Source organism: Staurois parvus, unplaced genomic scaffold (assembly GCF_062004578.1).
Source record: "Staurois parvus isolate SC_StPar_1 unplaced genomic scaffold, SC_StPar_1.0 ptg000138l, whole genome shotgun sequence".
In the NCBI taxonomy this organism is placed as follows: domain Eukaryota; kingdom Metazoa; phylum Chordata; class Amphibia; order Anura; family Ranidae; genus Staurois; species Staurois parvus.
Window position 1 is genome coordinate 6,878 of NW_028317934.1, and position 144,179 is coordinate 151,056.

Below are 144,179 nucleotides of genomic sequence, written 5' to 3' on the forward strand. Positions count from 1 at the left end.
AGCAGTGTGAAGAGACCTGAAAGTGGCACATGGCAGCAGAGTGTGGCGATGGAGACAGCAGCCATGGGAGGCCGTACAGGGACCCATGAGAGACTCTGGACCTGGCAGCAGCAGGAGGAGGTGGTATATAGGGGCCCATGGCAGATTAGGGGCCTGGCAGCAGCTATGTGAGGCCCGTAATCTGCCTGCACCCTATGTCAAAAAATTTAACACACCAGCAGTGTGAAGAGACCTGAAAGTGGCACATGGCAGCAGAGTGTGGCGATGGAGACAGCAGCAATGGGAGGCCGTACAGGGACCCATGAGAGACTCTGGACCTGGCAGCAGCAGGAGGAGGCGGTATATAGGGGCCCATGGCAGATTAGGGGCCTGGCAGCAGCTATGTGAGGCCCGTAATCTGCCTGCACCCTATGTCAAAAAATTTAACACACCAGCAGTGTGAAGAGACCTGAAAGTGGCACATGGCAGCAGAGTGTGGCGATGGAGACAGCAGCAATGGGAGGCCGTACAGGGACCATGACAGACTCTGGACTTGGCAGCAGCATGAGGAGGCGGTATATAGGGGCCCATGGCAGATTAGGGGCCTGGCAGCAGCTATGTGAGGCCCGTAATCTGCCTGCACCCTATGTCAAAAAATTTAACACACCAGCAGTGTGAAGAGACCTGAAAGTGGCACATGGCAGCAGAGTGTGGCGATGGAGACAGCAGCAATGGGAGGCCGTACAGGGACCATGACAGACTCTGGACTTGGCAGCAGCATGAGGAGGCGGTATATAGGGGCCCATGGCAGATTAGGGGCCTGGCAGCAGCTATGTGAGGCCCGTTATCTTGCAGCACCCTATGTCAAAAAATTTAACACACCAGCAGTGTGAAGAGACCTGAAAGTGGCACATGGCAGCAGAGTGTGGCGATGGAGACAGCAGCAATGGGAGGCCGTACAGGGACCATGACAGACTCTGGACTTGGCAGCAGCATGAGGAGGCGGTATATAGGGGCCCATGGCAGATTAGGGGCCTGGCAGCAGCTATGTGAGGCCCGTAATCTGCCTGCACCCTATGTCAAAAAATTTAACACACCAGCAGTGTGAAGAGACCTGAAAGTGGCACATGGCAGCAGAGTGTGGCGATGGAGACAGCAGCAATGGGAGGCCGTACAGGGACCCATGAGAGACTCTAGACTTGGCAGCAGCATGAGGAGGCGGTATATAGGGGCCCATGGCAGATTAGGGGCCTGGCAGCAGCTATGTGAGGCCCGTAATCTGCCTGCACCCTATGTCAAAAAATTTAACACACCAGCAGTGTGAAGAGACCTGAAAGTGGCACATGGCAGCAGAGTGTGGCGATGGAGACAGCAGCAATGGGAGGCCGTACAGGGACCCATGAGAGACTCTAGACTTGGCAGCAGCATGAGGAGGCGGTATATAGGGGCCCATGGCAGATTAGGGGCCTGGCAGCAGCTATGTGAGGCCCGTAATCTGCCTGCACCCTATGTCAAAAAATTTAACACACCAGCAGTGTGAAGAGACCTGAAAGTGGCACATGGCAGCAGAGTGTGGCGATGGAGACAGCAGCAATGGGAGGCCGTACAGGGACCCATGAGAGACTCTGGACCTGGCAGCAGCAGGAGGAGGCGGTATATAGGGGCCCATGGCAGATTAGGGGCCTGGCAGCAGCTATGTGAGGCCCGTAATCTGCCTGCACCCTATGTCAAAAAATTTAACACACCAGCAGTGTGAAGAGACCTGAAAGTGGCACATGGCAGCAGAGTGTGGCGATGGAGACAGCAGCAATGGGAGGCCGTACAGGGACCATGACAGACTCTGGACTTGGCAGCAGCATGAGGAGGCGGTATATAGGGGCCCATGGCAGATTAGGGGCCTGGCAGCAGCTATGTGAGGCCCGTAATCTGCCTGCACCCTATGTCAAAAAATTAAACACACCAGCAGTGTGAAGAGACCTGAAAGTGGCACATGGCATGAGAGACTCTGGACCTGGCAGCAGCAGGAGGAGGCGGTATAGGGGCCCATGGCTGATTAGGGGCCTGGCAGCAGCTATGTGAGGCCCGTTATCTTGCAGCACCCTATGTCAAAAAATTTAACACACCAGCAGTGTGAAGAGACCTGAAAGTGGCACATGGCAGCAGAGTGTGGCGATGGAGACAGCAGCAATGGGAGGCCGTACAGGGACCCATGAGAGACTCTAGACTTGGCAGCAGCATGAGGAGGCGGTATATAGGGGCCCATGGCAGATTAGGGGCCTGGCAGCAGCTATGTGAGGCCCGTAATCTGCCTGCACCCTATGTCAAAAAATTTAACACACCAGCAGTGTGAAGAGACCTGAAAGTGGCACATGGCAGCAGAGTGTGGCGATGGAGACAGCAGCAATGGGAGGCCGTACAGGGACCCATGAGAGACTCTAGACTTGGCAGCAGCATGAGGAGGCGGTATATAGGGGCCCATGGCAGATTAGGGGCCTGGCAGCAGCTATGTGAGGCCCGTAATCTGCCTGCACCCTATGTCAAAAAATTTAACACACCAGCAGTGTGAAGAGACCTGAAAGTGGCACATGGCAGCAGAGTGTGGCGATGGAGACAGCAGCAATGGGAGGCCGTACAGGGACCATGACAGACTCTGGACTTGGCAGCAGCATGAGGAGGCGGTATATAGGGGCCCATGGCAGATTAGGGGCCTGGCAGCAGCTATGTGAGGCCCGTTATCTTGCAGCACCCTATGTCAAAAAATTTAACACACCAGCAGTGTGAAGAGACCTGAAAGTGGCACATGGCAGCAGAGTGTGGCGATGGAGACAGCAGCAATGGGAGGCCGTACAGGGACCATGACAGACTCTGGACTTGGCAGCAGCATGAGGAGGCGGTATATAGGGGCCCATGGCAGATTAGGGGCCTGGCAGCAGCTATGTGAGGCCCGTAATCTGCCTGCACCCTATGTCAAAAAATTTAACACACCAGCAGTGTGAAGAGACCTGAAAGTGGCACATGGCAGCAGAGTGTGGCGATGGAGACAGCAGCAATGGGAGGCCGTACAGGGACCATGACAGACTCTGGACTTGGCAGCAGCATGAGGAGGCGGTATATAGGGGCCCATGGCAGATTAGGGGCCTGGCAGCAGCTATGTGAGGCCCGTTATCTTGCAGCACCCTATGTCAAAAAATTTAACACACCAGCAGTGTGAAGAGACCTGAAAGTGGCACATGGCAGCAGAGTGTGGCGATGGAGACAGCAGCAATGGGAGGCCGTACAGGGACCATGACAGACTCTGGACTTGGCAGCAGCATGAGGAGGCGGTATATAGGGGCCCATGGCAGATTAGGGGCCTGGCAGCAGCTATGTGAGGCCCGTTATCTTGCAGCACCCTATGTCAAAAAATTTAACACACCAGCAGTGTGAAGAGACCTGAAAGTGGCACATGGCAGCAGAGTGTGGCGATGGAGACAGCAGCAATGGGAGGCCGTACAGGGACCATGACAGACTCTGGACTTGGCAGCAGCATGAGGAGGCGGTATATAGGGGCCCATGGCAGATTAGGGGCCTGGCAGCAGCTATGTGAGGCCCGTTATCTTGCAGCACCCTATGTCAAAAAATTTAACACACCAGCAGTGTGAAGAGACCTGAAAGTGGCACATGGCAGCAGAGTGTGGCGATGGAGACAGCAGCAATGGGAGGCCGTACAGGGACCCATGAGAGACTCTGGACCTGGCAGCAGCAGGAGGAGGCGGTATATAGGGGCCCATGGCAGATTAGGGGCCTGGCAGCAGCTATGTGAGGCCCGTAATCTGCCTGCACCCTATGTCAAAAAATTTAACACACCAGCAGTGTGAAGAGACCTGAAAGTGGCACATGGCAGCAGAGTGTGGCGATGGAGACAGCAGCAATGGGAGGCCGTACAGGGACCCATGAGAGACTCTGGACCTGGCAGCAGCAGGAGGAGGCGGTATATAGGGGCCCATGGCAGATTAGGGGCCTGGCAGCAGCTATGTGAGGCCCGTAATCTGCCTGCACCCTATGTCAAAAAATTTAACACACCAGCAGTGTGAAGAGACCTGAAAGTGGCACATGGCAGCAGAGTGTGGCGATGGAGACAGCAGCAATGGGAGGCCGTACAGGGACCATGACAGACTCTGGACTTGGCAGCAGCATGAGGAGGCGGTATATAGGGGCCCATGGCAGATTAGGGGCCTGGCAGCAGCTATGTGAGGCCCGTTATCTTGCAGCACCCTATGTCAAAAAATTTAACACACCAGCAGTGTGAAGAGACCTGAAAGTGGCACATGGCAGCAGAGTGTGGCGATGGAGACAGCAGCAATGGGAGGCCGTACAGGGACCCATGAGAGACTCTGGACCTGGCAGCAGCAGGAGGAGGTGGTATATAGGGGCCCATGGCAGATTAGGGGCCTGGCAGCAGCTATGTGAGGCCCGTAATCTGCCTGCACCCTATGTCAAAAAATTTAACACACCAGCAGTGTGAAGAGACCTGAAAGTGGCACATGGCAGCAGAGTGTGGCGATGGAGACAGCAGCAATGGGAGGCCGTACAGGGACCCATGAGAGACTCTGGACCTGGCAGCAGCAGGAGGAGGCGGTATATAGGGGCCCATGGCAGATTAGGGGCCTGGCAGCAGCTATGTGAGGCCCGTAATCTGCCTGCACCCTATGTCAAAAAATTTAACACACCAGCAGTGTGAAGAGACCTGAAAGTGGCACATGGCAGCAGAGTGTGGCGATGGAGACAGCAGCAATGGGAGGCCGTACAGGGACCATGACAGACTCTGGACTTGGCAGCAGCATGAGGAGGCGGTATATAGGGGCCCATGGCAGATTAGGGGCCTGGCAGCAGCTATGTGAGGCCCGTAATCTGCCTGCACCCTATGTCAAAAAATTTAACACACCAGCAGTGTGAAGAGACCTGAAAGTGGCACATGGCAGCAGAGTGTGGCGATGGAGACAGCAGCAATGGGAGGCCGTACAGGGACCATGACAGACTCTGGACTTGGCAGCAGCATGAGGAGGCGGTATATAGGGGCCCATGGCAGATTAGGGGCCTGGCAGCAGCTATGTGAGGCCCGTTATCTTGCAGCACCCTATGTCAAAAAATTTAACACACCAGCAGTGTGAAGAGACCTGAAAGTGGCACATGGCAGCAGAGTGTGGCGATGGAGACAGCAGCAATGGGAGGCCGTACAGGGACCATGACAGACTCTGGACTTGGCAGCAGCATGAGGAGGCGGTATATAGGGGCCCATGGCAGATTAGGGGCCTGGCAGCAGCTATGTGAGGCCCGTAATCTGCCTGCACCCTATGTCAAAAAATTTAACACACCAGCAGTGTGAAGAGACCTGAAAGTGGCACATGGCAGCAGAGTGTGGCGATGGAGACAGCAGCAATGGGAGGCCGTACAGGGACCCATGAGAGACTCTAGACTTGGCAGCAGCATGAGGAGGCGGTATATAGGGGCCCATGGCAGATTAGGGGCCTGGCAGCAGCTATGTGAGGCCCGTAATCTGCCTGCACCCTATGTCAAAAAATTTAACACACCAGCAGTGTGAAGAGACCTGAAAGTGGCACATGGCAGCAGAGTGTGGCGATGGAGACAGCAGCAATGGGAGGCCGTACAGGGACCCATGAGAGACTCTAGACTTGGCAGCAGCATGAGGAGGCGGTATATAGGGGCCCATGGCAGATTAGGGGCCTGGCAGCAGCTATGTGAGGCCCGTAATCTGCCTGCACCCTATGTCAAAAAATTTAACACACCAGCAGTGTGAAGAGACCTGAAAGTGGCACATGGCAGCAGAGTGTGGCGATGGAGACAGCAGCAATGGGAGGCCGTACAGGGACCCATGAGAGACTCTGGACCTGGCAGCAGCAGGAGGAGGCGGTATATAGGGGCCCATGGCAGATTAGGGGCCTGGCAGCAGCTATGTGAGGCCCGTAATCTGCCTGCACCCTATGTCAAAAAATTTAACACACCAGCAGTGTGAAGAGACCTGAAAGTGGCACATGGCAGCAGAGTGTGGCGATGGAGACAGCAGCAATGGGAGGCCGTACAGGGACCATGACAGACTCTGGACTTGGCAGCAGCATGAGGAGGCGGTATATAGGGGCCCATGGCAGATTAGGGGCCTGGCAGCAGCTATGTGAGGCCCGTAATCTGCCTGCACCCTATGTCAAAAAATTAAACACACCAGCAGTGTGAAGAGACCTGAAAGTGGCACATGGCATGAGAGACTCTGGACCTGGCAGCAGCAGGAGGAGGCGGTATAGGGGCCCATGGCTGATTAGGGGCCTGGCAGCAGCTATGTGAGGCCCGTTATCTTGCAGCACCCTATGTCAAAAAATTTAACACACCAGCAGTGTGAAGAGACCTGAAAGTGGCACATGGCAGCAGAGTGTGGCGATGGAGACAGCAGCAATGGGAGGCCGTACAGGGACCCATGAGAGACTCTAGACTTGGCAGCAGCATGAGGAGGCGGTATATAGGGGCCCATGGCAGATTAGGGGCCTGGCAGCAGCTATGTGAGGCCCGTAATCTGCCTGCACCCTATGTCAAAAAATTTAACACACCAGCAGTGTGAAGAGACCTGAAAGTGGCACATGGCAGCAGAGTGTGGCGATGGAGACAGCAGCAATGGGAGGCCGTACAGGGACCCATGAGAGACTCTAGACTTGGCAGCAGCATGAGGAGGCGGTATATAGGGGCCCATGGCAGATTAGGGGCCTGGCAGCAGCTATGTGAGGCCCGTAATCTGCCTGCACCCTATGTCAAAAAATTAAACACACCAGCAGTGTGAAGAGACCTGAAAGTGGCACATGGCATGAGAGACTCTGGACCTGGCAGCAGCAGGAGGAGGCGGTATAGGGGCCCATGGCTGATTAGGGGCCTGGCAGCAGCTATGTGAGGCCCGTTATCTTGCAGCACCCTATGTCAAAAAATTTAACACACCAGCAGTGTGAAGAGACCTGAAAGTGGCACATGGCAGCAGAGTGTGGCGATGGAGACAGCAGCAATGGGAGGCCGTACAGGGACCCATGAGAGACTCTGGACCTGGCAGCAGCAGGAGGAGGTGGTATATAGGGGCCCATGGCAGATTAGGGGCCTGGCAGCAGCTATGTGAGGCCCGTAATCTGCCTGCACCCTATGTCAAAAAATTTAACACACCAGCAGTGTGAAGAGACCTGAAAGTGGCACATGGCAGCAGAGTGTGGCGATGGAGACAGCAGCAATGGGAGGCCGTACAGGGACCCATGAGAGACTCTGGACCTGGCAGCAGCAGGAGGAGGCGGTATATAGGGGCCTATGGCAGATTAGGGGCCTGGCAGCAGCTATAGGAGGCCCGTAATCTGCCAGCACCCTATGTCAAAAAATTCAACACACCAGCAGTGTGAGGAGACCTGAAAGTGGCACATGTTTGAGGCATGATTCATGGCGGATTTAGTCAGTTGTGTCAGGAACTGGTGGTTTGAAATCCAGACTAATCCACGCCTGATTCATTTTCACAAACGTGAGTCTCTCCACACTTTGGGTGGACAGTCGTGTCCTCCGCGGAGTTACAATACCTCCTGCCGCACTAAACACGCGCTCCGATGCCACGCTACTGGCCGGGCATGACAGCCTTTCAAGGGCAAATTCAGCTAGTTGGGGCCAAAGGTCAAGTTTCGTTGCCCAGTAGTCAAGGGGATTGTCTACCTCGGTTGGCAGGGTGCTGTCCAAGTAGGCCCAAGCCTGTTGTTTGAGCTCCTGCTCCAGGTCCACCTGATGCTGCTGCTGCTGCTGCGGCTGGTTAGTAGTTTCCTCACTGCGCTGGTGAAGAAAGCTACTCATCATCGACTGCAGACTGAGGCAGCCGCTGCTGGTGGAGCTGCCACTGCTCCTACCACCCCACCCCTCCCCTGCTGCCATGCCAGCGGAACGCGAGCGCACAGGGCCCACAGTGTCTGAGGATGGACGATGGCGCACAAAGGCAGAGACCAACTGACTACATAGGTGGTTTTTATAGTACGTAATTTTGGCCTCCCTCTCAGCAGGTGTGAAAAAGGCCACCATTTTGGACCGGTAGCGAGGGTCCAACAAGGTGGACAGCCAAAAGTCATCCCTCTGTCTGATGGTTATTATTCGGCTGTCGCTACGCAAGCAACCGAGCATGCTATGGGCCATTTGTGCCAAGGAATGCGAGGGACTCCCTGCCTCCATCTCCACAGCATACTGCCACGGTGCGTCTGGGTCCTCTGTCTCCTCCTCCTCCTCCTCTACCAGATGCTCCTGCTCCTCCACTCCTGTCCGCTGAGTGGAAAAACCACCCATTTCACTCAATAATTCCTGAGCACAAATGTCCTCCTCTACCTCCTCCTCTTCTTCCTGTCCTGCCCCCACAGGGGTCATGTGGCGTTGAGATCTGTGCGCCACGTCTACCGCACCCTGACCAGCCATTGTTAACAGCATTTGTTCCAGGACGTGCAACAGAGGAATGACGTCGTTCATCCCATAGTCCTGCCGACTCACGAATAGCGTGGCCTCCTCAAAGGGCCTGAGCAAGCGGCAGGTGTCACGCATGAGCTGCCAATGGCTGACATCTAAGTTACACAGGGGAGTACCTTTATCCGCTTGTAACATCAGGAAATCGGTGATGGCCTTTCGCTGCTCGTAAAGGCGGTCTAACATGTGTAGGGTTGAATTCCACCTTGTTGCAACGTCGCAGATCAGGCGATGCTGTGGAATTCCGTTCTGCCGCTGCAGCTCAATGAGGGTGTTCTTTGCGGTGTAGGAATGGCTGAAATGCATGCACAGTTTACGTGACATTTTAAGGATGTCTTGCAGTGGGATGGTGGATTTTAGGAACCGCTTGACAACCAGATTGAACACGTGAGCCATGCATGGCGCATGGCACAACCTTCCTTGACGCAGAGCAGACACCATGTTCTTTCCGTTGTCAGTCAACATGGTTCCGATTTTTAGTTTGCGCGGAGACAGCCATCTGTCGATTTCTCTGTTCATTACACTCAGCAGTTCCTCCCCTGTGTGACTACGTTCGCCAAGGCATACCAGGTGCAGCACAGCGTGACACCGTTGCGCCCTGCACATGTGATATGCCGGTCGGGTAATGGGACTTGGCACGGGGGTGGCGGCTGAGGACACGGCGGAAAAAGAGGTGGTAGAGGCGGACATGCTTGCTGGACCAAGGACGTGCAAACGTGGAGGCAAAAGCGTCGTGACCTGTGCAAGTTGCTGGTGCGGCTGTGCCGGCACCACGTTCACCCAGTGGGCCGTAAATGACATGTACTGTCCCTGACCGTAGTTACAGCTCCACACGTCGGCGCTGCCGTGCACTTTGGCAGAGACCGACATGCTCAAAGACTGGCCCACCATCTCTTCTACATGTGAATGCAGGGCTGGCACTGCCTTTTGGGCAAAGAAATGACGGCTTGGCACTCTCCACCGCGGCGCGGCACAAGCCATCATTTCTCGGAAAGGTGCTGAGTCCACCAGTTGGAAAGGGAGGGACTGCAGCACCAGCAACTTGGACAGGAGGACGTTCAGCTTTTGCACCGTCGGGTGCGTGCTCGCAAACTGTTGTCTCTTGGATACGGATTCCAAGAAAGACTGTTGACGGAATCCGAGAAGAGGAGTAGCAGGAGAAGGAGCATCTGAACGAGCGGAAGATGCCAATGAGCGACAACTCCCCTCAGCAGAGGTGTTGGAGCCTTGACTGGCTGATAGAGGGCGATTGACGACGTCGGGTGACGGAGCAAGTAACGGAGCGGGTGATGGAGCGGGGGCTGGGGCAGGCAGAACCGCCGTATGTTTATCACGGTTTTCCCAGGCCACCGAATGGTGACGCTGCATATGCTGACGCAACGCTGTAGTCCCAACATGGGCCCCCTGGCCACGCTTGCATTTCTGGCCACATAGTCGACATACGGCTACGTTTACTTCCTCGGGCGGCTTGAGGAAAAATTGCCACACCACCGAGTAGGAAACTTTGCCCCCGCTACTCTTCACTGGCTGACTGCTACTTCCTCCGTGCGCACCGGCACCACTACTGGCCGTGGTGGTAGGCTGCAGTGGAGCTGGTGCTCTACTCCGTGGACGTTTGGCTCCACTGACACTGATGCGACCCTGCTGCTGTCTCCTGGGCAACCCACCGACTGTTTTGCTCGCTGCCAAGCTGCCACCCTCTTCTCCTGATGATGCGGAAGAAATTGCCTGATGACGACGAGGCTGCCAAGTGCGATCAACCTCCTCATCATCAAGTAGGGTCTCCGCCTCACTACTAGCCCCCTCGGCTGCGTCTGGGTCAGGAGACAGACCTGTCTCTAGACCGGCTACCGAGCCACTCTCCTCGCCAGTACTTGTTCGCTTGGCTGCTGAAAAGGCCGATGTCTCCCCCCGTTCCTGACCGCCCTCTGTTAGCTCTTCCTCACTGTACAGTGGGGCTGAGCCCACAGCATGCGATACTTCGCTTGGTGAGGGAACAGCAAAGGACAGGGGCAGGTAGAGGACACGTGATTTCAGTGGGCTTGGTCCCGGGCCATGCCAACTAACGGTTGTGTCTGACGTACCCACCGACCGTTGGCTGTAGGTGTCAGAGGTGACCTGGGAAGAGGAAGACGACCGAGCCAACCAATCAATGACGGCAGGGTTGTCGGTGGAGACACGACCGCTGGATGACACCGGGAGCACTGGCCTCTGGCTGCGAATACTGCTGCCTCGACCCCTTCCTCTGCTGCCACGTCTGCTCGCTCCTAAAACATTGCCTCCTCTGCCACTCCTCTGCATGTTGTCTGACATACTATTTAATTCAACGATTAGGTGTCCCTGAGTAACAATTCTCTGGCACTCAGTAACAATTCTGTCTGTCCCTGAGTATGAATTCTGTGGCCCTGAGTAACAATTGTGTGTCTGTGCAAGTAACAATTCTGTGTCTGTGCAAGTAACAATTTTGTGTCTGTGAGAGTAACAATTCTCTGGCACTCAGTAAAAATTCTGTCTGTCCCTGAGTAACAATTCTCTGGCACTCAGTAACAATTCTGTCTGTCCCTGAGTAACAATTCTGTCTGTCCCTGAGTATGAATTCTGTGGCCCTGAGTAAGAATTCTCTGGCACTCAGTAACAATTCTGTCTGTCCCTGAGTATGAATTCTGTGGCCCTGAGTAACAATTGTGTGTCTGTGCAAGTAACAATTCTGTGTCTGTGCAAGTAACAATTTTGTGTCTGTGAGAGTAACAATTCTCTGGCACTCAGTAACAATTCTGTCTGTCCCTGAGTAACAATTCTCTGGCACTCAGTAACAATTCTGTCTGTCCCTGAGTATGAATTCTGTGGCCCTGAGTAACAATTCTGTCTCTGTGCGAGTAACAATTCTGTGTCTGTGCAAGTAACAATTTTGTGTCTGTGAGAGTAACAATTCTCTGGCACTCAGTAACAATTCTGTCTGTCCCTGAGTAACAATTCTCTGGCACTCAGTAACAATTCTGTCTGTCCCTGAGTAACAATTCTCTGGCACTCAGTAACAATTCTGTCTGTCCCTGAGTAACAATTCTCTGGCACTCAGTAACAATTGTGTGTCTGTGCAAGTAACAATTCTGTGTCTGTGCAAGTAACAATTTTGTGTCTGTGAGAGTAACAATTCTCTGGCACTCAGTAACAATTCTGTCTGTCCCTGAGTAACAATTCTCTGGCACTCAGTAACAATTCTGTCTGTCCCTGAGTATGAATTCTGTGGCCCTGAGTAACAATTCTGTCTCTGTGCGAGTAACAATTCTGTGTCTGTGCAAGTAACAATTTTGTGTCTGTGAGAGTAACAATTCTCTGGCACTCAGTAACAATTCTGTCTGTCCCTGAGTAACAATTCTCTGGCACTCAGTAACAATTCTGTCTGTCCCTGAGTAACAATTCTCTGGCACTCAGTAACAATTCTGTCTGTCCCTGAGTAACAATTCTCTGGCACTCAGTAACAATTGTGTGTCTGTGCAAGTAACAATTCTGTGTCTGTGCAAGTAACAATTTTGTGTCTGTGAGAGTAACAATTCTCTGGCACTCAGTAACAATTCTGTCTGTCCCTGAGTAACAATTCTCTGGCACTCAGTAACAATTCTGTCTTCCCTGAGTAACAATTCTCTGGCACTCAGTAACAATTCTGTCTGTCCCTGAGTATGAATTCTGTGGCCCTGAGTAACAATTCTGTCTCTGTGCGAGTAACAATTCTGTGTCTGTGCAAGTAACAATTTTGTGTCTGTGAGAGTAACAATTCTCTGGCACTCAGTAACAATTCTGTCTGTCCCTGAGTAACAATTCTCTGGCACTCAGTAACAATTCTGTCTGTCCCTGAGTATGAATTCTGTGGCCCTGAGTAACAATTGTGTGTCTGTGCAAGTAACAATTCTGTGTCTGTGCAAGTAACAATTTTGTGTCTGTGAGAGTAACAATTCTCTGGCACTCAGTAACAATTCTGTCTGTCCCTGAGTAACAATTCTCTGGCACTCAGTAACAATTCTGTCTGTCCCTGAGTATGAATTCTGTGGCCCTGAGTAACAATTGTGTGTCTGTGCAAGTAACAATTCTGTGTCTGTGCAAGTAACAATTTTGTGTCTGTGAGAGTAACAATTCTCTGGCACTCAGTAACAATTCTGTCTGTCCCTGAGTAACAATTCTCTGGCACTCAGTAACAATTCTGTCTGTCCCTGAGTAACAATTCTGTCTGTCCCTGAGTATGAATTCTGTGGCCCTGAGTAAGAATTCTCTGGCACTCAGTAACAATTCTGTCTGTCCCTGAGTATGAATTCTGTGGCCCTGAGTAACAATTGTGTGTCTGTGCAAGTAACAATTCTGTGTCTGTGCAAGTAACAATTTTGTGTCTGTGAGAGTAACAATTCTCTGGCACTCAGTAACAATTCTGTCTGTCCCTGAGTAACAATTCTCTGGCACTCAGTAACAATTCTGTCTGTCCCTGAGTATGAATTCTGTGGCCCTGAGTAACAATTCTGTCTCTGTGCGAGTAACAATTCTGTGTCTGTGCAAGTAACAATTTTGTGTCTGTGAGAGTAACAATTCTCTGGCACTCAGTAACAATTCTGTCTGTCCCTGAGTAAGAATTCTCTGGCACTCAGTAACAATTCTGTCTGTCCCTGAGTAACAATTCTCTGGCACTCAGTAACAATTCTGTCTGTCCCTGAGTAACAATTCTGTCTGTCCCTGAGTATGAATTCTGTGGCCCTGAGTAAGAATTCTCTGGCACTCAGTAACAATTCTGTCTGTCCCTGAGTATGAATTCTGTGGCCCTGAGTAACAATTGTGTGTCTGTGCAAGTAACAATTCTGTGTCTGTGCAAGTAACAATTTTGTGTCTGTGAGAGTAACAATTCTCTGGCACTCAGTAACAATTCTGTCTGTCCCTGAGTAACAATTCTCTGGCACTCAGTAACAATTCTGTCTGTCCCTGAGTAACAATTCTCTGGCACTCAGTAACAATTCTGTCTGTCCCTGAGTAACAATTCTCTGGCACTCAGTAACAATTCTGTCTGTCCCTGAGTAACAATTCTGTCTGTCCCTGAGAATGAATTCTGTGGCCCTGAGTAAGAATTCTCTGGCACTCAGTAACAATTCTGTCTGTCCCTGAGTAACAATTCTCTGGCACTCAGTAACAATTCTGTCTGTCCCTGAGTAAAAATTCTGTGGCCCTAATAACGTTTCTGTGGCCCTAAGTAACAATTCTCTGGCACTGAGTAACAATTCTGTCTGTCCCTGAGTATGAATTCTGTGGCCCTAACTAGCGTTTCTTTGTCCCTAAATAACGATTCTGTGGCCCTCATTAACAAGTCTGTGTCCCTGAGTAATGGTTCTCTGTCCCTAAGTAACTTCTCTCTGTCCCCTATTCTCGTTTCTGTGGCCCTAACTCTGTCCCTGTCCCTAGTACAGAGCGGTCTGCCTCTGTTCAATGACTGCAGGCAAATGAAGATTTCCAAAATGGCCGCTATATATACCTCGACCATTACACAGTGCTGGCTGGCTGGCTGCTGATTGGCTGATGCGATCACATGTCGTTGAGGAATGCATTATGGGGCAGCGCGCCTTGTCTGCGCGCCTTCCCCGACATCCCCGCTCCGTCGCCGCACATGTCAGCCGCCATTTTCGGAAAAATTTCGATTCGCGCGTCCGAATTAGGCTGTTTTTCGGATTCGGCACGAATCGAAATTTTTCCGAAATTCGACTCGAATTCCACTTCGGATACTTCGATTCGCTCATCTCTAGTTGGGACGTACGGGCGCCGCCGCCGCCGGCGGCGGGAAATTTAAAAATTTTAAAAAATGTCATTTTTTTTCATTTTACACAGTAAAACATTGCTGTTTCAACCAATTTCACATACATATTGTCCCTAGTGCTTTGTCCTGCGCCCTGCCTGCATTTTGTCTGTTCTTTCTGCCTGGAAACTGAGAAATGTCCATGGCGTCCAAAAAGTGTCCCTTTAGGTCAAAAGCGGTTTAGATCAGCTAGAGAACAGCGATAGTAAATCAGAACCACTTACAGAATTGAGTGATAATGATTCGTGGGGGAAATTCGTCATCAGAAACTGAAAACGATTTTGCGACTGAGCTCAGCAATGTGCGAACTTGGCGCTCTATTTCACATTTCAGTGTTTTTGGTTTGATTATATTATTGAATTAAATTTTTTATTATTTTTATATTATTTTTATGATTATTTATTAAATTATAATTTATGATTTTGTGTTTCAAATTTTATCATACCCGGGATGTTTACTAGACTCTTGTTCGGACAGATTTCAGTGAGTTTTTCCTAAAAATTACAGCCTACAATAAAAAAAATACATATTTCCATGCAAAAAAATGGTACCGCTTTCAGCACCAAAAATCTGAAATAATCATACCGCCAGGGAGGTTAATAATTTCTAATGGGATACCAACATTTCTTATGAGAGCCATGAACCATCAGCTTAAAATTAGTCACTCCCATTCAGAATCAGTATCCAAAAGATAATTTTGAACAAACAGCCTTTTCTTCAGAGCAGAAACAGGTAGGATTCTGCACCAAAGATTATTAAAATCCTTGCAATGTACATAGATCACCCAGAGGGGATTGTTATTTTCTTAACAAAAGTGGAATTACTCTTTAAGCACCCAGGGGCTCTTTGGTATAATCACTGTATGGAGTGCAAGAAAACAGGGATGCTGCCATTTCTATTTCCTTCCTTTGTAAATGCCAGTTTCCTGCCTGTCATACTAACCCTCATGTTTTAAAACTTTGAGTTCCTGACCTAAAACAAGGATGGAGATGTTTCTGATCTGCATGTTTGCTTTGGCAGGCAACTAGTATATTCAAAATCAGGTCACCAATGGCAGCTCTTTTAGAACTCTCATAACATCGCTCCTATGTCACATTTCCTTCTCCGTTAGCCAATGCAATGGCTAAAGAAGTGTTGTGAGCCAGAGGATGAGCCAAGGGGTGTATGAGGGTAGAAAGAAGACCGTATATTATGAGGATGTCCAAAAATGGTTAACATAATCTGGACCCCTAAGCTCAGTCAGGCTCTCTCATTCTACAAGAACATAGACTGGAAAAGAGCTGTTTTTTACCAAATAAAACTGATATATAAATAAAATATTTCAAATGTGACAGATAAACACAGGATATAAATCGAAGTATAACAAAGCATTGTTTCAATTCTCATGTGCAACATATAATGAAAATTCTGCCATCTCCTATTTTCAGTACAGAACCACTGTATCAACCATATAGCAGTCTTGTTATTATTAATATCTTTTCTTATAACATTCATGTGATGTAGTGTTTCATTTATTTCTTGTCAGGAAAAAGATATAATGAAAAAGCTTCTGGAAGTAAATCTCAGTCTGAAAGAAGAGAAGCGGGTAAAATTCACAATATATGGCAAAGTTTTACTTGAGCAGAACCATTCGTGTTTTTTTGTAATGTTGGACTGGAATTTAAAACTGTGTAAAAAGAAAATTATATATATATATATATATATTTTTTTTAATTCTTATACTGTTTATAATGCTAGAAGGGTAGAGGGGTGTGACCACAAATAGAACAAATCATTGTCATGAAGTGCTTTAGTTAAGATATGGGGCTGACTAATATATCTTTGGTCCAAGACGGGAGCTGCAAGGGTGTATTAATATCTGAGATTTTTAAAGGATTTTTAAAAAATCTTTGATACTATGTTCTTGCACTGCTTTCATGACCTGAAAGAAAGCTTAGCTAGGTGTTCATGTCTATTACCATTCTGGCTGCCAAGACAGCTGGGGTATTATTGGCTTTCATTTCAGCTATATCTCTTACGGCAGAACTCAAAGCAAAATTCTCTGGATCTTGGTTATATGTCCTACCTTTCCTGTAAGAACCCTCTATGTGCACTGATCAGTATTCACTTCCTCCCCAGAATCATAGCATTCAGTCATATGATCATAGTATGAAAGCCATGACTATAGCTGCTAAACTTTAGCTTTTTCAGTTATTGGACAAAGAAGACAAAAAAAGGAGGAGCATCATATTTAGGAAATCACAGCTGAACCCCAGGGAATACGCTACCACTCATATTTTGTCTTTTCTTCAGTCTGGTTTGACAAGTGTCTATACCCAGACACAGGCCTCTCCGTTCTGTCTTGATCATTCCTTGCTAAAAACTGGAGTCACACAGAGTGGGTTGGGTTATATGAGTGTACACTAGGGGTGGTCCAATAAGTTTTTGGTCAGTGTCCAATCGCCTGCATATACACTCACCGGCCACTTATTATGTACACCTTTTCAATTGTTTAGTAACACATATTGCTAATCAGCCAATCACATGGCAGCACTTAAATGCATTTAGGCATGTAGATGTGGTGAAGATAACTTGCTAAAGTTCAAACCGAGCATCAGAATGGAGAAGAAAGGGGATTTAAGTGACTTTGAACGTGGCATGGTTGCAGGTGCCAGACGGGCTGGTCTGAGTATTTCAAAAACTGCTGATCTACTGGGATTTTCACGCACAACCATCTCTAGGGTTTACAGAGAAAAAGAGAAAATATCCAGTGAGCGGCAGTTGTGTGGATGAAAATGCCTTGCTGATGTCAGAGGAGAATAGGTAGACTGGTTGCCGCAACATTCAGATGGTAGGGTCAGAATTTGGCATAAACAACATGAAAGCATGGATCCATCCTGCCTTGTATCAATGGTTCAGGCTGGTGGTGGTGTAATGGTGTGGGGGATATTTTCCTGGCACTAGCAAGGTGTACTTAAGTGGCTGGTGAGTGTAAATACAAGTCCTGTGACCTGTACTGTACTCCAAGATAAGGAATTTACAGGTAAGTCAAAATTCCTATTTTTTTTAATAGGATGTGAAAGGATTGGAATGTATGTCAGGATTTTACTGCTGTCTGTGCCTTCTCTGAACAGATAAACTAACACTATTAGGCTCCATGCACACTACCTGGAAAAAAAAACGCCAGTGCTCTGTGCAGAAACAAAACGCAAATTTTTAGCATTTTTTTGTACTAACATTTAGGAGTGTTTAGCATTTTTTTCTGCCAGAAAAACGCTCTCAAAAATGAAAAATAGAAGGGTTTGTTTTTTTCTTCTGAATGCTGAACTTAAAGTGTTACTAAACCCAGGACTCTGCATCCACTATATCTGGTCTCCCACAATATATGAAAATGCAATTATTTTAGTAAATATAAACTGGTAAATACTTTTCCTTATCAGAAGTTAGAGCAGTCTTGTGGCTTCTATCAGTGTTCAGCCAAGCACTAGCTAAAGCTTCTAGGAGGAGTTTTCTTTCTGCTCTAGGAGGATGCAAAACCCCTGACCTCTGTCTGGACAGTGCACAGTGGCCCTGTGCTGATCACATGCACTCTCCAAAGAAATTAAAAAAAACCTCTCTAGCAATACATACCAAACTGAGCATGTACAAAATGCCTACGGTTCAGTCTGTCTTATCAGGAGATAAGAGGTGGTTGCTTGAAAAAGGGGAGTAACAGAAGAAAGGATCAAATGGCCTTTTTACACAATGCAGAGTATTAACCCCTTAGGTTCCGCAGTGAGTATAACAAGCATGCTTTACTGCATATACCTAATGTGCATGGACACAACATTAACATAACATTAGCTGCTTCTACAGGCAAAATGCTAAACTCCTCTAGCAACAGCGTTTTTTAAGCCATTGTGCATGGAGCCTTAGTCCTGGTGACCAATGTCCCCTTATAAAGAAAGTGATGGGATGCCGAATAATTTTTGTCAGGGCAAAAGGAGGTGAAGGGAAACCTTCCAATGAGTAAACATATTTTAAATTGCATCGAGGAACAATTATCTGCTCCTAAATGCAGATAACTGCTGTATGTGCACATATATGCCAAGAGCAGCGGACAGTCACAGCTCCTTTCAGCCTGTCATTGCTTTGCACAGGTTGAAAATCCACAAACGTTTGCACACACCTGTGATTCCAACTGCAGGAATCCTCACATTTGTGCTGCAGGTATACACTGATGGCCCTAAATGCAGGGACGAATGTAGCCTAATGTAGGCCATACATGGTTTGAATTGCAAACGATTTTTTGTCCAAAAATCGAAAACGTTGTTTGCTCGGTAATCCCATGGTGCCATCAATGATTTTGAAAATCAGCCAACCAAGTCATAAAGTTCACCCCATATAACAGGTGAAACTTCTGTTCCTTCCAGGTCACGGCTCATGCGCATATTCTTTTCAGAAAAATGATCGTACGATTTGACCATCAGTGAGTCGAAAATCTGTCGTTTTTCACAAATTTTTCAATATGCCCGATCATTGAAAAGGGGAGGAACCTACTAACAGAGCGAAAATTGGCCGATTATTCTTAGGTCTGATTTTCGGACGAAAAATCAGTCGAATTTCAACCCATATATGGCTGGCCTTAGTGTTGATGTTTACTCTCTTCACTGACATCTTAACTAAGCCCTAATCTGTGCAGAACTAAAAAAGTTTGAGCTTTTCATACTCTTTAAAAGGAAAATCTGGCCAACAATCTGAGAAATGATTGCTTTACCTCCGAATCCTATTCATATCTTTGGATGAGATCAATCACTAATAGTTTCTGCAATGTACACCAGCTTGCAGCAGTATACCATCACCAACATAAACTTACACAAGACTGCAACTCTCGTGCCTACCATCTCATGTGAAAATGAATGTGATGCAAAGTGATGTCACCCAAGATTTTGACGATGACATTGTAAGGTTAAAGGATATGTTCACCTATGGGAACATGTTACATGTTCTGTCCGTTTTTTAGGGTGGAACCTATAACATGTTCTCAGTGCTGCAATCACTGCCCACTGCCCCCACCTCCCTGCGACAGAAGTAATGGGGAGAAGTTCCCCATGCTAGCTGTCAATTTTTAAAAACAGTATGGCCATGCAGGGCTCTGCCCACATGGGCGCGTCATTCATTCACAGTGTTCTGTGAATGAATGCACTACAAGTCCCAACAGCCTTAGCAGCTGTCAGCTTGTAGTTCTCAATGAACTACCACAGCGCTGTGGAGCATCGTGGTAGTTCATTCATTCTTCCTTTCGGTATATCTGCTTGCTCATACATCCTGTACGGGAAAGCAGATACACTGACAGGTCTGTAGGAGACCTGCATGGCATCAGCGATCCACTGATCACTGGTGCAATGCTTTATGGACTCCTGCAGCAAAAAATTATAAATGCACATTTTTTACCTGCAAAAAAAGCACATTTATTATTTTTGGTCAGTGTATCCTTTACCCAAAGAATTGCTTTTTTTCACCTTCAAAAAAATATTTCAGAGATTTTACCTTGTAAGCGCTTACATGAAACATGGGTAATTGTGTAAGCCCTTTTATTTCTTTGTTAGGAGGATGTGAAGTCTTTGCATGGTATGGTCACATTAGTCCAGCGACATACCGAAACCATGAATAGTTTGGAGAACCAGTTGTCAGCACTCAAGGAGGATTACAAGGTGGTATCATTTATTCTAATTGTTTTCCTAAAAAATAGGGCAACATGGCCATTTTTGATTTATTTTAACCACTTCAGCTCTCACACCTGTACACTGATGAACAAGAGCACATTTTACATTTTTCTGTGGACCTGTTTATCCAGTAATAGCTTTGTAATTACCTAGGATAACTAAGTAATACATATATTGTTTAAGGATAAACAAGCTTTCTTTTTGTGATATTGTCTTGCAAAAATAATTTTTTGCTTAAACTGCACCCCCTCATCAGACAGGCTGGATCCGGCCCTGATGTGTATCATGCCCACTGTCCTAAACTAGTTAAGCAAAAGAATCACAGTTCTATGCAAACAAGATGTCTGGAAAACCTTGCATTCCATGTTTATCATAAAGGTAATGGATAATCCTTTTAAATACTTTTTAAGCGTCTTACCTCTTTTTATTATGTAATTGAGCTCCAACTTCAGCCCAAAATTCAACTTCCCTGTAGTCTGCAGTCTCAAAATAAATACTGCCACAATTTGTGTAAGCACAGTGGTCTATCTATAATGGTCCAACTTGTCCCTGCATTGTTACAACTACAGCTCTCCAATTAGCAATGCTCACACTTCAATTCCAGTGGCTGAATGGAGTGGCACAGTAGTGTGGAAAGCTGAGTATATGCTGCTAAGACACTTTAACCTCTTATGCCACCTCCCTAAGGCCATTTAAGTGGACCTTAATGCCTAGGAGGTGGCGAGGCTTCTGTATCATGTGACCAGTGTGATTTGACTCTTACAACAATGACATGATTTGCAGCCCATCCTGCTGGTTCCTAATAGAAAACCTTGAGCAAGAGCTGGTAACAGCTCAGTCACTGTCTTAGGGAAGGTGGTGGAGGCACGCTCAACACACAACCTCAGGCTGCCATGGACGCATATGTGTAGCGGCTAAGCTTTATAGCCCATTTGTCTTGCAGCCGCATATATACGCATTATGTAGTCAGCAAGACTACCCCCTTTTACCCCCTTCCTGCCCAGGCCAATTTTCAGATTTCAGCACTCTCACACTTTGAATGACAATTGCGCGGTCATGCAACACTGTACCCAAACTAAAATTTTATCATTTTGTTCACACAACTAGAGCTTTCTTTTGGTGGTATTTAGTCACTACTGGGGTTTTTATTTTTTTGCAAAATTAACAAAAAAGACCAAAAATTTGTTTCTGTTATAAAAGTTTGCAAATAAATAATTGTTCTTCATAAATTTAGGCCAAGATGTATTCTGCTACATTTCTTTGGTGAAAATAATGCAAATCAGTATTTATTATTTAGTCTGTAGGAAAGTTATTGAGTTCACAAACTATGGGATAGATCTGAATATTGATCAATCCTGAAGTACTGACAGCCAATCTAATTTCTTGAGGCCCAAAAATGTCAGAACAGTACAGATATTCCCCAAATTACCCCTTTTTGCGAAGTAGACACTCTGACATATTTCATAAGAGGCATTGCGAGTTTTTTGCAGTTGTAATTTTTTTGTCATAATGAAGAAATTAAAAAAATTATTTTCACAATTTTTTTTTACATACTGTCACCAGTGCAGTACAGCATCAGCATATAACTGGTGTGGCGGTGATCAGGGACACTGACTGGTGACAGTACAAAAAAAAAAAGATATGTTTTCTATTTTTTTTACTTTTTTTTACTTATTACATTTTTTCTCTTTTTTTAAGATTTTTTTTTCATATTGCACTATGACCAAAGTACCATAGTAACATTGTACTACTTTGGGGAAGTGATCAGTATTTTTTTTTTTACACAATTTGATTGCTTAAAGCAAAGAATTTCTTTGCTATAAGCAAGCATTTAACTGAATCAATTCATTCAGGTTTTTTTTGTTGTGATTAGCTGTGATAGGCCACAGCTAATCACATGACACAGATGGGTTGTGATTGGCTATGACCATTCACAGCTAGACACAGTTGTATACAATGGATGGCATAAAAGGAAGCCATCCATTGTATACAACTGTCATGTGACCTGCTGTGATTGGTCACAACAGGTCACATGGTACTGGCAACAGGGCCGGTACACAGATCTGTCATCGGCTATGTCTGAGGTACATGGTCGGTGACAGATCTCACCACAGCGTGGCCCCGTGGGCAAGCGCAAATCGCGATCCGGGAAGGACATCATATGACGCCCTCCCGGAGGGACGAAGTGTTCACCCGGCCGTCATTTGACCCTAGGCCGTGCGGCAATTGGTTAAGGTAAACACTGCAAAAACGGTTTGGGATCAGTTTTTACTTTAATTTTATTTTATGTTTCTAAACTATTTTCTATCTAAAATAAGCTCCACAGCAAGTCCACAGTGTCTTTGAAAAGTAGTAGCAGCCAGTATATTCTAGGTTAATATACAAATGAATGTTATGTATACAGGGAATAGTGCATTCTGTGTTTCTTAGTGACATAGATATTCTTAAGGGCAGTCACAATACAGCATTTTTTAAACATTTACACGTGATCACATTCCTTTAAGTTTGCAAAAGAATTTCTTACTTAACCTCCCTGGTGGTATTCCCGAGTGTAGCTCGGGGTAAAGTTTCAGTACCAAAAGCGGTAACCCCGAGCTACACTTGGGCTTACCATGCGTCGCTGCTCCGGGATCCCTCGATCACTTATCTTGTCCTGCACTCCCGCGATGTCCCTCCTGCAGTGTCCCCTGTAATGTCCTTTCGGCGGATGCCGGCATCTGTCGTCTGGGTTCCGTCCCCTGCGAGTGTCGGGACGTACGGGGACGGAACTGGCGGGAAATTTGAAAATGACAAAAAGTGACATTCACTAAATACACTAAAATCACATAGTAAAACATTACTGTATCAAACCATTTCACATACATTTTGTCCCGAGTGCTTTGTCCTGTGCCCTGCCTGCATTTTTACCACTCTTTCTGCCTGGAAACTGAGAAACGTCCATGGTGTCCAAAAAGCGTCCCTTTAGGTCAAAAGCAGTTTTAGATCAGCTAGAGAACAGCGATAGTAAATCAGAACTACTTGCAGAATTGAGTGATAATGATTCGTGGGGGAAATTTGTCATCAGACACTGAAAACGATTCTGCGACTTTGCTCAGTGATGTGCGAACTTGGCGCTATATTTCAAATTTCAGTGTTTTTGGTTTGATTATATTATTGAATTAAATTTGTTATTATTATATTATTATTTTTTATGATTATTTATTATATTATAATTTATGATTTTGTGTTTCAAATTTTAACATACCCGGGATGTTTAATAGACTCTTGTTCGGACAGATTTCAGTGAGTTATTCCTAAAAATAACAGGCCTACAATAAAAAAAATACATATTTCCATGCAAAAAAATTTATCGCTTTGAGCACAGAAATATGGACATAATCAGACCACTAGGGAGGTTAAAGTGGTTGTAAACCCTTGCATGTACCCAATGAAGTGACTAGCCTCAGGTGATGCAAAGCGACGAAACAAATCTTTCTACATAAGTTGTATCTGTCTTTCTGTAGCCCAGTGATGGCAAACCTTTTTGAGCCCGAGTGCCCAAAACTGCAACACAAACCAACTTTTTTATTTCAAAGTGCCAACACTGCAATTAACCACTTGCCTACCTGGACGCATTGACAGACGGCACTGATCGGTGGCACTGCTGGGCATCATTGATGGGTGGCACTGATGGGCAGCACTGATGGGCGACACTGCTGGGCACTGACAGGTGGCACTGCTGGGCAGCACTGACAGGTGGCACTGCTGGGCAGCGCTGACAGGCGACACTGCTGGGCACTGATGGATGACACTGCTGGGCATCATTGATGGGTGGCACTGATGGGCAGCACTGATGGGCGACACTGCTGGGCACTGACAGGTGGCACTGCTGGGCAGCACTGACAGGCGACACTGCTGGGCACTGATGGGTGACACTGCTGGGCACTGATGGATGGCACTGCTGGGCATCATTGATGGGTGGCACTGATGGGCAGCACTGATAGGCGATACTGCTGGGCACTGACATGTGGCACTGCTGGGCAGCACTGACAGGTGGCACTGCTGGGCAGCACTGACAGGCGACACTGCTGGGCACTGATGGATGGCACTGCTGGGCATCATTGATGGATGGCACTGATGGGCAGCACTGATGGGCGACACTGCTGGGCACTGACAGGCGACACTGCTGGGCACTGACAGGCGACACTGCTGGGCACTGACAGGCGACACTGCTGGGCACTGATGGATGACACTGCAAGCAATCTCACCTCTGGCAGCGTCGGTGTGGCTTCCAACCCAGCAGCTCATTCCCATCCACGCTGAACACGTTGCCCCTGGCCCCGGAGCAGTGTGGGAGCAGTGTGGGAGCCTCTTCCTCTCTTCCGCGCCCATCCCCGGGTACATCACCCCTGGTGCCAGAGCCGCATTGGAGCCGTTTCCTCTCGTCCACGCCCACCCTGGCCCCAGAGACATGTGGGAAATGTAGTTTGATGGGGATCCAGTGTGGACGAGATCTGGATGGCCGGTCCATGCGCGCTCATCATCCTCTTCTTCCTGGCGTGCCCACTGAGATGGCTCTGCGTGCCAGCTCTGGCACGTGTGCCATAGGTTCGCCATCACTGCTGTAGCCCTTTCTCCTGTACAGCCTTGTAAAACAGAAAGCTCAAAGGATATACTCAGGTCCAGAAGGCAGGGGGTGGGGATCTTGCGTCACACACTATACAGCATAAAGCACAGATCAAGTGTACTCTGAAACCTAAGTGAGGGAATGGACATACCCCCCTCTACACACTGTGATAGGGAAACATGGACAGCTGAGGTTGTCAGTCTGTCAGTCACCTGATGTGTACAGGAGGGGAAGCTAAGCCTTTAACCAAGATTGGCTTCGACTCATGCAGAAAGAAGTGACTCATGAAGATAGCAGAGGAGATACCAGAGAAAATCACACTTGGTGATTTGGATTGAGCCAAGTACCCACTATAGAAGGATATGCTTTGTTCATTTTTAATGGCTGAGGTTTACAGTCACTTTAATCAAATTGAACAGATTCATTCAAATACCTTTTGGTCACAACAGACATTTGTTCATCCATAATGAATGGTTTATTGCACAGACAGAGCTTAAAGTAGATCTAAAGACAAAGCTTTTTTTCCATTTTGATTAGCATAAGGGAGGGTTGTAACCCCTGTCAATTTTTTTTTGCCATCTGTATTCCATTGGAGAGATTTCCCTTCATGTCCTGTCCCATAGTCAAACAGAAAGTGAAAGGAAATACCTCTAAAGCAGGGGTCTCCATACCATGGCCCAAGGGCCACATCTAGCCCACCACAAGATTTTATTCGGCCCCCAGCTAGGGTCAGTGGCATATACTCATTGTGCACTCATTGAGGAGTAAGGTCAGTAGAGGCTGCCTATGGTCTCCACTCCTGATGTATAGGAGGGCTCTGATGTGGACTCTAATGTAAGGAGGGGGCTCTAATAGGGACCCTGATCTAAGGGGGATACTTATGGGGGCCCTGATATAAAGGGGGGCTCTAATGATGTAAGAGGTTCTCTGACTAGGTAAGGGGATCTGTGATGGAGTTTACAAAGCTTAGTTTTTGGTCTATGGGACTACATCTTCATGGGACTGTCACTTTAATATATTATGTTCACTATATTTCTTTTGTCTAGGAACATCATTTGTTAGATGATGTTGAGCGTCCACTGTATTATTCAATTGTTTCTATTTGTGATACACAAATATTGTAAATGTCACAAAGCTGTGCACCTTCCACTAAGCATATGATAAAAAAATGTGTAAGCAGATTTCCTTTCCAAGGAAATTCTCATGTGAATGTAGATCCAGAGATGCGTGGAGCTGAAAATGTATGCAAATATTGTTTTTTGCTATGTAAATTATGGGTGGCACCTCCCCTTCTCACCTCCCAAATCGCCATAATGGACTGTTAATAACAAGGATACAGTCAGTGACTAATAGGTAGGTCCAGGGGGTAGGAAGTTGTGGAGGCCAACACAGGCGACCCAGAGCCAAAAAAGAGTACAAATGTGCTCTGTGGACTCTTTTTACCTACAACTTATCTCCTGGTAAGACAGACTGAACCTGTAGCCACATGCACATGCTCAGTTTGGTGTGTATTGCTAGAGGTATTTTTTTTTTCCTGGAAGAGTGCATGTGATCAGCACAGGGCCACTCAGTACTGTCCAGACAGAGGTCAGAGGTTTTGAATCCTCCTAGAGCAGAAAGAAAACTCCTCCTACAGGCTTTAACCAGTGCTCTGCTGAAGTCACAAGACTGCTCCAACTGCTGAAGAGAAAAGGTATTTAGCAGTTTATATTTACTAAAATAATTGCACTTTCATGTTCTGTGTACTGTGGGAGACCAGATATAGTGAATGCAGCGTCCTGGGTTTAGTAATACGTTAAATTGTCCATACTCCAGCAATAAATAAATGAGTCAATGAGTTTTTATTTTTTCTAACATGAACTCGCCTAAAAATTGTTGTGTCCAATTAGGTTGCAGACGTAAAGAAAATGACTGCTGAAATGTCAGGGAATAGCCAATACACAGTATTGCAGACTCTGGCAGCGATTATGTGAGAATTGACATTCTCATTAGATTGATCACTCACTGTTATCTGACAGAATCACAGCACATGTTAGGCATCCAGGCCATCACTGGGCCTCTGTCTCCTTCTGCCCCCCCCCCATTTAGGCCTGGTTAGCCCTGATCATTGGAAGGTATGGAAGCCATGGCCTTTGTAGATCTGTAGGCTTGAAAACAATAAGTCAGAAAAACTAGTCACCAAAACATTTTTTTATCCAGCATTTAATTCTCCCATAAATCACCCTTGTGTGTAAAATAAGAACTTAGCTAAACCAGTTTTATTTTACTCAAGAAAGGTCCACCATAATTTGCAGTCAAAAGCTGAAGCCGAGTGGAATTCTGTTACATTTTATAATTTCATCCTTGACTAGGCGCTCTGATGTGAATCCAAAAAAATAAAAGCAACGGCTCATAAATATAATTGATCCAGTGCTTCGTACATTGACAGCCATTGTCCACTCGAGCTCGTGTTTACATCTTGTAGAGGCTGGAATCGGTTCATTGTCATGGAGGCAAAGCCTTTTATCCTTACAGCCGAGAGAAAAAAATATGATTAAACTGAAAATTCCAGAAGAACCTGAATTGTGTGTGAACTGTTACTGTTGATTCATGCAGAATCACCTCAATTCATCAAAATGACAGCGATGCTAGCATTGAGTGAACGCAGAAAGAAAGTCTATGTATTTGGCAGTGCTAAAGCCGTTATATTCACTGCTCTGAATACACTTTTGAAGTGTGTCTTTGCCTTCCATATGTTTGAGGATGTAAATGTAAATAGGACATGTGAACATGGATGTTTCATTATGCAGACAGGTCAAATGGCTATTATGTTCTGCATTCCATTAATAAGTACACTGATATAATCTCTGTTATTAGCCATTCTTTTATATTATGTGTGACCATTATTGCATGGTGCTACACTTGAGATTTCTCAGCTCTGCACTTTATATTATTTTTTTATTTTTCTCTCTTGCACATTAAAACTCATGCAGTGAATCTGAGTAATGGCAAGTGTTTTTATATCCTTTTATTGCCATTTCTTCTCTCCAAACTCCCACTGTTTTCCTGTTAGCTAAACTATAAGCACCTTTCTGTTAATTTATGAAAATTATTGTTGATAGCGCATTACCACTGATCTGTGTGGCACTTCTAGCATGTTCGAAACAAAGGTCCAAGCTACATAAAACACATCAAAATTCATTAATGTGGTATTGATTATTTTTTGGATAATTAATTTTATTGCAGACCCTTGAGAGAGATAATGAGCTTCAAAGGGCAAATGCAACAGAAAATGAGGGAAAGTTCCTCGCTCTTCAAAGTAAGCATGAGAAAGCACTGCAGATGTGGAAAGAGCAGGTAAATACTTTTTGTACAATTCTACATCTTTCGTTTTGTAAACTGGATTTTCTTAGCGTGAGCAATATACTGCGCAGCATTCCCCCAAAAAGCAGGCACCACAAGGCTGTGCTTGAATATTTCACATGGTAAAATTGATGGGTTTGTTTTGTCCACATTAGTTCCATCTCCAACTAATTTATCACACCCAAAAATCTAACACTAAATAAATAAGTCACCTTTATCATAAACCTAGCACTGTAACCTTAACCTTGAATAAATCCCCAAAAAATGTAACAGGAAACCTCCACCTGACCCCTGTATTGAACCTCACTCTTAAGATGACTATAAAGCTTAAAGCAGAGCTCCAGTCAAAGTGTAGAATAATAAAAGTCAGCAGCTACAAAAACTGTAACTGCTGACTTTTAAAAAACAGACACTTAGCTGTCCCTCGATCCAGCAGTGTCCTCACTGCAGCCGGTTTCACGACTGTCCTCTCTCCCCAGCTCCGGCATCTCAAGTGTGGGCACCCGGCTGTGACAGCTTGCGGCTTAACAGCCGGCTGCCCACTGCACATGCTCGAGTAGCGATACGCCTTGTGAATGGTCCTGTAGTTTTCTGGGATCTGTCACATGTCCCAAAAGACTACGGGAGGAAGGACAACTTCCGCTTCTGACCGCCTAGGCGATCGTAGTGGAAGTGGGAGCCCAAAGGTGCCAATCCTTAACGGAGAGCGGGGAACGAGGCCTTAAAGCGGAACCGCCCCTTTTGGGTGGAGCTTTGCTTTAACAGTTTTTCTTTTCAAAATAATAAACATGTTATATTTACCTGTTCTGTGTGATGTCCCAATCCCCTTTTCTGGGATCCTCCTCTTTAGCAAGTGCCCCAATAGAAAGCCGCTTTCTATGGGGGCACTCGTGAGGGCTCGCTCCCAAGCCCCACTGCCTGCATCTATAGACACAGACAGTGGGGCTTGCCTGCTCCCCACTCCCTCATCATATGATTTGATTTACAGCAGGAGCCAATGGCCCCCACTGCTATCAATCTGCTCTTTGGGGAGGTAGAGAGCCGCTGCACTCATGCACTGCGCTGGTTTGAAATCAGGATCAGGTAAGTATTTAGGGGAGGCAGGGGGGTCCTGCAGCACAAAAGGTTTTTTACATTAATACAGAGAATGCATTAAAGTGAAAAATTCTTTAGGCTTTAGAACCACTGTAAATCTTCAACTTACCTTTAAAGAAACACTGTCAATTTGCCCATTCAGAATAAAACGCTCTGTTGAAGCCCTTACCAAAATAATCAATCTTAGCTGGTGGAAGCAAGGGAAGGTGACATCACCATCTCCATCATGTGAAAGGTCCAAGCACTGCATCATAGGAGGGGATGACATATTTTTCATGCAACAAAGCAGTGTGCATTTTGCAGGAGCACCAATAAAGAAGAAGCAACAAGGGAGTGATGAACACATGAGTATAAAGTGGATGAGAGGTTTAACACAGACACTGTCACTTTGTCCTTTAGCCTAAAATTTCATAAAATGTTTGCACCAGATACAGTTGATATCCCACGAGGTACATGCACCTACTCTACCTTTGAAGCTTCTTATATGTGCTTGTGAAGGCCCCAATTATCCACATCGGGTCCGTTACCCTGACATCCCCCAATGCAATGAATGTTCTTGCATGGACTGCTGAGTCACCAGTATTGCAGTGGACTGTTGAGTTGCCACTATTGCTGGAGCTCTGAGCTAAAGCTGACTTTTTTGTAAAGAGTTTGCACATGAGTTTTGGGGCTACTCTTAAGTGCACACATAATACTTAGGGCCGATTTGCAATGCTTGCTTTGCTTTGGTGATTTTTGATATGTTTAGGGTCGAAATGGGTTACCAAATTGTTAAGGCATTTATTCCCAAGATCCTTCTGACAAAACATTGTTGACAGAAATAATTATTAGTTGGTGGTAAGTTTGTAGTAAATGGATGGGTAACTTGTGATTAACAATATGTCCTTGCAGCACTGAGGCACTAAGCTGAAGTACTTCTGTGTCTACATTGAAATTGTATGCTTTAAAGAGTAACTCCACTTTTGTTGAGAAAAAGCAATCCCCTCTGAGCCCTGGGCACACATATGCAATTTGTGATGCATTTTCACAGACACTGATTCATATGACAGGCCAGATAGCATGTGTTCCTATGGAGATGGTCACATACATGCGATTCAACTACACTGCATTTTGACAGCATTTCTAAATATGGTCCTGTGCGAGTTTAAAGCAATGCGCTCCAAATTCACAGCCCATAGAATATAATGAAATTCTGAGATGAGTGTTCACATGATTCAGAGAAGTTTTTACATAGAAGAGGATCAGAGGCGTTGAGAGAGAGTACTAAAATCGCAGTGAAAATGCAGTGGTGTTCAATCAGAAATGCATGCCTGAGTCACACTTCAAAAAGGAACAATTTCATCACGCATATTTGTGAACCGAGGCTGAGTGATCAATGTACATTGCAAGGATTTTAACAAACTTTGTTGCAGATTTCTACTTTTTGTTGCTCTGAAGAAATACAGTAGGTGTTTGTTTATGCCGATGTGCAAGGTGGATCTGAATGGTAGTGACTTTCATTATCTATCAGTTAATGCAGGGTTCAAATGAGGAAAATTGCAGGGACTAAATCCCTTTTAGAGGTGAATAACCATTTGGGATCTCACCAAAACTGAAATTTTTGTTGCAGGGGATGCCTAAAATCTGACTTGTATCTTAGTGCAGAGTTGTGTGAAATCAGTGAGTCAATCACACAAGCAAGAAATTACATTTCGGGGGGGGGGCATTTCCTACACCAATTGTGTACAGAATGTCTCCATATTGCATTGAATTTTACAGAAAATTACAGTGTTGCCAAATGTAATACAAAAGGTAATTTTTCATAACATCTAATTACAATATGGCTTGTGTAGCAGTTGCATATGTTATATTATTTTTTTATTTGTTTGTTTTTTTTGCCACTGAATTGGAAGTTATCCTTTAAAGCATCTTTCTGAGTTTCCTAAAGTGTTGTAGTTTTCAAAATTCTAAATCTTCATTTCCTTCTGACTCAAGTTTGTATATATGTATATTAATTGGAATTTTCTTGGGTACCTGCGCACATCTGAGTGGTTGTACACGTTACATTAGCATGATCCTGAAAATGCTTTGAGTATGCTTGTGTTACTGTAGTACAGGCATATGACTAAATTTCATGGTGGCAGGGACAGATGTGAAAGGTCCTATGTATTCTGTAAGCAATGCGGCATATAAATATAAGCAGTAAATAATAAATGCTTTACTTATAGAAACAGAGAATGAGCATAGAGCATGAGACTGCTGAGAAAGAATTAGAATCACTAAAAGACACGTACAACCAATCACCAGAATGCAGCTGTGAAACTTTGCATGTTAACCCACAAACATCCAAACAGGTAAGAAAAAATGTGCAAATATTAGAATGATGCAAGTGTCAGTATCAGAATCACAAATATGCAGTGTCAGTACTTCTCACAGTGCAGTGAAGTTCACTAAGGCCATATCAATTAGCATCAGGGCTAGTGATCCTGGTGCATGCAAAAGATTTGTGATTTGTCACAGTGCAGTCAGTTCACTTGAAGTGATACTAAAGCTAAAACCTTTTTTTACCTTAATGCATTGCTTGCATTAAGGTAAAAAACTGTTTATATTTCTCTGACTTCCCCCTTCCCTGTGTCCTCCCTCCCTGTGTGTCTGCTCCATAGACACACAGCTCAGGAACAAGCAGACACTGTGTGCCTCCATAGCAAATGGCTTGCTATGGGGACACACTAAGAAGTGGAGGAGCCAAGATCGCCAATGAGGGACCCGAGAAGAAGAGGATCGGGGCTGCTCTATGCAGTATCATTGCACCAAGCAGGTGAGTATAACATGTTTGTTATTTTAATTCTAAAAAAAAATAGCCTTTAGTAACACTTTAAGCAGATTCACATCATAATTCATCTTGTTTCCCTATATTTGTATTCCTTCCTTATCCACAGAAGAGACACTATAGAAAGTAAGAGGAAATCTCTCCACAGAGAGGGCAGTTGTCAACAAACAGGTGTCTAGAATCCTCCTTGTTCTGGTGAAAACTGTAAAATTTCATATTCGCTTTCTGTCCTGTAATGTGTCACCAGGACCGAGGGGATGAATCTCTCTAATAGGGATACAGACAGCGATATCAACAACAAAACCTGATCGGATCTTAAAGGAGAATTAGGGCCAAAGCTCTTTTTGCCCTACCTCTCTTGTGTCTTACAGGAGCGCACTTAGTTATGCAGTTGACTTGTATTCAGCCAACAACGGGCTAAAGTCTGGTTTCGGTTGACATCACTCAGCTGGCTCTGGAGGGATCCTGGCTTTAATGCCGTGATCCACCCAGATGTCTGACTGGCAGCTGGCTCAGCCTCTTAGCTTGCTGCTGCTTAGTGGGCCTGAGCAAGCTGCTCCTGCCCCTTCCACATCGCTCCAGTGAGCCCTCGAGGGGCAAAAGCAGAAAGCCAGTCACAGACCATCACAGATCTCTGCTCACAGAAGACTGGGCAGTCTTTGGTCACTCAGTTCTCAGGCTTAGAGGCAGCAGGGGATAGATGCAGCATCAGACTGATGCTGCATCCACCTAGGTCAGTGTGTGTGTTTGTTATTTTGAAATCCCATACTTCTCTTTTAATCCTGCTCAAGACAAAAAAAAAAAAATTAAAGTTTTGGCTTAGGTGGGCATAATTTCATTTTTATATATATATATATATATATATATATATATATATATACAGTATATTACAAGGAGATTGTTATGTCTCAGTGACATAACCACATACTGTACAACTTATTACTATCTTGTCATCTCTATATCTGTTTGTACGTGTATGCAAGCTTGTCACCTGCTCTTACTCGAAGACTTGGATTTGAAACCAAAGCTTATCCAAAAATAACAAGATATAAATGAATATCCCATTAGGATACATTAACAAAACCAGTTTTTGCTACAATATTCTTATTTTTCTTTACTGTTTTTTAAAAGGTTCAAGAGCAGCAACAAGTAAATATTGAGATGACATTTAATGGAGATGATCAAGAACACGGTTCATGTGATAACAGCATTGAAACAAATCCAGTGGATATTTTAATAAACCCAACACCAGACTGTTCTAGTGCCGATTGGCTTGCAGTACAGAATACAGAACTTCATGAATCAGATTCTGTGTGTAAAGGTTAGTTCATACGATTAAATATATGCTGTACACTAGTGAGATTTTTGAACCGTGCATGTTCTGCTATCCCAATGTAATTAGATGTCATATTTAACTGATCTAACTGCTTTCTATGAGCTATATAATTTTGAACATCTCACTGCTTTATGTGGCACCTTGTTTGTTAAATAAGCCTCATAGAATTATACTAAAGCAGTCCACGGATTATACAATTTTCTTTCCTTCCATCACAGGTGAAAAGAAAGAAAATTGCTTGATTCCCCCATCAACACAGTCAGTGTTGATGGAGGAATCCCTCTCGCAGTGCTGTTGTGTTCTGCTGGAAAGGAGCCTTCCCTGCTGGCAGAACACAATGATCACTGCTGCTGGCTATGACAATGGGCAGTGATAGAATGCAAAAAATCCGACAGGCTGGTTGTACTGAAGTTGATGTATCGATTTCATTACAACTTGAATGCCCATAGATGGATCGAGTCTCAGCTGGTCCCTGCTGAATTGGCTGAGATTTGATCCATCTATGGCCCGCTTAAGGCTACAGATACAAGTGAGATTTTTTGTGCTTTATTTGCACCATTAATTCAGTTAGCTAATTAGCTGCCAATGATATTGCTGCTTACTAGTCCTTAGATGTGATGACTCCAGGCTTAGCCATCTGTCTTTAACGCAGTTACATGCGAACAGCAGTGGCCGCTGTCACACCACCATTAGTCTGAATATGCTGAACAGCCACTGCTAATCGCATGCCCCGGTTGTTCCAGCCACAAGAATCCATTGATTTTTGCCGCTGGAATCCAGTGGCCACATGTAACCAGCTGTATGAAAGAGCCCTTAAATTTATTGCTTGTATATACTACTTCTGTAGAATTTGTTCTGTCTAACAAATCATCTGCAATTTGAGTTTGTATGGTTTCCCTTTCCTTGCTTAAGTTTTCTCTGGGTGTTCCCTTTCTTCCCAAAAACATGCTGATTGTGATCTGACCAGAGGCCCAATATGCACATATGGTTGAAATGTTATACTAAAAGCTCATTTGGAGACAGACTAGTGTGCAGGGTTACATGTATTTAATGTTCTGAGTCGTGTGTGTTTATGTATGTATATATATATACGTATATATGTATATATATGTATATATATAGTGGGTAAAATAAATGTTGAACACGCCATCATTTTTCTAGGTAAATATAAAGTGCCTGTAAAATTTCTAAATTTTGTCATATTACAACCAAGAACATAAATGTATTTTAATGGGATTTTATGTGATAGACCAGGAGACTCCAAATTGCGTCCTGTAGGCCGGATGTGGCCCTTTGCTTGCTTATATCCGGCCCTTGGGGCACTCCAGTGATACGAGGTACTATCCCTTCAACTGACACCAAAGACAGGGCACTATTTCCTCCACTGACACCATCAATGGGGCACTATTCTTCCCACTGACATCAATGATGAGGCACTATTCTTCCCACTTGACACCAACGATTGGGACACTATTCCACCCACTGACACCAATGATGGGGCTCTATTCCTCCCACTGACACCAATGATCAGGCTCTATTCCTCCCACTGACACCAACAATGGGGCACCATTCCTCCCACTGACACCAATAATGGGGCACCATTCATTCCAGTGACACCAATGATGAGACACTACTCCTCCCACTGACACCAATTATGTACATTTTTTTACCTCCATTTAGTAAACCAAGCCCATGGCATTTGCTTTGCTTGATTTTATCCGGCCCTTGCGGCACTCCACTTATACAAGGCACTATCCCTTCCACTGACACCAAAGACAGGGCACTATTCCTCCCACTGACACCATCAATGGGGCACTACTCCTCCCACTGACATCAATTATGGGGTACTATTCCTTCCACTGACACCAGTTGTGGGGTACTATTCCTGCCACTAACACCAACAATGGGACACTATTCTTCCCACTGACACCAATGATCAAGCACTATTCCTCCCACTGACACCAACAATGGGACACTATTCTTCCCACTGACACCAATGATCAAGCACTATTCCTCCCACTGACACCAACAATGGGGCACTATTCCTCCAAATGACACCAATGATGGGGCACTATTCCTCCCATTGACACTATTATGTAAATTTGTTTTACCCCCATTTAGTAAACCAAGCCCATGTCATTTTCTACTCCCACTGGCCACAGTCCGCCCCCCCTAAAGATTGTAAGGGAGTAAACTGGCCCTTTGTTTCAAACGTTTGGAGACCCCTGCGATAGACCAACACAAAATGGCACATAATTGTGAAATAGAAGGAAAATGATAAATGGTTTTCAATATTTTTTACAAATTACAAGTGTGGCGTACATTTGTATTCAGCCCCACGGAGTCAATACTTTGTAGAAACACCATTCGCTGCAATTACAGCTGCAAGCCTTTTTGGGAATGTCTCTACCAGCTTTGCACATCTAGAGAGTGAAATTTTTGCCCATTGGTCTTTGGAAAGCTCTGTCAGATTGGATGGAGAGCATCTGTGAACAGCAATTTATAAGTCTTGGCACAGATTCTCAGTTGGATTTAGGTATGGACTCTGACTGGGCCACTCTAACATATGAATATGCTTTGATCTAAAGGTGAACCTCCACCCCAGTCTCAAGTCTTTTGCAGACTCTAACATGTTTTCTTCTAAGATTGCCCTGTATTTGGCTCCATCCATCTTCCCATCAACTCTGACCAGCTTCCCTGTCCCTGCTGAAGAAAAGAATCCCCACAACATGATGCTGCCACCATCATGTTTCATGGTGGGGATGGTGTGTTCAGGGTGATGTGCAATGCTAGTTTTATGGCACACATAGCATTTTGCTTTTAGGCCAAAAAGTAAAATTTTGGTCTCTTCTAAACAGAGCACCTTCTTCCACGTTTGCTGTGTCCACCACATGGCTTCTCACAAACTGCAAATGGGACTTCTTATGGCTCTTTCAACAATGACTTTCTTCTTGCCACTCCTCCATAAAGGCCAGATTTGTGGAGTGCACGACTAATAGTGGTCCTGTAGACAGATTCTCTCACCTGAGCTGTGGATCTCTGCAGCTCCTCCAGAGTTCCCATGGACCTCTTGGCTGTTTCTCTGATTAATGCTCTCCTTGCCCGGCCTGTCAGTTTAGGTGGACGGCCATGTTTTGGTGGGTTGCAGTTGTACCATGCTCTTTCCATTTTCAGATGATGGATTGAACAGTGCTCCATGAGATGTTCAAAGCTTGGGATATTTTTGTATCGCCTAACCCTGCTTTAAACTTCTCCACGACTTTATCTCTGACCTGGTGTGTTCCTTGGCCTTCATGATGCTGTTTCTTCACTAATGTTCTCTAACAAACCTCTGGCTTTACAAAACAGCTGTATTTATAGTGAGATTAAATTACACACAGGTGGACTCTATTTACTAGTTAGGTGACTTCTGAAGGCAACTGGCTCTACAAGATTTTAATTAGGGGTATTAGAGTAAAGGGGGCTCAATACAAATGCACGCTGCACTCTTCAGATATTTATTTGTAAAAATTTTGAAAACTGTCATTTTCCTTCTGCTTCACAATTATATGCCACTTTGTATTGGTCTATCACATAAAATCCCAATAAAATACATTTACAGTTTTGGTTGGAACATGACAAAATATGGAACATTTCAAGGGGTATGAATACTTTTTCAATGCACTGTATTTCTAAAGGTGCTATTGACTTGAAATTTTCACCACGTCGGAAACAACTCATGCAATCCATGAATACAAAGAAACCAAAACTAATAAGTTCAGAAATTAAGTTATGTGTAATAAAATGGAATGACACAGGGAAAAAGTATTGAACAAATGCAGAAAGGGAGGTGCAAAAAGTCATGGAAAGCCAAGACACCAGCTGAATTCTATCAGTAATTTGAAAGCAATCCTGCCCCTTGCCAGTGCAAATTAATATCAGCTGGTTCAGTCTCAACTGATGGCCCATAAAAAGGTGTCTCATTTCCAAGGTGTCACACAAAATGGGTAAAAGCAAAGAGCTCTCTCAAGACCTTTTCAACCTTATTGTTGCAAAACATTCTGATGGCATTGGTTACAGAAGAATTTCCAAACTTTTGAATGTTCCAGTGAGCACTGTTGGGGTCATAATCCGGAATTGGAAAGAACATAATTTCACCATAAACTGGCCATGAACAGGTGCTCCTCGCAAGATTTCTGACAGAGGAGTGAAAAGAATTATCAGAAGAGTTGTCCAGTAGCCAAGGGCCTCTGGTCAGATGAGACCAAAATTGAACTCTTTGAATGCCATAATACACATCATGTTTGGAGGTCAAATGGCACTCTGCACATCACCCCAAAAACACTATACTAACAGTGAAGTCTGGAGGTGGGAACATCATGGTGTGGGGCTGTTTTTCAGCATACGGCACTGGCAAACTTCATATCATTGCAGGAAGGATGAATGGAAAAATGTACCAAGACATTCTTGATAAATACAGTGCATCCAGAAAGTATTCACAGCGCTTAACTTTTGCCACATTTTGTTATGTTACAGCCTTATTCCAAAATGGATTAAATTCCTTTTTTTTCTTCAACATTCTACAAACAATACCCCATAATGACAACGTGAAAGAAGTTCATTTTGAAATCTTTGCAATTTATTAAAAATAAAAAAACACACATGTACATAAGTATTCACAGCCTTTGCCATGACACTAAAAATTGAGCTCTGGTGCATCCTGTTCCCACTGATCATCCTTGAGATGTTTCCACAACTTGATTGGAGTCCACCTGTGGGACATTCAGTTGATTGGACATGATTAGGAAAGGCATAAACCTGTCTATATAAGGTCCCACAGTTAACAATGCATGTCAGAGCACAAACCAAGCCATGAAGTCCAAGGAATTGTCAGTAGACCTCCGAGACAGGATTGTATCAAAGCACAGATCTGGGGAAGGGTACAGAAAATTTTCTGCAGCATTAAAGGTTCCAATGAGCACAGTGGCCTCCATCATCCGTAAATGGAAAAAGTTTGGAATCATCAAGAATCTTCTTAGAGCAGGCCACCCGGCCAAAATGAGCGTTCGAGGGAGAAGGGCCTTAGCCAGGGAGGTAACCAAGCACCCGATGGTCACTCTGAAAGAGCTCCAGCATTTCTTTGTGGAGAGAGGAGAACCTTCCAGAAGAACAACCATCTCTGCAGCACTCCACCAATCAGGCCTGTATGGTAGAGTGGCCCGACAGAAGCCACTCCTCAGTAAAAGGCAAATGGCAGACTGCCAAATGGCCCCTGAGGGACTCTAAGACCATGAGAAACAATATTCTCTGGTCTGATGAAACAAAGATTAAACTCTTTAGCCTGAATGCCAAGCGTCATGTCTGAAAGAAACCAGGCACCACTCACCTGGCCAATACCATCCCTACAGTGAAGCATGGTGGTGACAGCATCATGCTATGGGGATGTTTTTCAGTGGCAGGAACTGGGAGACTAGTCAGGATCGAAGGAAAGATTAATGCAGCAATTTACAGAGACATCCTTGATGAAAACCTGTTCCAGAGCGCTCTGGAACTTAGACTGGGGCGACGGTTCATCTTTCAACAGGACAACGATCCTAAGCACACAGCCCACATAACAAAGGAGTGGCTATGGGCCAACTCTGTAAATGTCCTGGAGTGGCTCAGCCAGAACCCAGACTTGAACCCGATTGAACATCTCTGGATGGAGAGATCTGAAAATGGCTGTGCACCAACGCTCCCCTTTCCAACCTGATGGAGCTTGAGAGGTACTGCATAGAAGAATGGGAGAAATTGCCCAAAAACAGGTGTGCCAAGTTTGTAGCATCATACTCAAAATGACTTAAGGCTGTAATTGGTGCTAAAGGTGCTTCAACAAAGTATTGAACAAAAGCTGTGAATACTTACATACATGTGTTTTTTTTTGTTTTGTATTTTTAATAAATTGCAAAGATTGCAAAACAAACTTCTTTCACATTGTCATTATGGGGTATTGTTTGTAGAATGTTGAGGAAAAAAATGAATTTAATCCATTTTGGAATAAGGCTGTATCATAACAAAATGTGGCAAAAGTTAAGCGCTTTGAATACTTTCTGGATGCGCTGTATGTTGCCGTCTACAGGATGATGAAGATGAAACGATGGTGGACATTTCAGCAAAACAATGATCCCAAACATAAACACAAGGAAACTCTCAATTGGTTTCAAAGAAAGAAAATAAAGCTGCTAGAATGGCCCAGCCAATCAATCACCTGACTTGAATGCAATAGAAAATCTATGGAAAAAACTAAAGATCAGAGTCCATAGAAGAGGTCCACGGAACCAAGATTTGAAGAGTGTTTGGGCTAAAATCACACCTGAGCAACGCATGCGACTAATTTCCCCATACAGGAGGCATCTGAAAGCTGTCATTACCAACAAAGGATTTTGTATGAAGTATTAATAAATTTCAGTTAGCGTGTTCACCATTAGAAATATATTTACTGTGAAAAATGGTGACATGTTCAACACTTACTTTACCCAGTGTGTGTGTGTGTGTGTATATACATATATATATATATATATATATATATATATATATATATATAAACCTGCAGATTTGTTTACCAATAAGGATAAAAAGCAATCTGGTGTCAGTAGCAGGGGTATTTAAATTCAAGGAAGTTCGTTGAGTAAATTTTCTTCCAGCAGATGTCCAAATCTCATGTTTGTGTTATGACTTAGAATATATTTACTTATTGTATGTCTATCAAAAACACACACCCTTCACAGTACCCCCTTACAGTAGGTGTCCCCATCAGAGTGCCCCCTTACACTGGGTGTCTTCATCACAGAATCCCCTTACACTGGGTGTCCCCATCACAGTGCCCCATTTCATCAGGTGTCCCCATCAGAGTGCTCCTGTCTTTTTTAGTGCTAGGCAGAGGGAGGGAGTCAAGAGGCACAGCACGCTGCAGGTCTGGGTGAAGGAAATTCCACTTCCATCCTCCTGGGTTGCTGGGGGGCGAGGCATGCATTTGACACCAGCGCTCCAAGCAACTAATGACTGCAGAGTAAGGGGAGAAGTTGCACTGGGGATTAGCAAGTTGGAGGTCACTTGGTCTAGGCCTGCATCGCAGTCTGCCATTTAATGATGAGTGGGCTATGCTATCTTTGCAGGACCTATTCTCTGTGCTTTAGATAATAACATGGTGAAAGACAAATTTGAATATAACCCAATGAAAACACAGATCGTCTTTCTATAAGGTGATAAATATAAATTAAGTAACCTGGAGCAACCAATCAGAAGCGTAGCTACTGGCTGACTTCATTTAATTGCTGAATGCTAGACTCTGATAGTACATCATTAATAGCTGCATCGCATTACTAAATAAAGCTTTTTATGCTTCATTAAATTTCGGGTGTTAGTAAAATAGTAATAACTGGCTAGCTTGCAGATGTACAATGGGACAGAACTTTCCTATGGTATTGAGGTATGATTGAATTCAATTTCTTCTACTGAAAGGTTTAATAGCAGTTACAAGGCATGTACCAAACATGTTAGGATGATATGATACACAGTTAAGCATAATGAAGACACATGTCTAGATGGACATATTTAAAGGACAACATTTTGCTATTTTTCTTAGGTGAAGATAGCATAGGAATATAAATTTAAGGGATAGGAGGGATGAGGTACAGTGGGGAAAATAATTATTTGATCTCCTGCAGATTTTGTAGGTTTGCACACCACAAAGAAATGAGGGATCTATAATTTTTATCATAGGCGTATTTTAAATGATAGAGACAGAATATCAACCAAAAATACAGAAAAAAACATATGATACAAATGTTATAACTTGAGTTGCAGTTCAGTGAGAAAAATAAGTATTTGATCCCCAAGCAAAACATGACTTGGTGGAGAAACCCTTGTTGGCAAGCACAGAGATAAGACATTTCTTGTAGTTTGTTAACAGGTTTGAACACATCTCAGGCTGGATTTTGGTCCACTCTTCTTTACAGATCTTCTCTAAATCCTTTAGGTTTCTTGGCTCTTGCTTGGCAACTTGACGTTTCAGTTCCCTCCATATATTTTCTATAGGATTAAGGTCTGGAGACTGGTTAGGCCACTCCATGACCTTCATGTGCTTCTTCTTGAGCCATTCCTTTGTTGCCGTGGCAGTATGTTTTGGGTCATTGTCATGCTGGAAGACCCATCCATGACCCATCTTCAATGTTCTGGCTGAGGGAAGAAGGTTCTCATCCAAGATTTTACAATACATGGCCCTGTTTATTGGCTCCTCAATGTGGCAAAGTCATCCTGTACCTTCAGCAGAGAAACAGCCCCAAAGCATAATGTTTCCACCTCTGTGCTTGACTATAGGCATGGTGCTCTCAGGGTCATAGTCAGCATTTTTCTTCCTCCAAACATGGCGAGTCGAGTTAATAAAAAGGGCTTCGTTTTGGTGTCATCTGACCACAGCACTTTCTCCCAATCATTCTCTGAATCATTTAGATGTTCATTGGCGAACTTCAGACGGGTCTGTACATGTCCCTTCTTGAACAGGGGGCCTTGCGGGCACTGCAGGATTTCAATCCATGACAGCGTATTGTGTTACAAATGGTTTGTTTGGTGACTGTGGTCCCAACTGCCTTGAGATCATTCACCAGCTTCTCCTGTGTAGTTTCATTGTTGATCCCTCACTTTTCTCATGATCATCCTTACCCCATGAGGCAAAATTTTGCATGGAGCTTCAGACCGAGTACGATTGATGGTTATTTTGTATTTCTTCCATTTGCGAATAATGGCTCCATCAGTTGTCTCCTTCTCACCAAGCTTCTTTCTGATGTTCTTGTAGCCTAGAGCCTTGTACAGGTCTACAGTCTTGTCCTTGACATCCTTTGACAGCTCTTTGGTCTTGCCCATGGTGGCGAGGTTTATATGGAAGAAAGATATTCTGTGGACAGGTGTCTTTTATACACCTAACGAATTGTAATTATGAGCACGTTGTTAAATTGACAGGACTAATCTGTGTACCACATGAGCACATACCCAGTCTGTTGGAGACAGAATTATTGTTGGTTGGTAGGGGATCAAATACCTATTTTACTCACTGAAATGCAACTCCATTTATAATATTTGTATCGTGTTTTTTTCTGGATTTTTGGTTGATACTCTGTCTCTATCATTTAAAGTACACCTATGATAAAAATTATAGACCCTTCTTTTCTTTGTAAGTGGGCAAACTTACCAATCTGCAGGGGCTCAAATAATTATTTTTGCCACTGTATGAGGGTAAAAAGAAAATAGGAAGAGAAAGTGATGGAGGGAGGAAGGGACTAATTTGGTCACCAATGATATTCAGTAACTTTAAGTATTCAATATGTGTGTGAAAAAAGATTAGCCATTTGTTAATGTAAGTGTTCACTACAAGTGTGGCAAACAACAGTAGACAGATGATCGATTGGTTAGGTGAGGGATCATGTTTTTGACAAGACGTCAATTCATGTGGAGAAATTGGTCCACCTGGTATGTAGTCTATTTTTGGAACAGTCTTTAAGGGATGGGACAGTGGTAGAGTTCTAATGTATGGGTAACAATGCCTTGGCAGGATTTAACAGGTGTGGAATACTGATCGTTTATACTGGCTTGTTCGATGGTCAGAACAGTGAAATAGGAAAGTCAAAGAGTCAAGTGAGAAAGGTATCCCAGTTATGAGGGACATGTATCTTGCAACTTTTATCCAAAACAGATGAATCAGTGGGCAGTTCCACCATATATGAGAGATAGTTTGTTCAGAGCCACAGCCCCTGCAGCATGTGGCAGAGTGTCAAGATATATGGAGTAGAGTTTGGTGGGGGTGAGATACCATCTAGCTATAGTCTCCATCATGTTGAGCCGAGTTTGCGACAGCAATGATTGCCACAGACATGGGTATGGGACCTTTTTGCAGCCTTTATTGGGAAGGGGCGAAGGGTGAAACATTTTTTTATGATTTTTAGTCATGTGACTTGATCATGCACTCCACAATTTTGTTTCTTTCTTTTTGAGTTCATACTCACTTGTAATTAAAAATATACTGCTCTTCCTTATTGTCTATCAGAAATCCCATCTACAAAAGATGCAGATGCATATACAAATGGAGATGCAGCCATATTTGTTGTGCCGCTATGTACTAATGAGATATTGTTATTTCAGTTATATCTGCTGTATATATGCCAAATATGCTATTCCATGATTTGCGATTAATATACCATTATCTTGTACTTCTGCATATAATACAAACACAAAACTCTTTAAAAGAAAAAGTCTTCATACTTTTGGTGCTTGTTGAGGAAGTTGCTGCCAGGAGTAGAATCCTGGATTTTTGCTTCTCTAGGAGCATATGTTACAAATCCATTTCTTAGTGACTGAGGTATTTAGCGTAGTATTGAGTAGATAACTGCATCAAAAAAGAGATTTCAAAAGGGTTGAGGTCCTTTAGGGATTAGAAAGGGCTTTGGTAACGAGTTCACAAAGTAATGAAGTTGGCGGTATCTCCATGTGCCTAGTGTGTGTGTTCCCAATGTTCTGTAGAATGTTGAAGAGTACCATTACAGATGTGGTGTAGGCATAACATTTGTTCTGAGGTTCAGTTGCTCCCTGGAGGGCAGTAATAGTTGTGTCCCATCAGAGGCAATAATGAGGAGTTATGCAAGAAGTTGTGACATTTGAGGGCTGCATCCCAGATTGATAAGGGGGTTCTAGTAAATCAGGGGTCACCTAATTTTCTAAGCAAAGGGCCAGTTTACTGTCCCTCAGACTTTAGGGGGGCCGGACTGTGACCTGTGGGAGTAGAAAATGCCCCAGCATCAGTGGGTATAAACAATGCTCCATCATTGGTTTGAATGGAAGGAATAGTGCCCCATCGATGGTATCAGTTGGCAGAATAGTGCCCCAAGGGCCACAGTTTGGAGACCACTGTAGTAAATGGTGATATATCACCAAGGGAGATTTGTGTGACTGAGGTATTCAGAGAAATTTAGAGAGGTTCATACTGCTAGGAGTCATTTCCAGTGACACCCATCTTCTGGTATCTGTGTTGAGTGTCCCATCTATTACTCTTTTAAAAGAAGCAACTTGGTAATAAAGTTGAGTGTGAGAGAAAGCTAGGCTTCCTTTACCTTTCTCCGAGGATAAGGTGGAAGATTTTGTTCTGCCATGGCACCATATGAATTGTGCACAATGCACTGAAGGGTTTTGCCATATTGCCAAGGTAGGTTATGGGGATCGTTTGAATAGATAAAAGACTATAGGTAATGCATTCATTTCAATTTCATTCATTGTCCCTATCCTGGAGGTACAAGAGTATATCAATTTTGTTAGATATTTGTTGTTTCTATGTACTCCATTTTTTTTATTCCTCAACTGCACACAATCAAATGGGGTTTATTTGTAGTAAAGTATGTTATTCCAGTATTCTGCTGGCAAGGACTTTTGTATTAGTTTAATATCTACATTGAGGTGTAAATTGATCAATAGCTCTTGCAGACTGTGAGATCTTACCTGGCATGGGAAGAATTGTTTTGTGTGCATATAATGTCTTGGTCCCTAGAGACATGTTGTTAAATAGGGTATTGGTGTATGCACATTGCTAAGGGGCCTAGGGTCCGCTGGAAAAGTTTGTAATAATTCCATGTAGAGCCATCTTAGTCTGAGCTTTTGCCAGCAGCTGTGCTAGAGATTGCCATACGTATTTTGTCTTCAGTAATTGAATCTAAAGCTACAAGGTGGGCTCTGGATATGTGTGAAAATTCTTTATTGGAGAGATATTCCTTGAGGAGGTTCATGTGTTTTTGTCTGTCTTTGGAGTTTTTATATGTTCAGGCTTTTTATAGAGATTGATAGAATTTCGTATAAAGGTTTTAACTAACAGTTGAGATGTGTACTAAGGTATCCGTTCTTGTTTTTAATTTTAGGTATGACAAATGCTGCCTTCTTCATCTTTAGGACCTTGGTTAATAATTTATCTGGTTTATTTCCAAACCTAAGAACTTTTTATTTGCGAGATGAAATTAGGGAGCAGTTTTTCCTCTTGAGGTGAGCAGTGCTTACTTACATATAAGCACCCTTGGGAATACAATAGTGGGGGGATGTCAGTAACTGTTAATGCTCACAGAAAATGGGTAGAATGACACAACATTCTTCCAGAAGAGGCCCAGAGAAACTACATGCAAGAGAAGGCATAAGGGCCATGCTGCAGCATAGAAAAAGGGTAAGTACAACCTGGGCACCATTTATCTTCTTTACAGAAGACAGAGAGGGAGAATCCAAAAATAATTGGGGTAACACTTTTAAGGTAGATATAAACCCTTACTAGATGGCATTTAGTGTGCTAAGGCTGTATATCATGAACAATTACTGTGTTTTTCCCATAAAATACCATTTTTACTCCTTATTTTATTCTTTTTATTGAATCTCAGTGCTGCTATTCTCCTACACCTTGTTTTTGTCGCTTCCTGTCTACACATATTTGCTTCAGCATTGCTGATTTATGATGGTGACAGTGATGGACCATACCTACACAATTAGTGTCGGCACAGCCACTTGTAGCCTTCACTAGGAATGCAGATTGAGAGGATGACAGCCTGTCATAAGCATTAACATGTATCTTTGTGGCATGATCACTAGATATTAATTTAAAGATTCAGATTTAAAAAGATTAACAACTGTTGAAATGTATTTACACGTTAAGGATATATGACAAATATAGAGACATAGTAACTTGTTTTTTATGTACTTGAATAAGAAAGAAAATGGCTGCATTTAAACAGACTGCAAATGCACCAGTGATTGCTATACAAACTGGTGTTCCCCTTTAACAATGTCATAACAATTCAGCTTTACAAATAGTTACTGTCTGCAAAAAGAGCGTGACATATACCACAACCTTAGTACTGCTTTAATGTTTCTTAAATACATTTTTGTTTTAATACAGATAGGAGCAGCCTTCCAAATGTTTATAACAGAATAGATAAGGCACATCTCTGTAAAGAACAGAGAAGCAACAGCAACTTTACAGAGAACAAAGCCAAGTTTGCAGCCGTTCAGCCTGGCCTAAAAGAGTGCTGTGATGAAGAACTTACTGAGGAGCTCCCAGATGACAGAGCAGACCTGCAGGATCCTGATGAAGATGGAGAGAGTGCAGCTAAATGCTGCAGCACTCTACAGACACAAGCTATAATGGAATCTGTCATGTTACCCCGAGACAATAATAAAACATTGGCTGTCTGCAGTCAAGAAGCAAACCAGCAGACAGACTGCAGCCTTCGTACAACTGGAGAAGGTACAAGTGAAGTAGTTTATATTGTAATAGATAAGACAGACACTACAGAGAACAAGCAAGGTGTCCTAATAAATGAGACGCAAGCAAAGGAATCCCAACTGTTTCCTCAATCTATAAAACAATTAACAAATGGGCATAGTGCAGATAAAGAGGACCCTGCATATGGAGACAGCACTGGCTGCTTGTCTAGGGATGAGAATAGCTATTCTTCTTCAGTTCAGAACTGTGGCTCATCAAGGGTGAGCATGGCTTCTTGGCGCAATCAAAATAAACAGCCTAAAATGGAACCAGTGAATTTGGCAAAAGAGAGCAGTGATAAATTCTGTGAAGATTTTCCTCTTTCTAATCAAACAGAGAAAGATAATCAAAACCTATTTGTAGAAGACACTAGCACCAACTGTGAGGACATAAGAAGGCCCAGCTGTGGTACAACAGCAGAAGATGAGAGCAGTGTAGACCAGGAGCAGATTTCCTGCTCGTTGCCATGCGATGATCTGAACTGCTGCGAGGAACAAGTAAAAAATATGTATTTGCAGTCTGCTTCAGATAATAAGCAGAACTGCCAGGGTTCTCAGTCAAACCTGGAGAACACCAATATCTTAGAAGGTAACATTTTACATGGAGATCAGAGAGAAATGTGTCCACTAGTGAGGGAAGATGATGAAAAGCTTGGAGGATCAAACATAAGTGATATAAATTTTAGAAGAGGATTGCTTGCTGATGGACATAGTGTCAATATTTATCAGATAACAGAGGAAAGCGATGAACCACTAAGTGTGGAGAAAGAAAATATCAATGCGGAGAATAATGTGGCTTCTAATTTCACACTTGAAGAAAGTAGCAGACAAATTGTACCAAAGCCTGCTGGGTCCTCCATAGAAATGGCCAAAACAAACTCACACAGAGAAAGGATAACAAACATGTCTGACAGGTCAATAAAACCACTTTGTTTATCCAGAGCCAACCCATGGAATGGTCAGCCTTCAAACAAATCATCCAGCGATTTGGGCAACTGTACACTGCCATATTTATCGAGTCAAGATATGTGCACCAACGCTGAGATAGGTAAGCAGCCATGTATCATCTCTATAAAAATGATTTCTAAAATTGTGACTACTGGTGGCCACAAATTATAAAATATATACCATACATAGAATTCCACCATAGAGGTCATGGAAGCTAGTTAAACAAACATATTTTAGTTACTTATACTCCACAGGATATCAGATTCCTGATGACAAATTTTAAATTATTCAAGCCAGTGGTGTATTATTTAAATAATCCCTAATGTCTTCTAATTCCTATATTAGGGGTAGTATTAACACATAGCTTTTTCAAAGCAATATACTGTATTTAAGGCACATCATAAGTGTGTGGCACTAATGGGACTTCCTTTCACCTAAAAGATTTCAGTTTGTTCTTCAATGGAGTTGTAGTTTATAGGTTACATTAAAAGTGCAAAAAGTTCTGAAATGATTTATCTTTGTCTAATTTTTTTTGTACATCACAGAAACCTGACATTTTAACTCATTAAAAAAAAGTAAGTGTGGTGAAAGTACCCCCTTTTTTCTCATGGCCTATCAGTTTGGCAGGGATTGCATAATGTGTACATATTTGTGTGGTCAAAAAGGCACCAAACCATAGGTCCAAAGCCTGGACATTGCTGAATTGTAAGCAGCTTTGTGAACCACATACAGTCAGGTCCATAAATATTGGGACATCGACACAATTCTAACATTTTTGGCTCTATACACCACCACAATGGATTTGAAATGAAATGAACAAGATGTGCTTTAACTGCAGACTGTCAGCTTTAATTTGAGGGTATTTACATCCAAATCAGGTGAACGGTGTAGGAATTACAACAGTTTGCATATGTGCCTCCCACTTGTTAAGGGACCAAAAGTAATGGGACAGAATAATAAACATAAATCAAACTTTCACTTTTTAATACTTGGTTGCAAATCCTTTGCAGTCAATTACAGCCTGAAGTCTGGAACGCATAGACATCATCAGACGCTGGGTTTCATCCCTGGTGATGCTCTGCCAGGCCTCTACTGCAACTGTCTTCAGTTCCTGCTTATTCTTGGGGCATTTTCCCTTCAGTTTTGTCTTCAGCAAGTGAAATGCATGCTCAATCGGATTCAGGTCAGGTGATTGACTTGGCCATTGCATAACATTCCACTTTTTTCCCTTAAAAAACTCTTTGGTTGCTTTTGCAGTCTGCTTTGGGTCATTGTCCATCTGCACTGTGAAGAGGTGCCCAATGAGTTCTGAAGCATTTGGCTGAATATGAGCAGATAATATTGCCCGAAACACTTCACAATTCATCCGGCTGCTTTTGTCAGCAGTCACATCATCAAGAAATACAAGAGAACCAGTTCCTTTCCTTCTCCATACTCTTCTCTTCCCATCACTCTGGTACAAGTTGATCTCGGTCTCATCTGTCCATAGGATGTTGTTCCAGAACTGTGAAGGCTTTTTTAGATGTCGTTTGGCAAACTCTAATCTGGCCTTCCTGTTTTTGAGGCTCACCAATGGTTTACATCTTGTGGTGAACCCTCTGTATTCACTCTGGTGAAGTCTTCTCTTGATTGGTGACTTTGACACACATACACCTACCTCCTGGAGAGTGTTCTTGATCTGGCCAACTGTTGTGAAGGGTGTTTTCTTCACCAGGGAAAGAATTCTTCGGTCATCCACCACAGTTGTTTTCCGTGGTCTTCCGGGTCTTTTGGTGTTGCTGAGCTCACCAGTGCGTTCCTTCTTTTTAAGAATATTCCAAACAGTTGTTTTGGCCACGCCTAATGTTTTTGCTTTCCCTCTGATGGGTTTGTTTTGTTTTTTCAGCCTAATGATGGCTTGCTTCACTGATAGTGACAGCTCTTTGGATCTCATCTTGAGAGTTGACAGCAACAGATTCCAAATGCAAATAGCACACTTGAAATTAACTCTGGACCTTTTATCTGCTCATTGTAATTGGGATAATGAGGGAATAACACACACCTGGCCATGGAACAGCTGAAAAGCCAATTGTCCCATTACTTCTGGTCCCTTAACAAGTGGGAGGCACATATGCAAACTGTTGTAATTCCTACACCGTTCACCTGATTTGGATGTAAATACCCTCAAATTAAAGCTGACAGTCTGCAGTTAAAGCACATCTTGTTCATTTCATTTCAAATCCATTGTGGTGGTGTATAGATTCAAAAATGTTAGAATTATGTCCATGTCCCAATATTTATGGACCTGACTGTAAATATAAAAGAAATGTGTGGTCTGTATTGAAAGGCTCTATCACATCCAGGCTGGAAGGTATTGGACTCACAAGCGCAAAGTAGCAGGGCATCAAAGTAATGTTCATGGTACTAGAGCACACAACCACAATCACAATTAAGTGAAGCTTTGTGCTGCAGGAAGAACCCATGACGTTACTGGACATTGTGGGGTTCCTTCCAAACTGGGATACTGCTTGAAGCGGTCTCAAAATAACTGACCAGCAGGGCCCTACTGCATAACCCATGCAGGGTTTCCCCCTTTCTTGTTAAAAATGGAAAACCTAGGACTACAAGACAAAGTTTTAGTAGATGGCTGTGGCACAGTGACCATACTGATTATTAAGTGTGTATTACAAAATAGCCAGAGCTGTGTTGGGGATTATTTTTTACAGCTTTTTTTTTTTTTCTCCCTTCTACGTCAATATTTTTATTAAAGAAGTTTTTGTTTTAAGAATACAACAAGCTCATGATACGCCCATGCAGGGGCAGAGCAGAACAATAGCATACATAAGCAGATACAAGTCAGCAGGATGTATTAGCCAAATAACGGAATGTCCAATTACATCAAGGAGGGACAGCAAAAAGCCGAACCAAATAGAAGCAGCAGCAATCCATCATATTACCGGAAAAAAAAAAAAAAACAAACAGAGGAAAAACCCCTACCGAAAAATATCAACTCAGAACATACGGGAAAGGAAAAAACAAACAAAAAAACCCAAAAAACTGATATAAAAAAGAAAATATAAAAACATAGAAAGAAATAAGGAAGAAAGAAAGATTCAGAGAGAAAACATGGAAGAAAAGAAGACTAGAAGAGTCACAGATCCAGGGCTAGCACAGGCAACGACTATAAGAGGCCATAGCTAGTAGGAGGCAGGGATGGCAGCGAATAATGTATCCAAGGTTCCCAAACCTTAAGGAATCTCGGAGGAGAATCATGAAGAACACTAGACATCTGTTCATTGATCAGCATAGCATTCATCCAGCTCTTCTCCCCCTGGAAGACAACCGAAGGGGTTCCCCAAGCTTGAGCTATAGCACGTTTGACCGATTTTTTACAGCTTTGATATGGGAGTTGTTCGATTTTATTTACCGGTGTTTATAGAAGCTAGGCTTCCCCCATGGATATAACAAACCCGTTGGGCTGCTTCCTGAAGCTCAGTACAGGAAATGAGAGGAGGAAAAAGGACTTTGAACAAGCCATGTGCTCAGTAACTAGTTCTGGAGACTTTGGAGAAGAAACAGTTGTTTTCTGGACTTCAGAGAAGCAAGAGACAGTCTAGAAGATGACCCAATCATAAGGAAAGACTGAAAATAGAAACGTTACCTGGGGATGACACTACACCTACAACCCAAGTATCTTTTAGTGTATCCCAAATGCTATTTTGTTGGCAAAGCTGAATATTTTGGGCATGTGTACATTGTATGCATATTTTGTTATACTTTGCATACTATGAATTGTTTTTCCTGCAGTTGTATGTGCTGCCTGTTTAGTAAAGTAAACATTAATACACTACAGGTTATTTTTAAGCTTGCTTGGTTTTACAGCAAAGAACCTTAAAAGTTGCAAAGTAAGCACATGGCTTGTTCAGGATCCTTTCCCCTCCCCTCATTTCCTGTACTGAGAATCATGAAGGAGTCCAAAAGGTTTGTTACCATATCACAAGGGGAGGCCTAGCTTCTAAAAACACCACATGTAACTAAAATCTAACAATTCACATATCTAAGCTATAAAAAAAAAAAAGTCACCAACATAGCAATAGCAACACAACAGCCAAAATATATATTTTTTTAGACTTTGGATGATGTAGCAGGGTTAGAACCCCTCTGTGTTTGCCACATTGACTATTGTAACAGAGGCAGAACGAGATAGGGATCCAAAATTTCACCAAAACAAGAGGTAAGGGTACATTTTCTTAAAAGGGACACGTCTTCCATTATTAGGAGAGCAAAAATGTCTATATATAACAGAGGATTTTTGTTAGGATTTCCTAAAATATTAACTGATTAGTTTACATACTTAATTGGTGAAGCTTGTCTGCTTACATAAACAAAATCCTTGCCATGTTGTGAATATCATTTAAGAAAATGAAAAAGGTCCCACTGTTTGTCTGAGCTCCTTCAGTACATCTGTTAACCACACAATCTAATTTTTCAAATTCATTATTCATCAGGTTCATCAATTAGGAGGCTGGCACTTGACAACTTGTCTATGAATGTCCATCCAGTTCCCAGGAAGGATCACAGCGCAGAATGGAATGCAATAGCTCAGACGTTTCACAATTCCCCTTTTCCCACAGACGACGTAAGTCTATTACAAATCATCAGTCACTGCACCTTGACTGATCTAACCTCATAGCTATTTGCAATTGTACAAACAGCTGGATGCTTCAAGCCTTCGACAGGTTTAATGTACGATGGCCAGGGCAACATGGGCTAATTTGTCTAACTGGCAAAGGAGAATATGGCAGGCAGTATTTAAATCAGGCAGCTAAAGAAACATTCAGTATCACAGGTTTACATTTGTCTGTTGCTGCAAAGCTTAGCTAAGTCAGGTAGGGCAATCCTTGACCAATAAAAAAAGAATCCTTTGGCTGGGTTAATTCTATTGACTGCAAACATGTTGGCATGTATATTTAGCATGAATTACTGCATAGTATTTTGGTGCCAAGATAGATTTTTCAGTAAAAAAAAAAAAAAAGCCAAATTTCAAAGGCTAGGCTGTCTCAGTCAATTGTCTTTTTTTTCCTTGTATGAAAATACAGCAGAATGGTCACTGGCAGTCCATGAAGTACTGTATATTCTAATCATTGTCACTTTATTAGTTTACTCGCTGAAGCGGCTACTGTACATGTATTTATTTCCCTTCAGAAACGTGAAGCCTTATCCATCAAAGAAGCAATGGTCCATAGCACAGTGTATTTGTAGATAATGTTAATGGAGAGAAAATGGTTATTGTCCCAAAATAAATATATGTATGGTTATTAACATTTCCTCTTTTTGTTTAGTTTCATGTGATTGAAAAGCAAACCCGCAGCTTCAGCTACTCAGCAAGAGCCCATTCTACAGGCCTAAACATTGCACAGACTAAAGCACAGCTTGACTCAGGTCAAGGCAAAGCAGAGAGCAGCTCACGCCCCACCATACAGCATCAGATAAATGCTATTGAGAAGTTTCTACAGTACCACAGACTGCATGGATCAAAGAAGAGAAAGCTGGAGGACTGCAATGAAACCAAGGAGCCTAAAGAAAATACCACTTCTGAAGATATTACCCCAGAGATGTAACAACGGAATGATTTAATTGCAAGCAGCATTTAACCTACCACCAATTGTGTTTTTGCTTGGGTGCTTTTTATTTATTTTTTAAATTACTTGACAAAAAAGGTGTAAATAACCATCCATATTAAAATGCAATTCCAGTCTAACACAAACGAGTTTTAAAAACGTCCCCTCCCTGCTGGCTAACCGGTGTAAAAAAAAAAAAGATGTGTATGCTTACACAATTTTACTCTGCTCTGGTCATGTGATCCCATGTTTGTGAGCAGCGCTGTTGGGGCGAGAAGGGACTCCCAACCACTGTGAATTCTGAGGGCCACGATGTCACGCATAGATTCTGCATCCCAGCCATTGTCAGTACTCCCTCCTCTCCCCTGCAGCTGCTGCTGACTGACACCGAGGAGCCAGAGCTGCGGATCACATGACAAAAAAAAAAAAAAGTACGTATAAAGATCTTTTTACATAGGTTGGGCAGCAGTAGGGGGAGGAAACATTTGTAAGACTATTTAGTGTATTTATAAAGCATTAAATGTCATTCACCAAATATTCACTATAGGTGAGTCTTTCTTCAGGGGTCTTAGATGGAATTAGAATTAGATGGAACGATTAAACACCATGAATGTCAAACTGACTGCTTTATAAATATGCCCCAAAGTGTCACGTCCTAAATTTAAATGTAAAGTTTGATGGTTGGATTTGCACCGATCCCTTCGTAAAGGTTTTGAACATTTTTTTTTTCTTATAGGTTTCTGAAAGGGATTATGAGAGAAAGGATATTGAGATGAAGTAGAAAAAGAAAAAACAGAAAAAGGGTGGGGGAGGAAAAGGTGGTTATTATTATTATACAGGATTTATATAGCGCCAACAGTTTGCTCAGCACTTTACAATATAACGGGAGACAATACAGCAACAATACAGTTCAATACAAGAGGGTTAGGAGGGCCTGAACCTTGGAGCTTACGATTGATACTTTATTTGTGGCTAAGCAGTCAGCACAGGTTCCACAGGAAAATTGCCATTTTTCCTCATATACAGAGCAAATTATTAAATCCTCCTTTGCTAACCTAATGCCCAGGGCTTGGCAAATCCTGGTGACCAGACCAGGCAATTTCAGTTTTCTTCAACCTTATCTCTGTTTTATATCTGGGTATATTAGTGCAAGAAAATTTGTCTGAAGGCTCAAACACTTTGTTATCTTTGACCAAAACATAAATCTGTGCTTCCACAAATTGGATTTAAAAAAAAATTCTAGCTAATGGCTGATGTCACATTGTGTGCCAACCATAATTTTGGAGCTCTGCTAAACACATTACATGCATCAAACACCTCACAGCCTGGCTGATCAATGGTTTTGTTTCATGTTCTTAAATGTCTAACTGTATTTGTGGGTGTATTAAACAGCACCAAATTTCTTACATTTAAATAAAATCCGTTTTAATTGGAGGAATCAGGACTCAAATGATATCTGTCCAGGCTTATTTATATGAAAGATTTATGTTTTCCCCCTTGTTTTAGGTTTATCTACTGAAAGCTGCCCTCCTCATACTGTACCCTCAGAGCCTGGGAAATAGTTTGCAAGGTCAGGAAGTTGATCCGACAAAAAAAATGCTGGACCTCTGATCCCCTCTCTGATCTTGTCAAATGCCAAAATCCTATGTGAAAAGCATTTAGAAATTCATTCCTTTAACCTTCACCAAGTAGGTTTCCCATTCCATTAGGTATGTATGTGAATGCAAAATACACTTGAAGTAAACAAAAGCTCTGTGACAGTGGCTCTAAATCTGATGCTTCTTTTACTTTATAACAGATTCACTTAAAAGATCAATTCACCTTTAGGAACACATTATAGCCATGTTCAGGTTATAACATGTAATGTGTTCCTAAGCACCCGATTCCTACCCCCAAAGTCCCACCTTCCTGTGACAGCGTGTGGATGTTCCCCTGCAGCCATTTTTCCTTTGCTCACAGTTATCTGTGAATTAATAAACTACACGTCCCGTTTGCCACTGCAGCAGATGGACTTTTAGGTTTTCAATGGAATACAAGTGCAGTAATCGGCGCACCTGTAGTCTATTGATGCTTTCTAACTGAAAGCTTGTACAGATATACAGGCACAAAGATGGAGGAAGAGTCTGCAGGAGCCTAACATTGCACCCATGTTCCACTGATCTCTTGAGGGTAAAAAAAAATAACTAAATGCACAATTTTTTCCTGCAAAAATATCTGCATCTATAATTTTTTTCCCTAAAAGGTGCACTTAAACTGGATTACCCGTATCAAAATTCAGCCAGTTGAACCATCCGAATTTTGATCTGTGTGTAGCCCTATCTGTTCAAAAGCAGACAATTGTTGACCATCTTTTGCTAAATGGTCCTGCTAGAAAACCAGCAATTGATCAGCTGCTGATCAGTGTATTCTAACACGGAGATGGTTGGAGTCTCCGCTGTCAAAATACAATAGCGCATTGCTTGTGTGGATGCAGGAATCTGAGTTTTTTTTTTTTCTTTCCATTCAGCCCACTGGTTGAAATGGAAAAAAAAATTAAAACTGGATATACACAGAGTTCTGTTTTTATTTAACAAACACAACCCAAAAAATAGGTGTAGTTGTTACTGTTAGTGACAAATATTCTCGATTGGATGAACTTTTAAACAAAGACTGATACACTGAGTCACACAGGGCTCTGCCATATGAATTGAGCATGCTCTATAAATCTTGACGTTAAAGGATACATTCTAGTGCACTTGAGGCTCCATAGCATTATTTAGTCCACAGGGTTCCAAAGACTGCAACATGAGATATGCTTATATATGATTTCAACCTAATATGCAGCATCTTGCTGTGGCAAAGATCCCATATGTGGTTCTACATGCCTCCGGACGTTTATTTTATTTTAAGTTAGTCTTGTCCTTTTTGTCCATTCATGTTTTTCTATTGTAGTATTTATGATGGCAGTTGCTTGGAATCCACATTGGTAGTTATTTTAACCAATATTAATAAAATATTATTGTTTGATATATTTTGAATTTAGTACTGCTTTTCTGGCATCCCAGCCCAGAGAATATTTGTCACTAACAGGTTGTTTGTGTTTGGTTACGGTGACCACGCTTAATTCAAGTGGAGGTGGGCCGATATGCAAATCTATTTTCATCAACTTCAAATGTGTTTTTTTTTTAGTAAATCCAGTTTTAGCCCTAAAATTTCAAGTGAAAATTCAGATATATATGCTTTAACTACTTTGCAAATACATTTAGCTGCAATATGAAGAGCTACTTGGCCTCTGAGCTGACAAAAATAAAAACAAATCAAATAAACACCACACACGCCATAAGATGTTATGTTCAGATTTTATATCAGGTCGCTTACAAATGTCAAAAATGAATAGTGTGGCTTTTGTAAAGGAGAAATTTCCCTGTATTTCAGGCTTTGTGAAACTGCCCAAAGAGTCAAGCTTTTCAGGCCAGGCACAAACCAAAGGCTGCATCTTATCAGTTCCAGAAGTAACAGACACAGCAAGACCAGGGAGCAGTGTCACAGTAATGGAGATAGATCACTGATAGAACCCAGTGTCTTATCATACACCTATGGCAATGAGGATTACAAAAGTGTTCAATATCTTTCCTTAAAGAATTTATATTCCATAATTTAAAACTAGCAACTGAGGACAGCTAGTACAGACTTGGGTGAAACACATTAAAGGCCAACTCTACTAAAAACATATACTTCAGTTTAGATAAGAACTGGTAGGTTAAATCATCTTATATCACTAATTGGTGACATTTTCTCATTCTACTTTTTCTCCCCTCCCCTTCTGAACCACAACCAAAGGCCCCTTTCCTCTCCCCTCCCTCCTGACCCATAACCAAGGCCCCTTTCCTCTAACTGCTGCTACCAGCTATGGCATTTGCAAATAGAGAGTACACTACTAGCATTAAAAAAAAATAAAATAAAATAAAGTTAGCATATGATTCAACTTGCCAGCAACCACATAAAACTGACATATCTGTATTGGGGGTGGAATTGGTCTTTAAAGTCCAGAGCTGTGGTAATATTCAGCTTGGTTAAGAGAAATGGCTAAAATGGTCAAGCATCAGAAATACTATGTAGACTGTTCTTCACTTTAGCCAAGTTAATTTTCCAGGAGTTCAGAATGTCGTATAACTGTTGCCACTGCTGCTTTCCAAAGGTCCTGTGTGTGCTGTGACTACAAAAGAATAGAAGAAAGACAAACTCTTACAACAAGGCCAAGTTTTTCCTTCAGTCATTCAGACAATGTTATTTTGCACAGAGGATTTCTCAGCACAATTCCCATTTTATGAAGCCACTATAGCAAGACGTGTAGCTAATTAGCATTCAGGCCACTGTCACGGTCATTAAGTGAAATGTGCTGGAAAATAGGACACTTTCATTAAATAAGCTAATCACATTCGGTCTGGGCCTTAATAAAATTATGATAAATAGCTGGCATTTAACTACAAGCACATGATGGGAACAATCTAAAATATTAAACAGATATATTACGAGAAATAATTAAAACACACTAGACTGCAAACTATAGAGGAGAAATGAATACATTACCTTATAACAACTTTTTTCTGCGTCTGGTCAATCTTGCAGAATACCATCTTGGTTTTCACAGCTACAAAAATACATAGACAAAGCAAAAAATGTTTACCCAACAAGCAATACAAAAATACAAAATTATACCTCATTCATCAAATTGTCCAAAATAAGGCCCCGTTTTGCCACAGCATTCTGTCAGATTTCACTTTTCAGGTCCCTAGTGTGGTTTGGGAAAGATTCTACATGGTTGTTAATTCATTTGGTTCTTGTCTGATCTCTTGACAAATGAAGTTCAGTCTAGCTTAGGTTAGTATAAGAGAGCAATGTAGCAAAGTAATGCCTTCCGACGTTGCTTTCGACAGTAAAGATATCTGAATTTCGCAGGGAGCAGACATTAGCTGGCCATTGCTGCATGTATACAAGACCAGAATTTGGTTTAAAAAAAAAAAAAAAAAAACACGCCTCATATCCAGTAATTATGATGTCTGGAGGTATGCATCTCCCAGCATTCATTTTAATTCTCCATCGATGAGCTCTGAAAGTCCATTCCAAAAATCGCCAAAATTATATCTGGCTCAGATACTCCAAATCCACTCAGATAATTCATGGTGAACAGTGAGGAACACTTCACCAAAGTTTCAGGCCTAAAGACCAGGAACTTCATGGTAAAAAAAAAAGTTGCACGAGGTTTCCTACAATATACAATGTATTCAGAGTTGGGTGGAAAAAGCTTATATGTGTATCTACAACAAAATCCTGGCAAGAGACTAGTTGAGGCAGCCAAGTTCTGGGTAGAAGGAACTTGTCCCAACACAAAAATATTAGAACCTCACTGTCCAATACAATTACACATTAGAACAAATCACAACAGCAACAGAATATGAGAGCCTATGCTCAGTGTTAAATCACATTTAGGCAGAATGCTACATTACATTCTTAGGTGTGTCAAGTGGATCTTTGCGTGCCCCCCATCTTTTTTCCCCGTCCATTTACCAGGTGATCCGTTGTGCACATTTCCAATACTTACCCACTCAGAGGATCCAGCATCGTCCCACTGAGATCTTCTTGTATTCTTCCACCGCTTTGTCCTGCACTACCATGTTGCTTGTGACATCAAGAGGCCTCTGCTGGCTCCTCCTGGTTCAGCCGGCATGCTTCCTAATGATGTGGCACTAGGCACGCCCCCTTTCTGAATAAAGCACTGTGGAGTAGATCTACTAAAACTGGTGCACTCAGAATCTGGTGCAGCGGTGCATGGCAGCCAATCAGCTTCTAACTTCAGCTTGTTCAGTTAAGCTTTGACAAAACCTGGAAGCTGATTGGTTCTATGCAGAGGCAACACCAAATTTTCCAGTTTTAGCAAATAACCCCCATGCCTCCTGGAATATGTGACATGCATAGCGAGGACAGCGCACATTAGTCACCTAGCTGAATGATGTGCAGGGAGAGGGGCTGTACTCGTTTTGCCCCCCCCACAAAAAAACCCTATTCTGGTGGCAGAGGGGAGAAGGAATGGATAAGAGGGAAGCCTTTCCTGAGGGTGAAGATCTGTTTTCATGGGAAGCATGAACATGACTTACCATCAATCATGAAAGCTTCCACATCCTCTGCCCCGATCTGTAGCTCCTGCTGAATGATATCAAAAGAAATTTCCTTGTTTTCCACAGCCATTCCCATGAATGTTAGAAGTCTCATTTTCTCCATGTTCTGTTCATGTGACAGACCTTTAAAAAAAAAAAAAAACAAAAAAAAAAAAACACATGTAATGACTGATCTATACAACGTTAAAAAGAAAATAGTATATCTCATTCTGTAAACAATTATATTTCAACAAAAAAAAAAAAAAGATAAAAATCCCTATAGCAGGTCTGTGAATAAAATAACAAAATGACATGAGCTACGGTCTTTGTCCTGATTTTAATATACGCTTACACTGCTAAATATCAATAATTAAATGGCCAGTACTGGCTACAGAAGGATATTTTTGGGTTACGCCATCCAGAGGTTTGTATTTCTTGTGGACTCTAGTTCAAGATCTACTTGCAGAGTTTAAAGCCCTGTCCTTTGTATTGTGGTATTTTATGCTGTGTCAATACGCCTGCGATGTTCTACCCAATATGTCACAAGATTCACCTTGGCCAATAAAAAAAAAAAGCCTTATGCTCACTCATAAAAAGACAAGGTGTTTGCTGAATGGCTTATTTACCACATGACTGATTGTTACCTTCCGGCCACACAAGGAAAGTGTGTAGGACTCGGCCAGGAACCCAGATGACTGCATGCAGCACAAGCTGCTGAACTGTATTACAACATCCACACTGGCCAGAGCACTGTAATGCCTCATACACATGGTGACAATATCAGACAAATGATCAGCAGGAGTTTTTTTTTGTTGGCATTCTAGTCTCATATAGAAAATGAAGAGGTTACTAAGCTACGAAAAGTCTTATAAGTCAGAATACAGCTTCAGAAGTGATGTCATGTATTTTACTGTATTGTAATGTATTCTTTTGTTTGAGCATGCGCAGTCTTGGTCTTCCGATTTTTTTTTCCTGACAAATACTGTACTGATTAAACAAAAATCGTTCATTCTGGTATCAAAACGAGAAGGTTTCGTGTTTTTCCCTTTGGATAATTTTGCATGAACTGTCGTGATTGGCTCTCGAAAGCGGTGTACGAATGATCAGATTATGATATGATTGCTTCGAAAGCAGTATTTTTTGTCTGATTTTTGTGTTAGTGTGCACTAGGCATAAGTAATCATTTGAACCACACTGGCCCAAACTAAATTTTTGGTATTTTTGGCAAAATTTCAAGATGAGGATGGGAAGGACATGGTGACATTCTATTGCTGTTAATTACAGCTCGGGGAGGTGGAGATTAAAAGGGAATTTGTTATGTTTTATGCAAACAATAACGATCAATAATGTGGTTCATGTTATCAACATGTGTGTTAAAATGTAAGTTCAACTTTTCAAAAAAAAAAAAAAAAAAAAAAAAAAAAGTGAACTCATACTGTTGTACCTAACTCCATGTGTGATGAGCTGTCAGTGCTCACGCAGTCAAGTGTAGCTGTCTGGGGATCTGAAACCTCCACTTTTCTTCCCCTTCTTTCTGTAGGGCTTCTGGCATGGATCAGAGCAATTCTCTGTGCTGGTGCAAATAGTAATCGCTCTGATCCATCCCTGCAGAAGAGGGAGACGAGCAGGAATTTTACATCCCTGGGCTGCTACACCAGCTGCGTGGGTACTGACAATTCATCACACATGGAGGGAAGTACAGCAGAGGCAGAGGAGCAGCAGATGTTCCTCAAGTATCTGACAGTATTTTGCCCCATCCATTTTCCTTCTATCCTGACAAGTGCTCCAGACAGTCCCTGCTGAAGAGAAAACCCCCCATAATAGGATATTACCACCTCCATGCTTTACTGTAGGAATCGTGTTAATTGGATGGTGAGCTGCATTGGTTTTCCACTGGACATATGGTTTAGTGTTGAGGCCAAAAAATTCAATTTCAGGCTCATCTGACCATAACACCTTTTTCCATGTGGCCTCAGAATCTTCAAGGTGCATTTTGGCAAAGCTCAGTCCTTACTTCATGTGGCCCTTCTTGAGTGGCTTTTTTCTTGCAACCCTCCCATACAAGCCACATTTGTGAAGAATGTGTGATGTTGTCACATGCACAAAATGACCACTCTTTGTCATAAATTCCTGGAACTGCTTCAGAGTTGCTGTAGGCCTCTTAGTAGCCTCTCTGACCAGTTTCCTGCTGGCTCTTTCTGGTACAATAATTTTGTTGTATGCAGGATGACAATAAAACTGATCGCCCACGCAGCAGAATGGAAAAAAGGGCAAGTAATGAAAGCCTGTAGATGTCAACTGCAACATTTCTGAACATTAATAAATATCCTCAGTGTGGCCGTACGACAGAAGCCATGGGTCTGCCTAGGTGTCCCAGGCACGAAGGCCTGGGAGCTCAATACAAGGAAGTATGGAAAGGAATCAAATGGGAATATCTAGTAAAGACAAGAAAGAAGAAAGGCAAAAAGAAAAGAAAGGAGGGGAGAAAGAGGAGGGAGAAGAGGAAGGGACGGTGGAGGTTCCTGCAGGCCTGGGTAAGAGTCAAAATCTAGGATTCGCCAAGCTAAGTGGGAACAGGGTAGGAAGGGCATATGACCACCACATCTTCAAAAAATTTAGCATGAGAACCTTTCCAAAATCGAGCTCCTAATCTTCCCCCCAGCCCGCCCCCACCCCCCCCCCATACTCTCCATCACGACCAACAACGCCACCATCAGTCCCACCCCGCAAGCCAAAGTCCTAGGTGGCACTCTAGACTCAAACCTGTCCTTCCAACCCCATGTCCAATCGCTGGAAAACTCATGCAGACTCCACCTCCGCAACATCTCCAAAATACGTACGTTCCTAACCCCAGACACTACTAAACAACTCGTTCACTCCCTCATTATTTCCTTTCTGGACTACTGCAACTCCCTTCTCACCGGCCTACCTCATCACAGACTATCCCCGCTTCAGTCTATCCTGAACTCAGCGGCCAGACTCATCCACCTTACCAACCGCTCCTCTTATGCCACCCCCCTCTGTCATTCCCTCCACTGGCTCCCGATTGCCCAATGCATTAAATTCAAACTACTAACATTGACATACAAAGCCATTCATAATGATGCCCCAAACTACTTCACCGACCTGATACCCAAATACCACCCAACCCGTAATCTTCGCTCCTCACAAGACCTCCTACTTTCTAGCTCCCTGGTCTCCATCTCCCACGCCCGACTGCAGGACTTCTCCAGGACTTCCCCCATCCTCTGGAACTCACTACCCCAATCCATCAGACTGTCACCTACCCTCACCTTTAGGCGCACCCTGAAAACCCATCTCTTCAGGGAAGCCTACCCCACCCTCACCTAACAGCCGATCTCCTCCACTCCATCCCCCACAGCCACTTCCTCCTGTACCACTTTCCCCTCCCTCCTAGATTGTAAGCTCAAAAGAGCAGGGCCCTTGAACCCCTCGTGTATTGTTTTGTTACTGTATTGTCTCATGTTCTGTCCCCCACTATAATGTACAGCGCTGAGCAAACCTTTCTGGCGCTATATAAATACTGTATAATAATAATAATAATAAAAATAAAAAGAATCATGTAAAATACTGGACATTTTTTTCATGCAACATCCAGGTGGTCAAATTGGTTTTCACTGCTTGAAAAAGAACTGATGGTTTCTTCCACTCCTTGGCTATGGTGTGTTTAGCAGAAATAAAGAAGTAGGTAGCAAGTTTTTGTTGATAAGAGAAAAACCTGGATCGGACAATGTAACAGGGATAGTTTAGCTTCTTAGCCTCCTGGCCCTTTCATCCAGTTTGGAGTGTTGGAGTGATGTCCTGATCCAGAGAGGGTCTTTGTTGTACCAAATACTTTCCACTTCTCAATAACAAAATTCACTATGCTTCTAGGCATTGATAAAGCCTTTGACTTTTTTTGTACATATCTCCTGACTTGTGCCTGTCCACAACTTATCCTGGAGATGTTCTGACAGTGCCTCGCCACCCATAGTTGATTGTTTGCTTCAGTTGCTCTACCAGGGACTGAAATGCTCCTGGAAAGCTTTTCATGCTGAGCTAATCAAAATGACCACAGCTGATCACAGTTGAAAGTCAAATGGCTTTGTGTGGTATTGAGAACATGATTAGCTACACCTGATTGAGCTTACAAGTCATTTTTAGAAGGAGAAAACCCTTTTTTCAACTCCGTGATTCTGCTTTTGATTTTTTTCTGACATCTTTCACTTGGATGTCACCTTATGTATAAGTTTCACTGAGCAAATACAGGTGGACAAAACAAACTGTCTTCATTTTAGGCTGTAAAGCAACAAAATGTGATTTTAAAAAGGGGGGGGGGGCATTCTTTTCTATACCCTCTGTATGTGTAATACCTCCTTGGGTATGCTTTCACATTTTTTAGCGTTTAAACAGATTTAAATTAAAATATAGGAGCTGCACTTGCAGGTTTTTTAAAGATGTGGATTCAGGGCCACAGCCTTGGAACAAATTGGGATGGAATTCTAACTTTACTGGCTGCATGCTTGTTCCAGGGCAGCAACTTCCAATCTAGAATCAGCCCTAGATCGCACATCTCTACACAGGTCTGTAATGGCTTCTAGATTTCTAACCTCTTCGGTTTACTTTACAAGCACATCCTGCCCTTTCATTAGACTGGACTTCTCCAAACATGCTGAAAATGGATAATGCCGAGTAGGTACTGAGCTACCTAGGATTTATATAAAAGTAAAAATTGTCATAATAGAGGGCTTCTGGCTCACTAGACATGAAATCATGTGGCTAATGAGGGAATTCCATTTTTTTCTAGATGCATAAAGATCGCCTTTATAGCATTACAAGACATTTTATTAATTACCACTGTTAATTACCAGTAATTGCAACAAGAAAGCAGAGACCCAATAAAAACAAAAGTCATAACTCAAAGCAACAAAAAAGGGTCCATGTTCAACAGACTCAAAAAAAATATAAAAGTCAATTAGCAGGAATTAGCATAATTAACAAAGCAATCAGCTTAACCTGGCACAGCATAAACAGGCTTGGTGAGCACAAAGATATAAAAGGTGTACAAGCCAGGGCGATGTGGATGACAAATTGAGCTTCTTCACTTGTAATTAGTAATCAAGGAATCAGCACATTCTTCTCAGAGAAGTAAAGCAAATCAAATTAGCTGCCTTCTGAAGAGTACGTCCCCATATTATCTACGCAGCATTCCGGCTGTTATGGCAGGAAGTAATAAAGGGGCGTCAGTAAAAGCAGAAAGCATCTAATAAGTTCTTTTTTTTTTTTTGTTGCAATCTCTGGCTAAAAACTTGTCATATTGGCAGCAAATTAACATTGCAAAGTATCCATTTATCCTTAATAAGCAGTAAATGAGCTTACAAACCTCTCACTGACTTCTATAGCTGCAGGCATGGTACAGCAATACATCCACAAAGTTCACATAAGAAGCATTCATTCTTTCAGCAGCTACACTCACCCGGCCACTGGCAGTGTTGCAGCCTTCTGATCTCTAATGAAACCTTTTTAACCCAAAGAAACCCTAGTAATAGTTATGAGGTCTCAGGGCACCCCTGCTGAAATCATTCAGGAGTTAGTGGGGAAAAATGCTCCGTACATTGGTAGTCAGAACGGCACCCTATACAGACAGCTAAAATAGATGACTGGTTGTCAGATCCCTGGCTATGCCAAGTGGCACTGGACTTGGCAATATGTAGGTGCCATCAGACGGTAGGTCAATTACCCACAGCTTCAGGAACCCCTAGCAACCTCTGGAGGAACACCGATTGAGAACAGCTGTTCTAAAGTTAACACAGGCAGGAGCTCTGGATGAGGAGCAGAGATGTTAGAGAAGGACTTAAATGAACTTTGAGGGCGAATTGCTCCAAAGTTCCCACAGCTACAGTGGCTAGTGAGAGATTGAGCTTTAAAACATTTACGGCTTGTTACAAAATATGTAAATACTTGAATGTCCACAGACAAAACACAGGATCACTTTAAAAGGATAAGTTAACCCAATGCACAAAAATAAAAATGCAATTTTTTTGCAGGTAAAAAAAATGTGCATTTATTATTTTTACCTGCAGATTGCTCCACCCATGCGGCCATTGACTCCTGAAGATGTCAATCACCGGGTCATTGTATTAGTGTCACTGGAGATGTCAGTAGCAGTTAGTCAGTTCCCACGCAGTCCATGTCAGATTGCCTGCTGCAGTCCCACTATAAGTTGCTGATCACCACCATAAAAACTCCAATACATATACCGCCATTTATAGATGCTAACCAATTAATATACACTTATACAAAGACACGTAGCAGAATACATGCTGGCCTAAATTTATGAAGAAATTACATTTTTTTATTGGATATGTTTTATAGCAAAAAGTAATTTTTTTTTCCTTTTCCAAAATTGCCAGTCTTTTGCTTATAGTGCAAAAAAATTAAAAACCGCAGAGGTGATTAAATACCATCAAAAGAAAGCTATTTGTGGGGGGAAAAAAATGACAAATTTAAATTTATGCACAGCGTTGCATGACCATGCAAAAGTAATGCAGCACCGCATTGCAAAAAATGGCCTGGTCATGAAGGGGGGGTAAATCTTCCAGAGGGCAAGTGGTTAAGGACCATTACCTGCCTTTTTCTTTTACATGTTAAATATTGCCTGCTGCACCCAATCTCAGGGTGGACTATGGAAGTGACTTACTGAATACCAAAATAACCAGACTGAGTCATCTTCAGTGTTCGCTCATCTCTCACCGCGTCTTAGCTAAAGATAAACAGGTAAGTCCTCCCAAAAGTCAGATTTTAGCTGTAAGTGGAGTCGGTTCGAACACTAAAAGTGAGGTCTCCTTGCCATAACGCGTTCCATTATCCATAGTTTAGTCTCATTTAGCAAAGCTGCGGTCTAAAACACACACCAAAAGCCTATCTTTTAAAACAATGCACATGGCTTTATATGATCTGTGCCCTTTCTCCTGAGACACGTCTGAACTCTGCCTGCTACTGAAACAGCAACTGGGCCTGAGACATGAGACTGTCAGAGCTTCAGTCTGCAAACACACAGCCAAGTAACAGACCCTGTCTGGAAGTACTTATCTTGCCAGCACACCTAAACTTGGAATACCAGTATATATATGAAAGGATGATATGAAGAGTAACCTGCTGAATCACAGCAGCAATTTGGAAGTTCTGGCAAACACTATGTCACCTGTCAATTGATTGGATTCTTTGAAGTAGCACTGTAAGGGCTCATTTACATCTGTGTCACTCAGAGGTATATTTCTGCATTCTGAATGCCTTTTTTTCAACAGCCAAAACAGGCCTTTGGAATTGGAATACCGTGCCACAACCTTAGTGTTTGGCTAACAATTGTGGTCCAGTACATTCTCTTGGATGGATCACATTTCTTGGTAGTACCCCTGCAGAAACATAGGTTAAAAATGAACAGGCTGACAGGAGATGAGAGCAGAGAGTTGACTTCATCAGTCTGTTTGCTACTCCTTCACTGTCTAGTGGTAATGAGGTGACCTAGATGCAATGCCTAAATGAAGCAGTGAAAGTCAGGTAAATCTTAGGTCTAGATCAGCCTCTCTCAACCAGGGTGCACAGACACCCTGGGGTGCCTTGAGGTTTCTTCAGGGGTGCCTTGGCAAAATGTATAAAAATTGTCCAAAACTTGTATACAAGCCAGCGGGTGGAACAAGCCTGCTTTTTAGTTACACAAAGTCACAGGTTTTCATTGTGCACCATTATGACCTTCTAGCCGCTGGCGTCCTGACAACCAATGACATCATCAGTTAAAGAGGATGTCAGCTGCTTGCACAGCATCCTAGTTTGACCCTCCCCTGCCCCTCTCCATTAGTGCTGGGGACACATTAGCTCAGTGATAAAGAAACTGAGGGAGAAGAGAAACCATAGAATACTAGTCAGTACCAGTGTACAAAAGAGTATTTGCTTTGGAAGAATAAATCACCTCTAGTGTTGGGTGTCCTACATGTGTGGCTGTTGCTGCGTTATATAAACTATTAGAATAGTTTTTCACATTTTAGAATGGGTGCCTCAAGACTGTCCATTTTAAAGGGTGTCTCGGAACTGTTCATAATTTTAAAGGGTGCCTTGACTGAAAAAAGGTTGAGAAACACTGGTCTAGATAAACAAATACAAATCCTTCGACAGGTAAAACGAGTCTCATACGTATTTGCCTGGAGTACAGCTTTAAAGTGCTGGCACCAGTCTAGTCACAGTTGAAATGCACTTTTTAAAGTTTGGCACAAAACAATACATACTAGTAAGCCTCTTCTCCCTTGATAACTCCATATCAGTTGTCAGAACCTCAGTACATCATTTGTGCAATGCATCATTTAACATGGCTGGCATTGTGTCTGACCCCCGGCCAAATAAAGAGAAAAAATGGCAGGGAGAAAAAATTTGATATGGGAAATGTAATTGTAATGCATGCAATAGCTTATGGACTTGTGCTCCTTTGAAACAGTCAATTACACATGAATGGGGGAGTGTCGCAGTGTTAATGACTACTCCCTATTCCCTGGGTGTGTAAATAAAAGAGCTGCTGACATTAACATTCCATCACACAGATGCTGCATGCTATGAAACAAATTAACAGCCACCACATTGGACTGCCAGCTTTATAGGTTCACGGTCTGCAATGTTTTTCTGTTGTGCCTTCCTATCTGCTGACATTTTATTTAATCCCCCACGCTATATGAAGTGGACGAGTGTGGAGGAACCTTTACCATCCCACTATTTAGAGGGCCGCCAAAATCCACTCCTTAGCAAGGATTTTTATAAAACTACCTTGTCATCATGCCTTGAGCCTGCGGTTTTCTGGGAGGAATGGCTGGAGGAGGTGGTATTTTATATCAGGGGGTTGAAGCACAAGGAAGAAATTAAAACCTCCAGGACAGGTGTGCAGTGAGGGCAGAACCTCATCGGCAGCCGTCCAGCACAGTGCTGCGTGTTATTTACATTCATTCAAGTTTAAAGTTCACGTCTTTTGGATCTGACTCTAATCACTTTACTGTAGGATATTATAAACCACCAGGTACCAAAATGTATCTAGACCCCAAACTTGCCAGGACAAAGAGCATGAATACTGCCAGAAAGAATTTAATTTGAGGGGGGTCAGAGCCCCCAGCCATAAAATTGGCACACCAAAATTGTGGGGGGGGGGGGGGGGGGTAGAAAAAAGGTTTATTGTACTGAACAAGGATCACACCACAGTGCAATGCTTTCTTCAATGCATGTGTAAATCCAACAATAAACAGCAAAAAAAACCCTTAGGTCTCTGAAACTCCACAGATGTCATCACAAGGTCAAATCCCACCAAAACAGACATTCATACAGCATAAGGCTCCATTCACATCTGAACGCAGCATTTTTTGCAGCATTGTTCGCACATATTTTACCATGATGTTTGCATGTTTTTAGCCATTTTTGAGCTTTGCCTTTTATTAGCCAATTAGAAAAATCATCTGCTGCATCATTTGTTGCTAGGTTTTTCTGCATCACATTTTCTTTTATTATAATTATTTTGCTTTTTGTTAGGGTAAGGGGTTAGAATTAAGATTAGGTTAGGGTAAGGATTAGGGTTGGGGTTAGTATTTTATTTATTTTTTGTTAGGGTAATTTTAATAATTGCAGGCATATAAAGTGTGTGTATTATTTTATATATATATATATGTACATTCATGTAGGTGAAGTTGGCATTCATAGTAGGCCATACTAACTGCATATTTTACACACTGAAAGGATAGCCAAGGTCTCCTTACTATATTAATTTATGCAGGAGGTAATTACCTTCCCTTTGTTATGTTGGGTTAACCTGTTTTTGGGTAAATATGTGGAGAGTCAGGGGAAGTTTCAGAGCAGGTTATTTGCAAACAGATTGGGAAAGGTTTTAAATATTCAAGGTGTACTTGTTTATGGTGAAGAGAGCAGATTTGCCATGAACAAGACAAGGAGGATCTATTTAACTTTTTAATTAAAATCTATGCATACAGCTGCTCTGGTCTAGACACAAGATCAAAGGGGCTCCTAAAAGTGGCCAATCAGAGTGCTTGCCATTGTACCGAATGGGAAAAATGTGTATATTAAATGAAGTTTATTTTTGGTTAAAATGTCAAATGAGAAAGGGTCACAAGAAGGTTCTCTGAATGGTTCTAATGATTGCATGGATATTCAAAGTATCCTGTCATCTGCCTTATGAACTATTGCTGAACTGATTAAATGTATCTCTGGAAAAGAACTGATAGTTGCTGCAGGAAAAGTACATTTATAAATTAAACACTATTCATCCGCAGAAGGGTTCGATTTCTGTCATCTCCACCAAATATCTGTATCCGATATAAATCAATCTCTGGAAAAAGAACTGTTGTTCTGCTCTCCCCGGACCCTGCATCCACTATATCTGCTCTCCCCGGATCCTGCATCCACTATATCCGGTCTCCCCGGACCCTGCATTCACTATATCCGGTCTCCCCGGACCCTGCATTCACTATATCCGGTCTCCCCGGACCCTGCATTCACTATATCCGGTCTCCCCGGACCCTGCATTCACTATATCCGGTCTCCCCGGACCCTGCATTCACTATATCCGGTCTCCCCGGACCCTGCATTCACTATATCCGGTCTCCCCGGACCCTGCATTCACTATATCCGGTCTCCCCGGACCCTGCATTCACTATATCCGGTCTCCCCGGACCCTGCATTCACTATATCCGGTCTCCCCGGACCCTGCATTCACTATATCCGGTCTCCCCGGACCCTGCATTCACTATATCCGGTCTCCCCGGACCCTGCATTCACTATATCCGGTCTCCCCGGACCCTGCATTCACTATATCCGGTCTCCCCGGACCCTGCATTCACTATATCCGGTCTCCCCGGACCCTGCATTCACTATATCCGGTCTCCCCGGACCCTGCATTCACTATATCCGGTCTCCCCGGACCCTGCATTCACTATATCCGGTCTCCCTTGTTGCTGCATTCACTATATCTGGTCTACCCGGACCCTGCATTCACTATACCTGGTCTACCCGGACCCTGCATCCACTATACCTGGTCTCCCCGGACCCTGCATCCACTATATCCGGTCTCCCTGGACCCTGCATCCACTATATCCGGTCTACCCGGACCCTGCATCCACTATATCCGGTCTACCCGGACCCTGCATCCACTATATCCGGTCTACCCGGACCCTGCATCCACTATATCCGGTCTACCCGGACCCTGCATTCACTATATCTGGTCTACCCGGACCCTGCATTCACTATATCCGGTCTACCCGGACCCTGCATTCACTATATCTGGTCTACCCGGACATTGCATTCACTATATCCAGTCTCCCACAGTACACACAACATGGAAATGCAATTATTTTAGTAAATATAAACTGCTCAATACCTTTTCTCATCAGCAGTATATTGCAGTCTTGTGACTTCTACCAGTGTCCAGCTGAGAACTGGTTAAAGCTTGTAGCAAAAAGTTTTCATTTTGCTCTAGGAGGATGCAGAACCCCTGACCTCTGTCTGGACAGTGCCAATTGTCCCTGTGCTGATCACAAGCACTCTCCCAAGGAAAAAAACCCAAAAACCTCTTTGCACATACTCAGTTTGGTGTGTATTGATAGCGTGTCTCCACATGATATGTCTTATCAGAAGAGGAGGCACTGGAAGGGGAGGATCAGAGAAAACAGGATCAAACAGCATTTTTACACAATGCAGAGGATTAACCCCTTAGATTCTACAATGGAGTATAACAAGCATGATTTACTGCATATACAGACTGATTTTACTGTTGTGGGTTTAGTAACACTTTAAGACCAACATACAGGTGTGACACAGGTACAGTGTAGGACGAGAAGGTAGGACGCGTTCTGCGCTAAAGACAGCGCTTAATCATTACCATGAATGCGCCGTCTTTCAAGCAAAACATGCCTACCTGCTCGTCCTTCACTGTACCTGTACCACCTGTATGTTGGTCTTAATGCTTCAAGTTTAATAAAGTGGATTGTTGGTGTGTAGCCATCCAGACTTCCTTTACTTCAGACCTTACTACTACTTTTACTTATAAGTTTGGTTTCCCTGAATAGGGAGAAGCTAGACAACGACAAGAGATGGCTCACCTACAGGGCTGAGACAACGACAAGAGATGGCTCACCTACAGGGCTGAGACAACGACAAGAGATGGCTCACCTACAGGGCTGAGACAACGACAAGAGATGGCTCACCTACAGGGCTGAGACAACTACAACAATTATAATCAATTGTGAAAAAAGTTGTCAACTAGTTTCATAATTTATTAGCTGCTCAGCCAATTAGTTGGCCTGCATACAGAATGCATTATTTGTTTACATATAAAAAAAATACAGTGCAGCACACATACAGCTCAGTACACCGTCCATACATGTCAGTATTCACAGCGCAGCACACATACAGCTCAGTGCACCATCCATACATGTCAGTATACACAGCGCAGCACACATACAGCGCAGCACACCGTCCATACATGTCAGTATACACAGCGCAGCACACATACAGCGCAGCACACATACAGCTCAGTACACCGTCCATACATGTCAGTATACACAGCGCAGCACACGTACAGCTCAGTGCACCGTCCATACATGTCAGTATACACAGCGCAGCACACATACAGCGCAGCACACATACAGCTCAGTACACCGTCCATACAGGTCAGTATACACAGCGCAGCACACATACAGCGCAGCACACATACAGCTCAGTACACCGTCCATACATGTCAGTATTCACAGCGCAGCACACATACAGCTCAGTGCACCGTCCATACATGTCAGTATACACAGCGCAGCACACATACAGCGCAGCACACATACAGCTCAGTACACCGTCCATACATGTCAGTATTCACAGCGCAGCACACGTACAGCTCAGTGCACCGTCCATACATGTCAGTATACACAGCGCAGCACACATACAGCGCAGCACACATACAGCTCAGTACACCGTCCATACATGTCAGTATACACAGCGCAGCACACATACAGCGCAGCACACATACAGCTCAGTACACCGTCCATACATGTCAGTATACACAGCGCAGCACACATACAGCTCAGTGCACCGTCCATACATGTCAGTATACACAGCGCAGCACACATACAGCGCAGCACACATACAGCTCAGTACACCGTCCATACATGGCAGTATACACAGCGCAGCACACGTACAGCTCAGTGCACCGTCCATACATGTCAGTATTCACAGCGCAGCACACATACAGCTCAGTACACCCTCCATACATGTTAGTAAGTGCCTGAGAAATTGCATGAATGAATGATATAAGTTGTATATAATTACTTTCACTGTTTTCACAGTGTACCTTAACCATTCATAGTAATGATTACATGCTGTTTTTGTACTGTAAAGGGCTAATTGTTTTGACAGGTAATAAATACATTAAAAAAAAAACAAAAAAAAAACAACAAAACATTGTGGGGAGAATATTCGTACCAAACATTTTATGTACGCACAAAATTTGAAAATTTAATTCGTTTGCAATTTTAAAATGAATGTAATGTCTAACCGAAAACCCACATTTACGGTCCACAAATTTGTTCAATCGAAAAAGAATATACTATTCTGCTACTTCCAATTTTCCCATCACTGTGGTCGAAAATGAATGTTGAACCCACTAACAATTAGAAAACAGAACGAACGTTCTTAAAATGAAAATTTTTAAGGGAAAAATGTGTTTCTGTACAGCCAGCATAAGTAAAAGCAGGTGCAGGTAGTTTGTAATTATATAATTTTTTTCAAAATTGTCGGTCTTTTGTTTATAGCGCAAAAAATAAAAAACCGCAGAGGCAATCAAATACCACCGAAAGAAAGATCAAATTGTGGGGGGGAGGGGACATAAATTTAATTTATGTACAGCATTGCAAGACTGCGCAATTGTCAGCTAAAGTAACAGTTGCATGTCGCAAAAAATGGCCTGGTCAGGAAGAGAGGTAAATCCTCGAGGGCAAGTGGTTAAAATAAAAAATTTGTGATCTCCGAGTCCGATTATATGTACCCGATTCACACTCTCACACTCTAATAGTATATATACACACTGTATCTCTCCTGTGTTATTTTGAATTAGATATTTTGCTCCCCAACCATATAGCTGGTTATATATATTTATCACTGCATATGCTGTAGATATTAAAGAATACACTTTTTTTTAAACTTTGCATATTATCTAAATTATACACCAAACTATTTTCAGGTTTCTATCCGATGAATCGACTAATTGAAACAATAATTGACCAACTAATCGATTATGAAATGAATCATTAGTTGCGGCCCTAGTCACCTATAGCTAATCATCAACTGTTCACAACATAAGGGCTTAATTTCCCTGAATTATGGTCAGAAAGCAGAAGCATAGGACATAAAGCAGAATTACCCCCAAAAGCAAAACATTTATTACATTGCAGTCTGCATATGCCTTTATGTAAAACCTTTATTCCAAAAGAAAAAAAAAAAAAAAGGCTTGCTGTAACTGCTTATAAAGTGTTAGCTGGAGAGTGGCTTCAGTTTGTTAGTGTATTTAAATCTGCTAGAATCTCTCCCCAGATTAACAATGCTGTTGTGAAAAGGTGCCCTCAATGCTCCTTCACCTAGAGTAGGGGCACTCTACAGCCGTTGATCTGGCCAGTAACAGACCTTCTGTATTAAACAGAGGAGAAAAAGCCTAAATAAAGAAAATTAAAGCAGCCACCACATCAAATGATTTGTAAGCTGCAATAGAATACATTTTTGTTTTTTGATTTAATACCACTTTAACTCATGGGTCAGCAACGTTGAGCCGTTAAATTGAAGTGAGGATCAAACAGGTACGCAGAAGAGGGTTTTCCGGCTAACAAAACACCTAGCCCCTTGGGGCTCTAGTTCCAGGGCAAATAGATATTTTACTCTTTTTAAAGAAAATCGACAGGTTCACTTCAAAGTCTGCAAGTCCCTTCCTGATTGATACGGCCACAGTCATATATGTTTGCTACAGACAAATTTTGATCTGTCAAATAAATACATCTACAAACAAGCATGTAACATGCCCAGCTTGCATGGATGAAATTTGAATGGAGTGGATAGAAAGATTCACACATGGTAACACTTCTGCATAAATCCAGCATTGGTATCACTTGAAATAGTCTGTTCCGGCCAACCTGACCCAAGCAAACCATTTACTTTACTAATAGATGTGCCTGCTGTCAGCACTCTGTAAAACCATATGTAGCATCAACTACATACATTATACTGTGCTGTTCCGCCAGCAGTACAGGGACTTCCCATCGGCTTGAATGTAATCATATCTAGCTGAACGACATTCCCAGAAGGCTGTGTTTCATTAATGAATACAAGGCTTCCTCTGAATGCCCGGGGTGCAAGATGTCACAATCTCCACCTCAGCAAATCAGAGGAAGCCTTGTATTAGTTGATCAAAACAAATGGCTTCCAGTGAATGGATGAGCAGCATTCAGCCTGACAATTTTTTGTTTTTCCGCAGCAGACAGGAAGTCCCCTCATCGCTGCCAGAACACAGCACTGTATACTGTATGTAGTGAATGCTCTGCCCCTCAGCGCTCTGGCTGGTAGTCACAACAATGTCATCACATACAGAGCAGGACCATCAGTACTATATTGCAAGAAAGGGCACCAGTCCATATCCCAGAGTGTCATAGAAGAGAAGAAACCACCAGCTTCTGGGAAATCGAGGGAAAAAGTAGAAGTGCTTTTCACAGTTACCCTACGCAACAAAGTGCATTTAATTCTCGCAGTGTGGGAAAATTGAATTCATAATCCTGGACTTCAACTGTTTGTCCAGAGAGATCAAATCTAAAACACAATTTTATAAAGATATGATTACTTACCCAACGAATCAATGAAATCCTTGTTATTCTGGTAAAATCTGACGTATGAAGACAGCTTGGCACTCACAAATATTGTCAGAAGCTAAAAGACATTAACATGGAAGAACAAGCAGTTATTCACCAATAATAAGCTGCTAATTTACACCCAAGAATGGTAGAGTGTTCAGCGAATCACCACTACACAGCACTTTAGAACCAGCGAGGTCAGGATTTCATTCTCTTCAGAATGGCTTCTCTATACAAGTCTATAGAAATGCACAGGCAGCTGAAGCAGGTCAACTGCACTTGTGATCAATTCTGAATGATCTCAGCAGCATCTCAAACTTGCTGCACTTGACTAAAGAAGCCTTTAAAGCAGGAAACACGATTCATTTACAGAGTACAGCTATGTTAGAGTTGCCAGGGGAACATCTCTGTAAGTCTCTGATAAGAGAAAATCAAGGAGAATCAGATCTACTCAAAGGTCCCGCGGATGGCTTCTCACGTTCTACAGAGTAACCCTCATTTGCCTACAGAGGACAGGTGTGAAGCCTGGTGACAAAGGAGCCACACAATTCATGTGTTTATGTCCACAAAACTACAACCACCAAGCCAATCTGATCAATCCTATATTCCAGCTTTCCCTTCTTATTAACCCTGAGTATCATTCCAAAAGTAGCTCAGCTTCACATATGCAGAATGGCAGTAAGAAAGCCTTTAGTAACATTGACTGAGTTTTAGCAGCACTAAATTTTGTTTTCACAGCTCTACATCCAGAGAACAACCTGAGAGTGAGCAGGAAACAGGGAAAGCAGGGGGGGGGGGGCTTACACACAATGCAGTGGATGCAACCACTGGGATTGTGTGTAAAACTGGCAAGCAGATTACTGCCTGTCAGGTGCAAGTATTTGGGAGACTTCAGACAGGACTGCTTCTGCACACCCCCAGTAACGATGCCCCTCCAACCACCATGTATTCCAGGCTTTGCTTGCCCACCTGCGAGACTGGGACCAACATAGTGGGTGCTGTCACGATCGCAAGATCGCTGCCACCAACATGTGACAATCCCATGACCGCTGCCACCAATATGTCACGATCGTGGCGTCAGACCCCAGACCTTCTCACCAATTTCGTGACCGAAGGGCTAACCGATCTACAAGAGCAATATGATGTACGTAACAATGTCACACCCATCTGCACCCTGCACAACGATTTTCCAGCTAATGGATACCGATCGATGTGCCAGCAGCCTGAATCTATTGTTACTGGGTCAGGTTAATTACGCAACTAACCCTTCACACTGCCACCACCTCCTTTTTGATCAGAGAAAGAGGAAACTCGGAGTTCAGCTATAACACTATAATGGTTGATATAATCGTCTGTATAAAACGGTCCGCAGGCCGGTTATACAGAGGTTCAAACAAATACAGTAGCGTTCTCTTTAAAGGCAGGGATTCGTAAATTGCAATTAAGAGCTATAGAAACAGTTCAACACTTTCAGAAAGAAAGATTTATTACTAAGAGGTCAAATGGGTGCAATAACAATATTTACAGAAAAAGATGTAACTAAGATATATATATATATATATATATATATATATATATATATATATATATATATATATATATATATATATATATATATATATATATATAAACATACAGAGAATAACAGCACAGCAAAGAGATAGAGAGGTTAAAGGGTTAAGGTACTTGCCATGAAGCCTTGGATGTAAGCAGATCAAGTTGCAGAGCGAAAGACACGGGTCTCCCCAGGTGGTATTGATGTTAAAATGGGAGACGTCTTCAACTTAACTTTCTTAGGCCTGACAGCCTCTTTTGTGTTCCCCAGCAGGGGGTGGTTCTGAAGTCAAGGACCAATCCCCTGTTTAGGGAGGAATCGTCAGGCGGAGCCCTAAACTGGAGCCAACATCTTTCATAACTCATATTCTGGTCCATAACCTTCCATCTGCACCAGGGACCTCCCACCCGCGGGTAGATTATTATGCAGACAATTCCGAGGATTGACCAGATATGAATTATGAAGTTGTATGCTACACAGTTCACGAGATCTATTTCTCTGCTTGCCCAAGATAAGGCGAGTGACCCATCAAACTGTTCGCCTGCTCATCGTCCATCCAATGAGATGTCTGGCTTTTATGTATGTCTCTCATATTCCAAGATATGAGACATAGGGGAGAAATGGATCTTTTAAAAATGTTATCTGGTGCGGGCTTCTTGGGAATGCCTTGAACTCCTGAGAAGGCTCCATTATCTTTTTACGAGGTGTGAAATCACACAGGTTCTTTGGACAGTAAGGCACCATGTGGCTCCCTGCTGGGATCTGGCCTGTGACACTTTTAACACACACACATCTGTCACTGTGCCTCTCAGGAAGGGAGGGGGAAGGAGAATGAGGGAATAACATGGCTACTCTTAACAAAATGGCAGACTGCGTCAGTCTCTGGTGCGCACGTTTGCAACAGGTGCCAACAGGTAGAGGGAAGGGAGGAGAACGGACACACTTCCACTCTCCTTCCCTCCTTGTTGTGGACTCAAGACAGCGATATTTTTGGCATCACTTCTAGGTCCGCCTCTTGGTGTCCCTGGCCAGAAAACAAAGGAATGAATGTAATGCAATGCGATGTCTCATTAAAGAGAACCTGTCACCTGAAAGTGACAACCAAAATAATAAAAAAAAATTTAATTGAAAAAAAATTACAGTTACACCCAAAAATTTGAGGCCCCCCACCTCCATATATATGCACGTACAAATGCACGCGTTAGGTGTGCCTACACGTGAAAACGTGGATTGCGATACAAGTTACATATCGCTGCGCCTCTTTTTGAAGCATCGCCTATAGAAAATATAGGTTGCTGAAGTTTTCCACCACTTCACAGGTGCACACAAATTTAAGGTTTGACATGCTGGGTATCAATTTACTAAGTGCAACCTCATCTTTTATTTTTGACAAAACATTTGACTACTTTTTTGCGTTTGTCTGCCCTAAAATTCAATTTAGTATATTTTTACTGATATTTGGCATTTTCTAGACCTTTGTGGTAATATCATGCGACATAAAAAAATTAGAACTACTATTTTATTCTATAGGGTATCCGTTTCAGAAAAAGATAATGTTTGGGGGGTATATGAAATCTTCCGGCCTTAAAAGATTTTTTTAAACGTGTGCAAGAAACACAAAAACAACTCATAAAGGGTTAAACCCCCAAAGAATGATATATTTTCTGAAAGCCGAGACCCTGCAGAATAAAAAACTGCCATTTACAGTATTTATGTTGCATGATATTTCTGCAGTTATTTATCATAAACATTTTCAAGAAAAAGTACATTAAAATGAGTTTTCATGCAAAACACATTATACCAATTTTTTAATACCATATAAAAAAATGAGGTTGCATTATGTAAATAGATACCAAACATGTCAAGCCTTAAAACTTCATTGGCCTGTGAAATAGCAAAAAACTATATTACCCCAAATTCTCCAAAGGAGACACTATAAAAGCCTTTACAGGTCATCACTTTATAGCTAACCATTTTGGCCCCAGAATTACTGTTCTCACTCCTACAATTGCAGCAATACTTCATACACGGCGCAATTTGAGTTTACATACAAGTGCGCACTCAATGCCCCATGTTCGTGTTAGGATATATAGAAAAGGGATGGGGTGCCTTTACATTTTTTCTATAATTTTGTTTATTTTTTTGTTTTTTTTTACAGCCCCCTATGTAATAGAATGTACAGGTGAGAGGTCCTCTTTATAAAGACATCAGAGGTCTTATTAGAACTCCTGATGTCTTCCTTACCTACCACTGCATGTTCAGAGCCCTGTAAAAGTGAACGCTTACCTGAAAAGCCCTTCAGCGACTGTAAAAATAAATACCCAGCTCACGCCTACTGCGGTTGAGCTTGCTTTAGCTCCTTGAATACCAGAAAGTTTATAAACATATCTTGATGAACAAGAGATGAGAATCACAGAGTGCAGAAAACACAAAGTCATGGGGTTTATGCTAGAATCTGATCTAAGTAAGAAGACAAAATGCTTTAAGTGGATAATTATAACCTACATTTATGAAGATGTGTGAACATGTTAAAAGGAGTACAGGATTAAAAAAAAAAAAAAAAAAAAAAAAAAAAAAACACAAAACACATTCACCTACATGGCTGCAGCATTGATCTGATGCTACAGCTGTCTCCTGCTAGCTCTGAGAACTGAGTGATCACGACTGGTTCACTGTCAGTCATCAGCTCCTTCTACTCCAGCATTCATTGCAGTACTGGGCTGTGGAGGAGGCCAAACAGCTGGCTTAGGCTCTCAGTGGCAAGCTGGGAGGCTGAGGCAGTTGCTGGTCAGGCATCTAGGTGGATTTTGACATTAAAGTCGAGATCCTTGCAGAACCTGAGCCAGTTCTGTGATGTCAGCCAAACACAGAGCCAAAATGTGGATCACAGGAATGCAGAAATAAGTGCACTCCTGTGACCAAGAAGAAAAGTACAGCCAAAAGACCTTTGGCCATACTTCTCCTTTAAGCACTCTCTTTCCCACAAGTCATACAACATTTTAGGTAGATCCAAACCAACCAGTATATTGACCACATTATTATCATCATTACATAAAATACTTACATCATGTATAAGTTCTCCTTCCAAAAACTTAACTGGCTTTAAGGCAAGGAGGTGATCAAGCAAGAATGCTTTGGGGTCCTTCAGTGCTCTCACAATGCATCTACAACAGAAGCAGTGTAATTAGAACAACTTGTACTGTTAAACAAGATGAGCCATTATATAAAATGTCAAAAATCAGATATACTATTAAAGTGGAGGTAAACCCTAACTGGATAAAATTTGCCTTTTTTTTTTTTTTTTTTATCAATGCAGTTTTCACCTCCGTTCATCCTTTGTATGCACCTCGAGGCTGCTGATCCGTTACAGCATCTACCCGCCTACATGTACTTGTTCCATGCATATGGAGAAACAGAAAAAGGACGCACCGACCTAGTGCATTATCATTTAAAATAATTTATTAACGAAACAAAAATAGGTATCATACTTGCAGAGCCTAGGGGCTCTGAGGAAGAGGTTATGTCCTCGAAATGCGTTAGCCAGTTGGTCATCCAGGGTTCCATCATATGGACTCAGATGTTTTTTGGATCATACGTCTTGTTCAGTTTGACATGCCTGTGTTATTATGTCCATTGTGAGTATGATACCTATTTTTGTTTCTTTAATAAATTATTTTAAACGATAATGCACTAGGGCGGTGCGCCCTTTTTCTGTTTCTCCATTTGTATCCAGTGTATTCGGACTACCCCGATCTGTTGAGGGCAGCAAGCAGTGCATATTCCATAAAATTCGAGAACATTCCTATTGGGTCTACTGAGTCCTTTCCTAGTGCAGGAGTAAAGTGTTTGTTGTGTTGGACTTGTTCCATGCATACATGTCTTGATCGGGGCAGAAATCACGATAGTGATAACTGTGGCCCATGTCTCTGGAGCCGGGGCAAATTCATGTCAAAAGACAAGAAAAGAGAACACCATGGCAGGATAATCAGTTTTTAATGAATGTTTCGGATATATAGACCCATGTTTAAAATTACAACATAAATTTGCATGACATTTTGGTGAATGGACCTACAGTGGGGATCGAAAGTTTGGGCACCCCAGCTAAAAATTTGTATTAATGTGCATAAAGAAGCCAAGGAAAGATGGAAAAATCTCCAAAAGGCATCAAATTACAGATTAGATATTCTTATAATATGTCAACAAAAGTTAGATTTTATTTCCATCATTTACACTTTCAGAATGACAGAAAACAAAAAATGGCGTCTGCAAAAGTTTGGGCACCCTGCAGAGTTAATATCTTGTACTGCCCCCTTTGGCAAGTATCACAGCTTGTAAACGCTTTTTGTAGCCAGCCAAGAGTCTTTCAATTCTTGTTTGAGGTATCTTTGCCCATTCTTCCTTACAAAAGTCTTCCAGTTCTTTGAGATTTCTGGGCTGTCTGTCACGCACTGCTCTTTTAAGGTCTATCCATAGATTTTCAATTATGTTGAGGTCAGGAGATTGTGAAGGCCATGGCAAAACCTTCAGTTTACGCCTCTTGATGTAATCCCCCGTGGATTTCGAGGTGTGTTTAGGATCATTATCCATTTGTAGAAGCCATCCTCTCTTTAACTTCAGCTTTTTCACAGATGGCATCAAGTTACCATCCAAAATTTGCTGACATTTTATTGAATCCATTTTTCCTTCTACTCGTGAGATGTTCCCTGTGCCACTGGCTGCAACACAACCCCAAAGCATGATTGATCCAACCCCATGCTTAACAGTTGGACAGAGGTTCTTTTCATTAAATTTTGTGCCCCTTCTTCTCCAAACGTACCTTTGCTCATTCCGGCCAAAAAGTTCAATTTTAACCTCATCGGTCCACAGAACTTGTTTCCAAAATGCATCAGGCTTGTCTATATGTTCATTTGCAAAGTTCAAACAATGATTTTTGTGGTGAGGACGTAGAAGAGGTTTTCTTCTGATGACTCTTCCATGAAGACCATATTTGTACAAGTATCTCTTTATAGTGGAATAGTGTACCTCAACTCCAGTGTCTGCCAGATCTTTCTAGAGGGATCGGGCAGTCAAACGTGGGTTTTGAATTGTTTTTCTCACAATCCTGCGAGCTGTTCTGTCTGATATTTTTCTTGGTCTTCCAGATTTTGCTTTAACTTCCACTGTTCCTGATGACTGCCATTTCTTAATTACATTCCGAACAGAGGATATTGACATCTGAAAACGCTTTGCTATCTTCTTATAGCCTTCTCCAGCTTTGTGAGCGTCAAATATTTTCAGTTTCAGTTTTCTAGACAACTGCTTAGAAGAACCCATGGTGCTGATTGTTGGGGTAAGGTCAGATGAGTCTGGGCATTTAAAACCTTTGAGATTGACATCATCTGGTCTTCCCAGACGATGATTGAGAACAATCCATGACACTGGCAGGTCTCAGCTTTGCAAAGGGGGCAGTGCATGCTATAAATTCTGCAGGGTGCCCAAACTTTTGCAGACGCCATTTTTTGTTTTCTGTTATTTTGAAAGTGTAAATGATGGAAATAAAATCTAACTTTTGTTGACATATTATAAGAATGTCTAATCTGTAATTTGATGCCTTTTGGAGATTTTTCCATCTTTCCTTGGCTTCTTTATGTACATTAATACAAATTTTTAGCTGGGGTGCCCAAACTTTCGATCCCCACTGTATATCTACTTTATTCAAAGGTTCAGCAAAGCCAAACTGTACAGTGGCCTAGTTTTGGAGGAGTGGGTGTTCTGGCACTTTTAATGCTGGCTGTATGAAGGAAATTGTATACTGACTCTTGTCCTTGCTCTAACACAGACTCTGGTGCATACAGTGTCATTGACAACCACTAGCACAAAAAGCAAAACTGACAAGTATGTGGCTCTTTTTAATAAGCATCATTGACGCTTCTTAAATGTTTGCGCCTCTGCATGAAGGCCAGTTACCTTGCTTGGCATTTCATGACTCAGGAAACATTTCTTATACTGTATGTGCAGAGATGCAAGTCTTTATTCTTGCTCACCACAATGTCACGATAGGTGAAAAATACTACCCCAAAGAAGCATGCATATACTGTAAGGGCACGTTTCAGCAGAAACTCTAGTTATTCATCACCCTGATAGTATCCTACACCACATCAAAATACATTTGAGCATTCTATGTGCTTTCTTATATTTTGAATGTGAACACTTTTGCATTTTCACCTCAATACATATTTGAGGTACCTGGACAGTGTTCTGCCTTTGTGTAATTTAGTTATAATACATTGTCATGGTAAACAAAAACACCCCAGCACTGAGCTTAGGAGTACGATGCTGGATGGTTTTCAGGTAAGTATACCTGTCTGGGACATTTGCCCTTCCCTTAGCTGATGCTGGCAGGGTCTTCAAGCTGTAATCTCTGCAGAGCTTAGCTCACAATTCCATAAAACATCACTTCTGCACTCAAATTCCTCTGATGGCAGTCATATCCCACCTTTACATCTTACGTCTAAACTCTGTACAGACTGGCCACCATGTGAAATAAACCTGTGTGCCTTTTCCTCATACAAAACAATGTGAAAGCTATATTAGATAAATTACTTGTGTGCATCCACACGGGCCTGAGATGCGTTGTCATCCGTGTAGCTTCCCAACAGCTCCACCATTACCTTAGCGGCATCATCACTGCAAAGACAAAATTTATTTTAGTATTCATGGCAAAGTGGAACTTCTGCAGTCGGATATTTATATGTGAGCATGTTTCGTGCATGCCAGTATACACCAGTCATAACATTATGACCATTGACATGTAAAGTGAACATGGATTATTTTGAGACAATGACATGTGAATGTGAGTGGGATTTATTAGGCAGCAAGTGAACATATCCCTGAAGCGGAGGTGTTGAAAGTAGAAAAAGCTGGCAAGCGTAAGGATTTGAGTACCTTTGACAAGAGTCAAACTGTAATAACTAGACTAGGCCAGAGCAACTCAAACTCCAGCTCCTGTGGGATGCTCCTGGTCTGCAAGGTTCAAGACCTACCAGATGTGGTCCAAGGAAGGAAAACCAGCAAAGGGGAAACAGGGTTATGGGCAGCCAAGGCCTACTGATGCACGTGGGGAACAAAGGCTGGCCCATAAAGTGCGATCCAACAGAAGAGCTAGTGTACCTCAAATTGCTGAAAAAGTTAATGCTAGCTCTGATAAAAAGGTGTCAGAACACACAATGCAAGCAGTTTGCTGCATATGGGGCTGACCCATGTCCACAGCCAAAGGTGCTTACAATGAGCATGTGAGCATCACAACTGGACCATGGAGCAATGGAAGAATGTGGCCTGGTCTGCAAAATTAAAGAATGCTTGAGAAACGTAACAAGTTTGAGGTGTTGACTTGGTCTCCGAATTCTCCACGTCAGTTCATTGAGCATCTGTGAAATGTGCTGGAAAAACACATACGGTACATGGAGACCCCACCCTGCAACTTAAAGGGCTTAAAAGGACTGGCTTCTGATGGCTTGGTGCAAGAGAACACAGCATACCTTCACAGGTCCGGTGGAGTTCATGGGTTATGGTGGGTGGTTATAATGTTCTGGCTAATCAGTGTATGTTAATTATCAGCAACTACAACCATGAGGATGAAAACAATGGCCTACAGGTTGTTCAGTGGTATCAGTGTATATGTTCAATTTCACACAGCATCCAGCCATTTCCTGTACTCCGCATCTTTTCAAGATAAAACCTACAAATACCAACAATAAACCTACCATGCTCAGACACAGTGTATAATGGCATTCTAGTGATCATGTGGCAAGTACAACATTACACCTTATATTAACATAACAGACGGATGGCTAGTTTCAGGTGTACATAAAGGAGAGCACAAAATACAGAAAAACAGGAAAGCTGTAGGGCAAAGTTCACCAATACTCTAGAAAGAACCTGTCAGGAAAGAAACTGCTGAATTGTTTTTGAAGGTGTATGGTCTTTAACTGCCATCTTTATCCACCATCTATCTACTACCTTAATCTAGAACTGGAAGTGCAATTACAGTGAAAGTTGTTTAAATTTTGAAAGAAGCAGAGAAGGATTAAAGAATTTTTTGTTTTTATTGCTCTCCTAGTTAGGAAAATTATCAATTCCCATCCCGGTCACTGAACAGGAAAAGAGGGCACTCTGCCGAGTGGAGGGACAGACAGCAGTAAAAACTCTTCACCAGAAAAGCGCTTTAATTAACCACTTCCCGCCCGGCCCATATACATAAACGGCTGGACGGGAGCAGTGCCGAAGCAGTTTGACGTTTCTAAACGTTACCCGCATTCACTGCTTGTACACGTTCCCTGGGAGCGCGCGGCACCGCGATCCAGTGCCCGCTGTGTCCTTCGGACACAGTGGAACACCGATCGCTGTACGGGACCTCTGTGTGAGGTCCTGATTCATGTGATCACTGATTGGCCAATCAGTGATCACATGAATAGTAGTAAACAAGATGTCACTTCTGACATCATTGCTTACTACTTGTGAAATCTGTGAATGATCAGAGAGATCACATGGTACAAGGCTATTCACAATAGCCTTGTACCATGTCAAACTGTGACCAATCACAGCTCTCACAGTCTTTCTGGCTGCATTTTTGCAGCCATTGAGAAATGAGGAGAAATTATTGCTTTTACACCGATAAAGGCTGTAAAAGCAATAATCAGTGTAAAAGAAAAAAAGAAATAAAATAAAAATGTAAAAAAAAAAAAATTAGAAAAATTATAATTTTTGGTTGTAAACTAATTTGGGTTATTTTTTTTACTAAAAAAATAGCTGAATACATTTTGGCCAAGATTTATGAAGAAAGATTATTTGCAAAATATAAGAAAAACACTTTTTTTTTCAAAAGTTTGGAGTTTTTCATTTATACAGCAAAAAAAAAAAAAAAAGTTCCAGTGGTAAATACCAAAATAAAGTTTTATCTGTCTCAAACAAATGCTACAAAATTCATATGGGTACAATGTTGCATGACCGAGCAATTCAAAGTGTGATAGCACTGAAAGCTGAAAATTGGCCTGGACAGGAAGGGAGTGAAAGTGTCTGTAATTGAAGTGGTTAATAGCCATCAATATTCTGCTTTCTTCCTGACACTTACTACACAACAGGAACACAGACAGCAATAATAACACAAACTTCCCAAGTCTTTCTGAATGTATTCAAAGCTACATAAGGATGGGCTTTTATCAACATTCACTGCCTCCTCAATATACACCCCAAACTATTCACACATATGATGTCAGGTGAGTCACCTTCGTTTGCAGTCAACAAGAGCCTCATAGAGAAGCCTGAGTAAAACGTGTTTCTTCTCTGTGCTGAGGTTCCAGTCTGTAATCCATTTACGAACCTAAAAAAACAAAATCCAAGTTAAACTGTATGTAATGCTGCAAGCTTTTCCAAGTAAATAAGGAGCAGAATGAAGGGCACTGACCTGATCAAGATCTGTTGGAATGAACATTATGGCGCCACAGCTGGCTGCCACTTTGATGAGGGCACAGTATACGGTGTACCTGACAGGGGTGCTCTTGTCCATGCCATGGAATAGGTTACTCAGTCTGGAAGATACGCAGACCACGTTACATTTTTATTTTACAAGATAGAGGCAACAGACACTGGAAAGGAGACCTATAACAGCACTACACAATGACCAACAATTGAAGCAATGCACTAAAAAGACATTATTCTAAATAAGGGCGACAGAAAATAGAATACACTTTGGAAACTTTCCATACATTTTAGAAGGGGAACATGACATTGTAAACCAGCAAGGGCTGAAACTGCAAGCACCAGCTTGACCTGCACCTTGCCTTTGTACTCCAGTGGACAGAACCGGAGGCTGCCTGCACAAGCTGGAAGTTCCTCCAACCCAAATGTGATCTCACCAGCCGCTGGTTCCCAGAGTGAGCAAAGGACCCAAGAAACAAACAGCATGAGCCAAAGGAGTCCTCGCATCCCCCCCCCCAGCAAGACAGAAAATGTCCAGACAGCCAATAAAAAAAAAAAAAAGGTATGGCTACACAACCCCACCACCTCAGGACAGCATAGCACCACCCATGGTTCCCATCATGGCAGAGGAAACACAAACGGATGCCATGCTAAACCCTCCCTTTTAAAGATCTCAGCATTTCCTGAGAAAAAGTGGGTGGAGCTACAATCTCTCCAGGGACTGTCCTAAAAGATGATTGGGGAAATAAAAGTTCTGCCCGCGAGCAGATGGTGAGTGAGATGGCCTCTTCCATGCCCCTTTCATCCTAGTTTTAATGGATTACTAAAATGTTAAAATTTCCCATTCACCTTTCCCATTTACAATAATAATACTTTTATATGCATCATAGGCACACTTCTACAGGGGTGGTAGGTGGATGGCTTGGAAATATTCCATAGTAAAGTTTTTGGGGTTTTTTTTTTTTTTAATTCTTAGAGAATTTTTACATGAGACCAGCTGTTAAAGTAAGGCAAAGTGTTTCTGGATTGGCAGTCAGTTAACCAATATTTGCAAAGGTCATATGTCACGTGATAACCCTAGACATTCTAAACACAGTCTGGTTAGTGGTCATTCAAACTGGCCACATACATGGAGGTACAGCTGTCTGGCCTGTTCCATTTGACAGACTTGCATGCATGACTTGGTTGAGTGTCAACAATGGTAAGCAGAAAATCAATTAACTGTCCTGATCTTTGCCTTCCAAAATACAGTACTAAATCTGAAAAGATAATGGTAAAACCACATATGCTCATATGAAAACGTATTGGGTTTTCCACAAAATGAAAATAGAAAAAAAAATATAACCAAGACTTATTATATATTATTTTGATCATAATAATCAAAAACACTGCACACTATACAAAAAGACACTATGGCTTACTAAAGGCAAATAGACTTCAGAGCTTACTGAATAAGGTGAAGCTCTGCCGATTTCCATCATTCAATCACATGCAAGCAAAAAAATCAGTTTTTTTCCTTGCACCTGATTGGGTATTCATTACAAAGTGAAGCTTCACCACATTTACTAATCTCTGGGAAAAATGAGTGCAACTGCAGTGCACAGTCTATTTACCTTCACTAACTCAACGCCATACGTCAATAGGAAACCAGCCAGAAAACAACCTATCAAAAATTTTCACTGCACCAACTGTTCCGGAATTTAAAGCGAGAGTCAATTTGCGGTTATGGATTACTACATACAGGTGTACCTCGGTTTACGAAGGCCTCAGTTAACATAGTTTTCGGTTTACGAATGAAAATCCATTGAAAATAATGCCTCGGTTTACAAATTTTTTTAACCATACGAAGTGTATGTCAGTGCCTATTTTTCAAAGCAATTGCAGGCTTTTTTTTTCCTTCACTATAGCTCAGAGAATTAGCTGTCACTTTCCCCAGAGCTAAAGAATACTTTGTTTCTTTTATCTCCAGAAACAAGGTAAAAGGAAACATTCCTTTCTTTTGGCTGGGGGGAAAGTGACAGCTGATGCTCTGAGCTATAGTGAAGAAAAAAAAGCTGGTAATTACATTTAAAAACCGGCACGGACCTATAGTGACAGCGACTTTTTCAAAAACTTTTTTCTGACCTGTGGAACGGATTAACTGGTTTTAAGTGCATTCCTATGGGAAACTGCATTTCGGTTTATGAATTTTTCGCAATATGAAACGTCCCAGAGAATTAAATAAGTAAACAGAGGTACACCTGTATTTCTAATTTCTGAAAGGCTTTTAAAAAAAGCAAAAAATGACACTTTAAAAAAAGTAATAAGAATCATCTTATATTGTAAGCTCCGAGGAGCAGGGCCCTCCTAACCCTCTTGTATTGAACTGTATTGTTGCTGTATTGTCTCCCGTTATATTGTAAAGCGCTGAGCAAACTGTTGGCGCTATATAAATCCTGTATAATAATAATAATAATAATACAGTCAGGTTCATAAATATTGGGACATCAACACAATTCTAACATTTTTGGTTCTATACACCACCACAATGGATTTGAAATGAAATGAACAAGATGTGCTTTAACTGCAGACTGTCAGCTTTAATTTGAGGGTATTTACATCCGAATCAGGTGAACGGTGTAGGAATTACAACAGTTTGCATATGTGCCTCCCACTTGTTAAGGGACCAAAAGTAATGGGACAGAATAATAATCATAAATCAAACTTTCACTTTTTAATACTTGGTTGCAAATCCTTTGCAGTCAATTACAGCCTGAAGTGTGGAACGCATAGACATCACCAGACGCTGGGTTTCATCCTTGGTGATGCTCTGCCAGGCCTCTACTGCAACTGTCTTCAGTTCCTGCTTGTTCTTGGGGCATTTTCCCTTCAGTTTTGTTTTCAGCAAGTGAAATGCATGCTCAATCGGATTCAGGTCAGGTGATTGACTTGGCCATTGCATAACATTCCACTTCTTTCCCTTAAAAAACTCTTTGGTTGCTTTTGCAGTATGCTTTGGGTCATTGTCCATCTGCACTGTGAAGCGGCGTCCAATGAGTTCTGAAGCATTTGGCTGAATATGAGCAGATAATATTGCCCGAAACACTTCAGAATTCATCCTGCTGCTTTTGTCAGCAGTCACATCATCAATAAATACAAGAGAACCAGTTCCATTGGCAGCCATACATGCCCACGCCATGACACTACCACCACCATGCTTCACTGATGAGGTGGTATGCTTAGGATCATGAGCAGTTCCTTTCCTTCTCCATACTCTTCTCTTCCCATCACTCTGGTACAAGTTGATCTTGGCCTCATCTGTCCATAGGATGTTGTTCCAGAACTGTGAAGGCTTTTTTAGATGTCGTTTGGCAAACTCTAATCTGGCCTTCCTGTTTTTGAGGCTCACCAATGGTTTACATCTTGTGGTGAACCCTCTGTATTCACTCTGGTGAAGTCTTCTCTTGATTGTTGACTTTGACACACATACACCTACCTCCTGGAGAGTGTTCTTGATCTGGCCAACTGTTGTGAAGGGTGTTTTCTTCACCAGGGAAAGAATTCTTCAGTCATCCACCACAGTTGTTTTCCGTGGTCTTCCGGGTCTTTTGGTGTTGCTGAGCTCACCGGTGCGTTCCTTCATTTTAAGAATGTTCCAAACAGTTGTTTTGGCCATGCCTAATGTTTTTGCTATCTCTCTGATGGGTTTGTTTTGTTTATTCAGCCTAATGATGGCTTGCTTCACTGATAGTGACAGCTCTTTGGATCTCATCTTGAGAGTTGACAGCAACAGATTCCAAATGCAAATAGCACACTTGAAATGAACTCTGGACCTTCTATCTGCTCATTGTTATTGGGATAATGAGGGAATAACACACACCTGGCCATGGAACAGCTGAGAAGCCAACTGTCCCATTACTTTTGGTCCCTTAACAAGTGGGAGGCACATATGCAAACTGTTGTAATTCCTACACTGTTCACCTGATTTGGATGTAAATACCCTCAAATTAAAGCTGACAGTCTGCAGTTAAAGCGTATCTTGTTTGTTTCATTTCAAATCCATTGTGGTGGTGTATAGAGCCAAAAATGTTAGAATTGTGTTGATGTCCCAATATTTATGGACCTGACTGTATAAAGTAGCTATTATTAAACACAACAGCCAGATAACAGCCAGCTAAACACATTCCATGTTTACTTCTAAAACATTCCTTTTTCTAAAATTCGCTTTCCTTGGTACTCATATCTCAGTGATGTGCAGTAATCTGTTACAGGTCAGTACTTCAGGAGGAAGACCAGCTATGCAATATAGCATGAGTGGCTCTGGGCACTACAAAAAAAAGAGCACTTCCTGTAAGAATTCTCCCAATGAAACACAAAGGAGATGTAAAGTGGAGCTTTATATTAAATAAACGTTTGCACAATAAAAATGTTTTCTATTTTAAAAGAAAGGACAAGGCAGAACATTTCTTGGGTTATGCAAATACTTACAGCTGCAGTCTTAAAGAAGGACGTTCTCCTTCCCTGTATTTTACCAGCTTCTCACACAGGCTTTCGATTAAAGCTTCCTGCTTGTCTGGCTCCAGGATAAGCAACAGGGACACAACACTATTCATTATACTCTCCACATCTGTAAACATCAATGTTAAAATATGAAGCAGCAGAATTATTGAAAAGACCATAATCTCTGCCTCCGTTCATACAGTGAGAGCCTTAAGGGTAAACGGTGTCCAAAAGGTAACACTTCAGGGTTTATTTATAAAGAATCTGCATAGCCATTCACCCAGTGAAAGAGCATTTACATTCATCCTGTGTGAAAGGCGTAAAAAATGTAATTCAAGTATGGATTAAAAAAACCCCAAAAAACATTTATATTCACCTATGTAGATGCAACATCAGTCCAATGGTGCAGCTGTCCCCTGCTGGGTGTACACAGGGAACAGAGTGATCAAAGACTGCTGCTCGCTTAGTTCTAGGGCCCACTCGGAGCACAAAGCAGTGACTAATGCAGGCCATACATGGGTTGAATTCTGAACGAATTTTCTTTAGACAATCAGAAATTTTGTGCATTTTGTAATCTGACGGTGCTGCCACGGATTTTGAAATTTAAGCAACCAAGCCTTCAATTACACTTCATGTTGCTACAGAAAAGAATTTTCATGGCCAAGAGTTTTCTTTTCTTTCCAGGTCACAGCTTTAGATTTCTTGCATGATTCTCCCATCATTCTCCCATCAAATTTCCAACATGCCTGATCACTCAAATTTGATGGTCACATGGAAATCGGTTGTTTCTGTGACCCACTAATGGTGCGAAATTCAAATAAAAATTCTTAGAAAAGATTTTCAAAAGAAAATTCTTTCAGAATTTGACCTGTGTATGGCCAGCTTAAGTCACTGCTCTGTACTGTACCCCTCCAGTGTTCACTCTAGTACTGAGGGCAAGATCATCTGGCTCAGGCTCTCAGCGGCATGCTAAGAAGCTGAGCCAGCCGCTGGTCAGACATCTGGGAAGACCCTGACACTGGATCCCTGCAGTGCCTAGACCGGCTCTGTGACACAAGGTGCCAGCGGACTCTAGCCTGATTTCAGCTGAATCTGGGTCACAGGAGTGCAGAACTAAGTACACTCCTGTGATCCACAGGAGAAGTATAGCCAAAAGAGCTTCAACCATATTTCTCCTTTAAACTGGAAAATACTGCATTTGATGGAAAAGACAGGAATTTCCTATGATACTTCACACTTTCTAAAACCAAAAGGAAACATTTTCCTTTTCACATCTCTTATTTACAAACAGCTGGGTGAATAGCTTTGCAAATTCTTCATAAATCAGCTTACTATTAAGATGAACAGAAAGAGTGGAAAAGGTCAGTTTGTGCAGTTGGAGTAATTCACAAAATCACAAGCCAGATACTACACTAGGTTGTCTTGGACAAGTGTAATACCTGGCTTGTGGTATTGGCAGCTTGTCTTTTTGTGAATTAAAGCCCTTTTCTCCAGATGCAAACATTCTCCACACAAGCTGACAATTTCCACTCTGTTCCCCCAAGTTGCAGCAGATTCCGAGTAAACAGGCGTTTAGAAGACTTAATTTTTTTAAATGTAATTTTATTGCCATCACATCCCATGTGATACGGACAGGTAGTCTTTGTAGAGACATCAGAAGTCTGTTAGACCACCAATGTCTACTCTGCCCTCGAATGCTGCTAATAAAGCACAGACTGTGCTTGATTATCTGTATCTTTGCCACAGTAGCCAAGGAATGACAGCTGTGACAAGTCACATCTGTTCACCGATCCCCCCTGCCCTCACTGCAAGAGCTGTTTTCCATTGACCTGGGCTCCCCAGAGAGGAACAGAAGAAGCCAGGAACCATTGTGGGCATTGACAGCTGGGGAAAATCACACGTTTAGAGTCCCATACCTGTTAAATACACACCAAGCTCAAAACTGCAGAAGAGATGAGCTTGCTTTAATTCATTGTTTACCATGTCATTTAAAAATGCACCTTGGAACACAAGGTGGTAAGGTTAAAAAAGTAATAAAGCCACAGGATCCATAGAGCTGCCAAATATGTAGTATTTGCAGAAGAGTCTGTCCATGTATTTCCCAACACAGGTTCTCTTTATTTCACACTATGACAACCAACAACAAACCTTTATCGTCGTCTTTCAAGCAGACATCACATGCTTCAATGACCTGAGCCAAGTCAATGTGGAGTCCGCCCTCCGAGTTTTCCTCCGATATCTCTGCGCCTTTAGATTTCAAGTAAGCGCGAAGCTCCCCAGCCTTAGAAAGGAAGGAAGGAATATTCTTACTGATGGTTTACATGAATGATCCTTAGCAGCTCTGAGCCGTGCACATTCCCTTATCTACACTAAGCAGAACCTACCAGAGTCAGGATCATTATCACACAGACTCAGCACTTCCCACATACATCTGATACCATTCTGAAAGTCCAACTGCAGAATTGTTTTTTCGTTTGTTTATGGGGACAGGATAATAACCAAATTTTATTTACTTGGCTGTCCATTTTCCTGTTGGAGATTTATTTATTTCAGGTACTTATATAGCGCCATCAATTTACGCAGCACTTTACATATATATTGTACATTCACATCAGTCCCTAACCCTCAAGGGGTGTACAATCTAAGGTCCCTAACTGACATTCATACATACACATACTAGGGCCAATTTAGACAGGAGCCAATTCACCTACCAGCATGTCTTTGGAATGTGGGAGAAAACCTGAGTACTCGGAAAAAAACCCACGCAGGCACAGGGAGAACATGCAAACTCCAGGCAGGTGGTGCCGTGGTTGGGATTCGAACCAACGACCCTAGTACTGCCAGGCGGAAGTGCTAACCATTTTGCCACTGTGCTGCCCATAGATGCAGAGTCTGTCACGGCACGTGCAAGGGAATCACTTCCTCCTTCAGTTTTGAAAAAAGGCCAAGAAACTGCTAAAAGGTTCATTGATTATTAAAATTACATTTTATTTAATTTGGAAACCAATGAAATTTGTACAGTGGTTGTAAAGGCTCAAGTTTTTTTTTTTTACTATATGCATTAAGGTAAATGATCTTTTGTGTGCAGCTGCCCCCTCCCCCCCCCGCAATACTTACCTGAGCCACACCACGATCCAGCAATGTGCAAGAGAGCCTCAGCTCTCTGGGGACTCTCCCTCCTCACTGACTGAGACAGCAACGGGAGCCATTAGTTTCCGCTGCTGTCAATCACAGCCAGTGAGCCATTGAGGAGAGAAAGGGGGCAGGAGCAAGCTGTGTGTGAACAGACACACAGAACAGCAACTCAGAAGGAAGCCTGCTTAGGTGCCCCCATAGCAAGCTTTCAGAGGAATAAAACTGATAAAAAAGGAACAGTGTAAGAAAAAAAAAAAAAACACATTAAAAGTGCCCCCATCCCTCAGTGCTTGTGCACAGAAGTGAACGCATATGTAAGTCGTACAAACATGTAAATGTTGTTTGCAGCACACATAGGAGGTATCACTGCAAATGTTAGACTGGGAACTATAATTCTAGCGGTAGACCTCTTCTGTAACTCTAAACAGGTAACCTGTAAAAAATTCTGGCGTAAGGCTTCCGACTACATCACACCACAACTGAGTCATAAATGCCGTAACCAGAGGCGGACTGACAACTCATGGGGCCCCCGGGCAATAGGGGATCATGGGGCCCCTGTGTCCTTGCCCAAACTCAAAAAGGCCTATGATAAAGGTACCAGGGGCATCTCATGGGGCCCCCTACTGACCACGGGCCCTCGGCAGTGCCCGAGTTTCCAAATGGTCAGTCCGCCCCTGGCCATAACGCATCATCCCCATTGTATTATTACAGATTATATGCATGTCTTCTTATTGCAATCAATTTAGCCCTGATAAGGGAGGTAGTGCTGGACTGCTGAAAAAACACAGGCTACATCTACAGGTCATGTGTTCCAAAGTGATATGAAACTTTGTTTTTAAGTACTTTCAGGAGCTGATTTCATCACTTACTGAGTATGCAGCTTTATTTTTTATTCTTGAATATGTTTCAGTTTCAGCCGGTGTCATGGAAGAGGAGATTAAGGGGGGATATGATCAACATGTATAAATACATCAGTGGTTCATATAGTGAACTCGGTGTAGAGCTATTCACCCTGAGGTCATCACAGAGGACAAGGGGGCACTCCTTACGTCTGGAGGAAAAGAAATGTAATCTCCAAACACGGAAAGGTTTCTTCACAGTAAGAGCTGTGAAAATGTGTAATAGACTCCCTCAAGAGTTGTTTTAATTTTAAAAAAATGCTCTGTTTTTATCATAGTGTGATGAATGCACATGCAGAGTTATTCACCCTGAGGTCATCACAGAGGACAAGGGGGCACTCTTTACGTCTGGAGGAAAAGAAATGTAATCTCCAAACATGGAAAGGTTTCTTCACAGTAAGAGCTGTGAAAATTTGGAATAGACTCCCTCAAGAGTTGTTTCTGGCCAGCTCAGTGGATTGCTGTAAAAAAGATACACAGAATATAACTGGATACTAACATTTATAGGTAAAGTTAATCCAGGGAATATCCGATTGCCTCTCGGGGGATCAGGAAGGAATTTCTTCCCCTGCAGGACCAAATTGGATCATGCTTTGCTGGGTTTTTTTGCATTCCTCTGGATCACCTGTGGGTATAGGATTACAGCTTTGTTTTTTTTTTAATGGTTGAACTGGATGGACTTTTTTTCAGCCAGACTAACTATGTCCGCTGTCCCTGGTTTCCCATTTTCGGGCGACTCCTTAGTCTTGCAGCATTCTATGGAGCCTTTCTTGCATGCAGGAACTAGAGTTGTGCTTCCCTTTGTTGTGTGCTTCAATAGAAGCACAGCTCTGGGTCCTGTAGTCTAGGATGACAAGATACTCCCCTGCTCCTTCCTCAAAGCGATCAGACTAGCTAGAGACTGTACTGTCCACTCTTTTGTATGAAGACCAGACGTTCAGGGAAGCAGCACTAAGGGGGCTGGGGGTAAGAATACTAATACTTTACTGGGGATTGTCTAAATTATTGTGCTCAACATGGCATCTACCGTACCGCAAGTGAGCGCGCTTTCCTTGCGAGAGTGTGACAATTGTTAATGGCACCCCAAACATCTCACAAGCACAGCGCATTTGCAGGCACCAAATCCCATGCTAGCGCAGGAGTATGCGGTTTGGTGTAGTGCGTTCTGAAAAAGGAACACGTGTAATACTTTTTTCACATTCCAATGCGTTTTGCAGCCCATTCAACTAACTAGTTGCAAAACTGGATTGTACATGAATGGGTGCAATTCAATGCGAATCGACTCTTATACTAAAAACCGCTGAGGGTTTATTACTACCCTAAAGTGAAATACAGCCCCTAGGACTGTCACCTGCCGCTGCAGCACTCCAGCTCATATTTCAGACCTGGAACCTGACTGCTGCAGCCTGAGCACAGCATCCTGGGAGGTCACATGACCCACTATACACGGAAGGACTGATATATATAGTGACAGCATGGACAGCACAACGGCACATATCAGCTGGTGGGATTACTAGATCTGTCATGTGAAAGGACAGGTCCTCTTTAACTACTTCCCAGTAGAGCCATAGTAAATATATGTCCTCGGTTGGAAGTGGAATACCGAGGTCATGGTTGCAGCAATGTGCCATAACCCTGGTATTGTTTTTATCAGCCAGCAATTTCTTTTTCCTAAAGGTGATGCTAGCAGTGGATTTGTCACTGGATCACTTTTAGAAGTGCTGGGTACTGGATCACTTTTAGAAGTGCTGGGTGGCCCCCCCCCCCCCCCTCGCCCGCCACTTTCCGTTGGTTCTCGGGCTTACCTGGCGGATCGGTGAGCCCGAGAATAGATCTAATGACCGCTGCAGCTGGGCATAGAGATGCATGAAGGAAACATGGCCTCTACTCATCTTTAAGGCCTAGGAGGACCGGAGCAACACCATTATGTCACTTCTGGTTCCAGCCTAATGTAAACATGGGCAGCACAGCGGCTAAACGGGCAGCACTTCTGCCTGGCAGTACTAGGGTCATTGGTTCAAATCCCAACTATGGCATCACCTGCCTGGAGTTTGCATGTTCTCCCTGTGCCTGTGTGGGTTTTCTCTGGGTACTCTGGTTTCCTCCTACACTCCAAAGACATGCTGGTAGGTAAATTGGCTCCTGTCTAAATTGGTCCTAGTATGTGTATGTATGAATGCGAGTTAGGGACCTTAGATTGTACACCCCTTAAGGGTTAGGGACTGATGTGAATGTACAATATATATGTGTAAAGTGCTGCGTAAATTGATGGCGCTATATAAGTACCTGAAATAAATAAATAACAAGGACTTTTTTTTTTTAAAGCATTAGATCTATGTTTTTTTTTATCTAATGCTACCTTGCAGAGGAGAAATGTGGGTCTTATTGACCCTAGATCTCTCCATAAAGAGTACCTGCCACTGCTTATTTCTATCACAAGACATGTTTACATTCCTTGCGATAGCAATAAAAGTGATGAAAAAACAATATTTTAAAAAGGGACAGTGTAAAATTAAAAAAACTAATAAAAATAAATTAAAAGAAAATTTTTTTTTAAAGCACCCATCCCCCTGTGCTCACTCGCAGTGGTGAACGCATACATAGGTCAGGCCCACATATGTAAATGGTGTTCAAACCACACATGCGAAGTATCGTCGCAAACGTCCAAACGAGAGCAATCATTCTAGAACTAGATCTCCTCTGTGACTGTAAACTGGTAACCTGCAGACATTTTTATATTTCAATATTTTGATTAAGGATTTTTAGAAACAGTATACAGAAAGACAGGAGACGGAACCCAGCAACATGACGAGTTGCAGAACATAAGCGACGAAACAGTAACTTCAAGTACAATGTGTAGTAACATAAAATCAACCAATAAAGCGCAATGAGGAATACACTGGTAGCACAAAGTTTGATGGATTATGAGCAAATTGCTCCATAAACAAGGTGGTATGAATAATAATAAAATAGACGAAAATACAGAGAACAAAAAATGAGGAAAGAACTGAAGAAAATAAAGAATAAAACCCAGAAAAAAAATGAGAGGGCCTGTAGAAATTTTTAAACCGTTGCCTACGGAGACTAAGTACCATAGTTGGGGCCAGTATACAAGCATGCGCAATTTTAAAGCGTAACATGTTGGGTATCTATTTACTCGGTGTAACATCACCTTTCATATTTTACAATTTTTTATTTTTTTTTTTTAATACATGAATGTGTATTTTTAACAAAAACAATAGCAATAGAAAATACAAAAAAAAAATATCACTGCACAAATACATATAAAAATTGCAGCCGAATATTTTATTCTCTAGGCCCTTTGCTAAGAGAAATCTATTATGTTTGGGGCTTCCAAGTCATTTTCTAGCAGAGAAACATTGATGTTTACATAGGAGAGACGTATGAGACGTGGCCCAGCAAAGCAGGGGTTAATACACGGATATAGAACACTCGGGTATACACACAGCTCCCTGTACATTCATATGGGCGAGTGCTGCAACCGGCTCCACCCTCACGCAGTGCAGACCCTGCCAGCTGCTACTGTGGCACTACAAATCCCAGCACCTCCACTGCAGCCGCTCAGCACATCCGGGTAGGTGTCCAGAGCTCCTCACCTGATCCTCCTCGGACACGTCGATAAAAGCCGGGACACTCATGGCTGCACAGCCCTGTACAACACGCCGCCACCGCCGCTCCGGAAAAGAAGAAAGGAACCGGCTAGCACTTCCGGGTCATGGCGTAGCGTCCCGATGTCTCCCCAAACACGCCTCTGATCTAGACAAAGCATGCGCATTACGCCACTGCAAAGTGTCTCTGCTTGTTGTGGACCGGCGCCATCTAGTTGGTTAGCATTCTATGAAAGCCATAACTTATTGTAAGGAGTAGGATTCCCACCTCATCCTTCTATGACTGAACCAGGGGCGGACTGACCATTTGGAAACTCGTGCACTGCCTGAGGGCCCAGGGTCAGTAGGGGGCCCCATGAGATGCCCCTGGTACCTTTTTCATAGGCTTTTTTGAGTTTGGGCAAGGGCCCAGGGGCCCTATGATCCCCTATTGCCCGGGGGGCCCCATGAGTTGTCAGTCCGCCTCTGGACTGAACACATTTGTGACACAGGGACTGGGGTGATTAACTATTTCAATACCGGGCAATTTTCCCCCTTCCTGCCCAGGCCAGTTTTCAGGTTTCAGCGCTCTCACACTTTGAATGACAATTGCGCGGTCATACAACATTGTACCCAAACTAAAATTTTATCATTTTCTTCACACAACTAGAGCTTTCTTTTGGTGGTATTTAATCACCGCTGGGGTTTTTATTTTTTGCTAAATTAACAAAAAAAGACCAAAAATTTTGAAAAAAACACGTTTTTCTTTGTTTCTGTTATAAAAGTTTACAAATAAATAATTGTTCTTCATAAATTTAGGCCGAGATGTATTCTGCTACATGTCTTTGGTGAAAATAACCTAAATTAGGATGTATTATTTAGTTTGTAGGAAAGTTATAGAGTTTACAAACTATGGTATAGATCTGAATATTGATCAATCCTGAAGTACTGACAGCCAATCTAATATCTTGAGGTTCAAGAATGTCAGAATAGTACAGATATCCCCCAAATGACAGATTTTTGCAGAGTAGACAGTCCGACGTACTTCATAAGAGGAATGGCGAGTTTTTTGAAGTATTTTTTTTGTCATAATTTTTCGGAAAATGAAAAAATTTCAAAAATTATTTTCACTATTTTTTTTTTACATACTGTCACCAGTGCAGTACAGCGTCATCATATAACTGGCATGGCGGTGAACAGGGACACTGACTGGTGACAGTATGAAAAAAAAATATATATATATATATATTTTTGTTATTATTTTTAATTTTTTATTACATTTTTTTTATTTTTTTTAAGATTTTTTTTTCATATTTTACTATGACCAAAGTAGTACAATGTTACCATAGTAACATTGTACTACTTTGGGGAAGTGATCAGTATTTTTTTTATTTTTTTTTTTTTTACACAATTTGCTTATAGCAAAGAATTACTTTGCTATAAGCAAGCATTTACCAGAATGAAATCGATTCATTCAGTTTTTTTTTTTTTTTTTTTTTTTGTGCTTAGCTGTGATTTGGTCACAGCTAATCACATGACATGTGCATGTGACCTGCTGTGACCATTCACAGCTAGGCACTAGTATACAATGGATGGCATGAATGAAGCCATTCATTGTATACAACTGTCATGTGACCTGCTGTGATTGGTCACAGCAGGTCACATGGTACCAGCAACGGGGGCCGGTACTCAGATCTGTCATCGACTGTGTCCGAGGTACACGGCCGGTGACAGATCGCGCCGCTGTGCTGCACTGCAGTTGCGCGAACTGAGCATGTGCGGGAGCACGCCAAATGGCGTGCACCCGGAATGCAGAAGCACTTTTGCCGCCGCCAAACGGCCATTGGCCGGGCGGCAAATGGTTAACCACTTCAAGTCCGGACACTTTCACCCCCTTCCTGTCCAGGCCAATTTACAGCTTTCAGGGCTATAACACTTTGAATGACAATTGCGCGGTCATGCAACACTGTACCCATATGAATTTTTTCTCATTTTTGGAGACAGAGAAAACTTTATTTTGGTGGTATTTATTCACCACTGGGATTTTTATTTTTTTTACTATGTAAATGAAAAAAAGTGTTTTTCTTATAAAATTTTGCAAATAAATAATCTTTCTTCATAAATCTTGGCCAAAATGTATTTATCTATCTTTTTAGTAAAAAAAACAAAAGTAAAATTATAATTTTTCAAAATTGTTTTTACATATTTTATTTTTTAATATTATTATTTATGGTTTTTTTTTTAACATACTGTCACCCTAGCAGTATAGTGACACTGTACTACTTGTGGGGGGTGATGGAGATTTTTTTTTCTTTTTTTACACTGATTGCTTTTACACCTATAAAGGCTGTAAAAGCAATAATTTCTCCTTCTCTCTGGCTGCATTCTTGTAGCCATTGAGAAATACTGTGAGAGCTGTGATTGGTCACAGCTTGTCACATGGTACAAGGCTGTTGCAAATAGCCTTCTACCATGTGATCGCTGAGATCATTCACAGATTTCACACGTAGTAAGCAATGAAGTCAGCAAGTGACGTCTTGTTTACTACTGCTCATGTGATCACTGATTGGCCAATCCTTGATCACATGAATCAGGACCTCACACAGAGGTCCTATACAGCGATTGGTGTTCCACTGTGTCCTCCGGACACAGCGGGCGCCGGATCGTGGTGCTGCTCGCCCCCAGGGAGCATGCACAGGCAGTGAATGCGGGTGACGTTTAGAAACGTCAACCAGCTTCGGCAGCACTCCCATCCGGGCGTTTATAGACATGGGACGGTCGGGAAGTGGTTAAGGTGGTAATTAAACTCAGTGCTTTATCTGCATTAAATTAGCTTCAGAACCTGTCATTAATATGTGTTGGGGACAGGGGCGGACTGACCATTTGGAAACTCGGGCACTGCTCGAGGGCCCGGGGTCAGTAGGGGGCCCCATGAGATGCCCCTGGTACCTTTATCATAGGCTTTTTTGAGTTTGGGCAAGGACACAGGGGCCCCATGATCCCCTATTGCCCGGGGGCCCCATGAGTTGTCAGTCTGCCCCTGCCCTGTTGCATGCATATTCTTAGCCCCCAAGTGCAGAACCTTACATTTATCAACATTAAACCTCATTTGCCACATAGTTGCCCAATTAAACAGTGCATTGAGTTTGGCTTGTAAATTGAAGACATCCTGTAAGGACGTTATTCTACTGCACAGCTTGGTGTCATCTGCAAAGACTGAAATGGTATTTTTAATCCCAGACCCTATATTGTTTATAAATATATTAAAAAGTAAGGGTCCCAACACTGAACCTTGGGGTACACCACTGACAACCCTAGACCATTTTATTTTTTTTTAATCTGGTGTTTCTACAATTTTGTCCAACCCTTGTACGTAATATATATGCATATACGTAAACTGATGGCTCTATATAAGTACCTGTAATAAATAGAAAAAAATATATATATATATGCAGGACTGCTGGCCCTACTTTGTTCTCCATGATGTCAGAGTGCAACCAACTGGCCATTTAGAGAGGAGGAGCCTGCAGGAGAAGTATGTAAAATTGCTGTAGCATTTCTGAGTGTAGCTCGGGGTAAAGTTTCAGTACCAGAAGCGGTAACCCCGAGCTACACTCGGGAACACTATGCGGCGCTGCTCCGGGATCCCTCTTGCACTTACCTTGTCTTGCGCTCCCGCGATGTCCCTCCTGCAGTGTCCCCGGCAATGTAATCCGGCGGATGCCGGCATCTGTCATCTGGGTTCCGTCCCCTGCGAGCGTTGGGACGTACGGGGGACGGAACGGCGGGAAATTTGAAAATGACAAAAAGTGACATTCACTAAAATCACTAAAATCACATAGTAAAATATTACTGTATCAATCCATTTCACATACATTTTGTCCCGAGTGCTTTGTCCTGCGCCCTGTCTGCATTTTTACTGTTCTTTCTGCCTGGAAACTGAGAAACATCCATAGCGTCCAAAAAGTGTCCCTTTAGGTCAAAAGCGGTTTTAGACCAGCTAGAGAACAGCGATAGTAAATCAGAACCACTTGCAGAATTGAGTGATAATGATTCGTGGGGAAATTCATCATCAGACACTGAAAACAATTTTGCGACTTTGCTCAGTGATGTGCGAACTTTGCGTTCTATTTCAAATTTCAGTGTTTTTGGTTTGATTATATTATTGAATTAAATTTATTATTATTATTATATTATTATTATTTTTTATGATTATTTATTAAATTATAATTTATGATTTCAAGTTTTATCCTACCCGGGATGTTTACTAGACTCCTGTTTGGACAGATTTCAGTGAGTTATTCCTAAAAATTACAGGCCTACAATATAAAACGCCAAATTTCCATGCAAAATAATGGTACCGCTTTCAGCACCAAAAATCTGAAAAAATCATACCGCCAGGGAGGTTAAATGGTACCGTAGGCAAAATTTTTTACATTCCCTGGAGTCCAGCTTTAAGAACACACTTCAAGCATCTCTTCTATTGCCTTTGTTCATAGGGCCTTAGTCTGCATGAAATGACATACTCTTCCAAAATATTGATTGTTAGCACTGGGCTGCGGTTGTGTAGGCAAGAAAGTAGTACAGCTTGTCCTTGTTCACATGAAGTAAGTGAATCTTGAGTTCTCCCCTTGGAATGTCAGTGAGCTCTTTGCCAGTAAAGCAGCAGCTGGATGATTACTTATTAAACGAGGCATCCTGAGGCTGGTACTGCTACCCTGATAGAGATATGTTTACACAAGCCATGAATCATATGTGCGTGTGCAAAAAAAAACAACAAAAAACTGCTGGAAACATTTTTATCTGATGTGGAGAAAGTGGGGATTTTCAATGAAACAAGAAATGTTTTTTTTGTTGTTTTTTTTTGTTGGGAGACATACATTTACAGAGATCAGAATTCAATGATCTGCAACGACTTATAGAGTTATTCTGGAATTCCTATGAACTTGCGAATACGTCAAATATGACATGGGGTGTAGATTGTAATTAGAAGCAACCTGTTGTGAGAGACATAGGATTCTGTTACTCTGTTACTGCCTGCCTTCTGAAAATGTTAGCTGCTTGGCCGTCCAGGACTTAAGAAAAGTAGAAAGTTTAGGACTTTACAGTGATTCTGTTTGTGGTACGCACGTTCCAAATAACTGACAAAAAGAAATCGCTGACAAAAGAAAGTAATAAAACCAAACCAGAATTATCGCCATGCAACTTATATCTACATGTTGCTTTCACAACAAGTTTAAAGGATACGTTCACCTTTGGGAACATGTTACATGTTCCACTTGTTTTTAGCGTGGAACATGTAACATGCTCCCAATGCAGGGGTGTATTTACCACAAAGCAAACAAGGCATTTGCCTAGGGCGGCATTTTTCAGGGGGGCAGCAGCACCCCCCGGAAGAAGGGATGGAGGAAGGGACTCATGGGGCATGGGGACCAAGTGAGCTCCGGGAGAGATTGCAGGCTGCTTGATGGTGTGTGGAGAGACCAACTCTCGTTCCGGTTAATGTCCAGAGCTGTGAAGGTGAGTGTCTTTCTCTCTCTCACCGGGGGGGGGGGTGTTAGTGGAAGACTTTCTCAGGGGGTGGGCAGGGGTGTTGTTGGTCAGTGTCAGGCTCTCTCCGTAGGGGGAGCTGATTTTTGTGCACAAAACCTAAATACGCCACTGTCCCAATGCTGAAACTGCCGCCCAATTCCCCCCCCCGTGACAGCAGTACGAGGAGAAGTTCCCTGTACAAGCTGTCACTTTTTGAATAGAGCGTGGCCCACATGGATGCATCCTTGATTCACAAAGTTCTATGAATGAATGAACTACAAGTCCCCATAGCCCTAGCAGCTGTCAGCTTGTACTTCTCAATGAACCACCAGTGCTGTGGAGTACCGTGGTAGTTCATTGATTCTTCCTGTCAGTATATCCGCTTGCCTGTGCAAGGGCAAGCAGATATACTGGTAGATCTGCAGGAGACCTGCCTGGCACCATCGAGTTTCTATCCATCCAGTTCTGAGATTTACACAGCGCTGCCACACAGTATAGCTTTGTCTGGCAGTGGAGTATCCCCCCCTTCTCTCCCTCCTCTATCTCCCTCCCTTCTCTCCCCCCTCTATCTCTGCCCTCCTCTATCTCTCCTTTCTCTTCCCCTCTATCCCCCCCTTCTCTCTCCCCTCTACCTCCCTCCCCCCTTCTCTCCTCCATCCCTCGCCATGTTAACACACAGGGACAACTTTAGTTTTATTGGGAATGGCTGATAATCTGAAGGCTGTATAAACTGATGGAGTTATTACTCACAAGTTTGTGGTGCGTCTGTTTAACTCCTTCCTGCCCAGCCCCAGCATCCCTTTAGGGCACAAGTGTCAAACACAAGGCCCGCGGGCCGAATGTGGTCCTCCAAGCCATTTCATGTGGCCCTCGTACATCTCCTGCAGCTCCTCCCTCAGCTTCTTCCCAGCAGCAGCACAAGGTATGGGGGGGGGGTGCACTGTGATGTAAGGCAGGGTGGGGGGCTCTAAATATCTGTTTACAATTATTATGAGAATAATACAATTCTATGCCAGTTGAAAAGCATACCGATGGTATCATCCAAATGAAATTTTGATGGAGACTGCTCACCATAGCAGAACTATGTTCTGTCTGAGCAGCCTCCAATAAAGTTTCTTGTGGATAATACCAGTGGTGTGCGACTCTCCTTTTTAGATTTCATCTGCTACAGGTACTTGAGGGGACTCCATGCCGGTCTGCACCTGCCCTTCACAGCTTAAGTCTTCAGTTATTACTAAAATTAGTAATAATCACATTCAGAGGCAATTATTTATTATGATAAAGTGTAGATACATTTATATAGTCTTACAGATACAACTGGCCCTTTGAGGGCAACCATAAAGCTGATGTGGGCCGCAATGAAATTGAGTTTGACACCCCTGCTTTAGGGGATTGTTCACATGAACTTTGGTCTCTGAATAGCGATCTGCATTCAGCAGTTGGCAGGCAGTGAGATGTATAATCTCCTCACCACCTGCTTTAACCCCTAGAACCCTACACTAGTGCACTGCAACCACGTGCATTGCATGGAGTTGTGCGGTGCTTGCAGAGCAGCCTCATTCACTTGAATGGATTACCTTCAGCAGGCACTGTGCCTACAGAAAGCAACGGAGGACAGAATTTCTTCCACGGCCACAAAACATCACAGTGGCAGTATGTGTACACCCCAACCCTGTGTTGCCAACCATGCATAAATTTAGACAGTTCGTATAAAACAAACACTTTTCTCCTATTTGCAAATGTTCATGGACAGGAGAAAAGTGCCCGAAAAAAATCCCTTTGTCATGGGCTCTGAATGCCAGACTCTGATGTGAGGGGGTACTGTGCTTGAGTCTGATGTAAGGGGGCAATCTGCTGGACTCTGATGTAAGGGTGCACTTTGTCAAACTCTGATGTAAGGGGGCACTCTGCTGGATTCTGATGTAAGGGGCAATGTGCTGGACTCTGATTTAAAGGGGGCACTCTAGACTCTGATTTAAGGAGGATCCTGCAGACTGTAATGTAAGGTGGTTGTACTCTGGGGATACTGATTTAAGGTAGGACTCTGATGTGAATGTGGCTCTTATCCTGACTGCTACACTCCATTAGTTGTTTTGTTTTTTACTTACTCTGACCCCTGTACTCTGTACATTATGCATAGATATACATAGACAGATCAAGGGAAATTACTCCTGCTGAGGTAATGTGTGCTGAAAGCGAAGAGCCTTTAATACCACCAGAATAAACTGATCAGTGCTGCCAGCTGTAGCCAGCGGTGCCAATTATGCAGAAATTTTCCTAGAGGCTGATTGTACAGAAGTCGATTGGTGGATCGCCTGCTGTACAACCAGCCTGCCCATACATGGACTGAAATTCAATTGGTCCCTACTGAAGCAGATTAACTTTGATCCAAGTATGGCCGCCTAGGGCAGAAATATCCTTTTTGTGTGCATAAAACATATGATTTGGAAACAATTAATAAAAAAATATGTTCCTTTGTCCTGAGGTTTATTTGTGTCTTTGAGACTGCCGGTTGTGGCACAGTGTTTAGTATTTTGTAGGTACGAGGAATGTGGTATAGGTGTGCATTTTATACAGCAGGCACAGATTCTGTTCAATCTCCCTTTAAGACCCTCCCACTGGCCAGCCACAGAACTTATTTCTCTGCTCCTTTCCAGGGTGCCCCATGTCTTTCATGATCCCAGTCTTGCTCACATTTTGTCATTCTGCTTTGACTTTGTAATTATAAAGCCAGTCAGATTACTCTTTATGAGTTTTGGTAATATTTTCAATGTTTACATATTGTTTATACTGTTTAGAGGCTACGTTCACCTTTAAAACCATATTATATGTCCTGTACACTGCTGATCCCTGTACACTCCCCTACTGATTGACAGTCCTCTGCCCTGCTGACCCATTGTACACTGGCCTACAAACTGCTGACCCCTGCAATACACTACCATACTGACCACCCATCCTCTGCCCTGCTGACCCATTGTACACTGGCCTACAAACTGCTGACCCCTGCAATACACTACCATACTGACCACCCGTGCTCTGCCCTGCTGACCCCCTGTACACTGCCCTACAAACTGTGGATTCCAGCCCTTTACTCTGATAATTCCTGTCCTCTGCCCCCCCTGACATATTGTACTGCACCCCCATATCAGACTGGCGTGGAATGTTTTGAGGTGTAAACTTCTCAATGCTTTCCTGCACCTGTAAATCCACAATGCAGCACCCATACAAGTGAACAGCTGTACGCGGCCAGCTGCTTGTAAACACTGATGCATCGGCATATACATACAGTGTACATATAGTGTATTTCCCTAAACTTACCACTTTCAGAGAAATATGCCTTTTATGCATATGGACACGAGTTTGTGCAAGTACCAGCATATACCTGCGTAAAGCCCTGTAAAGCCATTAATTTCTCTGGGCGACTGTATGCAGCACCTGTGACTCCCAAGTGGGAAAAGAAGCCCAAATGTTATATTGTGCAGGCTCAGATGGCCAAGTGCATGAGTCTCTATAAGGAAGGCCAGATTCTTGGCAAAAGGAAGTATATAGTTTGAACCTATGCTCATACGTGTTACGCTGCCCATACTTCCAAGCTCAGAGGAAACCGTGGACATGCCACATTTGGAAGGCGCATACTCAACCTTGGGTTTGGCACCCAGTGGCCTATGTAACTGATGCACATCAGAGAGAAGTTGCTGAATAGTCTTCAGCTTGTTTCTGTGACCCTGAAACCAGATCTGCTGATCTGAGTGCTTTCCTGTGTATGACCTGGCTACCTTTTAAACCTTGCCTCTGCCCTCTGTCTCATTTGTTACCTGTTGGTCTACTACAGACCTTGGCTTGTTTACTGGACTTGTCTCTGCTTTCAGTTTCAGTTACCTTGCTGCCTGGCTGATTCTGACTCCGGATTGCTTCCCGAACTTTGCCTTGCCTGCCATTTCTGCTACTGCAGTGCCCAATTGCTGTTGACCCTGGTTCGTACCTTGGACTCTGCTTCTGTATCCTGACCCGGTGTCAAGTCAATCCTGGGTCCAATCATCTCCCAGAGTTCTGCCATGTACTCTACTTGGATCCAGCGCAGCCTACAACCCACATCACTTGTATCACTCTGTACCCTCAGTGTTGGGAAAGAGGTGCAAAAGAGGCCCCCTCAGCTACACTTGTCTACAACGGTGTCAAGGATCTGGATATGACCAGGGATGTGTGGACTGACACAGGGAATAGCAGGCTTCAGGAGTGATGTAATAATACAATTTATTAAGAGCTACACAAGTATACAAAAATGCACAGTGCAAACAAAAACCAAACCTTCAACTAATATCTATATGTTCAGAAACACAGGCGTAGTCAGGGCTGGAGAGGTAGAGTGGTCAGGCAGGCTGAATCAGAAATAATCGGGCAGATCTGGCACAGAGGGGTAGGCAAACGGATAGTCAAAAAGGAGAGCTGGGTCGGTGCAGGCACAGTTCAATCGTGGTCAGAATCAAGCAGGAGAATCAAGCAGGTAGATGACAGGATACAGGTACAGGACCACATGGGCTCATGGGAAACAAACACCAAGGCACTGATCGCCTAGTAACATTGAACTACTCTGGGCAAGTGATCAGTATTTTTTTTAACACATTATGATTGCTAATACCAATGTATTTCTTTGATATTTGCAATCATTGTAACTGAATGAAACTAATTCATTCAGTCTTTTGATGTGATTAGCTGTGATTGGGCAAAGCTGATCACATGATACAGATGGGCTGTGATTGACCCTGCCTGTATCAGGTGACTGCCTTGACCAGTCACAGGTAACAACATAATTGTATACAATGGATGGCATGACAGGAAGCCATCCATTGTAAATAATTGACGTGATCTGCAGTGATTGGTCACAGCGGTCACATGACACTGGCAACGGGCCGGTGTAGTGATATGTCATCGGCTGTGTCCTGTGGACATACAGTTTATACAGTGTTCCCAGCACACGCATCTGTTAGTGAAGGTGATAGTTTGTTTAGACCAACTTGGTCCATACAAACCATTTTAAAGTGACAGAAAGCTGTAGTTCAGCTTTAACATGTAGGAACCCTTGAAATATCTTTCCAGTCTCAGAGACCCCCTGATAATAATTACTGTATCTCCAGCTCAATGGACACTAGTAGGATGGTCAGTGATTAAAATGCTCCTTACATTTGTGGTCAGCGGGAAGACACCAAAAAAGATAATTGTTGTCAGAGGGAACTTAACTCAAGGAACTCAAGGAACCCCTAGCAACCTCTGGAGGAACCCAAAGTCTCTATGGAACCCTAGTTTATAAATATTGGTATAGAGGCAGGGGCAGACTGACCATTTGGAAACTCGGGCACTGCCCGAGGGCCCTGGGTCAGTAGGGGGCCCCATGAGATGCCCTTGGTACCTTTTTCATAGGCTTTTTTGAGTTTGGGCAAGGACACAGGGGCCCCATGATCCCCTATTGCCCAGGGGCCCCATGAGTTGTCAGTCCGCCCCTGTATAGAGGTAATAAACCAGCACAACACATTGGGCTTCCGTTGATATTCTCTGGGGGAGGTTTGAGTGAAATGCCAGTGACATTTGGCACAGTAGGGGCCTGCTGCAGAGACTGCGAGTACATTAGATGAGCCTGCCTGGGAGTTAACCAAGGCTGTTCAAAAACTGTGTTTTCCCACCCATCTAAAAAAAAGTACAAAACTCAAAAAAAAAAAAAGTCACAAAAAGTGTAAAAAAGAGTCTGATTCCACTATCCCATCCTGTGTGAGACTTGAGTTCTTCAGTTTTATTAATCATATTATTTTTTTTAGGATCGACTTCCTTGAGTTGTGTACGGCATGTAACATATTGTGATTTTTGTTTCAGCTATTTCTAATTCCTGTAGGTCAGCAGATTCCCAGCAGATACACAAACAGCTCTGCCTCTGCAAAGTGGAGCTGTCCAATTTAGCTGAGGGAGACGAATGTATGACCACTTATAAAACTGTAACATCTATAACAGGAGGCTGGGTTATTTATATGAGCCGTATACATGAAGCCCTGTAATGAGGGCCACAGGAAGGTTATTACAGTTAAATGGAACCGGATGTGCCGGTTTCATGGAAAGGCCCTTTCATGAGAGATTCTATCAATTCCCATTAAAAATACCATTTGATCATAATAAACTTTCCTCTTGCTATAACTTACGGGATACACTTAGTCTGTCTCTTCAAAGAGCCCCTGTGGTTCCTGATATCTATGAATACTGGTTTTAAAAATTAGTTTTAGCCTTGATGAAAACAGTGGATATATAAAACTGAGAAGAAAAATCTGTAATGTGATGAAATTTGGCTGGTTTCCCCATGCATTTTGTGCATGTGATGTAAGTGGATTTTTTATTGTCCTTGTATTGTTACAGCTATTTTTATGATCGTAGATCTTGAAACCGCAAATAACCCCTAACCATCAGTCACATTCAGTTTCGTTTATTAACGTGTCTGTAAACAACTCATCAGATTCTTTCTTCTCTTTTTTTCACTTGAGCTCGATGAAACTGAGAAGCTGATTGGCTGCAATAAGAAAGCTGTGCAAATGTGCTCAAAATAAATCTAGAAAAGCTGCAAATACAAAAAGAAGATATCCTTCCAAATACCAAAAACAAAAATGCAATGCATTGAAGTGACGCTGCCTTCTTATTTGTGCCAAAGCCAAGCAGAGTTGCCTGGTTCATTCACCTCTCAGCAACGTGCTAGCCTTTACATGTACCCCATACATTGACCAATGTGATTGTTTTTGGTCGCAGACACATGGGGGGGCATTACACACATATATATATATATATATATACTGTATATATATATATATATATGTACATATTGTCATGTTTCACATGACTGTCATATGCCTTTAAGTGTTCTCTATATTTTGTTTCTACTCCTCCTTTTCCTTTGGTTTAGTTAATGCTGTATAGACAGCCCACCCCCTTTTCCCAGCAAGGCATTGCAGCTTCTAGCCTCATGTCATGAAGCAGGTCACATTATGATTTTTTGACCTATCCGATGTTCATTGTTGTAAGATTCTCTCAGTTTATGGAATAAACTTCACAAGATCTACAAGATGTTTTCTGGATTGAGTTACTGGCTGTGTCATTCAACTAAAATTGGAGTTATTGCTATCTCATCATAACTGTAAGTTACAGAGATCACACTTTCAATGCTTAGATTGGAGAGACAAAACATATACAGTTGCAAGAAAAAGTATGTGAACCCCTTGGGATTACGTGGAGTTTTGCATGAAGTGGGCATAAAATGTGCTCTGAAGGTCATCTAAGTCACAACAATAGAAGAACACAGTCTGCTGAACATAATACTACACAAATATTAGATGTTGCCATGGTTTAATTGCACATAACATGTAAACATTCACAGTGCAGGGAGGAAAAAGTATGTGAACCTTTGGACTTAATAACTGGTTGGCCCTCCTTTGGCAGCAATAACCTCAACCAAACGTTTCCTGCAGTTGCAGATCAGACCTGCACAACGATCTGGAGTAATTTTGGACCACTCCTCTTCACAAAACTGTTTCAGTGTAGCAATATTCTTGGGATGTCTGGTGTGAATCGCTCTCTTAAGGTCATGCCACAGCATTTCAATTGGGTTGAGGTCATGACTCTGACTGGGCCACTCCAGAAGGCGTATTCTGTGCTGTTGCAGCCATTGTTTTGTTGAATTACTTGTATGCTTTGGGTCATTGTCCTGTTGCATCACCCATCCTCTGCGGAGCTTCAGTTGGAGGACAGATGGTCGTACGTTTTCCTGCAAAATGTCTTGATAAACTCTGGAATTCATTTTCCCATCAATGACAACAATCCGTCCAGGCCCTGAGGCAGCAAAGCAGCCCCAAACCATGATGCTCCCTCCGCCATGTTTTACAGTGGGGATGAGGTTTTGATGTTGGTGTGCTGTGCCTTTTTTTCTCCACAGATAGTGTTGTGTGTTCTTCCCAAACAACTCAATCTTGGTTTCATCTGTCCACAGTATATTTTGCCAGTAGTGCTGTGGAACATCCAGGTGCTCTTTTGCAAACTTCAAACGTGCTGCAATATTCTTTTTGAACAGCAATGGCTTCCTTCGTGGTGTCCTCCCATGTACTCCATTCTTGTTTAATGTTTTCCTTATTGTAGATGTGTCAACAAAAGTGTTAGCATGTGCCAGAGATTTTTGTAGGTCTTTAGCTGACACTCTGGGATTCTTCTTTACCTCATGCAGCATTCTGCGCTGTGCTCTTGCAGTCATTTTTACAGGATGACCACGCCTACGGAGAGTAGCAACAGTGCTAAACTTTCTCCATTTGTAGACAGTCTGTCTTACCGTGGACACATGAACATCAAGGCTTTTGGAGATACTTTTGTAACCCTTTCCAGCTTCATGCAAGTCAACAATTCTTGATCGTAGGTCTTCTGAGAGCTCTTTTCTGCGAGGCATGGTTCACATCAGACAGTGCTTCTTGAAACCAGTAAAGCCAAAACAGGTGTGTGTTTTTTAAGGGCAGGACAGCTGTCAGCAACACATCCAATATCATCCCACTGATTGGAGTCAAGGTTGGCTTACTCCTGGCTCCAATTAGCTCTGGGAGACGTCATTAAGCTAGGGCCTCACATACTTTTTCCTCCCTGCACTGTGAATGTTTACATGTTATGTGCAATTGAACCATGGCAACATCTAATGTTTGTGTAGTATTATGTTCAGCAGACTGTGTTCTTCTATTGTTGTGACTTAGATGACGTTCAGAGCACATTTTATGCCCACTTCATGCAAAACTCCACGTAATCCCAAGGGGTTCACATACTTTTTCTTGCAACTGTATATATATATTTATTTAAAATTATTATTTATTTATTTTTACTTATTTGTTACTGCCTTAGTGATGTGTTAATAATATTTGTATTTAGTGGTGTTTTTAGCAACATATACAGTTTTAATGATGGTTTGTGTAACAAATGAAGCAGTAAGGTTCGGTTCACATTGCCACGACCTGGAATCCGACTTGTGAGACCCCAAGTCGCATGACATGTGAAATCCTATGTTGGTCAATGAGAGCCATCTTAATTAGCACTACTGAAGTCACTCCGACTTTAGGAAAGGTTCCTGTACTACTTCAAGGCGACGTCTATCCGACTTGTGCCTCTAGACTTTAATGGAAGTCACCTCCAAGTCAGATCCTCATCTATATTGATGTGATATGGATCCGACATTACAGGAAAATTCCCAGGCATTCTCGTAAAGTTGTTTCAGAGTTGCTTCAAAGTAGTACTCAAGTTGCCTGGCAAAGTCACACTGTAAGTCATAGTAGTGTGGACTGAGACTAGTGGTTAACATGCTGCATTTATGGATAGTAGGGCAGACGTTTCCTGTAACACCTCCTGAAGATGGCAGCATGACGAAATGTATGTCGGGGAGGAGCAACATGAAGTGACGTTGTTCCATTGTCATCCAGAAGTGCTGAGATACCTTGGTGGTTGGAGCGGTCTTTACCCGCACTGTTGTTAGTAGAGCCGAACTGTTGAGACTGGGTACATGGCAGAATGCACTGATGAATGTGAGCACATGTGCTGTTGGTTTTGTTATTGCTGGAATAGTATATTTTGGTAAAATGTTTTTACACTATTGGAGAAAAAAGTGAATGAACCTTAGAGATTGATCCCTTGGAAGGAAAAAACTCATTCAGACCTACTCTTAAATGGGAGGTCATGGCTATTTGGTGAGTCTTCTGGAGTGGTGGTATTGCACATTGCTGTAGCGGAGCACAGAAGATCGAGGAGCATTGTATAATGAAATGGGCACTTTGTTGAAGAACACATATGCACTTTAATAGACTTTTTTGTTTGTATTGTTCACACTTAAAAGGGATTTTTCACTTATTTATTGCATGCACTTTGTGATGTATATGTGCAATTAAGAACACACAGGAGTATACACTTAATACTAGCACTACAGTTGTGCTCAACAGTTTGCATACCCTGGCAGAAATTGTGAAATTTTGGCATTGATATTGGAAATATGACTGATCATGCCAAAAAATGCTCTTTTATTGAAGGATGATGATCATATGAAGCCATTTATTATCAAATAGTTGTTTGGCTCCTTTTTAAATCATAATGATAACAGAAATCACCCAAATGGCCATGATCAAAAGTTTACATACCCTGGAATGTTTGGCCTTGGTACAGACACACAAGGTGACACACACGGGTTAAATGCCAATTAGAGGTTAATGTCCCACATCTGTGGCTTTTTAAATTGCAATTAGTGTCAGCGTATAAATAGTCAATGAGTTTGTTAGCTCTTATGTGGAAGCACTGACTAGGCTAGATACTGAGCCATGGGGATCAGAAAAGAACTGTCAAAAGTCCTGCGTAACAAGGTATTGGAACTTTATAAAGATGGAAAAGGACATAAAAAGATGATATTTGCAATATCAATGCCAAAATTTCACAATTTCTGCTAGGGTGTGCAAACTTTGAACACAACTGTATATATTGAGAGATTTAATTGTCTTTACATGAGTCTGTGCTGCTGGAAGATCCAACGTGGCTGTTTCGTGAGCAGTGCTTGCTGATGGTCCTGAGATGTAAATGGAGAGACGGAATGGATTGATGCCTGAATATATTGGCTAAAACATTTTATGACCACTCTTTGGGTCTTTGAGGTTTGGTAACCCTGCATTTTGCCACTATTTCTGGTGTTGGTTGATACTGTTGGCACTTTGTGAGGAAGAAAGAAGTTCATGTATAGTGCACATTCAAGGGGATCTTTTGGGGGGTTATGACCTTTGGGACTATTTTTGGATCATTACATAGATACACTGTATGAACACTGTTTATTTATTTACTTCAGGTACTTATATAGCACCATCAATTTATGCAGCGCTATACATATATATTGTACATGCACATCAGTCCCTAACCCTCAAGGGGTGTACAATCTAAGGTCCCTAACTTACATTCATACATACACATACTAGGGTTAATTTATACAGGATCCAGTTAACCTACCTGCATGTCTTTTGTAGTGTGGGAGGAAACTGGAGTACCAGGAAGAAACCCACGCAGGCACAGGGAGAACATGCAAACTCCAGGCAGGTGATGCCGTGGCCGGGATTTGAACCAACAACCCTACTACTGCCACGTGGAAGTGCTAACCTGAGCCACTGTGCTGCCCACTGTTTACTTTCACTTATGTATTATTATATGGAGTTACATTGAATTTGCACATATTTGCTTTCATATGATTTTTTAGCACACCACATTGTATTTTTGTGATTGACTGCAATGCCTAATGCAGATATTTCCTAATCTGGACGATTTTGTACACAAGATCCAAAGTTCTTTAAAGTTGATTTTTGAATCTCTTGAAAAAAAAGCCTTAATTTTCCTTCAAATCTTCTTTCTTTTGGTATGTAGTGTGGTAGGGTCTTTCTTGCATTGCCTACATCAGTATCTGAATTGAGTGGACGCTTTCTGTTGGTTAAATGAAGGTTCCCATCACCCCTGAAAGAGTTGAGCACAAGACGATGAAGGCTAATAACTACCAGCAGTGAGTTGTTTTCCTATTCAAGAAGAAGCAGGGTGGGAGCTTGAGTGATTTGGTGCCAACATATTAACATATTACAATATGATTGTACGATCTCCTTTAGTTCCACCAAGAAGTATGTATTGCAAGAGCCTACCTGATTGGATAGAACTTGATTAGATAGATTAGGTAGGTCCTCATATTTCATAGTTTTGGGAGATCTAAAGTTGATTGTACAGAAGTTGTATGGTGAGCCTAACAATGGGTTGTCTATTATAACTACATTACTGAATCACATATCCTATTTATGGGACTAGGATATGAGTTTCATTCTCACATCCAGCAATTTTATTTAAACAGTGTATTTAGCTGTCTATCTACAGCTCTATAATAAAGTGGAACTGAAATCATATCTACTAGACCTCAGATCAACTCTTATCTTTTTTGAGTGGCCAACATGCAAGGCATTCTGACCACCACTATAAGGGTTCCATTCTTTTTACTGACCACCAATGTAAGGGGCATTTTATCCTTTGACCCCAATTAAGTTTTAGGAAAGGCTCTTTGAGAGTTTAAAATTATTTTATGGGTTCCCCTGTTTTAAAAAGTTTGAGAAAGGCTGTGCTAGATGGAGTCACTACAAATCTCTGTATGAAATATGAGCATACAAATATAACATAAAGAATGTTTAAATTGTTAAAATTCCTTAATTTAGTATTCGAAGGGACATTTTATGGTATTTCAAAATGAATCCTCACAGAAACATACAGTAGTTTCCCTTTAAGCAGCACTTTGTCAAACAATTTCCTTAACTTAAAAAAAACCTCACTCCATAAATTATCAATGGAGTTCTTATTAAAAATTCTGCAAAGAATCCTATTAAGAGGGTGAGCTTCGGCTTAAGGCAATCACATCTTACTTCTCACTGAAATGCCACAGCTGTCACTGAAAAATATAGTGCCAGACAAAAGGTTTTGTTTCTATAACCATAAATTATTGTCATGTTATCCCAAAGCAAGATAAAAATTTCACTTATGTTTAAATGAGTAGAGATGCTGGAGATAGCATCTTCCAAAATCTATTAAAAGAAAAGGCGAATGGGGGATCAAGACAGCACTTTAGACTTAGACTTCCTTCATGCCTTCAACGACAGTTATTGTGAGATTTTAACTGGGGATAGTGAAACGACCAAGTAAATCCTTCAGTATTAGAAGCTAATAAACGAAATGGGACCTGGCAGTGCGAATTATGGCTAATTATTTATTAAATGATAAATAAAACTTGCTTGACTGTGTAGAATGGTTTTGGTCATTGGGTAAAGCAGCACCCTTGCCAGATTTTTTAAAATGCACTTTGGAAAAGAAGATCAAGAATAGGCCATCAGTCCTATCATTGCTCCCTTGAAGAGCTTTGACGCCCCAATGAATCTTTGGTGTTCTGTTTTAAATGTCGCTTTATGTATTAACATACCTCTTTAGCCCCAGATTTTCCAGACAGTATAGTCACCTGCTGACTTGGCACTATTCACAAACAGCTTAACTCTTCAATAAGTCACAGAAGTTGAATCCAAAGCATTTTACCTCTGCTATATGCACAACAGGGGATGCTTTTTTCAGTCATTTGAAGTGTAAGAAGACAATGATTTTCCTAAGCCCTGCCTCTGTGAATAACTAACACTGAGAAAGGGAACATGGAAGAATTTTTGGAGGGTCTAGCTAGAGCTAAACTAACTAGCACTAAACAGGAAGGGAAGACAAAGGTAGCAACCAAAACACATTGTAAAAGAGTTGTAGTGGCCCAAAACCTCCACTAGATGTACACATTCTGCTGAATAATAATAATCTGAGGCAGTTCAATACAACATCTGTCACGCTTCTAGAAATGTTGGATATCCAGGCCCGACTGAGGTTTCAAACATTGGCCTTTATGTTCTTACTGTGTGGGAAATTGACTGTGCAACCAACTTGTAAACTGGTTTTAAAAAAAGAGAGAGGGGTTTACCCACATGGAAGAAAAATATCTTTGAAATATATTTTAAAAATATTCTTCCCAAATAATTGCCATATACAGTATTTGGAATGCTACAATTTTGGCCATATTCAATATATTTCAAAATATATTTCAATAAATAAATATATATATATACTACATGTTAAAATGCATTTTTATTACAAAATTAATGAAAAATATTTTTTAAAATATATTTCAAATATACTGTATGCCTTTAAAAATACAAATCTACATTTTTGGAATGCATTTACAAATACATGTAAAAATATATGTTAAAATGACTTTTTATATGTCAAAAAAAATCTGAAGAATATATTTAAATTTTTTTTTTAAAAAATATACTTTTTTTAAAATATACTCTTCAGATTTTTTTTTAACATATAAAAAAGTCAGACGGTCTGTGAAAACACCCTGGAAGAGGGGCAAAATGCGTTGACGTACTTCCAGCTTCGCCATTCAACGTACCATGTCACTTCCGTTGAGTGAAGCGCACGCCGGTCTGCGGCGCTCCAGGGGCCATCTTGCTTGAGGGAGGAATCACTGATGTCTATACATGCTGGCAGCTGATACTGACTGTGAGATCTTTACCCTGGTTATGTGGCGGTTTGGCTCCAGGTAAATGAATAAAAGGCTGGTTACATTATTTTACAATGTGAGTGGTTTGATATTTGGATTCATCTTATCTGGGTCCTGCTGTATTACACTATATTTGTTTTTTTTCTCTGCACAAATACTGAACTATATGGAGGGTGATTTCTGCTTGCCCTGGAGATTGGAGGCTGATCTGAGTTCTACTGTGGATCCCTGATGTATTTGATTTTATAATATAAAGGCATTCCATTTACCTATTTCTGGGATTTCTGCCTGGCCTGGAGGTGGAGGCTGATCTGAGTTCCATTGTGAATTCCTGATGTATTGATTTTATAACATAAAGGCATTCCATTTACCTATTTTTGGTGAGTGCAGAGTGTGTGAATAACACAGCAGGTGTGAACACTGGTCAAGGTCTCTTGTTTTTGGGAGAAGATTGTATCTGATTAAGTATATTGAATTCTACCTACTTTTGGAGTGGGACTATCACATTTCTGCACCAATTGCATTTTTTGCTTTTTTTTCCCTTTTTTGTCAGTTGATTTATATTATGTATATATTTTTTGCGCTGTTTTTCTTTGTTCTTATTCTGTACCTATACTGTACCTATACTGCATGCAGGTTAACTAGGACTGTTGTTAAGTGCACCGACACTCTTAAAGGGTCACAACAATACTAAAAGGGTGATAGACAAGCGCTGGATAGGGTAAAAAAGCTGCTAGCATGAAAGGTAAAAACCTCTAAAACCTTCTGTAAAATCATATAATAAAAGCATGTAGCGCTAATAACGTGATTGAAGCATAAAGTATATATAACATATATATAAACAAAAGTCCAATTGCTATCAATATAAAATAAATGACTATATAGTGATTATATTGTGACCTATAGCAGCAATCAAGCATAAAGTATATATAACATATATATAAAAAAGTCCAATTGTTATCAATATAAAATAAGTGACTACAATATAAAATAAGTGACTATATAGTGATTATATTGTAACCTATAGCAGCAATCAAAGTAAGTAGAACAAGTAGATAAGCGCACTATGGCATTGTAAAAATTCACATGTGAAAACGTCCAGAGTTGGCGTTTATAAGGTGCATAAAGTGAAATAAATCTAAAGTTCAATCACAATATGTTGTTGGGAATCTGTGATAATAGTGTTGAGATAAATGAGTGTAGATTGCACTAACCAGAGAGCGCAAATCAATGCGCATTTGAGTATATTAAGACAACTCCTGGTCATCAACATCTGGTAACTGGAACACTGGGGGTTATCTAGTGAGCATCAGTTAAGCAGGCAGCACACCATCAGGACATCCAGGCACCACGAGTACACTCGTTCAACACCGGGGGAACCACACGTGTAGATAATGCGGGGTCACCAAAGATCTCCTTAGAGGGGGGGCTCATAACAAACGAGCCAGAGCAGAAAGAATTCCCATAGTGTAGTACTTTAATAAATTATGGGGATAGTAGTATAAAAGAAAACACACTCACATTAAGGTAGAATAACAGCAGTCAAAATGGCCGCCGGCCATCCACGTGGGCCGTGTGGGGTGACGTCACAGGATAGGGCACCTCCCTTACATGTTTCGCATGCGCACAAAACATGTAAGGGAGGTGCCCTATCCTGTGACGTCACCCCGCACGGCCCACGTGGACGGACGGCGGCCATTTTGACTACTGTTATATTGTAATATGTTGTATTGTGTTTCGCATGCACACGAAACATATAAGGGAGGTGCCCTATCCTGTGACGTCACCCCGCACGGCCGGTGGCCATTTTGACTGCTGTTATTCTACCTTAATGTGAGTGTGTTTTCTCTTATACTACTATCCCCATAATTTATTAAAGTACTACACTATGGGAATTCTTTCTGCTTTGGCTCGTTTGTTATGAGCCCCCCCTCTAAGGAGATCTTTGGTGACCCCGCATTATCTACACGTGTGGTTCCCCCGGTGTTGAACGAGTGTGCTCCTGGTGCCTGGATATCCTGATGGTGTGCTGCCTGCTTAACTGATGCTCACTAGATGACCCCCAGTGTTCCAGTTACCAGATGTTGATGACCAGGAGTTGGTCTTAATATACTCAAATGCGCATTGATTTGCGCTCTCTGGTTAGTGCAATCTACACTCATTTATCTCAACACTATTATCACGGATTCCCACCAACATATTGTGATTGAACTTTGGATTTATTTCACTTTATGCACCTTATAAACGCCAACTCTGGACATTTTCCCATGTGAATTTTTACAATGCCATAGTGCACTTATCTACTTGTTCTACTTGCTTTGATTGCTGCTATAGGTTACAATATAATCACTATATAGTCACTTATTTTATATTGATAACAATTGGACTTTTTTATATATATGTTATGTATACTTTATGCTTCTATCACGTTATTAGCGCTGCATGCTTTTATTATATGGTCACAACAATAGCCGACAGAAGAACATCTCAAATGACTGCTCCTCCCATAATTACTCTGCAATATCCTCTTGTTCCCCTGCTCCCTCTGCTACACTCTCCCTTTTTTTGGCCAGTGCATACCCAGTGAGTCTAGGGCTAGCATCGCTGCCGTAAATGTGCTCTGGCAGTATAGTTCCAATACTCGGTAAATTAAACCTTAATACTGCTCACTGCTGCACTTGAGGTGGCCTTGCTACTGTATCATCTACTGTACCCTTCACCTGCAGCTTTCTTGGACTTGTCACAGGGCCCAGAAGGCTGCGGAATAATTTACAAAGCACAGCACGGCTCATGCATGCGCTGTGAAGCCACATAGAATCACACCCGGCTTCCCATACTAAAGATGTCAGCGCTGGGGACCCAAAGACTGGTAAAGAACTGGCTAGGGTGAGGATAGCGCTGGATCCTTGGACAGGTAAGTGTCCTTATATAAAAAGTCAGCAGCTACAGGATTTATAGTTGCTGACTCTTGATTTTTTTTCTTGACTGAAGAGCCTCTTTAAGTTTGCCTTTACTACCTGGTTTGGTGCCTGTTTTGTTTGATATAGCACTACAGTTAGGTAGTATTAACTAAGTATTACTATCCGTAATATTGTATGCTTGTACACTCAACCTGGTGTGTCAGAGGGGGTGAGGTTCTTGAGAAGGTTGAGGAAAATAACAGAGGACTCAGCCTATCCAGTGGCTCCTATGGGGGTAGCACTGCACAAATATCTAAATCAAAAGACAGGCTAGACAGAATTTCACATTTTTTCAAGTAGAAAAACAGTTGTATATCAAGAGTGTACTTAACTGTTTGCCTGGAGTTCAGCTATTGGATTTAACTTTTTGTGTCTTGAGTAAGTTGTAAGCTCTCTGGGTCATGTTCATGCAGGCCTGTGCTTCCACAAGCAGCCTGCCTAGGTACACAGCCCAAACCAAAATCCCTCTTGTGATCACCAAGTGTCAGACCTCAAGAGTTGAATTGGACACGTACAGTATGTTTCACCTCCCGCAGCCTGGAGTTGTTAAAAAAGGATAAATCACAGTTACTCAGGTCACCAGAAACAAAGGCCACTGCAGGTTCAGAGTTTACAGGGCCGTGCATTTACTGCCTGCAAAATATGCTACTTTTCACTTTCAGAATTTTTTTTTGTAAGAAAAAATGATTTGTCTGCGAGTGTCTGCTCCCACTGCCATTCCTGAAATGAAAAGCTTTGAATGATGACACTTCGAAAAAAGGCAAAGAACTTTTATGAGTTGTGCTGCAGACCACCATGGTTCCAACATTTGCTTCCAATTTGTGGAGGGATCTCATAGGTTACGGGCGTGATAGACTCTCCCTGTTTTACCAAGGGAAGGTATCAGAAGGGCTTTCTCCTCTCATGAATAAAATACTACTTAAATTTTAGTTTTCAACAGAAGAGCTGTGATTTATGTGTGTGATAGCTCAATTATAGGCTCAATTATTTTACTGTTTTGTAGTCAGCAGCTTGTGCAAAATCATTAATGTTTGTTCAACCCCTGATCATTTTATGTGCAGAATTGTACAGATCTATAGACTTTTGTAAAAATATCTGTTACCCACCTGTCATTCAACATTGGTTCTCTATGGAAGATCTGTTTTACATTACTTATAGAACTATATCAGCTATTCTTAGTAGACATTGCTCACTGTCTAGTATACTTTGCATAATCATGAATACAAGTCACTTTTCAGGACCAATAATCTGGTGTGCTTAATGCCCAGCTCTAACTTTGGACAAAAGTAAATTCAATAGCCCAGTGGAGAAACAAACACAGCTCTGTCCCCTAAATGTAAGGGGGACTACAGCTGACTGTGTGTTGGCGCCAAACTGTGCCAGTCCCCACTCCACTTCTTTTGGGATAGGACAGATACCCACCTGTTGGTAGATGAAACCTGTCACATACCTGATAGAAGTCTGAATTGACGAGGTCAGCCTCTCTCGTATTTCCAACCCAGGCCCCACTGAAGGTGGAACAGATGGTGCCGAGGGACAGGAGAAACACGAGTGCCTGCGGATATTGATTGCAGAACTTGCGGCTGGAGGTGTAACCTCGGAAATTCAAGCAGGGCATCAGTCAGGAACTGAGGAGATGCTGGAACGGCCAGCTGAGGTTAAGGAAGCACTCCACTGGGACTGCAAGATCTGGGTACGTGGCTTGCCGGAACTTCTGATAAGTGTGAGGACGGAACACACCATGACAATCGAAGCTGATATAATAGATAGTCAGGACAAGCGCTCGGCAGGACTGTAGAGCCAAACTGGAAGCGTAGTCAGAGTGATAGCCAGGGTCAGCAACGAGCAGGCGCTGAGGTACCGGAACATCAGACAGGGACGAGATCAGGAATAAACCAGGATCAGAAACCGATGAGCAGAAGAATAAACAGAATCCAAGAGCAGGTCAATGGCAAGCCGGGTCAGTAATGGATACACACAGCAACTAGCTGAAGACCATTCAGCACTGACAAAGAGTAAGAGCCTCCTTTAAATAGTCCGTCTGGCACCAGAAACTGTGGGAATGCTCCCGCATTCTTCTTGCAAGCATGTGCATGTATGTGCGAGCCTATGCTCATTTTTAGTAGCAATGCGCCCGTGCTCATTTCTATGCGCCAGTCGCCGTACAGGAATACCCTTACAAAACCCTTAACCATATTGTGTCAAACTGATCATAGGCTCGCTCACGACATCCTTAGCCTGAGGCTTTAATATATGAAAATAAAGGAATATCCCCACATTGAATACATTTACCACATTTTACTGTAACTCCTCAAAGATGGCTGTGACCAGAGCTGTAGATAAGGAGGTACCACAGCTATTCCTGTATGGGGCCCAGGTCAGCAGGGGGGCCCAGGCAGCTAAGTGAATCAGATGTGGGTAGGGAGGGCAATCGGCAGAGCAGGGTGGGCAATTACTGCAACTGATCCCCTGTATGGGTCTTTTTGCAGCAGCTGAAAGCTGACTTCTTCTCCTCTCCCTCCTACTGGCTTTCAGCTGCTGCAGAGAGAACCATACAGGGGATCTGTCCACCCCATCGCCACACCATCACGCTCCCTCTGCAACATACATTTCCCCCTGATGCCCAGATTCCCCTGTGTGCCCCTGCAGTGTTGCCAGTTGACCTCCTCTCCTTCCCACCGGCAGCTGCAAGTACACCATAGGATGCTTCAGGATGGAGAGTGGGGAAAGGGCCCAGTAAATATGTCACATTTACCAGTCCCTTCCTTTCCTGAATGAACACAATGAGTGATTGGTATCAATCACTCACTGTGTTCATTCATTACTGAAGCATGCCACAAACGCCATGCACAAGAGCAGACATTCTGTGGCTGTTATTTAGGTGTAGAATGCCAACACATATCTTGTAAGCCATCTTCCCTTTTCACCTCCTCTCCTTGGGAGTACCACAGAGTTGGGACCATTTCCCCCATGTACAATTAAATCCACAGTATACACCTTCCACCACAGAGTATGAGCAAGGTGTCCTTATTATATACAAGTTTCTCTCTTAAGGTCCCTTCCCTGCCAGCCGGGCACACTCCCTGACGGTACTCTCACTTCCAAGTGTACTAGTACTCACTTCAGAGGACTCTGGCCAAGCCAGAAAGGACTTTTGCATCCCACTCATGACTGCAAACAAACGTAAAAGAGTCAGGGTGACTACAACTGGTACTCTAGACAGTACCCAATTACACCCGGATAGGTCTGGAGCGCTTGGTTCCCTTTCAACTCACAAGGCCCAACCCATCCTGGCTTTTATTTGGGCACTAATTTCCTCCACTACATCACTAATGGAAGGTTTAAAGGATCTTAACTCCCAGTTACTCCTTCCCCTATATTGGACTATATTGGGAACAGGGCCATCTAGTAACAGGCAAGCCACCTGTATTGCTTACATACAGACCATGCTGCAATCTAGTTCCATCCTCGTCCAGGTTGAAGAGTTCAGCATCATCAATCCACTTTATATGAGGCCAGACTGGGCTCACGTTGCTTCTGAATGTAATGACATGTGAGTGCCACACTGTCCAGGAACAAAGACCATTCACCATTGCCAATGGAAAGGAAGAAAGACCCATGATGACACTAGACTGACCAGAAAGCAGCAATTTTTATGTGTATTTGTGTGTTGATGGGGGGTGTTAAAAACTAGCTGGGCTTTAAATCCCAGTTATCAGGGAATTTCTCTGCTTGCAGCTCTGCGTGTAGCATGAATATCAGGTGCATGCTTGCATCATGCTGTGAGCATGATGGACATGTGTGTACATCCAGAGTCAGCAATGACACACAGATGGCCTATTTAAGGGATGCTCTAACTCACTGTCAATGCGGTGTTCTGCATGTGTTTCCTGTTGTCTTCCCAGCTTCCTCCTGATTTCTGCTTTGTACAATAGCTCAACCAGTTTCTGACCTTGGGTTTGTCTCCTGAACCCTCAGTCAAGGCAGAGTTCATCTGCTGACTCCTCGCCTGACACTCCTGCTTGTACAGTCTGCTGGATCTTCCTGGCCAACATCTCCAGTTTAGGGTTCTGCAAATTAAATCCACTGACACTCATTTTCCTCCCATCCTTTTGCACCCTCTGTCTCACTTTCAGGGGTGCTTGGGCAGGAGATACAAGAGGGGCTGCACTTGTCATCTCGGTCTCCTATCAGGTACGTGACACCAATTTAACTTTCCATTTAAATTAGCTAAATACATTCCAGGTGCATCAAGACAAGAAGTGTGCAAAGTCCTTCAGTAATGCAGGCCATACATGGGTCGAATTCCGAACGATTTTTCGTCCGAAAATCGAAAACGTCATTCGCTCGGTAATCCGATGGTGCCATCAATGATTTAAAAAATGGGCCGACCAAGTCATAAAGTTCACCCCATATAACAGGCAAAACTTCTGTTCCTTCCAGGTCACGGCTTATGCGCATATTCTTTTCGAAAAAACGATCATACGATTTTACCACCATTGAGTTGAAAATTGGTAGTTTTTCACAAATTTTCCAACATGCCGATCACCGAAAAGGGAAGGAACCACGAAAATCGGCGAGTGCCATTGACCCACTAACAGAGCGAAAACCGGTCGATTATTCTTAGGCCCGATTTTCGGACGAAAAACCCGGTGAATTTCAACTCATGTATGGCTAGCATTAGTTATGAAAGCAGTTCCCTGCCAGCATGCTGCTGCAGAGAAGGATCTTTTCTCCCTGTGTGGAAGCAGTGGTCTCTCTGCAGCCTTCTGAATTGGACCTATACCTCAGCAATCAGCAAAGCTCAAGATTCCTGCTGTTTGAAGAGCTATGGTTCTGCTTCAGCAGGGGGAGTGTCTTTCTGATACTTACCATTGCCATATTACCCCTCTGTCCTGTTTGTCAAAAGTCCTGCTCTATGTTAGGTGCAAGTTTTGTGAGTCAGAACTTACACAGGAACAAGAACCCTCCCCCTGCCCCCATGTGTCGGACACTCAGTCTGTACTGTGGACAAACACATAGGGGTTAATACACCAAAGGCAAATAGATGGTTTACTTTGCAAGGGAATTTTCCCTTAGTTTAGTAAAATGTGGTAAAAAATTAACTTTGCAAAGAATACCCAATCAAGTCCAAGGAAAATTAAAAAAAATATATTTTTGCTTGCATATGATTGGATGATGGAAGTCAGCAGAGCTGCACCTCATTTGCTAAGCTAAGGAAAAATTCCCTTGCAAAATGAACAGCCTATTTGCCTTTAGTAGATCAACCCCATGGAGTCAAATGCTCCCCATTACCCAGAAGCTAACTTTATTTGTCTCAGGGGAGCAGTTGCTGTTGTATTTATCACTGCAGATTGAATATTGGGGTATTGGGGATTGACAAAGCTCTTTTAGCTGTACCTCTCCTATGGATCACAGGAGTGCAATTCATTCTGCACTCCTGTGACCCATTTGCAGTTGACAGGCACAGAGCTGGTCCAGGCTGGGGAAGGATCTCAACCATACGGTCCTTATCCACCCCTGAGCAAACTGGTCCTGCCCAGCGATCCAGTGTGTGTGTGGGGGGTTGGCAGAGCAGTCAGCGGTGCCCGACAGTCTCTGCTCACAGCAGTGGTGAGAACTCAGCGATCAGCGGTCTTGTGTTTGCCGAGTTCTCAACCTTAGAGCCAGTGGGGAACATTCACCTAGGTAATTATGATTTTAAAAAAGAAATAGTTCCCATACTTCCCTTTTAAGGTAAATAGATGATGCACTTTGCAAGTGCAGTTGCACAAAGGGCATTTGCTCCAGAGCTTAGTAAATGAGGGGAAGCTCTGCTGACTTCCATCATCCAATCATGTGCAAGCAAAACTTCAGGTTTTTTTTTCCTTTACGTGATTGGGTTTTTCTTTGCAAAATGAAGCTTCACCTCATTTACTAAGCTCTGGAACAAATGCTCTTGCAGAGTGCAGCTGCACGTGCAAAGTGAGTAGTATATATTGTGTCCAGGGGCAGACTGACCATTTGGAAACTCGGGCACTGCCCGAGGTCCCGGGGTCAGTAGGGGGCCCCATGAGATGCCCCTGCTACCTTTTTCATAGGCTTTTTTGAGTTTGGGCAAGGACACAGGGGCCCTATGATCCCCTATTGCCCGGGTGCCCCATGAGTTGTCAGTCCGCCCCTGATTGTGTCCTTAACTTTGCCTTTTTTATAACGCCAAGTCTAGCGTTAATGATTGTCAATGACATCAGACTTAGTTTTATATTTTTTCAGGGATCAGAGGCTGGTATTTCACATCTTCTTAGAGTAGGGGTTGGCATCTTTACCTTGTACAGGCACTGACGGTTGCTGTTATCCTTTTTATTAGCACTAGAAGCATACAACATACCATAGATTAACAATAAACAATATATTTAGATCCCACATTCCATTTACCTTAGGCCCTGCATTTGGTTGAGACAGGCCCGTAAAAACACCTTATATATGCTCATAGATCTCTTCCATAAAGAACTTCAGGCAATAAAATAATCGCATATTTTTGCGAGTTATGATGAATAAAAAAATGTTACAACAGTCCCAGCCAATTGCAGACAACTAAAATGCAAGCTATCACTGCATCAGCAACACAAGAATTATGTATTACACTATTTGGAAAATATTTGGGAAATATCTGTGTTTTTACAATGCTTGGGATTCAGCCATTGGTTATATTTTACAACATTTTTCTCTGAAACTGTATGGTTTTAAAGATTATCTGGACAATCGCTATCTGCAGCTAGTGAAAGCCCAACCAATCTACGTACATAAATAATACACAGTTTATTGCTCTGTGTCAGGGTACATCAATACCACACTATTGAAAAGTATTTGTAAAGAGGAAATTGATATATTTAATCATATATTATTATATTGTACATTTCCAGTTTTAAAATGCAGAGATGTTTTAAAGTATTTTGTTAGTAATCCTAATTTAGATAAAGCTGATTTCTTTTTCTTTTCTCCCTTTTCCTATCATTTATCATTTTATTATTTTACTGAAAGTGCATCTAAAGCCAATTTTTTGAGGAACGGTTGTTATTGATTTCTGTGTCTCCATTTTGCATATTTGCTCATTATTGTCCTTTGTGACCACTGCCATTGAGAATGAAAGTGAGGAAACAATCTAAAATTTTGGGTTAAGTCACTGGAACAAGAATGAAGGATGAAATCCCCCAATGTGGACAATTGTTATGGTGACAACTCTCTACAAGAGAGTTCCTCTCACTTCTCATTGTGTCTCTGAGACAGGAAGTGAAGGAAGTTCTTCCCAACTGGACACAGACAGCAAAAAAAAAAGAAACTTGACTGAATTTTAAGCCATGAGCTTGGTGTAATTTTTCTGTTAGCTAGCAATTGGTTGTTCTTGAAAAGCAATGAAGTGGGCTCAACAACTGCCACCACCTTTACAGTGGTGAGAAGAGATAGCTTTACCCTGCCGTTTCCTATGGTGGTTCCTGGTCTCTTCCAATTCTCCCAGGGACCCGAAACCACAGTAAACTGAAACAGAATATATCTGTTCCTCGATCTCCTCTGTGACTAATAAACCTGGTTACCATAGCCAGGGAAGCAGCTAATCAAGCATGATATGTGGTTGATTAGCTGAAGTGGAGGGGGCATTGGGCCTGCTTAGGTCCCAAACGTGTATGTAAACAGCGAATGTGCCACACAATGTGGTATTGCCACGAACGTCAGAGTGAGAACAATAAATGTAGAGCCATAATTCATGGTTGACTCTAAACTGATAACCTGTAAAGTCTTTTAAAGCATCAGTCAATCAATATGAATAATTTGAGGTACCTTAGCTTTTCGCCATTTCATGGGTGCACATAGTTTAGAGTCTTGACATGTTTTGCATCTTTGTACTCATTGTAACTCTATCTTTTATACTTTACCAAAAATTGAGTATTATATTGTGTTCATGTTATGACAAATAGCCCCTGTCAGTTGTGGATGGAGTGTATCTGCTGCTTAGGATTTTGCGGTTCATAAGATAAATAGGTGGCAGTGAAAGGGCTGTAGCCCTTGGTTACACCTTGTTCCCCATCGGGGGTATAATTTGTTAATGTATTGTTGTTGGGAAGGATGGGGGCAGGCTGTGATGAAACATGTCTACATGTCTGAAGCAGCCAAGAAGCCTAATCATTTTTCAGTTGAATTTTGGTTTTGACTGTGATTATTACTTCTTCGAGGGGACCTTAAACCCACTTGACGCTTGGATTATTACCTCTCTGCAAGCTCCATTTGAAGCTGAACCCCATATTGTGCACAAAAATTGTAATTAGTATACTTTTTCTCAATAAATGCATTTGATAAACAGCTGCCCAAAATATTGTGCAACATAAAAAATTTCAAAAGCCACCATTTTATTTTGCAGGGCCCCTGCTTTCAGAAAATAAATAATGTAATGTTTGAAGGGGGGTTCTAAGTAAACATCTAGCAAAAAAGGCTAAATCTCTAGTGTGTGAAAAATGTAAAACTTGCCCTGAACGCAAAGTGGTACAGTAACAGTAATCTAAGCAATTAAAGCTCCGCATTCAATGACAAAATGAGTAAGTATGTTACTTTCAGTGAAAACCACATGTCAAAGTAAAAGTTTGATCCAGAGATATAGGCAACTGAAGATATATACACATCTCGACCTCAAGCTTGAGTCAGCCTCCCACCTCCCAAGTCTCCCTTTGGGTTAGTAAGCTCTTCTTTCGAAATATAAGAATCTAGATCCTTAAAGCAGGCTCTTCCAGTTGAGTGGATAAATGTAGAAAATAGAAAAAATAGTTATCCCTGAATCAGCTGGGATAATTGAACACTTTTATAATGTGTTTTCATATGTACAGTGGCAGAGCGCAACGTCAGTACATTCCAGAACCAAAAACGTAAAGTGGTTCTAAAATCTGAAGGTTTTTTTACCTTAATGCATTGTATGCATTAAGGTAAAAAATCTTCTGCATGCAGCTCCTCCCCCAGCCCCTCCTTATACTTACCTGAACCCAATCTCGATCAAGTGCTGTGCACGAGAGCAGAGGCTCTCTCCACTCTCTCCCTCCTCATTGGCTTAGAAGCAGCAAGGGGAGCCATTGGCTTCTGCTGCTGTGAACCACAGTAAGTGAGTAGGAAGTGGGGTGCGGGGCTGAGCTGTGCTCTGTGGACACACAGAGCAGGCTTAGGAGTGAGCACGCATGAGTGCTCCTAGAGCAGGCGGCTTGCTATGGTGGGCACTCAGCAGACGGGAAGAGCCAGAAGCGTCTGTGGGGGACCTCAGAAGAGGAGGATTGGGGCTGCAAAACTAATGCACAGAGCAGGTAGGTATACTATGTTTGTTATTTAAAAAAAATAAAATGTGATCCTTTACAATCACTTTAATGTTGATATTGTTCAGCCAAGATTTTAAGGCTGAACAAGAGAAATCACTGGATTCCTACCATCTAAGCTAAACAGCATTGGCTCCATTCACACTTGTAGGACTCCAAAGTTGAGCGACTTTGGGGTACAACTTTGACACAACTTTGGATGGGTGCAACTTGGATGTGACTTGTCCTTGAGCAAAGTTAAACCAACTGTTGCATGTAAAACATTCAGATACAACTTTCATGCAACTTTTGAAGGTTAACATTGAAGTCTATGGGCCTCAGGTTGCATGAAAGTTGGATTAAAATAGTGAATGAACTACTTTGAAGTCGCTGCAACTTTAAGTCGCACATATATGAATGGTTATAATTGATAAAGAAGGGATACAACTTGTCATGCAACTTTTTTGTCCAAAGTCGAATGGCAAGTCACCTAAGTGAGAATGGGGTCTTAGGCCCAATTTTAAGTGGTAATGTCCAATAAACACTTAAAGTGGATATAAAGCTTTAACGTTTTTTTTTATCTTGATGCATTCCTTGAATGAAGATAAAAAATGTTTAGGTAGTAGTATCCCCCCTCACTCTTCCTTTTACTTACCTGAATCCTAATTCAATCTAGTGCAGCGGGACCCATTGGCTGTCAATCAAAGCCAGTGACGAGGGAGCAGGGCAGGGGCTGGGCTCGGCCATTTGTGTCTATACACGCTGGCAGGAGGCTTGGGAGTGAGCCCGCACAGGTTCCACCATAGGAAGCGGCCAGGGGTACTCACCAGAGAGGGGGAGCCAGAAGACACCCAAGAAAATTAGGTTCAGGGCCACCCTCTATTGCACAAAGCAGGTAAGTATAAACATGTTTGTTTGTTTTTTTTAATTTTTGCATTTGCATTCACATTAACCTGTCCTAAAAGCTGAACCCTTAACATTTACCCTAATACCAAACATAACCCTAAAGCCTAACCATAGCCTTAAGCCCCATACACATGGGCCAAATATTTGCTGGTTCAACAGAAGCCGTCCGACTTTCAGCCTGTGTGTACACCAGCCTGTCCAGCAGAATCCAGCATCAATTGGCATCTGATCAGTGCTGTCAGCCAATGGCTGCGAGCGCTGACCGGTGTATTCTGGTGGCGGGCAGTCTCCCTGTCAGAACACAATAGCTCAGTGCGGAGATCGCTGTACTAACATTGGATAGTTAGAACAGCGAGCTTCTCCCAGGCTCTTCAGCTTTTTTTGTTCAGCCCGTTGGGTTGAACGAAAAAAAAAATTATAGTGTGTACCAGGCATTAACCAACATATATCAATGGGTACTGGTACCAGAGAAAGACTGGGAGGCCTAGGAATTAAATGAAACCAACTGACCAGGGGCGGACTGACAACTCATGGGGCCCCTGGGCAATAGGGGATCATGGGGCCCCTGTGTCCTTGCCCAAACTCAAAAAAGCCTATGAAAAAGGTACCAGGGGCATCTCATGGGGCCCCCTACTGACCCCAGGCCCTCGGGCAGTGCCTGAGTTTCCAAATGGTCAGTCCGCCCCTGCAACTGACCCTTTCAGTCACCTAAATACAATCATACACTATGATCACAAACAACTTGTCATTCATCTTCTTTACTGACATTGATATTTCAGAGCTGCAAAATAAAGTTGTTGCTGGAAGACTTCTCTCTGTCAGATGAAGTGATCACAGTTCTGAACAGGGAGCAGGAGCTGTAGCTACCGGTATATATGAACAGCAGCTGTCAATGGCTGCAGGTCCCATTCTGATTAAAGGATAAGTTCACCTTTTGACCATTATTTTTTTGTAGGTAAAAAAATGTGCATTTATTATTTTTGGTTGCAAGAGCCTGTAAAGCATTGCACCAGAGATCAGCAGATGAATGAGGTGGCCGTAGCCCCACACAGCCTCACTGTTTTTAAAAAGTGACAGCTAGTATGGGGAACTTCACTCCAGACTTCTGTCACCCTAAAAATGAGTGGAACATGTAACATGTTCCCAAAGGTGAACTTATCCTTTAAGGTTTGAATGGGAGAGCATGTTCATTCAGTACCACCAGTGGGCCATATGATGTTTGTACGTGCCTAAGGGCAATTGCCTCCCCTGTCCCTCAGCCCAGTACTTCCCTGGTAGAGTACCATCAAAAGACCTGCTATCAAGTGCAGAGACTGTTCCAACTGCCTGCTGTAAATGGACCAAACCCTAAAAAGTAGGTTTGACTGTTCAGGGTACACATTGGTGATGTCATGGAAAGGAAGGGACCAGTCAAGTAGGGCCATATACAAGGATGGAACAAATGGGGTATACAGTGGAAAAATGTGGCTGGGAACAGAGTCAGAGTGAGCGTGCACAACTTGGAATAGCCTACCAATATATTTGAAGGTGTGTTGTAGGCATGTATGGAACATCAGCCATGGGTGCCCAAGGAGGTGCAGGCAACACAGAGGGCCTATTATTGTAACTACTGACCATGGAGTTTCCCACTGTAGTCCTGCCTGCTTGTAGAAAACAACATTATCATCATCTTTCTTTGTAAATCAATGTGTCTTTGAGGCCAAAGAGCAACTGCTACAAATTAAAGTCATCTCCTGGCAATAAGTCAGAGGAGCTGTGGTTGCCTGGCTGACATTTTTTCCAAAACTATTTGAACGCTTCTGTTTTCTTTACCTAGTTTTGTATCAAAAAGCCCCTAATTCATTCACTTTTTTTTCTTTTCTTGTCCCACTAAGTAGAACCAGCTGTGGCTCTTTAGCTATGACAAGAATTGAGGCAGAGAGAGGAGCCGAGGCGTCCAGGATATAACCATACGGAGGACATCACAATCCAGAACAAATCTGAAAACCGCAGAGAAGTGACAGAGCAAGGCCTGCGCTGAAGTCAGCAAATGTACGTCTCTCCATATTTAGTTTACGGCGCACCAGAGAACTTGATGTGTATTATGCTGAGATGCTCATTTCCTATCAACAGATTGATTCCAGAGGACAGTAAAGTGAAAGCCTTGGAGATTGTTAGACTCTTACAAAAGAACATGCATGTTATATACCCACCTTTCAGTTAACAGTTGCCTTTGTTTCAAGTAATTCATTATATAACAACCCCGGCTGAAGTTTGCCCCCTCCCCTGGCACACCACTGCTTGCATTATTTTTTTTTTCAATTCCTTTTATATATACATATCTATTTTCCAGAAGTCTTTTAGCTGGTAACATGACGTCCTGGGATATTTTCCTCACTTTTCTGCAATGGCAGTGGATGTTTCTGTATGCTGCAGAGTACGTCTAAGTAATGATGTGGTGTGGTTCTCTGCAGCATTCTCTTGTAAGCCTGGGGAGGTCTTATGATGGACCCCCAAGGGGCATGTCTTTGACACCCTAGGCCAACAGCATCATTCAATCTAAGTGCAGCACTTACTTAACTTTCCTCTACTGCTTTACTGCTTCATCCATTTGCCAGGAGCATATGGAAATATCTGGTACTTCTGGGTGTGGGGAGCATGTTACTTCATACTAGTGGTGGAGATGGGTGCAGCACCCTTCACTGCCACACAGGGGCAGTGAAAGAGTCATCAGCCTTGTGTTGCAACTTAACCCCTTCACGCCTAAATGTAAAACAAATCTTAACGCCTAAGCACAATTTTGCAACTTTGACATATCATCACAACTACTTTGGACATCCAGGTGAATTATACGTTTTTTTCAGGACAAATTGAGCTTTCATTTGGTGGTAAATGGTAATGGACATCTCAAGATTTTTTTTTATTATCAAAGGAAAACTGGGCCAAAAAAAAAATCATTTTTATTAAATTTAGCTGTGTGTTTCTTGTTACTACCATAACCTACCACCAAAGAACAACCCAAATACATTTTACAGCTCTTGACAATTGCAGCGATACCATATATGTGTATATTATTTGTTTGTACCCGTAGTACAGCCAAGAAACAATAGTGCACATTTTGTTTTGTTTTGTACCTTAAACCCACTGACACTGACACTGATACCAATTAAAAAAAAAAATCCTGATCTTTGACCGTGACCTTTGACCCTGACCTTGACCCAAACATTAACCCTGGCACTGAACTAGATCAAACCGTGATCTAGACATTTTTTCTTTATTTTTAAATATTTCTTTCTTTCTTTCTTTTGACAAAGTTGTTTTCTTTTTCTCCACGCAAGGAGAGAGAGAGAGATACAATGTATCTCTCTCCTCCATTCATAGAGAATAAAAAAACAAGGGGGTGGGCTGTACAGTGACTGATCACTGTGATAGCCAGTCAGAGGCTATCACAGCGATCATGTGACCCGGAATTGGGACCAGGGGCTCTCGGTGACTCCCCGGTCTTTGCGCGCACAAAGACAGGTATGCAAATATGTGGCCCCATGGAAAAAAGCCCAGTTCTGTGAGGTCGCTTATTTGTGTGATGATGGTGTGAAGGGGTTAAAGAAGAGCTCTGAGATAGGCAAAAAAATCACCCATTAGTACACCACTGTCATGTACCTGGTGTTGGAGGCCAATGGAGAGAGGGCTTCCCTTGTGGCTAAGTTCCAGTTCCCTGGAGATGGGATAGGAGGAGTCAGGCCCAAAGTGGCACAGGTCGCCTGCTGGAGTGCTTGTAGAGATAATCTGTCTGAGGATGCTTGTTAGAGGTACACAAAGTAGCACAGCTGATTCACTGGAATGGTGTCTGCAGACAGGTGGCACTCATGAGAGATAGCAGGCCTTCAGAATAGCAGAGGACAGCAGAGTTCAGTTCGGAGCCAAAGTCAGATGCCAGGTGGGGATTAGAGCAGATGTAGTCAGATGGGTAGCCGGGGTCATACACAGAAGAGCAAGTAACAATATCTGTTAGCCAAGCTGAGGTCAGATCAGGATACAATCAGGGAAGACACGTCCAGGAACAAGCTGAGTCAGTAACAGCAGATCACAATAACAGGGGAACACGGCACAAAGGTACTAGGGAGCTAGAGATCAACCAGGAATTTGAAAGAGTGATGGGCTTCCTTTAAAAAGACCGCCTGGTGGAAAACTGGGCTAATGTGTGCATAACTGTGCGCCAGTGCGCATGCATGTTCCGGCTCACATTCTTGTGCCAATGCACATAGATGTTCACCAATTTGTAGTTCTGCGGCCATGCAAGGTACTGGCAGGAATGCCAGGTCTCCGCATATCTCTGCTGTGGACAGAGCCCTGACAACCTCTTTACATGAAACCCTAAACATTTAAAAACTCTTACTATTGAGGAGAAAAGTCTAATTGAATTTTCATGACCTTATCTCTGTATTTCAAAAGATAACAGCATCTTCTTTGCCAACGAGGAGGTTTAACAGCAGGGACTATATCATATCCTTTTTTGCTCTTTCTCTGCAGTAAAAGGAAACTACAGTTCCCATCAACTACAGGGAATTGTAGTGAATGGGTACACTAGGCCTGTACATGTTGAATGTGTCTGAGAGTCTCGGTCCACCCACCACTGCAAGTGGGGCTAAATTACATCACTGCTTCCTGGAGAAATAATTACAGAAGGGATGTGCCAAGACCAGTGGCTGGGGGAATAGGAGGCATATCAGCCACCGGTCTTACAAACAGGAAATCAAAGAAAATTAACGGTTTGATTTGAAAATCAATAGGCTATTTCAGAGCCACTGCTGAGTGAACCAGAAGATGGGTGACATATACAGTGAAGGTAGAAAATCAGCAAGAAGGACATGTAAAGAAGTTTTTGCCTGGAGTTCTTCTTTAAAGCTTATGCAGGAGTTCTTCTCTTCCCTCCCTGTGAACAAGAGGACTAACCAGCCGAGGAAAGGTAAGTATGTGCAACTAGTTGAGTTAGCAATAAAGGAACATGTGCATTGCCCCTAACAGGGAAATATAATTTGATTGAAGTAACAGAAACTGTTCACAAAGTTAATGTTTACTGAGTTTAGTTAATAAAGTAAAACATTATTGACTTTTAAAACCCAATACTGTGCAAAGGAAATGTAAAAAAACAGGATTTTTTCCTATGTTTGATTGGATGATTAAAGTAAAGACAGCTTCACCTTATTGATCTCAGTGATTATTCACTTTTTACATCAACATGCACATTGCACAAGTGAATCTTTACTCCTTCATTTCATAAATATCCGTGTGCTTTAACTTGAAAATAAATAAATAACACACACACACATATATATATTATATACACACACTATATTGCCAAAAGACGCCTGCCTTTACACGCACATGAACTTTAATGGCATCCCAGTCTTAGTCCGTAGGGTTCAATATTGAGTCGTCTCACCCTTTGCAGCTATAACAGCTTCACCTCTTCTGGGAAGGCTGTCCACAAGGTTTAGGAGGGTGTCTATGGGAATGTTTGACCATTCATCCAGAAGCGCATTTGTGAGGTCTGGCACTGATGTCGGGCGAGAAGGCCTGGCTCGCAGTCATCACTCTAATTCATCCCAAAGATGTTCTATCAGGGTGAAGTCAGGACTCTGTGCAGGCCAGTTAAGTTCCTCCACCCCAAACTCGCTCATCCATCTCTTTAAGGACCTTACTTTGTGCACTGGTGTGCAGTCATGTTGGAACAGGAAGGGGCCATCCCCAAACTGTTCCCACAAAGTTGGGAGCATGGAATTGTCCAAAATGTCTTGAATTGCTGATGTCTTAAGAGTTCTCTTTACTGGAAATACAACCCCTGAAAAACAACCCCACACCATAATCCCCCCTCCACCAAACGTTATACTTGGCACAATGCTGTCAGGCAAGTATCATTCTCCTGGCAACCGCCAAACCCAGACACGTCCATCGGATTGCGAGACAGAGAAGCGTGATTTTTTTACTTCAGAGAACACATCTCCACTGCTCTAGAGCCCAGTGGCAGCGTGCTTTACACCACTGCATCCGACGCTTTACATTGCACTTGGTGATGTAAGGCTTGGATGCAGCTGCCATGAAGCTCTCTATGCACTGTTGTTGTACTAATCTGAAGGCCACACACACTTTGGAGGTCTTTAGCTATTGACTCTGCGGTCAGTTGGTGACTTCTGTGCACTGTACGCTTCAGCATGCGCTGACTCCGCTCTGTCATTTTACACGGCCTACCACTTCATGGCTGAGTTGCTGTTGTTCCCAGTTGCTTCCACTTTGTTATAATATCACTAACAGTTGTCCGTGCAATATTTAGTAGCAAGGAAATGTCATAGATGGACTTATTGCACAGGTGGCAACATATCACAATACCACACTGGAGTTCACTGAGCTCCTGCGAGCGACCCATTCTTTCACAAATGTTTGTAGAAGCAGTGTGCATGCCTAGGGGCTTTATTTTATACACCTGTGGTCATGGAGGTGATTGGAACACCTGAATCCAATGATTTGAAGGGCTGGCCCAATACTTTTAGCAATATAGTGTGTATATATATATATATATATATATATACAGTGGGGATCGAAAGTTTGGGCACCCCAGCTAAAAATGTGTATTAATGTGCATAAAGAAGCCAAGGAAAGATGGAAAAATCTCCAAAATGCATCAAATTACAGATTAGATATTCTTATAATATGTCAACAAAAGTTAGATTTTATTTCCATCATTTACACTTTCAAAATAACAGAAAACAAAAAAATGGCGTCTGCAAAAGTTTGGGCACCCTGCAGAATTTATAGCATGCACTGCCCCCTTTGCCAAGCTGAGACCTGCCAGTGTCATGGATTGTTCTCAATCATCGTCTGGGAAGACCAGGTTAAGTCAATCTCAAAGGTTTTAAATGCCCAGACTCATCTGACCTTGCCCCAACAATCAGCACCATGGGTTCTTCTAAGCAGTTGTCTAGAAAACTGAAACTGAAAATAGTTGACGCTCACAAAGCTGGAGAAGGCTATAAGAAGATAGCAAAGCGTTTTCAGATGTCAATATCCTCTGTTCGGAATGTAATTAAGAAATGGCAGTCATGAGGAACAGTGGAAGTTAAAGCAAGATCTGGAAGACCAAGAAAAATATCAGACAGAACAGCTCGCAGGATTGTGAGAAAAAACAATTCAAAACCCACGTTTGACTGCACGATCCCTCCAGAAAGATCTGGCAGACACTGGAGTTGTGGTACACTATTCCACTATAAAGAGATACTTTTACAAATAGGGTCTTCATGGAAGAGTCATCAGAAGAAAACCTCTTCTACGTCCTCACCACAAAAATCATCGTTTGAACTTTGCAAATGAACATATAGACAAACCTGATGCATTTTGGAAACAAGTTCTGTGGACCGATGAGGTTAAAATTGAACTTTTTGGCCAGAATGAGCAAAGGTACGTTTGGAGAAAAAGGGGCACAGAATTTAATGAAAAGAACCTCTGTCCAACTGTTAAGCATGGGGTTGGATCAATCATGCTTTGGGGTTGTGTTGCAGCCAGTGGCACAGGGAACATCTCACGAGTAGAAGGAAAAATGGAGTCAATAAAATTTCAGCAAATTTTGGATGGTAACTTGATGCCATCTGTGAAAAAGCTGAAGTTAAAGAGAGGATGGCTTCTACAAATGGATAATGATCCTAAACACACCTCGAAATCCACGGGGGGATTACATCAAGAGGCGTAAACTGAAGGTTTTGCCATGGCCTTCACAATCTCCTGACCTCAACATAATTGAAAATCTATGGATAGACCTTAAAAGAGCAGTGCGTGACAGACAGCCCAGAAATCTCAAAAAACTGGAAGACTTTTGTAAGGAAGAATGGGCAAAGATACCTCAAACAAGAATTGAAAGACTCTTGGCTGGCTACAAAAAGCGTTTACAAGCTGTGATACTTGCCAAAGGGGGCAGTACAAGATATTAACTCTGCAGGATGCCCAAACTTTTGCAGACGCCATTTTTTTGTTTTCTGTTATTTTGAAAGTGTAAATGATGGAAATAAAATCTAACTTTTGTTGACATATTATAAGAATGTCTAATCTGTAATTTGATGCCTTTTGGAGATTTTTCCATCTTTCCTTGGCTTCTTTATGCACATTAATACAAATTTTTAGCTGGGGTGCCCAAACTTTCGATCCCCACTGTATATATATATTCATGTTGTAAAGAGCTTCGCAAACTGTTGGCTCTATATAAATCCTGTGTAATATAAATAATAATTATATATATACAATAAGCAGAGATATTGGAATTTAAATGATACCCTTTATTGGCTAACTTACATTGGTAAAGATGCATGTTTTCAGGGTACCTTTAGATAGGTTCATCAGGCAAGAAAGCAAATATTAGAAAAAAAAAAGTATGTCGTGTGATTGAGCACACATAAAAAACATCAAGATGTGTTTTTTTTTTATTTATTTCACTTAAAAAGTGGAAATACACTTTAGGCCAACTTTGGAGGTGTATCTTTCCTTGCCTTGATAGCATAAACATGCAAAGCTCAGGTGTGCTTGTTTATTAAAAAAAAGTCCAAACAGACTTCTACTGAACATTAGATCATGCCTGCTCACCTGTCATCTGAGGTCTATGTCCACCTTAATTTATGATTCTATAGCCAATCACAGGTCTTCAATGCAGTAGTCTTCAACAATGTATGCTTTCTGTAGGATAAAAGGTCGTTGTATGTAACATGAAGAACCTAGACAGCTTATAATGAGGAGTCTAGTCTGAGACATACCATAAATCTATTTCAAGGAGCTTCTTCCTCCCCTGTTCTCTGTGAAATACTATTTGCAGCTTTTCATCTTTTTTTTACTGTGAAATGAGTTTATCATTTTGGCATCGTATAAGCTCTCTCATTCAGCTTGCTAGAACAATCTACCCCACAGTCCTCAGTAGACAATGAAGTTTGTTTACTACGATTGGGTGAAAACTAAAGAGTGTGGGTTTTTTTTTTCTTTGTTTTGTTTCTCATGTGGTTGAACTGGATGTCTTTTTTCCACCAGATTAACTATGCACGTAAGCAAAGATATAAAGAAGTGCAATAACCCACAGCAACCAATCACACTGCAGACTTTGGGAGTTACACCAGTGAAAGATTTCTTTTGATTGGTTGCTTTGATTGCCTGCATACATTGTTTTCGCTATATTAATTTATTGTGGCTCATTCAGTAAGAGTAACATGCAAGGTGTAGTATGATGTCCTCTGATCATGAACCAAGTTTACATTCAACAATTTTTAGCACCGGCAGTGGTGAAATTATTATTAGGTAAACTCACAAACTGAAATAACTTATAGTTATCACTGCTAAGTTTTAAAGGGAATCTACCATGAGAGGAATTCTTGTATTACCAGTCAAAACCCCCTTCAGAAAATGTTATTTGTCTCATGCTGATCTTCCAGCTCGATTGCTAAGTAGGGATGAGGTCTGGATTTGATGATACCATGGGCTTGTGATGAATTGCAAATGCTTGGCTAATATCTTTGCAGGTTCACTGCCAGCAATAAGGAACACTCAATATAAATATAGGTGCAGTGCTACTAAATAAATAAATATAATAAATTAATATCCAATAATAAAAGCAAATGATGTATAAAATAGTCCGGTAATATGAAAATAAATATGTTCATGTGGTAAATCCAAAGGGTAGTAAATTCAGCTGCAGATATAGAGTAGACTTGTGACACCAACCAATAGTAAAAGTGCGCACTCACCGGAAGCGCATAGATAATGCACATGTAATATTATAACCACCAGGATGACTCTAGGTAGGCGGGACAAGTAGGTGAACTTCCATCTATGGAATGGTCATCAAGCCTTAGGAAATAGTTGGAATCTGCTGGATCCAGAGGTCCCCTTAAGGATGGATTAGGTGCTCAGCCTGAGTATAGGGCTCCCTTCCTCTGCTTGTGGAAAATCAATGGGGGTGACCTGCAAGCTTAATAGCTCCAATAAGGAGCCAAGAAACAGGTGCCCATAGTGTAGTATTTCTAAATATTTAATGGTAATCAAATGCTTAAAATACAGGGTAGTATATACATAAAAACTCCAATGATATGCAGAGTATGCAGCACTAACGCTAACAAAGATGGCCGCCGGGCTTCCTCGTTGTTCCAGCGGCAGTAACGTCACGCTCTGTCTGGTTCCTCCTGAGGCCTTTCGCGCAATGGCACATCATCAGAGGGGAGACCGACTTTTATTATTGGATATTCATTTATTATATTTATTTATTTATTAGCGCTGCACCTATGTTTATATTGATTCATTTGAAGGTTTATCTTGGTACCTTTTGGTGTTTTAGCGGCTATTTTAAGGAGCACTCACTATTTACACTACATTTCTCAATAAGGAACATTGACAATGCAGTTGCATGAAAGTCGTATCTGAATTTATTTCTAGGCCTCACTACTGACAAATACCCCCTTCTCCTTATCATTCTCTTTCTGAACTACACAGGAAATGTCTAGGGATGGACAGAGGAGGAAAACACAATAAGGAAAGGTACATCATAGGTTGTAAATTTTAACTCCGGCCAATGGATACCATTATAATTATTACAACCCTGGGACAAAGCAGGTGAAACCACCAAAGGCAGACAGCAATATTAATTGATAGGTTCTAGCCCTTTCCTTCCTTATATTTTATAGCTTTTTGTGTATTTATTTGAGAGGTTGTCCCCTCAACTTCTATCCCAGTGGTTGAGCAGATGTCTCCCCAATGGAGACACTGACAGCAAAAAAACATGCCAAACTGGCTAACCTATTCACTCTTTATCCAAAATAAAAAATCAATTAAAGTGACAGTGCCATTTTGACTTTTCAGGGCCTGATAGTCTACCAATAACAAATTATACTAACCAATCCATGCTTCTGCCTTCCCACTGTAGGAATCCATGCTGGGTAAGTTCTGGTGTCAGATGATGTCAGAGCTTCCCTGGGTGGTTGACATTACTGCTTCTTTCCATGTAACAGTGTTCAAACCTAGTGATTGGCCACTCGTGCCCAAGCACTACTTCGTTAAACTAGTCATACACAAACTAGGTAGATGGAGGAAACCCCCTTGCTGGGACATTGTATTGTGACAATGGCACCACCACTGATCGAGACATGTTTTCCAAAATCAAATACTACAGCAGACTTGAATGAATATATTAGTATCTAAAAAGTCCAAAAATAGTCCAAACATTAGTCCATCAACATGTGAAAAGGTGACAACAATGCTCAGAGCAGATCCAAATAGCTTAGATTCCAAAGGGGTCGATGATGGATTCCAGATATTCCTCATAGACCTCAAATAAAACAAAACCTAAACATAGTGTATTATCTTAGGATAACATATATGTGCCACTCGTGTTACATGCAAAAATCAAGTGCCACAGCAATCGTGAACATAAACTCAATAAAATGAACCCACTACACACGGTAAGGTAAAAATGCATAATTATCCTAAAGTAAACATAACCAGCACTGAATCCATATGTGGGATGGAGCTTCATCAAAATGCCATAAGCTTCTCTGGATACTTTTCCACAGACCTCATAGACAGACCAGGGGTCAGTATTAGGATCAAATAAAGCCACAATTTTATTGTATCAACTTACATAGAAAAAGGCTGAAATCGGCATCCATAATGGGAGAAATACAATCGGCATCCACATGGAAAAAGGAGAGTCTCAGAGCCACCTCCAATGGTGGTAAATAGAAGTCCTTGGAAATAGGAACAGCCGCGTGCACCAGAACCCTAAATGGCCGCTGAAGCACTTCCGGAAACGTCAGTGCGTCACTACATCACGTGCCCCGGACGCGTTTCGTCACATCCGGACTTTTTCAACAGGGATATTTTCCAATATGTTCCTTGGACAGAAGTTGATCGAATGATTGATGTCTGTCCAGAAAGTCAGGGGAAGTAATCACACACTAATTGAAATTTGGCTGAACTAGCTGAATGTTGCTCAGTGTATGGCCAGCTTAAGGTTCGCTAACCGGCTTACAACTCTTGGACCACTTTAAAGAACATCAGGTAGGACTTCACTGTTGCAAAACACAATTTTTTCCAGAAGCATACAAGGAAAAATGTACCCAAAATTTTTTTTGTATATAAATGCAATTATGATTGTGCTGTATCTTGTGTCTTTCCACATGTTGAGATTTCTAGACAATTATTTTACTGGATTGTCCTCTCTTGTATTTTTAACTTTATGCTGTAAATTTACGGCAAAGACAGGAAATGATTTGAGAAAATGTCCGAAAAAAAATGTAAAGAAAAACAAGTAATTTCTTTGGAAGCTTCTGATACAGAAATTAAAAATATGAGTTATCCTCATGAAAACCCATACTGGTTTTATCAAAGTGAGGAATTGTAGCAAAAAAAACAATTAAATTCTTGTTTTAGTTCTGCAGACCAAACATTCATCTTTTAAATATAAGCTTGCTGAAGTCTAGCAGGTGTTGCTGGAGAATGAATGCTCTCCAGTGAATGACTTTGGCGAATTCTCATTTTGCTCTATGCTTGGCCTTGATAAGGCTCTCAGTTCTGAATCCAGAAGCAAAATAATTCTCTCCCCCCTCTGCCGTGTCCTTCACCTCAGGAATTAAACATTTGAGAGATTGCACAGAAATCTAGCACGTGAAGTTAGCAGCATGGCCCACATTTATGTTTCTGAAGCTACTTTTTTCTTCAGTCTGCAGCCTTAAAGCTGAACCATCAGAAATAATAAAAAAAAAAGTTTATTCCAGTTATGCATTCAACAGTCATAAAAAATATTTTTACAAACTAACTTTACTAACTTAAAGGACAACTTTATTTTTTTCAGTAATAGTTTTTTTTTAAATTTTCCAAAAATAGAATTAAAGGAGAAAATGAAATGCCACACCCCGAAGGGGTATTCCAAAACAAAAGTAAATGTAATATCCCCTGGGCTCACAGAAAATAGCCGAGAACTTTATTTTTACTAAAATTGTCTTTTATATAAACTCCTCACCCCCTGCATGCAGCCCCCTTGGTTTAATACTTTTCCTCTCCGCTCCTACAATCTTCACTGTGCAGTCCTGTCAGGTGCAGTCAGGTCTTGCCCCTCCTAAGGCTCCATGTACACTGCAGCTGA

General features: G+C 42.3%; 2 protein-coding genes across 2 annotated transcripts; one reads left to right on the top strand and one right to left on the bottom strand.

The window, feature by feature from the left end:
- Positions 1-15,830: 15,830 nt before the first annotated feature.
- Positions 15,831-54,459, top strand: LOC149465246 (uncharacterized; the record flags this gene model as incomplete). The annotated part of the gene is made up of 7 exons (XM_089673496.1): positions 15,831-15,890; positions 27,821-27,931; positions 31,240-31,365; positions 32,973-33,162; positions 46,109-47,521; positions 51,909-52,039; positions 52,743-54,459. Coding segments are annotated over 7 exons (2,310 nt in total), but the record flags the coding sequence as incomplete, so codon positions are not given.
- A 1,881-nt stretch (positions 54,460-56,340) lies between these two features.
- On the bottom strand, positions 56,341-98,348 carry EIF3M (eukaryotic translation initiation factor 3 subunit M). Its single transcript, XM_089673466.1, has 11 exons — positions 98,214-98,348; positions 92,711-92,843; positions 90,551-90,689; positions 86,070-86,193; positions 85,891-85,985; positions 83,210-83,293; positions 79,692-79,791; positions 75,067-75,148; positions 59,156-59,299; positions 57,591-57,651; positions 56,341-57,216 (listed from the first exon to the last, which is right to left on the bottom strand). The coding sequence occupies exons 1-11, from the start codon at positions 98,253-98,255 to the stop codon at positions 57,096-57,098; spliced, it is 1,125 nt and encodes a 374-aa protein (XP_089529592.1). The 5' UTR covers positions 98,256-98,348; the 3' UTR covers positions 56,341-57,095.
- Between the last annotated feature and the right edge of the window lie 45,831 nt (positions 98,349-144,179).

Coding starts and splice junctions, on each gene's coding strand:
- EIF3M (XM_089673466.1), bottom strand. CDS start 98,255: ATGAGTGTCCCGGCTTTTATCGACGTGTCCGAGGAGGATCAG. Junction 86,194..90,550: donor CCTTCTTTAAGACTGCAGCT/GTAAGTATTTGC, acceptor CGTATCTTCCAG/ACTGAGTAACCTATTCCATG. Junction 85,986..86,069: donor TTCCAACAGATCTTGATCAG/GTCAGTGCCCTT, acceptor TTGTTTTTTTAG/GTTCGTAAATGGATTACAGA.